Consider the following 131915-nt stretch of genomic DNA (forward strand, 5'->3'; position numbering starts at 1 on the left):
AGTATTTGGGGCAGCATTAGCTGGTCTCCAAGCTATGTGTCTGTGTCGGGGGTTATGCCTTTTAATTACTCACTTCTCTTACCCTGGCAAATCATAACAGGCACACTACTTTGACTGTATCCACTCTCACTCCGCTAAGAGGATTTTGAAACTGAGGCAGAACAATGTTCATAGGAAACCCTGGCATTTTATAACAAGAAAATATTTCCCCTGTTTAGAGACAAGCAGTGAAGTCTTGAAAATTGAGGCTTCTAATACAAAAACAGCCAAACAATCTTGAAAGAAATAGGGTTCTCTGGGAAGACTGTCTCTCTTTTAAAAACATCTGTCTTTGAAGTTCTGCAGGTTCCCTTTCTCCTTCCTTCCCTCTTACCAGGTCACTTCAGCTTTGACGTCTCTTCTCTAGCCCAGCTTTTTTGCCTTTCTATATACTTCCTGTCCGTTTCCTTCACTCCCACTTTTAAGGATGTGGTGTTCCAGCTGACTCTGATATATTCCAGACAACTTCATACTTATCTCTGGCATGCTGTAGTGCCTGATGCAGTCTGCTGTGTATGAAGCCTCAGAACACCCCAGTGAGAACAAGAATTGAGAATTGGAAGCGCCCACGACAAAGCAAAGAAGCAGCTGGAGCCAGCAATACATCTTTAAAGGTATGGCGATCTGAGGATCTGGAATGGGGAGAGTAGGCACAGTGTGGTGGAGAAAGGAGAGGTGTGAGAGGAATGGAGATAGTCAGCATGAAGGAAAAAGCCAGGAAATGGGCAGGAAAGTTCTCTGAAACCAGCCTAATTCCAACACTTATTAAAAGTTTGAATTCATGAAAAGCTTAGTGCTGCTTCTTATAAGAACTGGTACATTCTTACCTGCAGCCAATAGCATTTGAATTGAATTTATTTGAGTGGGGGTGACTTGCAAACACATAGAACCCAAAGCTTTGGTTTAAAACTCAGTTTTTAATAATCTCATGATTTTTTTTAGGCCTGACATGATTTCTGAATGCTTCAGGTTGGCAATACTATCACCTTGCTAGAAGCGTAAGTAGTTTTCTGCTCTTTTAGGACCTTACCCAGCTTACACTCTGGGTGTGAACTGCTGGTACGTATGGTACCGCAACTTGGAGCCAGCCTGAAGTCAAGTTGTGAAGTGTCTGCTGGGAGATTGCTTAGCACACACCAGCTGTAGCCTATCAGAGTGAAAGTGATGACTGTAACCCCCTCCCACACAGTCACTTCAGCCTTGCTCCACCTGCCATCCAGGCTCCTTCCTTTCTTCCCAAGTCCCCTCTCCCTATACTTCCTTTCCTTCCCTACCCTCCATACAACAAAACAAAGAACAACAACAAAAGAACATGACTTAACAATCCACCACACTGTTCATGCTGTTATATCTTTCTTCACACTTTATTTAACTTGTCTGCTTAGATCAGAAGCTTCTAGTGTGTGTGTGTGTGTGTGTGTGTGTGTCTAGAACAATGGGCTCCAACCTATGTGAGGCCTCTAGGTGCTACTGTAATACAAATATAATAGTGATCTCAGTTTGATCAGAAACAAACAGCACCCCATCTTGCTCTCATTGACTTCAAATGGAAGTAGACTGGGCCCTAACAATCATGCTAAACTCTGTGATGTTTTTGTGATAACAAGTGTCTGCTAAGGGTACTCCATTCACAAGTGATGAAGAAAGAAAGAAAAGGGTATGGAATTAATTCAGTGCATCACGTAGGCTGCTGCTGGTTTTGCTCCTTCAACTTTAGTTCATGAACTTCACAATGTCAAGTTCTTTTTAATCTTGGTTACTGAATATTTTTTTTGCATTCCCCTGGATTGTAAGAGGGCAAAGACCAAACCAATGACTTTTTATATTAAACCATTGGGATTCCCTTTTTTAATAAGTGTCTTTTTTTTGCGCACAACCAAACACACTCTTTTCCCATTATGGTGTATATAATTGATAAGTTTATTAATGAGAACTCTATTTATTTTTTCAATAGTTAGTTACCCATGAAGCTCATGGAACTTCAGTCACTTTTTTTATTCCTGACATTATATGTTTGTTCTGTGTAGTTTTTGCATTTTTAAAGGATGTCTGGTGTCTTATTTCATTGTAATCTGTAACCATTCAGCTCATGATTTACATTCACAAACAAAATCACCTTATGTTCATTTAGGGCCCAATGCTGCAAGTTGCCATGTTTCTTCTTTGCTCCGTTTGGAGGAGGAATTTGCTCCATCCACCTATGGAATGGGCATGAGAAATGGCTAATTACAGTGGATCCATAGAAGCCTAAGACCATCTCTGGTGAGATCATATGACTTAATACTAGTTCCTGGGCTAGCTGGTCCCCACTGGCATGGCTTCTGTACCAGCTCTGTTGCTGCAGCCTCACAAAGGAAACCAGCAGCTTCACAGCACTGAAGGTTTCAACGCAATACTTTAATACAGCTGCAGGATGAGCATCTACTTATTATTTACCTCTTCTCCAGATGCAGATCCCTGCACATGAAGTGGCAGCTGACTTTCATTCTGTGTGGGAATGGGAAAATTTGTGTATTCTCCCTCTCACACCTACCTCATTATTGGCACCATACAAACAACTCAATTCTCTTCTGGTGAAAGCATGATTCATTACTCACATTCTAGTGGAAGTGAAGCATTCCTGAACTGAGAAATCTTAGTGGGCAGCAGAGATCATGCAGTTTTGGCTCAGCTGAACTTTATCAACAAAACCAATCAGTACTAGAGATGGTTGTGGGGAAGAAGGCTTTTAATCACATTTTAGAAGCATAAATAAGTGTTGAACGTTTCCAAGAAACGGAAAGCAATGTTAATTGCTCAGGTGAATATAGCAGACTCTAGTAATCCATTTTGTGAATTTAAAAGTCATTTTAACTTGTTACACATTATACTCTTATGTTCACTTTCCTTTATGTGTTAAATCAAAAAGTCACATTCCCCATTACCTGGTAATTAATTCTTTCACTCTGCAAGGGAATACTTGTTAAATAACAGCTCAGATGGTCACATTTTTCAGGAATATGCATGTATTTTTCTTTTATGACCTGGCACACCCTTGGTATGATGTGTAGGCTGCAGTGATGGTAAAATAGTGCTTAACTTTGATTTCACACTGGTAAAAATTAGGAGTAACTCCACTGATGTCAGTGGCACACTGCTGGCATAAGTCAGAGCAGCATTAGGGCCTTCCAAAAACACTACAAAATTGTGGGTTTTTTTGTTTTGTTTTTTGTTTATTGCTGTCACACAACCCTTTTATAGCACCCCGGCTGGACACTCACTAGTAGGTTCTGGTTCACACTGGTGACTTAGTTCGATTTAAAGTCCCTTAATTTGAAGCAATTACTCCCGCGTTTACACTGGCACCACTGTTAATTCGAATTAAGGTGCCTGTAAAATCGAATGAATAAGACCACCTCTGCAAGTGGTGTAGCGCCTAATTCAAATTTGTTAATTCGAATTAGTGTCAGTGTGAACATAATGGAGCTTAATTCGAATTAATTGCCCTCCGGAATGTATCCCATTATGCACCACTTTCACCTCTCTGGCCAATCGCGCTGTGCTACTCTGTGGTCACAATAGCAGGTAAAGTCCCCTCCCCTCAAGCCCTGGGAAGATTTTAATTTCCATTTCCTGTGCTTGCTGCCATCATGGAGAGAGAACACAGGACAGCACAAATGATCCCGGAGAAAGCACATCTGGTGAGTTTTCTTTCTTCAGTTCCTGTCTGTGTGGGTTTGTGATGCCAGCCGATTACTCCCCACCCCACCCCATGGTCTGCATTAGCAGCAAACAGCAAACATTTCTTTTAAGTATTCTCAAGTAGGAAGCCTGCCAAACAATCTGTGGAGCCAATGGACGATCAATGTGCTAAAGGAGCACTCACAGAAGATAAGGACATTGATGAGAAGCTAAATGAATTTTTGCATCTGTCTTCACTGCAGAGGATGTGAGGGAGAGTCCCACATCTGAGTTAGTGACAAATCTGAGGAACTGTCCCAGATTGATGTGTCCATAGAGAAGGTTTTGGAACAAATTGATGAATTAAACAGTAATAAGTCACCAGGACCAGATGGTATTCATCCAAGAGTTCTGAAGGAACTTAGATATGAAATTGCAGAGATACTAACTGTGGTATGTGAACTATCACATGTATCAGATGACTGGTAGATAGCTAATGTGACACCAATTTTTAAAAAAGGCTCCAGAAGTGATCCTGGCAATTAGAGGCTAGTGAGCCTAACTTCAACCAATTTGCCTTGTATTGAAATTATAGTAAAGGACAAAATTATCAGACACATAGATGAACATGATGTGTTGGAAAGAGTCAACATAGCTTTTGTAAAGGGAAATCATGCCTCACACATCTATTAGAATTCTTTGAGGGAGTCACCCACCATGTGGACAAGCGTGATCCATTTGCTATAGTGTACTTGAAGTTTCAGAAAGCCTTTGATAAGGCTCTTAAGCAAAGAAAGAAGTCATGGGGTAAGAGGGAAGGTCATCTCACGGATAAGTATCTAGTTAAAAGGTAGGAAACAAAGGGTAGGAATAAATGGTCCATTTTCACAATGGAAATACTAGGGTCCTCCCAGGATCTGTATTGGGACCAGTGCTGTTCAACATAGTCAGAAGTGATCTGGAAAAAGGGTTAAACAGCAAGGTGGCAAAATTTGAAGATGATTCAAACCTACTCAAGATAGTTAAGTCCAAAACAGACTGCAAAGAGTTACAAAGGTATGTCAGAAAATTGGGTGACTGGACAATAAAATCGCAGATGAAATTAAATGTTGATAAATGCAAAGTAATGTTCATTGGAAAACATAATCACAACCACACATACAAAATGTTAGGGTCTAAATTAGCTGTTATCACTCAGGAGAGAGATTGTGGAGTCATTGTGGCTAGTTTTCTGAAAAGCTAACAGAACATTAGGAACCATTAGGAAAGGGATAGATAATAAGACAGAAAATATCATAATGCCACTATATAAATTCATGGTATGCCCACACCTTGAATACTGTGTGAGTTCTGTTCACTAAGTCTCAAAAAAAGGGACAGTAAAGGACAACAAAAATATTTATGCATGTGGAACAGCTTTTATATGAGGAGAGATTAAAAAGACGAGGACTGTTCAGCTAAGAAAAGATATAAGTGTGGGGGGGTATATGATAGAGGTCTATAAAAGTGTGAATGGTGTGGAGAAAGTGAATAAGGGAGTGTCATTTACTGTTTCACATAACATAACCAGGGGTCACCCAATGAAATTAATAGGCAGCAGGTTTAAAACAAACATAAGTAAGTACTTCTTCATACAACACACAGTCACCTGTGGACTTCGTTGCCACAGAATGTAGTGAAGGCCAAAAGAATAACTGAATTCAAAAAAGAATTAGATAAGTTCATGGAGGATAGGTCCATCAATGACTATTAGCCAAGATGGTCAGGGATGCAATCCCATGCTCTGTGTGTCCCTAATCCTCTGATTGCCAGAAGTTGGGACTTGGCAGTGTGGGATGGAACACTGGATAAATTGCTCCGTTCTGTTCACTCCCTCTGAAGCTTCTGGCACCAGCCACTGTCAGAACACAGGATATTGGGCTGGATCATTGATCTGAAGCAGTATGGCCATTCTTATGTGGGTGGACTGAGGGATAGAATATATGAGTGTCTCAAGGTCATTTAATCCAAACCTCTCAGGTATTGTTTGCTCTGTCTAATTTTTTTCTACTTAAATACATCATTGGACAATAATAAGTCTTCAAATGAATTCAAAAGCTGAACAAGAAACATTTTTGCGCAAACAAGTGATATTAAATGTACAGCTGCTAGGCCTAGTGTGCAAGCATTGATGAATTTTGTTCCTCAGAGAAAGAGAAATCCACATTTTTGTTGAAGAATTACTTCATAAAAGCACAGGTTTTGATCTTTCTGATGATTTGTTTTATTCAAATCAGCATATTAATTTATTTCCTAATATTGTGCAGCATGTTTTAGTCATTTGGGTACATGTGTCCTCATGTTTTAATGGAGAAAGAAATGCATTTAACACAAATGATACAGAGGTTTGGGTATATTTTAATAGAAACATTTCCAATATACATTCCTTTACAAATACATTAGCTATTCATTATGTTTTGCAAATGCAGAATTTGGGTGCACTATTTAGAAAATTGCAGACACCACTGTTTCCATTGTCAGCTGTTTACTTCATTATTTTGACCTATTGATTTTGGTTGAGTGCCTATGAATTCCACATGTGATTATACGGGAATTTTGCACTGACTGAGTACAGTATGTAATATTCTTACTGTCCTTAAGTTTCTGCTCCTTTCAATGAAGATGAGTCAAACAGAACCAGGTGGTAGGTTTCTCTCATTTCATCTCAGCATCTTTAAATATCAGAAGTGAATAGTTAATATATCTTTAGGATTCTCCATAGCCAACAATGCTGAAATTAAGCTAATTGATATAAGGGGGTTGGAGCACATATCTAGGTGGTTAATGAAGTCCATGTATAGTTGCACTGACACTGACTCTTAAATGTAGAAAAGGGCAAGCTAAGGTTTACACTGTTAGAACTCATCATGGTTTTAAGTCATTTGGCAGAAATTCTGGCTTGTCCCTCGTCTACATGCAGGAATTAGTTGTTGGCCACTGATAGATGCATTGGGGCTATTCCTGAGTATAGTTAAGACCTCTGTAGCAACTGTTTCCTTTGGACTTTGGTTTCTTTCACTAGTAAAAAAATCTTTTTCATAAACACTTGCAACATAAATGGAAGTTTTTCTGCCCCTTACTCTACCTCATCCTGCTGGAGTTTATTAACCATCTAGACATGTGTTCCAACTGCCTATGGAGATTCCTAAAGATATATCAACTACTCAGAAATCAGGGCACCCATAACCACCAGTCACTTTTGAAAATTTAAGTCACAGTGATTGTTCTATAGAAAATTCTAGACCTGCATTGGAATGGCGGGTATCTCTTTGGATTGGGATAAGTATTTATCTTTTGTACTAATGAGGTTTGTTCATTTTATTTTGCTTTGGCTTTTCAAAATGTTTTCCATGTTATAGATGAATCTCATCTGTCCAGGTTTTACATTCGTATAACTTCACTGTCTTCAACACATCCTAATTTACACCAGTGTAAATGAGAAACGAATCAGGCCCATCTGTGTGTGTGTGTGTTTGTGAACATGAGTTTGAAAGGGAATAAACATTTGAGGTTAATCTAAATAACTGATGAAATTTGCTGTTGCTTCTCCTAAATACAATGTAGGTGCATTTATCTGGATGTTATATATAATATAACTCTTAAAGCCACAAGTTCTAAATATGGCAAATGTGGAAACTTGGCTTATGTCTCTATTCCCTAAAAGTTTTTTTTTTTAATTTTGATTTTAGTATCCTTAAGTATCCATTGATTTTTCTAACCTAATTTCATTTCTGATGTATTTAAGATCAAGCCAGCTTTGCCATCCATCTACAAATCACTTTGACTTTACAAGCCAGCTCTGCTACATAGCTACAAATCACTTTGACTTTAGTCATGAAATTAGAGGCAGGTTTAATTTTTTGGAAAGTAAATGTAATTCTTAAATCACTTACCCTGGCTATCTTTTATAATTCAGCTTGTGATTCTGTTTGCTGCACTTCCTGGCTCATGGACTCCATCAAGGTAATCATACAACTTATTGTAGCTGACTCAAATCTTGGCAATCTGATCAATTGTGTTCAGATTTTTCCTTTCAGAAAAAAATGCCTTGATTTAAAAAATTCTAGAACACATGTTATAAGGATAAAAGAAACAATTGTTTTCTAGTGTGTGTAAGAAAGAACCAGGTTGTATATAGTATTATAAGAATAATATAGTGCCTTCCACCAAAATGTCTCAAAGCAATTTATCAACAGAAATAAATTTAGCTTCATCACAACTATGTGATATAGGCAAGTATGATTACTCCAGGTAATTTTCAGAAGCACATTATACAAGTGACTTAGGAATCTAAGTTCTATTGAAAGTCAGTGGGATTTAGGCTCCTATTTCACTTACGTGTTATTGAAAAAAGGACTTAAGTTCTTAAATCATTTGGGCATTCTAGAAAATGTTACTCAAATTGACTTGCCCAAGACTACTTAGGAAGTCTGTGGGAGAATTGTGAGATCGTCTATACCCAAGCTGTTTAACAAGATGACCAATGGGTCATTCCAGACCCTTATTAAAGTGGATTGTACATAGGACTCAATCCTACAGACAAGGATTATGTCTTCAGAAACTCAATGAAAGAAAAGAAAAAATGGATTATCTAATTTATTTTATCACTACTCTTATCAGAACTTTCTTTTTCACATGATGTGGGGTTTCCAGGGATTCATTCATAACCTTTGTGAGAAATTTATTTTTAACTGGCTTTGGTTCTGAATTTCTTCTGACAGATTCTAAAAATCATAAAAAAGCCCTCATAGTTGTTTTCATGAAGCTGTCCTGAAGCTTATGGGTCATATGAAGAAGGAAGTGGCTCCTTGGATCTTTCTGACATTGAAGTATTTGAAGAAGGAATCATCATTTTTTATCTTCAATAGACGCTGTCAATAGAAATTCATTGGAATCACTGTTTGGTGAAATTATCTGCCTGGAATCATTATATGATAAAATATAGTGGCATCTGTGAATTTCAGATTCTTCATTCACTCTTGGCTAACATTTAATGTTTGCATTAGCTTTAGGATTGCCCCAGATACTTTCCTTCTCAAAATCTTTTCATACTTTTATATTTTGTATTTGGACTATTCCCAAATTTATATCATTCAGGGCAATAGAGTGCCACGTTTTCAGAGATATTTAAGCTTATGGATTTCAATGTGAGTTTAGGCACTGAACCTGCTTAGGTGCTTTTGAAAATTCCACTAGGTGCCTAGCTGCATCAATGGGACCCTAAATAACTTTGAAAAGCTAGCCTAATATTCCAACCATCCAACAGACAGAAGTAAGGGAGGCAGAATCTCACCCTAGGATTGTTTGAGAATGTGCAGAAATATTAAAATACAATAGTTGACATCTTTTTATCTGCATTTTAATGGAAAAGAAGCATTTAAGTCAGGAATTTCTTGATTAGTCTGACACATTAAGGGTCAAAAAAGACATCTGTTGAAAAAACAAAAGTTTACTGAACAAACTGCAGAACCCCTGGAATACCTGTATACTAACGCCAGGCGTTATATAGTAACCTCTCAATGGGATGTAAATCAGCTTTGACAGAGCAACTTTTTCCTTCAGGCTGTTGTCCTTTCCCTATTTTTGTTGAGCCATCAAATATTCTCTTGCACCTGTTTCATGAGATTATTACAAAGCAGATAATTTTCTGCTTATGCATATATTTTAACTGTAGATTCTTTATCGATTGATCTAAAGACATCACCAGCAAATATTTACAGAGATGACTCAGTATTATTGTATATTTGACAGATTTCTTGTAATGTATCATTTATTGCGGAAGGAGAACTCATCTAATATGAGAAGAGAGCCGATGCATTTTAAAGTATGCATTGCTGCCAAAAACCTCATGCATATGGACTGACTCTATGTTTGACGGTGTGCAATGGGAATACCAGATGTCAACTAATCAATCTATACAGAAGTTTCAAAAACACAAATTTACAGATAAGAAGTTAGCCATTTTCTCCATGCCATGAATGCTGGAATGAAAATCGAGAACTATTGAGTGACTACATTTATGTGGGTGTTATTATATGTTAAGTTAAATGGGAAGAGATACTGTAGGTGAAGCAGTAACTCTTTTCTCTATGCCTGATGGGAGCAGCAAATCTCAGGGAATCTAAGTATGTTAAAAAATGCATCAAGTGCATGTTTTAAATGTTGTTATAAAGCATTACATACAAAAAGACAAAAATTATGTACAATAACTCAAGATTTACAAAGGGGAAATATTTAAATTTTAAGCAAACTACAGCAGTGCTACATAAATGTTTTTCCCTGGTCATTTGGATCTATATCAAAAAGGTTAAAGATTTTAAATATTTAGCAAGATGTACCTTTAACCTTAACTCCTCTTGGGAGGCAATCTAAAATCTGCCCAAATCATTAAATTAATCCTCAATGGCTTCTGTAATATCAAAGTTTTATTTCTTTAGTATGCAAATGATACTATTAATGTTTGAAAATATACAGCACAAAAAATCATCCACCTGTCTAATCAGGTTCTGGGCTGAAATCTTTAACATAGTTACTTTTATATTGCATGTGTATATAGTAAAATATAGAATTACAATTAGATTGCAAAGACAAGCTTTATTTGAAGGATAAAAAGATTAGTCTTTTCCCAGAAAGTGTATGTGCCCATATTGTGAACCGATAGTATAAGAAAAAAAAATATTACCATAAAAGTGTTTTTTTTTTGTATTAATTCACTAATTGTGAACCTCCACTTTTTCTGTAATTCCATTGGATCAGATAGTAAGAGGTGCCGAAAACTTGCATCTCTCACTGACACCAGTGCTTAGCATGTTAGGATTTGGCCTATTGTGTGTTATCAAAGAATGGTATTTAGCATAGTTAACCAGACTTCATCTCCAGCAAACCACCTGCTTCACTTTTCAATGCTAGCAGACTTGTGAGGAGTCCTGGAAGACTTTGCACTGGTCTATGCTGCAGTATTTCCGGGGAAATTAAAAAGTACCTCTAATTCCTTTTCCTGCAAGCAGTTATGAGGGTGCTTAACTGTGACTCAGTCAGACCATTCATGTTTATCAAGTAAAGTACAGCTATGAAATGTGTTTGCAGGATCAGGGTCTTAGTTTTGCATGGAGTGATTGCATGTTAATTTGTTGCCCATTTTTGATAATTCTCAACTGTGGATGCATGAACACTGCTGAGGGAGAAGTACGGGAGCTTATTGTTAACTGATCTTGTTTGACATCACTGTGTAAGTGGCTTTATGTGGTTCTTTTAATGCCTGTCACATCTTTGTCTTAGAAGCAGTCCCAAACACCCATCTCCCCCAGACTTTGGGACATTTTGGATCTGAATCCAAAGTGTAGGGGGAGACTGGGACTGGGAGCCAGGGAGGGAAACTGATGACTGATGGGGAGGAGATTGGGAGCCAGTAGATTGGGGGAAACTGAGATTGGTTGAGGAGCTTGGGAGGAGAGTGGGATTGGTGGGGAAGAGACTGGGACTGAAAACCAGTGGGAAGGAGATTAGGGGCAGGGAAGATTGAACTGATAAAGAGCCAGGATGTAGAGGACAACTAGCACTGACTGGGCAAAGACACTGGAACTGATCCAGTCCCTATTAAGGTCAATTTAAAATCTTCCAATTACTTTAATAAGCATTGTATTGGACCTTTAAATTTAGGGAAATTTGGGTTGGGAACAGAATCCGAAATCTCTTCTTTATATGACTGCACAGTTCTTTTTCTAGTTCATCTTTCCTTTAAACGTGCACTGCATTGATTATGACAAAAATATACCAGATCAACAACAAAAACAATTAAAAAATCCATCTTTCTGCAACAAATATTTGATATAGTTGATCATTGTTATATTTTACTGTGCACTATAACACATTTAACATCTAATACATTCTTAACAGTATTTCAAAAGCAGTTACCCAGTTACCCAATGTATGCTTATATTACTTCATTTTTGAAATGTGGTTAAAATCTTTGTTCCCGTCCTGGCACAAAGGGAATGGAAAGTCTCTTATGTCCCCAGCATAAGGGGTGAATTGAGGCTTGGGTGTAAAGGAGCAGAAAAGGAACATGGCTGGAAAGCGGTGCATTTTGGCAATCCCAAACTGACGTGCTGTCCCTTGGGGACCATAGCCAGCTGCTCAGGGCTCATGCAGATCAATCAGAAAGTGTGATTGGCTTACCCTTGCTCCCACGCTAAGCTTATTTCCTCACAGGAGAGAGTCTTAGCCAATAAGTCATTTGCACAATAAGAGTTTTAGAATGACTTATGAAGAGACACATTCACAGCTGCTTGGGAATGGTTTTAACTGTGTCTATCATATATAACCATATAAATTCTTTGAGAAACTCTTCACTTTCAAGGTCCTTCACAGCCCATTTCCATCTTACTTATCATCTCTTGTTCAGAATTGAAGGGTCAATCCTGCCTCCAATCAATCCATGATGCCAGTGTCCATTGTGCAGTTAAATTTTCAAACAAGCACCTTTATGCTTTCTCCCCTGCTGACCCTCATGCTTGGGAGGTACTTCCTGTAAACATCTGTAAAGCCACTTCCCTGTTCTTCAAATTCCTCCTTAAAACTAATCTCTGCTGTGACATCTACAAAAAACTTGACAATGGTTGGGTTGCTGGTGTGCGAGACCACAGCCTCTTCTGATCAATATAGTCTTCTTGTTCATTTTGTACACCCCCACTGGTTTGTCTACATCCATCTGCTGTCTCTTATCTTAAACTTACATTGCAAGCTTGGAGTAGAGATTGTCCTTTTATTATGTGCTTGCAGAATGCCTAATACTGTGGGGTCTTGGTCTAGGACTGGGGCTTTAAGGCTGTATGACAATACATATAATGTACTGTACTACAATTGGTGGAATGCCATCAACATTTGTGGCATAATTCCTTAAAACTTTTACAGTTGTTATGCAAGACAAATTCTGCCATCAGATGTTACACGCAGAATTGACTTCAGCGATGCATATCTGAAGGTGGAACCTGGCTCTGTTCTGGGTATGTCATGCATTCTCACACCTCTGGGAAATTATATATATATATATATATATATATATATATATATATCAGAGCTGAGAAACTGAAATAGGAACCAAGAAAGGGAGAAGATTACTGCTGGAAAGTAGGCTTTTCTTGTTAATGAAAATTATTGAAATTGCTTGACTGGTCTACTGAGGAATTACAAAGCACATATTCAGTCACTTTTTCTTTTTAAGACAGCTTGCCATTACTAATAGACACATCAATGAAAGTTACAGAAAAATTTCAACTGCTGTATTTATTGAATATTTTTTTATTACCTAATCTGGTCCATTGCAAAAAAAAAAAAAAAAAAAAAAAAAAAAATTAATGACTCTTTCCATGATTATGAAAGAAATTTAAAAATACAATATATATATGGCATGCTGGAGTACCATTGCCATGACATGTGTTAATAAACTAGTAATCTGAAAACTTTTTAATGTATTGAAAACAGGTAAAGAAAGTGTGATTTAGATTAGAGATTGGCCTAAAGCAAAACTTCATATGCAAACTTGGGTTCAGTTCTGAACTTTGCAGCTGGTCTGTCTCCAGTGGTCTGTCTCCAGTCTCTAGGGATCTGAGTTACTACTGTGAATTCTTTCCCAGGTGTCTTGCTGGTGTGTTTTGCCAATATGCTCTGGATCCAACTGATTGCTGTATTTGGGGTCAGGAAGGAATTTTCCCTGAGGTCAGACTGGCAGAGACCCTAATGTTTTTTTGTCTTCCTCTGCAGTATGGGGGTCCACTTTCTGGTTTGAACTAGAGTAAATGGTAACTCCTTTGTAACTTGAAGTCTTTAAATCATGATTTGAGGACTTCAGTAACTAAGCCAAAGGTTATGAATCTATTACAGGAGTGGGTGCTTGAGCTTCTGTGACCTATGATGTACAGGAGGTAAGATGAGATGATCATGCTGGTCCCTTCTGGCCCTAAACTCTGTGTTAGAACTATGCCCCCAACTTGGAGTGGAATGGGAGTATTTTGAAATCCAAGTGCATATGTTCTAGTTTGGGCCTACTCTAATGGAGATTAGGATACTATGTGTGTGTTTTTTGTTTTGTTTTTTTATACAGCATGGTTTTCTTTAAGCAGCATTTAACTACTCAATTGCCATTGTCAGGCCCCCTGGGTCCATGGGGTCATCACACTCCACATTGTAGACAGCAGAAACCCAACTAGGGCAAAGGCTTCCCACCACCTGTACTCTAACCTGGAGAGTCCCAAGGCTCCTATTTAAGCCAGAGTGTCACGACCTATAGGCCTCAAACCCAGGTGTACAGGATTCATAGGAGCAACCACACTTCAACCCTCCACTTGGCCGCCTGCTAACTATTGACCCAGGACCAAGCTCCATTTTGATGCACTTCCCCCGACATCTTATTGACGGTGTCCCAGAGTAACCAATTGGACCACTGGCCCTACTTAAGCCAGCAACAGGAACAGGAAGTTGTCTGTACAGGTGGGCTTTACCCTGCTATTGACTGCTGGTCTGGTGTTTATCTGTTCCTGCCTTCTGATCCTGATATCCTGTCTTGGCCTGACTTTTGATCCCTACCCTCTGGTTCTTCTCTGGATTCTGATCTAGTGTTCTAACCCAGCTTGATTCCTGGAAACTGGCTCCTGGCTATTGAAGCCTTGGGTTGTACCTGCTCCTAACCCCTCCGTCAGGCTGCTCACACTCTGGCCCTGACAACCAGTGAGCATGAGCATAACATTGTAGGGAAATTTTCTCAAATTATCAAACTACCAAATCAAGTCCCCGATGGCTTTGTTCAGTCTAAACTGGTCTCTGGCTACAGATGGCCCAGCAACTGTTAATTGTGAGTATTGCCAGTTCCCCTATGTACATGAACATCTCTGGCCTCTATCAACCCACCATTCCCCAAATGACCCCTTCCAGCTCTCCTTTCATCAACCAAGTTCCTCCTTGCTTCTATCATTACAGATCCTCTTTATGGATCTTCAAGTCATTTATCTCCCCACTAGTTTTCTCTCTCTGCTTTCTAGGTTTTCTGAGTTTTCTCTACCACCAGAGACCTTCTCTGCGTGCTCTCCTCTTGCAAGTCTCCTCTGCCTCGTCTCCTGGCAGGTCTTCTTTGACTGTATATTCCAATGCCTTGCATACTTCCTGTGCTGCTGCTTCAACCTTCTCCCCCGACCCCCCTTCCTCAAACTGCTTTTCTTCCTCCTCTTACTTTTTTCCCTTCTGCTTTACATGCTGGCCTCCAATCTGTATAAAGAAATAAGTGGTGAGTTTCTGGCCTGTCCCACAAGATCCTCTGAAATGGTGCTGGTGTGGTGTGGTAGCTGCTGATGCTTAGCATTTCTTAGCTGTATACAGAGGAGGGTATATCCCTTCAGCTTCCCTACCCATTTGCGTGGCACAGAGAGAGATCTCAGATGGGAATGGCTATTGCTATGTTCATCTGAATGGAATTATGAAAGGAAAAACCAGATACCAATGACTTACTCTAACTTATGGTTTTGAAATATTTAAAAAATAATTAAAGAAGTTATCCAGTAGCCATCCAGTAGCCATTCAACCTTTAGGGCTATAATCAGCAAAAATGTTGTGCAGACCTTCTGTACAAAGTAGCCAGTTAAAGAGGCTTATTCCCCTTTTTCAATGTTTTCAGTTGAAATATGGATGCCCTGTAGAATTTGTTTCTTTAGTTGGAAGATCCAGGAAAAAGTAATGTGGGTACCAATCTTTCAAAAAATGGAAAAAGCATGATTAAGCAATTAATATCCAAAACCTCTGATTTCTACCCACAATAAATCATGGAATGAGTATTAAGAGAAAAATCATTAAATAGCAAGTGGATGATAGGAGCAAGTGTCAATACTGTAACTAGTTGAGGTTTATAAAGAGTAGTTTATGTCAGAAAACTTGAGTGACAGATAAAAATATTTAATAAAATAAAGGGAATGCAGTAGGTTTTACTACATCATACTCTACAACTTTCAAGTCTCTACCTGAGTTATTTCTTAAACATCAGTTATGAATTAGATTTAATTGGCTGACATGAGATTTAGCTCAAGATTTAGCACAAAGAATCTACAATATAAACCTCTGCAGGGATTATTGCCTAAACTAGAAGGCTTTGTTATGAATTTACAGAGGCCAAGAGAAATGGGACAAAGGATCAGCTAGATCATAAGAAGAAGTGAGATAAAGGAATTGTCAGGAAGGCATTGAGATGCATAAGTTGCCTAGTACAGGTATAAAATGGAAGAGAATGAAGTAGCTGTTGAAATATTATTGTAGATGGTACATCTCAGGGCAGATAAGGAAGAGCAAAAACAAATGCCCTCCTGACAGTATCTTTAACCAACATGTAATTATGGATTTATCACAAGACTACTCACACAGAAAAAAAATTCAGTGGAGGAATATGGCATATTTAGCATGATTCTGTATATTGGCCCTAACTGCTAAGAAGCTGTGCTGTGAGGAAATTCAAGGTGAATCTTCCCACACAGTGAAAAACACATGTTGCTTTCTCTCCCATGGAGATTTTATATTTGTTCTTTTTTGCTTTCCTTATTCTAAAATAAAAGTCACTTAGATACTTTCAGGCTATTTTTTTCATGTCTATGGAAAATATTACACCACAATGTTTGTAGCCATATGTGCGTGGCATGCTCCTGATTGTCCTTTTGTGGTATTTGTTCCACTTATTCTTTCTCTGTTTTTTATTAATTTTTTATTTCCTCTGTTGAGTTCATGACACATAATAATAATCAAATTCTGGAACTTGATAAAAGAACAGTAATAAGAAATGTCCAGCCTACATAGCTACAAGTTTTCATTTCTTTCATAAGCATTATTAGGGAGATTTTCAAAGGCACAAATGACTGTTACATGCCTACTGAAATTAAACTGGAGTTAGACAACTAATTGCCATTTGTTTCTTTCGAAAGCTCCCCTGATGTAACATTTGATTGCATCCACTAGAGTTTCTTATTTTGACTGCAAATCCAGCTCTTCTTTTTGAGGGCCTGTTGTATTCCTGGTGTTCCACTGTCAGAGCTGTGGCCCAGTACCAGCAGAAAGTCCACCTGAAGTGGGAACATTGTGCTGCCCTGTCAGGGATCTTGGATCAAGCTTTGACAGTCTGGAAAGCGGGAGGAGTGGCTGAAGAAATGCAGGGATGTGGAAGTGTGTGATGCAGAGAAGATCCCAGAAAGATCCAACCAGAATTTATAGCTTCTCCTCACCTTGTCTAGTTCTGCCTAACCTCCATGGACAGCAAATCCCTCCCTACGTATGGCTGGCTCAGTTTCCCTAGCCACAATATATAATATAGCTATCAAATGAACACATATATTTTATTGACATATTTACCATTTTTAAGCAAGTTGGAAGCCTACCAGTGCCATCAATCATCATAATAAAATTAAAAGAATTGCAATTTGTATTTTTTATGTATACCAAATACTTCTATGTCTGTATTTTCAGAATTTTTTTTAAATGCACAAAAATGCTGGAATGATCCAGTCACAGTGCATTGTTTCTTTACCATTGATGGTGGTTCTCCTGTTTCAGCCTCTTGTTTTTGTTTCTTTTCATTCAGTTTATGTTTAGCGCTTTCCATATGTTCTACAATTGTCTGCCTTCTAATGTAATTTACAATACAGTACAGTATAGAACAGCGCATTACCCATCAATGTAAAATTTGTCCTTGCCAAACGCAGTGACATGGTCATTGGGGTGATTTTTAAAGTTTTCAGCATCTTTTCATAACTTTAACTATGTCTTCAAAACTCACATCTGGAAGCTGAAGTGAAATTTGAGATGCATTAAAACATGAACCCCTTTACTCCATTGAGTAGCCTCCATACTCTGGAAGCAGTTTACTGGAGTTTGTTTAGCGATATAAATTTAAAGCACATTCAAAAATCAACCACAAGAAGGGAAGGTTGCGCACATTGAATAAGTGACATCAGTAAAATTTAGTTAATACTTAATGTTATTTTTTTCACACAATGTAAAAACTAAAGATCCTCTGTAAAAAATGCAAATTCCGTATTTTTTCCATGGCAAACAGATTTCTAGGATCCCTGGTGATCTATGTGAGATGATTTGATGGTCAGCTCCGTATCTAGTGGACAGATGTTCCTATCACAAGAGCTATCATCACATTTGACACCCTTGTTGGCAGACAGGACATGGATTGAGTAGACCTTATTCAATCTTACTCTTACATCTTACTCTCCAGAACAACAGTGAGGTGCTCCCCCTAAAACAAAACTGAGGTACCTTGGCGGGTGTTTGCATAGTCACTGCCCCTGCTGAACTCTTCTGTGGTTTAAATGGAGGAATTCAGTTTTCAGGTCTGTCAAACCAGCACCATCGGTATTAAAGCCACAAGAAACAAAACATAATCCTTGGCTGAGTAGAATAAAAATTCTTGCTCTATTCTCACTACAGTATGACACGGTTCCTGACATATAATCCAGCTTAAAGTAATTGTTCAATGGGAAAAGATAGCACAAGGGAGTCTTGGGGCTGCTGTCACTAGAACAGATGAGAAGGGGAATTTCTATTAATTTCAATAGAGATAATGCACAGGCAGGGTATTCAGCTCCATTTTAAAGTTGAAAGTGGTAAATCTGTTTAAAAATATAATAGTTTTTATAAATTCCAACATGATTCCATATCTGAAAAGTAAACAGAAGGGAAAATGAAATGTTTTGAAAAGAATGCTGGCATCTGCCAAAGAAATAAGTGGAACTAACTTTTCTCTTCATATTAATGTCAGTTTTAATTTTCTTTATCTATGGAAGCACTTGAAGGACCACTCTCTCTAAAGAGAAACAAGACGGTAATGAAAAGGCTTGAATTAAGAAAACAACCTGATCTGATGAGGAGCATTTTAGCTATTATGGCAAGATATCTCCACAGGAAAGAACTCATTCATTAAAACACTGCCATTGCCAAGTGCACAGGACCCAAAAAGACACATCAACAGAGTTTCACGTGCACCCCTTGAATGTTTAAGTAATCATGCTTCCACCTTGTACATAACAATTTATCAGATGTATTATGGCCCAGATTTTAAAGATATTTAGGTGGAAAATTTCATTTCTGAAATGAGATTTAGGCTTCTAAATCAGCAATGCCTAAATATCTTCAACAATCTAGGCTATATATGCTTATATAGCAATACACTGTAAAATATCTTGTTATGTAGTATTGTTTATAGAGGATGTTCCTCTCTTACATTTATGAGCAACTACTCACAGAAATAGTCCCGCTGAAGCTGATGGGAGTAATGTTTGCACAATCTGGCCTATAATCTTATGCTTTTCATTCCTATTTGAGGAATGAAAAATAAAATACATCAAAGTAGCTCAAGGTCATGATTTTCTTTCTTCTATGGAGTACTGTAAATCTTAATAGTAACACCCGAACATCCGAAAGGCCTTTACACTTGATTCATTAAATCAAAGCAACCTCACAACATCTCTATTTGTACATAAATATGATCATTTTACAGATAGAGAAACAGAGGGGGAAATACCCAAATTTTAACCAAATTCTGGAGATCTTTAGTCTGTTTTCAATCTGAAATTTTAAGTTGGTGAAATAGAGTAAGTGTGAAATGTTGCTTAAACCTGTGTCTCCGTAGAGATGAACCTGCAAACTAAGCTCTCAGTTTTAATGCCCAAATACATTAAAAATATGTTTTTTTCTTGACACAGTAACCTGCATACAATAACTGCCTTTACAAGTATTACTGATTTAAACACTTACATGGGAGCACTTATTAACTATACCCTCCAATCATTCACTCTATTCTGAATATCTATTACTCTGGAGGGCCAATTGCAAAAGGTCTGAACTCAGTATTTATGCAGTCTCAATGCAGGCAAACTCCCACTGGCCTCGATGGGACATTTGCCTGAGCTATAACGAAGTAGCCCTTCAGAATCTGGAACCTAGTGGAAATACAAGATCTGAATTTAAAAAGAATTGCCCTCTATATATAGAAATATAGCATACAAGGGGCGAAGAAGAGAATTCACTGAATCCAAGGATTTAAATTATTAACTCCTGTCTGAATTTGTTATCCTCTACCTTCCCTCAAAACTTTTCACTTAAATATTTTGAAAGAAATTGCCCTAGTTTGTGCTGGTTTGGTGTCAGTCAGACTCCTAGTACACTTCCATCAAGGATGGAGGTCAATGACTTCCCTAAGCAAGCTCAATGGAATCCATTTACTTTTCTGAGTACTGTTCAATAGTTCCATGTACTATACAGCCATAGCCATGTACTATACAGCCACAGTGACTGACTTTGTGAGTGGTGGCCAATGCAAAAGCTCCGGGACAATGTTTCATGTCTGTGAGTCAGAATCAGACTCAGCAAACTTTCTTAATGCTAAATTTAGAAAGTCAGAACTATAACAGTCAGCTTATGTGGAGCTAGCATTTTGACTGCATAAAGACCTTAACTAAATGACCTGAAGATAGATTAAGTTATTGATAAACATTATTGAGCCATATGGTAATGCTTTCAGCTCTTCATGTAGTATTTCACTTTTCTTTGTTTTTATTTAAAAAATGGTACTGGGTATTTCATCCAAAGTAGGGCATTTGTGTTTAACCTGCAAATACAGGGATAGTCCACCCAACTCAAATGATCTTACATATATAGCAATTCATCATCATCATTATTATTATTATTTTCTTTGTATTACCTTAGCACATACAAGCCTTAGTCATGGCCTCAGTTGAACTTATGTAGATACTTTTTTCCTTTTAAGCATGAAAATATGATGTTAGAAACATTTTAGAATGGGCAAGTGGGCACAAAATCATGGAAGCCATATAAAAATGCATTTTGCAATATTGCCAATTCTCACAATTTCATTGTAACTCTAGTAATTTTGAGGTGTGTGGTTTTTTTCTACCTGTGTCATGAAAGCATGAAAGGCTGCAACTCATGAAAATTATCCCTTATTCAAAATGGTTAATGTCTGTCAATGGGGCTGAAGTCAGTAAGATGGCTATCATTTCCTTATAGGATATCTGTGTATGGAAGTTCATTGCCACCTCCTACTATTCTCAATGAGTTTCTAGCCCTGCTCACAGGCAAAATGGCTGCCACACTGGTTCAGATGTCTTAACAGGACAAAGGGACTGAGAGGAGCAGCAGACACTGTGAAGGATGAATGAGGAGCATGAGGGGGATAGGGGACTGGGGGAATTAGAGGCAGATTTAGGGGTTACAGGGTGGTGTGGGTACAGGAGGGAGGCTTAGGGGATGCAGAGAATAGTAATCAGGGTGGGAGATGGAGAGATTGGATGGAAGTCTCCAGGCTGGAAGTAGTGGTGGGGAAAGGCAGTCTCTTCTGAGTAGCCAGGGGAAGGCAGTGTTGCATTATTGCCAACTTATAAACTCATCATGAGTCATGGGATTTCGAAGTTTGCAGATGAAGCTATTGCAATGATGCGAGAAGCAGCTCCGATCCTGTGACTTTTCAGAGCTGGGGACATGGGTAGAATGTTGTAGAGGAGCCTTGGTGCTAAGGACACAGACCAGCCCTTCCAGTGAGCCCTTCTTTCAGATATGGCTCTGCAGTAGAGAGAGCATCCTGGGGCAGCAGAAGACAGGAGCTAGGGGAGTTGGGGAATTGTTGCTGCTGTGGCCTGGGTGGAGGAGTAGTCAGGGAAGGGTCTGCCCACCTGGATCCAGTGGTAGTATTGGGACCAAACTGCCTAGGAAGGTGGGATGTGGTGCTGTTGGAATCCAGGCAGAGGAGAAACCCTAGCACAGCAGGAGGCAGAGGAGTGGGGAAATGATGCTGCTGGGTCTCAGGCAGTGAAGTCCCAGAGCAACAGATGGCAGAGAAGTGTGGCTGCTGGGACAAGACAGTAATAGGAAATGGACAGCAGTTCTCTAACTTAAGGAAGAGGATAAGGTAAGTGGAGTCTCCATCTGAGCAGACAGGGAGAGGCATGCATTTAAGATTGATTTTTCAATCTGAAATTATCTCATGCTCGGGCAGAGGAATAGAGAAGAGTTACCAAGTCAATGGCAGACTAAAAACTATGATTTGATTTTTAAAACTCAAGCTGTTTTGGGCCAATATCATGATTTTTGATCTCTTGAGGCTGGCAATACTGATTTGTCACTGTGCATCCCCACTTCCCTGTTTTTCAGGTAGCACAGCTTCCACTCTGCCTCTAAGAAAGCTGCTCTTGTAAGTCTGCACATTCCCAGTTGAATCGTGCCTTTGGTGCAGAGTACTACAAATTGAGGCTGGATTGGCTGCTTTAATTTTGAATTGCCTAGATTTTTTGGCTTCTCAGGCTGCAACAACATTCACATTAGGCAGTATGACCCCACTACTATCAGTGGATCCAGGTGGACAGACCCTTGTGCTTGTATGGAGCCCATTGGCTTTGATGGGGCTCTTGGGAGAGCAAAGTGTACATCTAATTGCATGATAGGATCCAATTAATGTTTACCCCTCCCTTCAGTGCCCCAGCAACCGGTAACTGAGCAGGGGGAACTCCTTCTTTGGTTATCAGGGCCCATACGGCTCCAGCCTGCCTTCAAACTCAGGGAAGAAATAAACTGCTGTGAGGAGTCAGTTCAGCTGCTGATGGGATCAGAGGGCAGATTTTGTGAGTCAAAAACAGCTGCATGCACAGTCAGAACTCGGTGTGCAAAAATCAGTGACTGGCTAGAGATTGGCTGTAAGGTCAGCCCAAATGTACATCACTATAAATCACTGAATAGATGAATGGTACACAAAAGCTACTATGTATATTCTTCAAGCAAACAAATGTTACTTACACCAGTAACAAGAATGTATTGGTATATCCAGAGAAATTAGTATGAAATACTGTAGGATTCCATTTATTGGCCTGGACCAGTGAAGTCACTTTTTAAATATACATCACTCTGTTTCATCTTCCCCAGAGTATAATTCACAGTCTAGAAAAATATAATTTATCTCATTATTTTGTTTAAACATTGACACTTTACATTTCATCTCTAACAAATACATGTGACACCATCATAGCTGAAACATTAGTCTTTATTTCAATATTAACACGGCACTTCCACAGCCCTTCACTCTATATCTTGAGATAGCTGGTTTTATATATTATTCATATCAATCAATTGAACTCTTCTTTGAGCTCTAAGTCAAAAGCATGTACAGTCATTTTATCTCAAGGTTTCCTTACCACCATTTCCCCCACAATCTCCAACCAAAAAGTTACTTAGTGGATAGGTACCTCACAGTATAATTTATAAAAATATTCTTCACTATTGCCATATTCTGAATGTAAAAATCATAAAACCAATATTCTGAATATATATAAAAAAGATTTATCTCATCTAGTAGGTTCAGAATGACCTCTCTTAACATTGCATCATCCTTCATTACTCTCCATCACTGACTTTCTATCTAGATACTTTTATGGTCCTCATCACCCTAGTACCTGAAAACTTCTCAATCATTAATGGATTTTATGGAAATATTATCCCCAATTTAGAGGTGAGGAACTGAAGTAAGGGGAAGATTAAACCCAGCTTGCTCAAGGTCATACAGAAAGTCTGCCTGTGAGGCTAGAACTCAGTCCAATGCCCTTCTATTAGCTATCCTTTTCCCTATGGAGCTCTTGAAATATTCTTATATAGAACACAATAAATAATTTATTTAACATATTTCATTTTTCCTTCTCTAAATTTTACTGAATTTTCCAAAATTGTCACTGAATATTTTCTGAGTGATTCATGACAGATTATTTGTGAGCAATTTGTTGTGACTATTCAATATTCAGATTTAGAAACATGAGTATTAGACATGTAGGTCCTCTGGTATGATTCTGCTTTCTCTGAATGAGTGTAACTCTAAGAGCAGGCTTCTGGTGTGAATAATTCTGATTACAAACTATAAATTGAAATTCGGAAAATATTCTATAGGAAATACTGAAAATTGGCTGCTTTGGCAGTTAGTCCTGCCAATACTCATTTTCTAGAATAAACCGTGGAAAGTGGACACAATAGGGGATTGAAGACAGCCTATGTGTATTTGTTTAAAAGAATTCAGAGCAAAATACTTTGCTGGATTATACGGGTTTGACCAGCACAAAAAGTAGGGCACTCATCTGTAATGAGATCTACACACTCATACTGATCTTAGACAGGGGTAGGAGGAGAACCTCTCCTATTTACAAGCAAGCAGCTTGATTACACCCCCACACAACTGCCAGTCATGGAGACAGGCACTCACAGCTGCAACCAATAGAAGAAACAAGGCCTGCTATAAAGGAGCGAGTATAGGAAGAGAAAGGGAGATAAAAAGGCTTAGGACAGTAAAGGGGAGATAGCCCCTTTTCTGGAAGCTACCTAGTGCAGAGCTAAGAAACTGAAGCAGCCTGTAAGCCCTAAAATTAAAAGACTGCTAGGTTTAATTAGAGGTGAAGTTCTAGGTATTGACCTGATTGAAGACAAGCTAAGGAGGGTCAGCTAGGAGCAGCTGGGGCCCCTTGAAGGACCACACCAAGAGACCATGATAGTTTCCAAGTGAGCTTCAACCCTTGAGAGATTTGGCATGGGCTTCAGTAGGAAAAGAGGAAAAATTCAGGGGGAAGCTAGAGAATCTTCTTGGGGAGTAAGGGGAAAATGCCTATATTCACATCCAGTAATTAGTCTCTTTTGTTGTTTTTAATATTTCTCTTAATTAGTTGGGCTTTAAATGGTATAACTGGAATATATCATCTCATAGTGCACAGTAGGCAGCTGTAAAAATAGTGCTTTTCCCAAACTTACCAGTTTTCCTCATTTCATAAGCTATAAATAAAATAGAAGAGGGACATTAAGGTGAAACTAATTTTTCAATATGAATGGCTAAGTGAAATATGTTCCTTTGGAAAAAAACATCCATTAAAATGAATGACTATTGATCCTACATATTTCTGTTTTCAGACAAAGAGAATCCATGCAGTGACTAAGCAGCAGTTGGTCCTGGGCAGAGGTAAGCCACTCTTATAGTATGTTGGTGTGATTTGAAACCAATAAAATGATATAATCCAGACTGAAGGAACTGTAGGACAGTATCTCTGTGGAAGGGAAACTGAGTACAGAAGCTATGCTCCCACCTTCCAGAAAATATCTTCTGTTCAAGTCTCCTTCTGTACTGACAGTATTGAATGTTTCATTGAATATATTACTCATTGAGGGTGATTCCTCCAAATAATATAATGGATTAAAAAGATGAACCTGCAACACAAATCTGGAAGGTGATTTATTTATGCTAGAAGTCTAAATACTGAGATAGGTGAACATGTCTAGTAGTTTTTAATATAGCTATTGATAAAATAAGCATCACAGAATCTTGGTGAAGCAATGAAAATCAATGGGACATGGTAATACTGGGGTACAAAATATAGAGGAATAACAGAGTAGGTCATGCTGGTGGGGGAGTGGCACTATATGTGAAAGAAAGCATAGAGTCAAATATAGTAAATCTTAAATGAATCCAAACTGCACCAATTTCTATGGATAGAAATTCCAAGCTTGAATATAAGAATAAGACACTTACCAGGATGGTGATAGTGAGTGTGAAATGCTCTGAGAGATTAGAGAGGCTTTAAAAATAGAAAACTCAATAATGGAGGATTTCAGCTATTCCTATATTGACTGGATACATGTCACCTCAGGATAAGATGCACAGATAGTTTCTAGACACCATAAATGATTGCTTGTTGGAGCAGCTAATCCTGGAACTCACAGGGGTGAGGCAATTCTTGATTTACTCCTCAGTGTAGCATAGGACCTGGTCCAAGAGATGAATATAGCTGAACTGCTCAGGGATAGCAACCATAATATAATTAAATTGTAACATCTGCGTGTGAGAGGGAAATACCAAAGAAGCCCATCACAGTAGCCTTTGACTTAAGAAAGGGGAACACTACATAAACATTGAGGAAGCTAGTTAAATGGGAATTAAAAAGAAAACTCACAAGAGTGTAATGTCTACAAGTTGCATGGAAACTTCTTAAAAACACCATAATAGAGGCTCAAATTAAATGTATACACCCAAATTATAAAACATTGTAAGAAGACCAAAGAAGTGCCACCAGGGCTAAACAATGAAGTAAAAGAAGTGCAAAAAGGCATCCTTTCAAAATTGGAAGTTAAATCCTGCTGAAGAAACTAGAAAGGAGCATAAACTGTGCCAAGTCCAGTATAAAAGTGTAATTAGTCAGGCCAAAAAAGAATTTGAAAAGCAACTAGCAAAAGACTAACTTTTTGCTATTAATTTAAGTACATCAGAAGCAGGAAGCCTGCAAAACAATCAGTGGGGCCACTAGATGATTGAGGTTCTAAAGGAGCAGTCAAGGACAATAAGGCCATTGTAGAGAAGCTAAATGAAATCTTTGCATCGGTCTTCACTGCAGAGTATGTGAGGGAGATTCCTGTATCTAAGCCATTCTTAAATTGCAGAACTACTAAGTGTGGTATGTAACCTATCACTTAAATCCGCCTCATGCCCACCAACAAATCCCGGGCTGACTGTGGAGTTCTACCACGTGTTCTGGGATGTCCTCGGCCCGGACCTTGCCACCGTCTGGGCCAAGTCTGAGGACAGCGGAGGCTCCCCCTCTCGTGCAGGCAAGCCGAGCTCGCCCTGCTTCCCAAGAAGGGGGACCTCCGTGACCCCCGGAACTGGTGTCTCATCTCGCTCCTCTGCACGGACTATAAGATTGTGGCCAAGGCGTCTCGTTGAGGCTGGGGTCCATGCTGCAGGACGTGGTCCATCCCGACCAGACATACACTGTCCCGGGCCGCACCGTTTTCGACAATCTATATCTGGTCCGGGACCCCTGGAGCTTGGGTGTAGGGATGGTCTGTCGTTCGCTCTCCTGTCCCTGGACCAGGAGAAGGCATTCGACAGGATGGACTATGGGTATCTCCTGGGCACCCTGTGGGTGTTCGGCTTTGGGCCCCACTTTGTGGGTTTTCTCTGGGTGCTGTATGCCTCTGCGGAGTGCCTGGTCAAGCTCAACTGGACCCTGACCGAACCGGTCAGCTTCAGGCGTTGTGTGCATCAAGGCTGTCCGCTGTCGGGCCAGCTGTACGCCCTGGCCATTGAGCCCTTCCTCTGTCTCCTCCACCGGAGGTTGACGGGGTTGGTGCTCTGTGAGCCAGAGCTGAGGCTAGTTCTGTCAGCGTACACAGACGACGTGCTCCTCGCGGTCCAGGACCCGGGCGACCTGGTGTGGCTAGAGGCCTGCCCGGCCGTCTACTCGGCAGCCTCCTCCGCCCGGGTCAACTGGGCCAAGAGCTCTGGCCTGATGGTAGGGGCCGGGTGGCGGGCAAGCTCCCTCCTACCCATGCTTCAAGCCATCCAGTGGAGTGCGGGTCTGCTGCTCTATCTGAGCGTTTACCTTTCTGCCACCCATCCCTCCCCAGCAGAGAACTGGTAGGATTTGGAGGACAGGGTGTCTGGGTGGCTGCGGAGATGGACGGGACTGCTTCGGTGCCTCTCCCTTCGGGGGAAGGCACTGGTGCTGAACCAGCTGGTCCTGTCCATGCTCTGGCACCGAATCAACACGCGGGTCCCTACCCCGAGTTTCTTGGCCTACTTCCAGAAGCTCATTCTGGAGTTCTTTTGGCCAGGACTGCACTGGGTCTCTGCAGGGATCCTGAGTCTCCCCCTGGAGGGCAGGGCCTGTGCTGTATCCACAGCCAGGTCCACACCTTCCATCTCCAGGCCCTGCAGAAACTCCTTTATGGTGCAGGTAGTCCGGTGTGGAGCCACTTGGCGCATGCCTTCCTCCGAGGGCTCCGATACGACCGGCAGCTTTTTTATCTCCATCCGAGGGGTCTTCCGCGAGACCTCTACGAGCTGTCGGTCTTCTACCAGGACCTCCTCCAGACCTGGAGGCTGGTCTCGGCCTCCAGGCCCCCTTCGGTCCCTGAGGGGGTGGATCTCCTCGTGGAGCCCCTGCTACACAACCCCCAACTCGGTGTGCAGGTGGCAGAAGCCCCCTCGGTGCAACGGAGGCTGGTCCTGGCGGAGGTCACCAAGATCGGACATGTCCTGGACTACAACCGGGGGGACTGGGTGGACCCCCAGGTGCTGGCTCGGCGCATGGGCCTCTCCACCTTTCAAACCCCCAGCGTGTATTCCAGAAGGTGAAGGCGATCTTGCCCCCCACTGCTCAGGCTTCCCTCGAGCGGATCCTGCGAGAGGGTGCTCCTTGCCCCCCCCCCCTCAGTCCCAGCCCTCCAGCACTCTCCATTGGGCCCTAGCCCCACAAGTCCCCCCAGCTGTCCCCTCCCCATGCCCCGAGCTGGCTGCACGACCTGTGGCCGGTCCTCTTCCGAACCGCACCGAGGGCCCATCTTTACACGCTCGTGGTCCACACCCTTCACTTCCTCGCCCTCGTGTCCTGCCCTGACACAAAGTGGTGGGACCTGTGGCCACCTGTGGAGGCAGAGGACCCCCGGTGGGCCAGTATGTACTCCACACTGGGGACATCAGCTGGCGGCTCCTTCGTGGAGCCGTGAGCACGGGCGTGTATTTGACACAGTTCACCCATTGCCCCAACACTTGCCCCTATTGCGGCATGAGGGAGACCCTGGCGCACATTTACCTTGAATGCGCCAGGTTGCAGCCCCTGTTCTGGCTCCTCCAGAACCTCCTGCTAAGGTTCTGGCTGTACTTCTCCCCACACCTGTTCATTTATGCACACCCCATCCATGGCCCCACGAAGTCACGGGACCTCCTCGTCAACCTCCTCCTGGCCCTGGCCAAATTGGCTATCTACAAGACCAGGGAGAGGAGGTTGGCAGGGGGGTGCTCTGCGACTGTGGGGCCTACTTCTGTTCCCTTGTTCACTCACGTCTCCGGGCAGAGTTCTTCTGGGTGGTGTCTGCTGGCTCCCTCGATGCCTTTCGGGAGCGGTGGGAGCTGTCTGGGGCTCTTTGCTCGGTGTCCCCTTCTGGCTCCCTTTGTTTAAACCTGTGACCCTCACGTTCCTACCTGTTTTTTCATTAGTTGTCCCAAGCAATCAGTTGTGTGCCAGGCTCAGTGGCTCCTCTCCTTAGGCTGGATGTTTCTAGGTGCTCATTGCTAGAATCTGGTAATGAACAAAAAGGAATGGATCACTCGATGATTGCCTGTTCTGGTCATACCTTTTGAAGCAACTGGCATTGGCCACTGTTGGAAGACAGGACACTGAACTAGATGGACCATTGATCTGACCCAGTATGGCTGTTCTTATGTTCATACATCTGAATTTAAGAACATATGTTCTTAATACCATGTGGACATTATGGGACAAATTAACTTGTGTTGTAACTCAGTAAAAACAATTGAGTTACACTGGGGATGAATTTTCCCCAATATAGTTAAATTAGAAATCGAATAATTACATTTTTATATGTTTTAATACGTACCTTTTTTGTGTCATCTCCCGTAGAAGGCCTGGGGATATTTTTGAATACCGCAAAATCTCAGTAATGGTTTATTTCATCTCTCTCTTCCATTAAATGTTTTGCCACAGGTGAACTTTCATTTTCTTCCTTAGTATGTTGTGTGATCTGGCATTCTGACCTTCAGAGACCTCGGCATCTCACCAACATACATTAGGCCACAAGGGCACTTAATCATGTAAGCTACAAATTCAGTGTCACAATGGCAGATTTCTTTCCAAAGTGTGTTTTAATGATGAAAGGAATTGCTTTTTATAGTTTTATACCCTGCACATTCAGAGCAGTGAAAACTTACCTGTATGGGCTGTAATTATATAATTTTTTTTCTCTTGATTTGTGTATGCATTAGAGTCAGATTGGATTATAAGGCTTCTCTGATTTGGGTTTTTTGCACGTTATAAAAGGAGGAAGGTCAAATGTAGCCAATATAGTTTCCTTTGTGGAAAGAATGTATCACTATTTCTTCATTACTTAAGTAATCCTTTGAGATACTGGAATGTGGATGCAAATGAACGACACCAAAAATCTTTTAATCCTGACTCATAAATCCAGTGTTTAATAGCTCTTATCCACAGATTGGTGGTTTACAGTAAGTATCAAAATGTCCTGACTTGTATTTTGTGGTGTGGAATGGGGTCAGATGATAATGAAGATTAAAGCTTGCCTAAACGGTTTCCTTCCTTTCAGTAGTATTAATAATTCTTTTGAATGAAAACGATTGTGTCAAGAGGACAGGCAGATTATTGCATATTGATGTGTAATGGGATTTGGGAGAAGATGTGACAGTTACACTCGCAATTCCAGCTCTGTTAGTGAGGTGTTGGATGATATTTGACTGGAATAATTAAAGCTCATCACAGAGTGAACTATGAAATCCACTAGTTACAATAGAATGGTGAGGGGTCAGGTTCAGTTGTTGTTGGATGAGTTCTATGAAGAGGTATTGATCAAGACATAAAACAGAGATTCTGATATTTAGGAGCAGAACCTCAGCTGGTGTAAACTGTCACAGCGCCATTGATTTCAGTGGAGCTATACTTGAGGGCTCTCAGGGTTTACCTGTGCAGTGTAATCCCTTTAACTGTCACATACCATGGACAGCCTATTGCCTCAATGAAGTGTCTTTTCCAACTTTAGTCCCCAAGGACTTGCAAAGTGCTGAGCACCCTCGATGCCCATTGGCTTCAGTGGGAGATAGGAGCACTCTAAGGCTTGAGCCCCAGGTCAGGAAAGCGTTTAAGCACACACTTAAGTTCCATTCCCTTGTAGCTGAGCGTGTGCTTCAGTGCTTTCCTGGTTCGGAATGCTCTCCTTAATTGGAACCTAAGGGCCTGATCCACAGTCCTTTGTAGGTAATGGGAGTCCTTCCATTGGACTCTGGATTTGGGCCTAGAAGAAGAGGTCATGAAGAAGAAATACGTTTTCTGTAAGGACTTAAAATGACACACAACATTGTACTACATAATAATGAAAAGAGAATTTCACTACATTTCATCTTTATTTGATCTTCATCTCTTCTTCAATCTTTATTTCCCACCTTCTGTACTAAAAGACTTTAGTTTAGAATTTCCTACCTATTTAATGCCTGTTTAAGTACCATTTAATCATTTGTTCCTAGCCAAATGTGTTCCCGTTAGGCAGATTCTATTCCTATACTCTCCCCACTAAGCAGCAGACATTACACCATGCTATCATTAGGCTAAATAGATTTCCTGGGAGATGTCCCGATATATGATTGGATTGATGTGTTCCAATTAAGTGCCACATATTGTATTTTACTAATGGTACAGGAACAACCAGGTGTATCCTTTGACCAAAATACAGAATTTTTAAATAGAGTTCTCAGGAATTTGGGGGGGTCTACTGACACTGAGCTATAGGATAGTGTTAAATACGACTGACACATTTTTCAGTAATTTGATAGAGAACCTCTCATTTTTTCTCAATCTTATATCAAGGCAAATGTGATTCATGATTTCTGTACCTTCATCTGAGCCCACAGCAAAAGAAAATGGCACAGGCTGAGCATTTTTTTTACACTTGTGGTAATCTCACTGTGACAGATCAACTCTAATCTGCAATAATTCATGTCTTATATAAAGTTGAATTAATGTTAAGAGAATTATAAGACTAGGTGAACCTTCTCACTTTACAATAAGATGCAAAGCAGAAAGGCAGTTTCATACCTACAGCCAGGACAATTAATATACAAAAGCACAGTTCTTAGGCTAAAACCGAAGATCAGATGTTCTTGAATGATGGAGGAGATATTTATTTGGGAAAAAAATTGTTTTAAAAAAAAGTGCAGGAAAATAAAACCATTATATTCTTTTTTTACTCAAGAGCAGCGATTTACAATAATGAATAACTAAGGAAAGCATACAATGGACTCGGCCAGAGTTAAATTGTACAGACACATGTTTTGTTGGTTTTTTTTGTTTATAATTAACCAGACACATAAGAGAAGCCAGAAGAGTATAATGGAACTGCAAGTCATCTATAAAGGGAACCAAGAAACAATGGGCAGTGTCCATAACGTGTTGCCTGGCAAAGGGTCAGAGAAAAATTGAGGAGAGAAGATGCTCTTGAAATGCAAAGTTTTGTTTTTCACTGTGAGCACACAGATGCTACCTATCTATAAGCTTGGTCCTGACTTTGCCATTGACTTCAATGTTGCAGTTTTGGACACTAAAGCAGCTGTTGCAAAATTTAAGGCTAAATATATCATGCATATATTTTCTTTGATTTTTCTCTCTGCTTTTTTATATGATTATATATGAAATCTTGTTTTATTACAACCCACTTAATTTTTTACACTGCTTCAGTATTTCACACAGACCAGACGGGAGAGGAGAAACAACCTTTAGCCTCTAAGAAGTACTCATAATGGAAGTCAGTCTGGAGCCTAGCCTGCTCCAGACAAAGTCAAATTTACCCAATGAGTCCTGTGTTGATGGCTGACGTGGATATTCTGTATTCCAGCTGTCCTGACCATGCGAAGAGAACCATGAGCACTCCAGAGATTCACAAGCATATCTCTTCAGCCACAAAATTCAGCCTCAGATTAGAAATGAAACAGAATTTTTGCATAAATTAAATAGCAGAGTTCATCATATGATTGAATCTGTGATTAGCATGATCACACAGGGCCCAGTCTGAAAACCGTAGCCATGTGACTAGGCCCAATGACCAGCAGGGAGCCCGGGCTCTGATAAACATTCACTGGGCCAAATCCTAAAAATCTACATTCAGGTTTTACTCAGCCTTTGCTTGGTCAAAACTCCAAATGAAGACAATATGATTTTTTTGGCTGAATAAGGAGTTCAGGTTTTGGTTTGTTTTGTGTTGGAATTAGTTTACTAGCCATATTGAATATTTTTTCTTTTTTTTTCCCCCCCGTGCAGTTTAAATGTTTAATTGAAAGCTAGGAAACAAGTGAGTCTGTGCTAGTGTGTTTATTATGAAAATCCTTTCATTTCCAAAAAGAAATTATGGCAAAAGGCTATATATTAACCCTTTGTTCTCACTCATCCTGATCTCTAGCCTGAATGAACAGAAAACATCCGACTTAGAAAACCTCAGTTTCACCCTTGGGCACCTAAGCCAGTGCTACATTTTTTTTGTACCAATCATGATTAATAAATTCAAGAACATATCAATGAAAGTGATTGTATCCTTGACGTAAATGTAAAGGTTAATGCAGAAACAGCCATGTAACGCTTTTTAAGCTGCTCCTTGTCAAATCGCATTCTGCTAATGACTTTTCAACTACAAGTCAGGCCATTTAAATCCCAGATTCCTACTGCACTTATCCAGTACGAACGGGTAGCTAGATATAAATACTGATGTGGTGGTACTTGTAGACGTGAGGTGAAATAAATAAAAAGATTTTCTTTTCATTGGGAGGTGGAAAAAAGAATTTATAAATGACTATCAAAATAGTAACTTCTAATAAACTGAAGGGGGAAAAAGAAGGAATACTTTAATTTGTATAGGCCAGATATTATTCAGCTGTACAGATTAGTGTTTTGCAACGTTTTTAATAATGTATGTAGGGAGATTTCAAAAGTTGCTTGCCCTTTCTACCCCTTCCCCCACCCCGTCTTTCCCACAGCTCCTTTAAAGCCAGGTCAGATTTATAGTGGAGCACCTCACACTTTTTAGACTAATTCAAAATGGATTTTTTTAGTCCAAACACACCAACAAACCATATTTTTCAAATGTGTTAAAGACGGGAATAGAAAATTCCTGCTTTTTTTAAAACCATAAATTTTCCAGCCAGTCATGATGAAGAGCTTTTTAAGAAAAAAGAAAGTTTATGAGAAATTTCAGGATGTGCTTTATATGAAGCTGCTTTGGAAATCAAAGATCAAACCTTGTAATTTCATTTTAGACATATATCAGTGTCATTCTGTATTCCCCCCCCCCATATACACATCTAAAAGAATGATTACTCAAAAATACCTTCTGCTTGTTTAAAAAAAAAAATTGTTTTTGTTTCCCATTCAGGTTAAGGCTGCAGCTTAAATAGGTTTAAAGTTATTTCAGTACTTGATTGGAAAATACTAATTAACAGCTTCACAAGTAGCAAATGATTATCATTAATTCATTCAACAATTTCTGTATTAATGAGGCTATCATATGTATTTCCCACTTAACCCAGTCTCTAAGCACTGTAAAATGTTACTAAATCACATATTTAAAAAAAAATAGACTGTTAAAATGTTTCAAATCAGGCAAATTGTGAACAGTAAGATAGAATATTATAAAATGACCAGTGGTTAGAAAAAAACTTGAAAATAAAGTTATAAAGACATACTAAATTAAACCCTCAGGCTATGCACCTTATTTATACAACAAAGGACATCTACAGAATAAGCAACCAGTACAACAAACAAAGGTATGACTAATAGATAGGCATGAACTGCTTGTTTTGTATTCCTCTCACATCTCCCATTTCCCCAAAGCAGAGAAAATGAAAGAAACCCCGTTCCAACCTCTCTCAGCCATTCATCCTTCTTGGGTCTGGTACACAAAAGTTATGATTGTTTAATTTTAGCCTCAAGCAGCATAGGGTACAGAGCTATAGGGTGTTAAGTGGCCCCTCTAAACTAAATCACCTCTAAATCATCACTAAATCATGATTCATTTACTTCCTTTGTCTTTTCAGGAAAAGACAACAGGGAAGTTCTCCAGAGATAAGTCTCCCATTTGTAAAATGGTAACAATGTTTGAGGAAGATTTTCAAAGATATTAGGGGCCTTAAAAGTCAATACTCAACAGGGGTGTTGGTACAGCTCAATCAGTGTTCATGAAGTGCTTTGCTATCCTCAGGTGGAAGATGTTATAAAAGTGCAACATGTTATCACTACATTCCATGATTAAAAAACTCATTCATGTAGGCCTCCATAAACTCAGTATAGCTGAAGAGTCAGCAATCCTGTAAGTATAGTGTTCTAACTGTCTCTAAAATGCTTCAGTAGGTTTTTATAATGAATGTTGGGTCCGATCCTGTTGTCCTCGTTCACATACAATATTCACTGATTTTTGTGGGGATAGATGCATCCAAATCGTCTGTAGGATTAATTCTTTCACCAACATTATATTGAAGTCAATGGAAACTAGGCATTTACACTTCCTGTTCTAAAGGTACATTGTTGTATCCAATTAGATGTTGTTTTCTACATAGTTGTTTCACGATCTTAAAATGGATAATAAGCAAATCTTCAGGTGTGAAATTCATCCTTGGACGGAGAGCTAGTACAAGTCCTGTGTCCCACTGAAGTCCCTCTTATTTTGAGGGCTTGTGCTGGACTTCTGCACAGGGGAGAATTCATCCTATAGAATATACATATAAACCTAGGTCTTGACCTTGCAAACACTTATTTATGCATGTAATTTAACTTTACTTGTAAAAGTGTGAGTAGACCCATTGATTATTACATGGAGCCAAACACAGAAGTATCAGGTTTTGTATATGAAGCAAGGGTTGGCTAGAGCCAATATTTTGCTAATGATTTGACCTTTCTCTGTATTACTAAAGCACTGCAATTCGTTTTTCAGCTTTGATCATGGTTATTAGGTATGTTCAACAGGCTTGTGCATAATGTCTGTTACTCAGCTTCCTCATGTCAAGTTGTTTCTGTCCTGCTGCTGTAATTAATAGTAATGTGGTTTCATTGTGTTGCATATCCATAACATGGAAACGACAGAAACATATGCCATGTCTGATGAACCTGAAAGTGAGAGTAGGTAGGGACAAATTTGCTAAAAGGTTTATTCCAGTTGACAATCAGTCCCTTGTGACATTAATAATGTTTTAAGTATGTTGTTTATAAGCCAAGATATAGCCAGAAACTAGTCATAGACATCATGGGGAAACAGTAGAATCTGCTGTTTTAGTATCCCTGGAGCTGATGAAGCAACATGGCAGTTTTTAATGTAGAAGATAGCACCATCCCCTTTAGACAGGAAACTCCTAAAAGTAATCACATTCAAACCAAGAGTTTTCAGGACAAATCTGTGAACCTAACACAAAGCCTGATCCAAAATCTAAGGGTATCTGTTGGAGTCTTCTCATGGATTTCAGTGGGCTTTGGATTAGGCCCTTAGTGTGACTTACTTCATAGGGTATGGTTATGCTTTGGGGAGCACGAGTTACTGGGATTTGTATGGTCTTGATTCTGCAGTCCTGACTCAGACAAAACCCCTATTAAGATCCAGTGAACAGGTGTTTTAATGGGTAAGGATTTAAAGGATTTAAGTGGCTCATAGTTTATGCCGTGCAAGGATGAATTTCAGCCTCTTTGAGCACTGCGCAGCTTGTCTTGTCTAGCTGGTATGGAAGGGTGTAGGGCAATCCCATGATTGCAGAGCTTGAAATGGATGCTTAAACTAGCCCCAAAATGATTGTTTGCTTTACTTTTGCTGGAGTTTCTGCCTAAGAATGAAAGGACCTTAGCCAAAGAGTAAAATTTTCCCCACCCACAAAATGTTCTTTTCTGGAAATATGGTGATGGCTTGTATTCCTTTTAGATATGTGCCAATAGCTTGCCTGCTTTTCTTGTCTCTGACATATGGGGCTGTGAGCATGAGGATAATATTCTGAAAAGAGAAACTCTGTTCCTAGCCCCACAAGAAAAAATGTATCTCTGTGAAATACAATATATACAACAACAGATGAAAGAAAGGGGTCAAAAGACAAGACAGCTGTTACATTTTTCTAGCAGGAGACCAAATGCAACAGAAGTATTTAGCCAATCTATATTGTTTCATTTCTTTGCACAGATAAACATGTTGTTCAATAGAGTCTTACCATAAATCTTGAGAGTCCTAAGATCTGCTGAACTAAGGAAATTTGGGGCCAGAATATCAAGAAGGAAACTCCTGAAGCTGTTGTTTCTGGCAACATTCATAATTCCCTTCAGCTTTCCATTTTATGCCCATTTTGTTTTAACTCCTTTATCAGTTAACTGTCACAAATCTTTCAAGTTTCTGAATTAAATGACCTATTGCAGAACGTGTTGTACTGAACTCTTGAAAAAAATCTTGAAAAAGGCAACAAGTCTGGGTTTTCCAACATGGAGTGTATACTCATAGGCCATGTATAGCCTTTTAAAACAACTGCATCCAAAGCAATGAAACTTGCTACCTATTCTAAGATGGTTAATTTCCTTTCAGTGCAGTTCCCATTAAAGCAGATGTGAGTTATGCATGTGTACCAATGGAACATGAGACAACTAAATGTTAATAAGCAACATGTGTATTGGGGAGACAACATGATGAGAGAGAATGCCCACTCCAGAGTTTGAACGTCATAGAATCTTGTCATTTCCAGCAGGACATAATTTGCGGAAAGGAAGAGCCCTAACTAAGGCAGCTGAGAAACTATTTGTGCCATCTTTATTGAAAACTGTATTACAGTTCTTGAGCGTAACAGAGAGGATGGCTAATACAGCAGATATTGTAACAGGTTATAAGGACTAGTGAGACAAGAAATCATGAGTCTGACAATGTAACAGAGGTGGGGAAGAAGGACACCATGTAAAAATACAGAATGAGCCTTCAGGAGATGCAGACGATGCATTTTGCCATTTCTACTATCAAACAGCTAAGAATGAACTTCCAACTATCCTCCTCTAACTCCTTTGGTGAGACTTCCAACAACAAATTATGTGCCAGGAACCAACCCCTGCAGCAGAGTAGGGCAACTTAATGAGTGCAGCTGGCCTGCAGCAGGCTACCTGATTGCCTACAGCACCTGATTGGTGGGAAGAATCAGCTGACCTGCTCTTAAACTCAGCAACTGGAACTGATCAGTGGCTGTTCCAAGTATTTGTCTACAGTTGCATTAGCTCCTGAAGTTGCGTGTTCCAGCCCTGTTTTAAGGCAGTTCCCTAGCCTCACTCCACATAATGCAGCCCTTCTCCTCTGCTCTGACCCTCAGCTCTGGTAACTGAGCCTGGGCTCCTACTCCTGGCTATTGACTCCTGCCTTAACCACTACACCTGCCTGCCCATGTCCTGGTTGCTGGTGCCCTCTTTGCATGGAACATCGTTCCTCAGCCCATCTGCAAGTCCATTCTTTTCCCTATGTTTAAATCCTTCTTGAAGGTCCACCTCTAAAATGCTGCCTCTGGGGACATCTAGCTGACTTATAGTGACTGGTGTATTGCTAAATGTTATGTTCACTTAAACTTTGCCTCCTTCAACACTCTTTATTTCTATGTTGTACACATTCCCTTTAACTTTCGTTTGCCTGTATGTCTGTTCTTGGGCTCCTGGGGCAGGGATTGCCTCTACGTGTCTGTCTGGGAAGCACTCAGAACCCTGTAAACTGAAACAAGGTGTGCTGGCCCTTGAAGGGAAGGCTAAACGCTTGGCACAACTCTAACCCCAGTTCAGCACAGAATGAAGGGAATTTGGGGGCTTGGACTTCCTGGGGGGATGTTGTGAGTGACAGTCTCATACAGACATTACAATAAAAAACAAATACCAATAACAGAGACTAACAAGAATCACAATTTGGTGACTTTCAATCACTTAACAGCTTTTGTGAAAAAATCCTCATTTAAAAAAGATCTTTTAAACCATACCCTTTTGTGGTCCCTTAACATTTGCTTCTTTGCCATGCCCAGGAATAAGGGAATCTGGGCTTCTTGCTTGTATATTATTGTAGTTAGGTTCCTCTCTTCTATGCAAACTGTCCTCAGCTACATCTCTATCTAGGAGTGTTAAATACTTTGTTTCTTTACCTCTAATTGATCGCCATAACATTCTCAGAAGCTGGACTCTGCCTATATATTAGCTCCCCTTGTCTGGGAAGCTTGTCTTGCAAGGGGCTAGGAGGCCCAGAGGGGTCTCATTTGTCTTGTAATCTCCTTTTTATTACTAGATAAAGCTGCACACGTCAGGCACATTGGCATTTTGACCTGCTGGTCTTGTTCATGAAACAGAAAAACAAGACCCCTTGGGTAAAAAGATGGTGGTCCTGGTTCCCCCAGCTTTATGGCCACAAAATAAAACCCCATTTCTTTTCAAATGCTGTGGTGTTTTTTTTTTTCTGCATCTGCTCGCCCAATATCTTCTGAGCGTTACGTATTTTTTTCATACCTTGAGGATGGAACTAAGGTTCCAAGAAGCAATTTTTCTTCTCAAAAGAAATTATCTTGTTAATTTCAGGGGGACTTTTTTTTTTTTTTTTTAAATGCCAGCCTATATTTCTTCACTGACCCTCTCCCTCCTCCTGCCCCTTGCAATATTCAAATTATGAAGCATTCATTATTTCTGATACCTTAGGAATGACATTATTTTCTCTTACTTGACAAAGGGCCTTGTGTATTTTGTACTACAATGCATTCTTTTGGTTACAGACTGTGGAGTTTTTGATGTTCAATATTAGTGCTTAACTGCACAGCACACAGACCTAATAAATACTATATTAGTGTCCTCTTTTTTGCAAAGACAGCCAAAAGGTGCTATTTTTGTAGGAATGACATGATGAAAACTCTTGTAATTTACTTTTGGTACAATATCTCATTAAGAGAAATGGAAAGCTGATTTTACAGTCTGAAGAGGTATCTATATAATAAAAATAAGACATCTCATTGACAGAACACAATAAAATATATTTCATTGATACAACACCCCATATCATTTTTAGTAAGCAAGAGTGCATGGTATTATTCCAGACAATTCAGTCTGTGATCAAAGTATTGACAGACTTTTTTTAAAAACCATCTCTGTTGGAAATATTCTCCTCTGTTTCTCTGGAGCACATACAGGTGTCTAAAGGAGACAGCGGCGATTAGTCTTAAATGGTGTAACAGGGCAATCAGGTCCTTAAGAGCTTGTGGAGGTATAAGGGACAGAGAGCAGCCACCCCTGTGCCAGAGAGAAGCCTAGCAGACAGGTGCCCCCACACTCAGTTGGAAAATATAAAGGAGGACCCAGCTCCAGGCCACACTGGAACCAGGGGTTAAAATTGGCTCGTGATATATCTTGGTCCAGCCAACTGGAGGTGGAAAACACAGAGTAGAGGATACTCATGCAGTTATTTTGGCCTGGCACTTTCTGAGATATCAAGGATTATTGTGCATCCTGCCCAGAATGTTAATTTGTGGGCCCCAGCCCAGCCCACAGGGGCCTCTTAATTCTCTCCCACTAGTAGGCACCTCTTTTGAGGGGATCAGGATAGACTTTTTAGGACCCCTAGAACTGAGTTCACGTGGATGTTTATTCATTTTAGTAATTCTAGCTCATGCCACCCAGAGGCTGTGGCCTTGTACTCTGCAATGACATAGGCAATAGCAAGTGAATTTCTGAAAGTGATCTCCTAGGCAGGGAGCCTGAGAGTCATCCTGACAAATCAGGGCATGGCCTTTGTGTTGCAGCTAATGCAGGAAGTATGGACCCTTCTGAAGGTCCACTTGGCAAGAACCTCTGTCTACCATCTGCAAAGCGTTGGGTTGGTGGACTGGTTTAATTGTACGCTAAAAGGAATGTTACAAAAACTTGTGGCTGTTGAGTCCTGGAATGAGAATAAGATGTTACCCTACCTGCTGGTGAGCAGGGAAGTCATGCAGTTATCTATGGGCTTCTTGCCTTTTGCATTACTATATGGGAGGCAGCTGTGCGGTATATTACTCCTCCTGCAGGAGTTATGGCACAAATAAGGCACCACAAGCCCTAACATAATACAATATGTCCTTAAATTAAGGGCAAGCCTAGATCTGGTAGGAAACTTTGCCAAGGAGAACTTGCAGGCAGCACAGAGCTCGGAAGAACAACACTAAAATAGAAAGGCCTGCCTGCAGGTTTACCAGCTAGGGGACTGAATGCTTTTGCTGCTTCCCTCCTAGGGAAAGAAGCTGCTGGCAAAATAGTAGGGCCCTTTTGTGGTCCTGAGGTGCAGCGGAAGCTAGACTGTGAAATACGTTTGATGGAGAAGTGACAGGAATCCTAAATATATCATGTTAATGTGTTTAAAGCTGTGGAAAGCCCTAGAGGCTTATTTATCCACTCTCTAATGCATGAACTGGAGGTAGGGTCCCAGCTGGTGGTCCTACAGCCACACATTGAAAGGAAGATCTTTCTCTCACATAACAGGAGGAAACCAGTGAGCTAGTTAGGGACTTTGCTGATGTTTGTTCTGCCAGATCCAGGAGAACCTATTTGATCAAACACAGCATTCATCTTGAACCTGGGAACTTGGTCCAGAAGGGCTGCTGCTGGATTCTGGGGCAGTTAAGAGGCTCTGTAAAAAGGGAACTGCATTGTATGCTCCACCTGGGGGTAACTAAGGAATTTCATAGTGGATGGTGTAGTCCAGTCATGATGGTCCCAAAACTGCACCACAGTATTTGGTTTTGTATTGACTTCTGCAAATTAAATAGAGTATTTAAATTTGATGCATATCCCATGCGTCAGCTTGATGAGATTTTGGATGTACACTGGGGAAGCCCAATTTGTGACATTAGATCTTACTAAGAGATATTGGCAAATTCCCTTAACCACAGAATCCAGGAGGCTGACTGCATTTGCCACACTTTAGAGCCTCTGCCAGTTTCAAATCCTTCCATCCAGTCTCCATGGGGCCCCAATGCCATTTCAAAGGCCAATGAATAAAATACTCCCATACCACCTTATGATGGGGTTTACCTGGATGATGTGGTAGTTCATACAAATACCTGAATGGAACATCTCCAATGAGTGGAAGGATGCTCCACTCCCTCAGGCCAGTGGGCCTCACTGCCACCCCACTAAATGTCAAATTGGTTGTGCAGAAACAAAATACGTGGGATACACCCTGGGGAACAGGAGAATCCATTTGCCGATAGACAAGGTTAAAGACCATTGTAGAATCTCCCATCCCACCGCTTTGTGACAAATGATATCTTTTTTGGCTGGATACTATTGGTGGTTTATACCCCAGTTCTCAACAGGTGCAGTCCCTTTAATGGACCTTCTGCACAACAAAGCACCGGGTAAGGTACATTGAAATCCCTCATGTGCAAATGCATTTGGAGAAATAAAGTGAATCATTTGCAGCACACCGGTTTTACGTAGCCCACATTGTACTAGTGACTTCATCCTACTGACAGATGCCTCTGAACCAGAGATGGGAGCTGTCCTCTCTTAAGTGTTTGAAAACAGGGAGCACCCCAGATTATATTTGTGCAGAAAACTCCTGCCCTATGTACAAAACTATGCAGTGATTGAAAAGGAGTGCCTGGAAATAGAGTGGGCCATTTTGCTCAGAGCATCCTTCACCCTTATCGCCAACCATGCCTTGCTCCAATGACTGGCTGACATGATGGTACCTAGCCCTGCAGCCATGTGCATTACAGTTTGCCACCAGTCTGGAGCCACACATGAATTTTTCATGGGACAAGGGGGTTTGGTGGACAAAGTGTATTCCCGATGCCACTCTTGGGGGGGGGGGGGGCATGATGGAGAAGCATGTAACAAGGTGATCTGTCCCTTTAATAAATGGGGGTGGGGACAGGGAGCAGCTGATCCTGCCCCAGAGGGATGCCCAGCAGACAGGTGCTGGGAGTCAGCTGACTCAGTTGATCAATACTTCATATTGCCCCACGTTCCCAGCTGGACAATATAAAAGAGAAATCAGCCTCATGGGTGGGAACAGGGGAAGACCAGAAAAGAGGAACTCTCTGGTAACCAGAGCAGGAGGTGGCAGGCTGACCAGCCGATCAACCGTCTCACCCACTCTGTGGAGTCCCCTGTGGTCCGAAAGGGCCTTACCCAGTAGCTTTTGGAGGCGGAGGACGCAAGTCTGAACTTCTTAACCAGACTATTGTTTGTTACTTGTTGCACATTATTCTCTCTTTGTTTGTGAAGATAATAAACAGGCCTGAAGAAAGGGGTTGATTTAGTCGGGGTTGGTCCTGCTTTGAGCAGGGGGTTGGACTAGATGATCTCCTGAGGTCCCTTCCAACCCTAATCTTCTATGTTTCTGGGTGTGGCTGACTGTATCCCCAGCTGGTCAGTATGGTCACCTGTGTACAGAACCATTGCTTGAGAAACTGGAAAAACAACAATTCAAATTTCACTATAGCTACTATATGACAATGATTTCTCTAGAGCCAGCTGGCAGTGTATCTTCAGCAGTTCAGAATGGTTCCATGCCACCAAAGAGAATGACTCCAGCACAGCAAGACAGAAATCTCACTGAAGTGGTAGGAGTCAATGCACTAAAAAGGTGACTTAGCATTTCAAATCACTGTTCTGGTGAGATCTACTAGTTAGAAAAGGTTGTTTGCTTTACAAAGGGATGTATGTGCATACATATGTATGTATTTTTGACACATAAGTAGAATGAAGTCAGAGATTTTGCAAAACATGCAAACATTTTAAAAAAATTATTCAAGATTATTAGCTACATTTCTGTAACTGAAGCCTTTTTAAAGAAAACATTCTAACTAACATGGAATCTGTGCTCCAATCATTGTTCGAGCAGCCCACCATCAAAAAGAGAGGTGGACCAGGCCTCAATATGCAGACAGATGGAACAGAACTAAACACGTGAGGGCTGATTTTCAAAACACAAAATACACTTTTGTAGGTCTCAATCCTAAAAACTTTATACCTGTTCTTAACCTGTGCATGTAACTAGTCCCATTAAACTGAACAGCTGAGGAGCAGGCCAATGAATGTTAAATCATGTTCACTGTGGCAAGATATTGAACCTTACAAAGGCAGTTATGGTAAATAAAGTCCTTGGTGGGTCAACCTTAAATTTGTTAGTCTTTAAAGTGCCACAGAACTCTCGTTGTTCTTATGAATTCAGTTTTCCTTGTCCATATTTTTGCATTTCTGCAAACTGCATATGCTTACAGAGAGTGGGTAGTTAGGTATTTAAACAGAAATTTTATGTGTCCACTACTTCTGAAAATCAGGTCTTTAGCTGCTGAGGGGCTGATCCTGCAACATGAATAGTTCCAAATCAACAGTCCATCCTTATTCAGCAAAGCACTGAAGCACATGCTTCAATCTGCTTATGCATCGACTTCAATGGAATTTAAGCACATAAAATTACACATGTGCTTTACTAAAGCAGGATGGACTTGCTTAAAGGCTTTTAAGCAGGATACACATGCTTAAAGGCATTACTGAATTGGGGCCTTTGGGGGTCGATCCTGCACCACTGAAGTCAGTGGAAGCAATGCTTCGGGATCAGGCAGTGTGTGTTCTAAGCATAGAAAGACCTGATATGTATGTGCAAATCCAGTTTACATGCTCCAATCAACCTTTTGGATTACACCTTCCATTTTAGAGGCTATTTATGAAAATGTATCCTTTAGACAAATTTTACTGAAAAATCTGTATCAGAACAGACATTTTGCCACATGTTTCATAATCCAGGATATACATGTGCCCGAATTACAGTTATAATAATGCCTGTCCTTTTCACCTATATACCACCAAATATCTGAGGATCTCAAAGCACTTTCTAACAATTAATTAAACTGTATGACATCCCTAAGAGTAGGTAACTAATAGTATTAAAGATGGAAAAACTCCGTATGTTCCTCTGCTCTAGCTGATTTGTTCCCATTAAGATTACTTCCGCAGTAATATGTTCAGAAAAAAGATGTCTAGATAACCATTTAGACCATCGTGCGAAACAACTAATAAAATCCTGCTTGCTCGCACAAGATTCAAATCTCTATTGAAGACACGGTTAATTTTTAATGATTTGTCTCAAGAACTAGCTTAACTTTTTAAAACTAAAGGTGACATTAGCCCATGAACGAATGACATCAGTTGAAATGTACTTTTTTCTTCAAAGTGATTGATGTAATTTTCTATTAAAGTGACCTTTGCTAGAAATGTTTTGAGTGTAACGATTTCCTGTCCTTTTTGCTCAGCAGTCAGAACAGCAGAACTGGCATAAGCCTGTTTCAGCCACTTGATGTTAAAGCGTAAAGGGAAGTGAGCTATAAAGTATGTATGTCTGTATGATAATGGTGGCTGTGGTTACTGGGAAGTGGCAATGTTAGTCAGCTGTAGAAACTTAAAGCCTCATCCTCTGAGATGCTGAGTGCTCTTGACTACCATTTTAGTGACTGGGAATTGAGGAGGCTCAGGACTTTGGACTATTGGGAGCTCAGCTGGAAAATACAGTGAAGTTGCTATTTTAAACTGACACCATTGGATTTCTGAGCAGGAACTGTTGATCTTTGGTGGATTTTACTCTTAATATGAAAACAGAGTGACTTACACTAATATGTCCTGAATGATCTCAGTAACCAGGCTGTGCTGAGCATTTAGCTTGCAGCAAATTTTTAATTTTCCATTATAAAAATACATTTTTCTCTCCATGAAAACTACTGGTATTTCCTTACTTGCACAGTATCATACTGGGTTGTTATAAATACAAGAAATATCAAGGCCTGCAATAAGCTTCTGGTGTCTATATCAGAGAACATTGCATTATAATACATTTTCATCAAAATAAGAAGTACCAGTGAATTTCATTGAGAAGGAAAAGAATTCTTAAAAGGTAAGTCAAAACTTTGTTCTCTACAGAATGTTTACAGCACTTAGTATGTTAGATCCTCTAGCAAAACTTTTAACATCATTTTCGAGATGAAGTTCACCTTTTAAAATGAGAGATCATATTTAGTTTCGTCTGGTTTTTAGTAGGAGGTGGGGGTGGGGAAATGATCTCTGAGATATCTTTGGTTAATGAAGTGCATTGGTTATTATAAAAAGTCTGATTTTTCCCCAGCAAACATATCAGAAGTACAAAACAGAAGAGAAATAATAGGATCTGGTCAAAAATAAGGTTATAATTATAAACCATCCTACTACCAGGATTTATTCCGTATACCATATGGCTTATCTAATTAGGAAGAACACTTCTATTTTTCTATCTTTTAATCTCTTAAGCCGAATATAATACCTTAAGTTCTATTGCAAGTATTACCATACTTCCAAATTGAGTCTGATTTTGCAGAATCCTTCCTTTCTTCCTCAGTTTAAAAATGATAAAATGTCTGGCTTTTGAAGTTACAGCTGATCTTTCTTTTAAAATGCTTCCTTTACTCCAACACTTTTAACTGTATAACTTTGAGGTTAGTATTTCCATTTTTCAGAAACATCTCCTGGCTGTGGCCTTTGCCCCTAATTTACAGTTGTTGTCTCCAACTTCTTATGCCTGTGAGATGATGTGACTGTTGCCTAATTATTGTTGTCTCAGGTATCTTGAGCACAACTGGCATAGCATTAAGAATAGATACATTATTATGTGTAATATTATATGCAACTTATTTTTTCTTAATTCATTTTGCTACATTAGGAAGCACTCTTCAGTCCTTTAACTAAATGGTCTGTATTGCTGGCCAAATCCTGTTTGCTTTCCATAGGCTAATAATCATATTGATGTCAATAGGGCTATTTAGCATGAGGAAATTGTGCAGGATTTGCACACAATTTTTGTCCTTTTCTACTTCCCTAAATGTAATGCTAGTAGGCCCCAATGCTGCAAATGGTTAAACATGTGAAAGAATCCCATGGAAATCAATGGGAATATTTGATGGCTATAGGCTAGGGCTAAGTCCCTTCCCCCATCTATCTATCTACCAGCACACCAACTGCCCCCTCAATGCACATGCCCAGCTCTGCAGGCAAAGCCTGCTGTGATGGGCTCCTCAAGCCTCCTCCTAATGGAGAGAGTCAATGGGTCACTGTATGTAAAAGAGCAATATGATTCTCAGATCTCCAGTATGAAACTGGAGAAAAGCCTGTTGAAAGTCTCTGGGTTAAGTTTAGAGGTGAGAACAACAAGGGTGATGTCATGGCGGGCGTCTGTTATAGACCACCACACCAGGAGGATGAGATAAACGAAACTTTCTTCAGACAACTAGTGCAAGTTCCAGATCACAGGACCTGGTTCTCATGGGGAACTTCAATCACCCTGACATCTGCTGGAAGAACAATACAGCAGAGCACAGACAATCCAGGAAGTTTTTGGAGAGTGTTGCGGATGACTTCCTGGTGCAAGTGCTGGAGGAACCTACTAGGGACCATGCTACTCTTGACCTGATGCTCACAAACAAGGAAGAATTGGTAGGGGAACTAGAAGTGGGTGGTAACCTGGGCAGCAGTGACCATGAGATGGTCGAGTTCAGGATCCTGACAAAAGGAAGAAAGGAGAACAGCAGGATATGGACCGTGAACTTCAGAAAAGCAGACTTTGACTCCTTCAGGGAGCTGATGGGCAGGATCCCCTGGGAGGCTAATATGAGGGGGAAAGGAGTCCAATAGATCTGGTTGTATTTTAAAGAAACTTTATTGAGGGCCCAGGAGCAAACCATCCAGATGTGCAGAAAGAACAGCAACCTGAAGACGACCAGCTTGGCTTAACAAAGAAGTCTTCATTGAGCTTAAATACAAAAAGGAAGAATACAAGAAGTGGAATCTTGATCAGATGACTAGGGAGGACTATAAAATATTGCTCAAGCATGTAGGAGTGAAATCAGGAAGGCCAAATCACAGTTGGAGTTACAGCTAACAAGGGCTGTGAAGGGGAACAAGAGGGTTTCTACAGGTAAGTTAGTAACAAAGAAAAAGGTCAGGAAAAGTGTGGGCCCCTTACAGAATGGGGGAGACAACCGAGTGACAGATGATGTGGAAAAAGCTGAAGTACTCAATGGTTTTTTTTGCCTCCTTCTTCACCGACAAGGTCAGCTCCCAGAGTACTGCACTGGGCAGCACAGAATGGGAAAGAGGTGAGCAGCACTCAGTGCTGAAAGAACAGGTTCAGGACTATTTAGAAAGGCTGGACATGCACAAGTCCATGGGGCCGGATGTAGTGCATCTGAGGGGGTTGAGGGAGTTGGCTGATGTGATTTCAGAGCCATTGGCCATTATCTTAGAAAACTCGTGGTGATTGGGGGAGGTCCCAGATGATTGGAAAAAGGCAAATATAGTGCCCATTTTCAAAAAAGGGAAGGAGGAGGATCCAGGAAACTGCAGACTGGTCAGCCTCACCTCAGTCCCTGGAAAAATCATGGAGCAGGTCCTAAGGAATCCATTTTGAGGCATTTGGAAGAGAGGAAGATGATCAGGAACAGTCAGCTTGGATTCACCAAGGGCAAGTCATGTCTGATCAACCTGGTTGCCTTCTGTGATGAGATGACTGACTCTGTGGATGTGGGGAAAACGGTGGACGTGATGTACCTTGACTTGAGCAAAGCTTTTGATATGGTCTCCCACAATATTCTTATCAGCTAGTTAAAGAAGTATGGCTTGGATGAATGGACTATAAAGTGGATAGAAAGCTGGCTAGATCATGGGGCTCAAGAGGTAGTAATCAATGGCTCGATGCCTAGTTGGCAGCTGGTAACAAGCGGAGTGCCCCAGGGGTTGGTCCTGGGGCCAGTTGTGTTCAACATCTTCATTGATGATCTGGAGGATGGGGTGGATTGCACCCTCAGCAAGTTTGCAGATGATACTAAGCTGGGGGGAATGGTAGCTACCCTGGAGGGCAGGGATATGATACAGAGTGACCAAAACAAATTAGAGGATTGGGCCAAAAGAAATCTGATGAGGTTCAACAAGGACAAGTGCAGAGTACTGCACTTAGGATGGAAGAATCCCATGCACTGCTACAGACTGGGGACTGACTGGTTAGGCAGCAGTTCTGCAGAAAAGGACCTGGGGTTACAGTGGACAAGAAGTTGGATATGAGTCAACAGTGTGCCCTTATCGAAAGGCTAACGGCATATGGGGCTGCATTAATAGGAGCATTGCCAGCAGATCTAGGGAAGTGATTATTCCCCTCTATTCGGCACTGGTGAGGCCTCATTTGGAGTACTGTGTCCAATTTTGGGCCCCCCACTACAGAAGGATGTGGACAAATTGGAAAGAGTCAAGTGGAGGGCAACGAAAATGATTAGGAAGTTGGAGCACATGACTTATGAGGAGAGCTGAGGGAAATAGGTTTGTTTAGCCTGCTGAAGAGAAGAATGAGGGGGGTTTTGATAGCAGCCTTTAATTACCTGAAGGAGGGTTCCAGGGAGGATAGAGCTAGGCTGTTCTCAGGGTGGCAGATGACAGAAGAAGGAGGAATGATCTTAAGTTGCAGTGGTGGAGGTCTAGGTTGGATATTAGGAAAAACTTTTGCACTAGGAGGGTGGTGAAGCACTGGAATGGGTTACCTAGGCAGGTGGTGGAATCTCCATCCTTAGAGGTTTTTAAAGTGCAGCTTGACAAAGCCCTGGCAGGGATGATTTAGTTGGGGTTGGTCCTGCTTTGAGCAGGGGGTTGAACTAGATGACCTCCTGTGGTCCCGTCAAACCCTAATCTTCTAGGATTCTGTGAGAGCAGGAAGCCGGGCCCAGCCCAGCCCTGTGGGACAGAATGGAGCTGCTGCTGCTGCTTGGGCTAGCGCTCCAATTCCTGATTATCTACGATCTTCAGTAACTGAACATTTTCTCTATTATGAAAGTCACTGCCAGGCGAAGCAACCCCACCTATGCTACTTTTTTTTATTCATAACAGTGTCAGATACCTTTGGAATCAGCTTATTTTTGAATAACAAAAAGTCCAGCCTGTCCTCTTTGAACTACCTCTGTACAGTGACTTATCAATAAATCATTCAAATGATCTTAGTCATCTGCTGCAAGGCTGAGAAGCTACACTGTATCTTCACAGTTCTGTTTTTAAAGTTACTTATTCATGGTTATGTTAATATTTATAGTGATGACTTATTCAGAGTTCTTTGGTCCTAGCTCCTTAAAGTAGAATTCAATTTCAATTGTGGTATAATTGTTCTCTTATAGCTTACAGAATGATTTCTGTTTATAAACTGGTGCTTATCTAGAAAGCCAGAATCAAAGAATTATCACTGCATTTGTACACCTATTCATATTGTGGGTATCTGTGCATAAAAGCAAAAATTAAAAACAGACCTTACAAAAATGCTGGTCTATACTGATGGGGGGGAAAAAATCAGGCCAGCCCACTCCCCATCTTAATTCCGTTCACCATGAAGTAATCCATGCTTAATTCAAAGGCCTTATGGAGCAGACACATCTTGCTTCAGAATATTCTAGCTTTGGTGAAGTACAAGTGGGAACAAATTTGACAAGGTGCCCCCAGCTGCCAAACATTCTCTGGAGTTCAGTTTTGGAGACAGTGTTTCACCCAGTGTGAGTGATGGTCTTGGGGATAAAATAGCTAAATATTACTTTAGTGGGAGATAAATCAGATCTATCTATTATTAGACAATATCACTATGGAGAAGGTAGAAGAGGTATTGGACCAAATTCCCAGTTGTAAATTTACACCACTAGGGGTATGCTGACTTACACCAGCTGAAGATCTTTCCCACTGAAGTCTGGTAGTTAAAACAAGGGATGCTGGGGATGAGAATTTTGGGGTCCAAATCCTAGCTGTGCCTGTCTCTCTCTGTGGCTTTTCCAGCTCCCAATCAGGAAAAAATATCTTGTTACAACTATCTCACAGAGGGGTGTTGGGAGGCTTAATTGATTGAATGCTTGTAAAGCACATGGAGAGCCATAGATGAATGACACTAGGGAAGTGCAACACTCTATGAACATTTCAAAAGAAGTATTTAACAGGAGGTGTCCCCGAAGTGTAATTCATTGTCACCAGTCTCTTAAAACTCCATGCTCAGGGCTCTCTTCTAAAGTTGAATTTGTGAGTAAGCATAAAACCGATTTGCCATGCTGTTGTCTGCAAGGTACTTACCTCTGTGCCTGGTGAAAGAGGGAGGGAAAGAAAGGACGAGGTTCTGGTTTGAAAATGTATTAAACTTACAGCATCAATTTGTGTAAAAGGGGATTATGTTGTTTAAATAAGGTAACATGCTATTAGTATCAAACTCGGGAATCCTCTCATCATATAATTTTGAAATATGAGATATACTATTTTATTTATGTATTTCTGTTTCTCTCTATATATATTGCAGCAAAATACCTGCAAATAATGCAGTGGCTGAAATTGATGAGATTATCTGGCGTCACAGCCCCTGCTGTGTGAACTCCCTCAAAAGGAGCCTTTGTTTCCATAGGCAACAGAGCTGCTGTGGCACTATGGATCAAACGCATCCGGATTTACTTTCATGCCCCTGAGGTAAACAGTTGCCTGCTGCACTACATAAATACTGAAAGAAAAACTCTCTTGGTAAAAGACCTGACTAGCATGAACTGAGGGTAACTACAGGTTGCTCAGAAAAGCCTAACTCAAGCAGCTCAGTGATAAAGGTTCCCTAGGAGAGTACTACATTCACTGCCATTTTTACCGTTTCTGTCATTTAGAGCTGTAACTTTTTGTCTGGTATTCACAGCCTTTATATCAGTTTAGAGACATGATAGAAAATCATTAAAATGATCATATCCTCCCTCCCCCACCTCCAAAGGTGGCAAGCATCCTTTTCCAGAAAAATATTGCTTGTCTTGTTATATCAAGTTTTGATAAGAGATTGTAAAGTGTTTCAGCATCTATTTGATCATAGACATCTGGGTAAATGCTTTAGTTTGTTTTAATTGTAAGACAAGGTGGTGCCTTGTTAATAGAAATTGTTTGGGCATTATAATTAGCTGTTGCATTCATGTGGAGCCAGCTTTTCAAAATAATCAGTATGCACATGTGAGGCTGAAAGATCTCTGCACCTAAACCAGGGCCAGCTGGTCAAACTCTTTTGAAAACCTCACTACTTATTTCGATGCCTAAACCGGAACTGAGGTCTTCTGAAAATCTGGCCACAGTTGTGAATTCTGAGCCCTTCTATACCTTTCAGCCACTGCCTCAGTATTTGTGAATGGAATTTCTACCTGTAGAATTGATGATTGCAGAATTAGCTGTCAGCTCAAATTGCAATTACTCTGATTTGTGGCCACAACTGCAGATGCTAAGAGAGGGTGCGGTTTGTGCCCCCAAAAGAGAGAGGACCTGTTTTGACAACACTGAACTTTTAGGTTTAGTGGAAGTGCCCATACTTGCTGAATCATCTCTAAAATAAAATAAAGAACAGTATAAATGAATGCACATGATTGATCAACTTTAAAAATATATAGTTTACTTATGACTGTTGTACAAGAAACATGAACCCTGCAGATCACAGAGAAATGCTAGTTATTAGTAAGTTATATCTGAATTTGCTTATGTCATTCTGTGCAATCTATATTTATCATATTTTGCATTTTCTATTTATCTTGTTTATGGCTATATTCTCTCCCTCTTAAGTTTTCACAGGTGCAAGCCATAGAGGCGCCACATGCTTCAATGGCTCAATTGGAGCAAAACCTAATCCCAAGTTAAATACATAAAATTCTGCAGCTGTTGCTGTAAGAATCTTATTGATTAAGTTTTTTTTTTAAAGGTGCCCATTGCCATGAAATCTGGATACTTTACACCTACAAAAATAATCCAAAACTTCAGATAACATCTGGCACCTTAATATTAAAGAGACATTAATAAATATACAACCCATGGCTAAAAATGTTCCAGAGCTTATTTTAACACATGAAAGAAAAGTCAAAGCTTACTCTGTGCCTTGAAACTTGTGAAAGAGACTATCAGAGAGAACAGGTTCCAGAGGCATGGGCCTTCCACTGGTAAAGCTTCTATGCCTTCCTTAGGCAGTTCACCCTTAGGAACCAACAGCAAGGTGCCCCAGAAATCTGTCACAATCTTGACTAGGCATGGAGCAATCTCTCATATAACTGAGTCCCATACCTCATTGGTCCCAGACATGAAATTTTGGACACTTTCCCAGCACCATGAAAAGTGTCTCTGTCGAGACATTGGCCCATTGTAATCATTTTCATAGGCCTCCATTTTCTTCCTGTTTCTGCTAGATTAATTTTTCTCTTCAAAATAGGTGCTGGCAGGTGTTGTCTCTGCTTTTCTGAATCTGGAAGAGTAATGGAAGGTGGGGTGGATGATATCTTTGCGTCAATTATTCTGTACACAGGAGGGACCTCTGGAAGTCCCCATGTCTTGGAAATGTGGGATGAATAACTTGGCTAAATGGAAATCCCCCCCGGCCCCTCCCTGCTTTTCAAGGCAGAAAACCATGAATAATTATTGATGAATAGAATTCAGAGTAGCAATTTGTTGAGGTTTGTATCCTAGTTCTATTCTACTTCTTTCAGTTAATATTAAAGCTTTTGAAGGTCAGGAGTGACATACTGGTAATGATGAGCCCGAGGTAGGCTTATGTTAAACTTGTCCTCAGTGGTCAGGTTAATCTTTTCATTTGTGTTTTCCCTGTAAATAAAGACATTGCCTGTGCCACAGAATTAATCTTCCTATTTACCCCCTCCTCCATGGTCTGTTTTTCCTTAGTCTCACCCCTACTTTAAAAAATAGAAAATGTAACCGAGGTGCTGTAACAAGCTTACATCAAGTGCTCTATTTAGCAAAAGTCAAAGCTCTGGGTATACGGTGTTTTTGGGTAGCTGTGTTGGTCCCAGGATATTAGAAAGACAAGGTGGCTGAGGTAATATCTCTTATTGGCTCAACTTCTGTTAGTGAGAGAGACAGGATTTTGATCCTACAGAGAGCTCTTTTTCAGGTCTGGAAATACATCTCTTCCCCAGCCAAATGATCTGGGGGTGAAAAGGTTTTCTGTGAATGGGGGCGATCTCTTGGTTATTCTTTAATCTGCATCTTCAGAGAATATATCCTAGTTGGGACTAACATTCTCTGGAGAACACCTATATTTGTAGTGACAACCAAAGTCAGAAACCTTATTCTGAAAGGTTATTGCACAATGGAGTATCCTAAGCAGTGATTTCCAAAAATGCACAAAGTATTAGTTTCCAAAACAAGGCATAGGGACTGAAGATTATTAGGGCATCTTGCATGCATCTCAGTGAAGTGACAGTCATGTCACGCATCCGTTGTGCTATTTTACTGCCAGTTTGTAGCATGCCTAAGTGACACAGTGGCACTTCACTGACAAGCATGCCATATACCCTGCAGTACTGAAGCCTTCTCAGTTAATGGATGGACAATTTAACTTTGCTGTATTTTTGCACATGGGTTGTTAAACAGAGTCAAGAGAAAACTGTACTTAGAACAGACAAGAAGGGACTCCTACTTTTTACTTTCTCCTTCTAATTTCCTATATTCTAGCTCAGTAAATATGCAATTCACATATTTACAATATTCCACTCTTTCGTCTTTGAAAAGCAGTAGTGGAGGTACAGAATATCAGTTTACCACTAGCTGGAGTCTTTCGCATGTAACTTGGTCACCAAATATGAAGGCAGCTGTATTGAGGTAGCCTCATGCTTTCCAGTGTGCTTGTGGAGTTGCTTGCCTTGGTCCTATTGTCAAGAAAATAAAGCCATGCAAAGTATGCTGATGGGCAAATGTGTGCTAACATTTGTTATTCTGCATGGCTAATAAAAATATGGGTGAATAAAATAGTCTTTAGCACAGGCCACAAGCTGGGCGTGAAATTCTGCAAAAGTCAAACCAATTTGTTTGCTGGAAAGAAATTCCTTATAGCTATGCCCCTCACCCCCTCCTACAGTTCTTCCTTCAGGTTAAGTTTGCTTGCTATTTTATTTCATTGGATAGATACACAAGCTGCTTCCAACCCACCATAAGGAAAGTCCAGAGCTTCTCCAGGCCATTATAAACACTTTTTGAAATTGTTTGTTCCTTTTCTTTTTTTTTTTTTTTAAAAAGACTCCCTGCTCTCAGAAGTCCCCTGCCCTTCTCTTGTCCCCCCTGAGCTTACCTGTCTTTTCAGCAGCACAATGTAATTCAATATTCACTCTCATTTTTTCATTTTCTTCTGAAAACATTAATGTAGGTTTCTTATTTCATTTTTTTCAGTGGAAAGGGAGAGCTGGGAGTGGTTGTTGGGCCACAAACTGCAGCTGGAAGTGCAGCTGAACTTGGGAAGGGAGGGAGTGGGGACAGGTGAAAGGATAAATGCAGACATCTCCTTCCCTCTAGTCCTTTCTCTACTTCAGTTCCTGGATTTAGGGATAAAGGGCCAGTACACAGATAAACCGCAGGAGCTCAAAGAATGGAAATACAGAACTGCTAGAGAGGCAGGCAGAAGCTGGGCAGCTAGAAGGAGCAGAGAAGTAGCAGAGGCATAAACACATCAGAGCATTTGGGAAGTTGAAAGTCCCTCTCCCAGCCTGGACTGCAATCAGTCAGAGAATTCTTTGCTCTCTGCCCTATAGGAGGACTCTCCAGGTTCCCTTCAGTTCCTGTGACCCTCTCCCAGTTGAGGGCTGTACCTGCTGGGTACAGGTAGCCAGGGCAATACCCTTTGAACAGCAATAAACACCCTCTAAGTTACCAGATCTGTTTATGTGTCTGTTATATACACACACTGGGAAAGTGATAGATGGTTGAATTTTGCAGACCGCCCCAAGCCTATGATTTGCATATAAAATTAAATATTGTTTTAATTTAGCTTAGTTTGGCATTATCCTTTCATAATGAATTTCAACTTACCCTGTCTCGCTTGCTTTTGCTGTTCCTTATCTTTCTTTTTCTCTACCCCATCCTTCTCACACTTTCCCCCAACACTCAGTTCTCCATCATTCCTTTTTTCCAAGCTCTCCCTGGTCTCTCCTTCCTTCTTGACTTCCATCTCCCTTCAGCCACTCCTTCCTGTTCTTTCACCCTACCTGCCCGTCCCTGTTATAACTAAAACCTGCGTTCAGCTTGTTACTTAAACATGTGCCTAACTTGAAGCATGCCACAAATCCCATTGAAGTTAATGGCACTACTGATGTGCTTACGTACCTTGCTGAATCAGGGAACAAACACACTCTTAAGGCTCCAGCCATGTAAACAACTTCCAAACATTTACTCACATTCTATCGTCCAAGAATGTACCCACCACATACCTACTGTCCGTCCCTGCGCACACCTCACTATCTTTTCCTCAGCTGCATTAAATACACTATAGTGATTCTCCTTCTAAAATGCTGAGTACTTCACTTCCAGTGATGGTGTTGAACAGAGGGCTGTGTGTATGCTATACTAGCAGCTTTTGCAGTTCTGTAGTCCTAAACTACACATGTTGTATGCTATGTGCATGTGCATCAGAGTGACCCGCATTCACAAAGCAAAAATATTGTTTTGACATTTAGCATGAGGAATGGCTAAAAGGGGCTTCAACAAAAGAACCTATTTTACCATCTTCTCTGAGCATAATGTTGAAAGAATTCAGGACAGCAGTGCTTGGCTGCAACCCACCATGCTTGAGCACCACGGCAGGAGAGGAATCTCCTGTGCAGCAAAAAGCTTCAGGAAGAGGCATGAGTGATGCTAATGCTATTTCCGTGGCTGATGTAGAAGTGGATATTCTTCTGCAGTGGCTCTGCATTATCAGCTCCAGTGAGAATGCCTTACTTTCCATCACAGACATGATCAATATGTATTGTCCTCCCCAGCTTACCTTTTATTGTACATGCATTTTGTGCTATATCTCCAAAGTGTATGGGCATTTTGTGTTATCCTCTGTGCTGCCTTTTTGCAGGTTCTGAATGTGGCTAGGAGGGACTGAGAGTTTGCAAAGAGACATAGGAATGGGAGAGTTTGCAAAAGCCCTGCGTAAAATGGATTTTTGTACTAATCAATCCCTGCCATCACATTTCTATGCCACAGATAGTGAGGCTGTGATTTTTTTTTAAATCCCTTTAAAAAGCTATACTGAAATGTGATTAGGTATATCTAATCAGCTGAGTTCCAACAACACAAATTAGAATGTGTGAAGAAAAGAGAAGTTCTCACTCTCTCTCTGTTTCTATTCTTCCCTTTTCTCTTCTCTCTGCTTCATTTAATTGGCTTCCTCCAGAAATTTTCTGGATTTGAAGAAGACAGGAAGAGAGAGAGAGAAAACTATTTGGACTGTTTTACCAAAAAAAAAAAAAAAAAAAAAAAAAAAATCCAACTCATTTTTATGACTCATCCAATGCGGGTGCATTTGTTTTATCTGAAATGCAGGGCAGCATTAGCCTTGAGCATCTCCTCTCTAGGGAAGAAATGGAGAGAGATTATATTATAATGTGTGAGTCTGAGCAAATAAATTGAGATCATCCCTCGGAGGTGAGGGATGGGTAAATGTATATGCATAGCAAAGGATCAGGGGGGCTTCCCCCTTAACTAGCTGATGGATATTTAAACCTTAACTCATCTTAACAAAGAATTGTGTTGCTGAATTTCCTTTTATGAAACTAATTGCATATTGATCAGTGACACAACCCCTTGTGGACCTTGCAAGTTGTGCAAGGGTGAAAACCATTTCTCTTAAAACCATTGCCCCAGCTTCCTATGCCATTTTCTCCTTCTTGTTTCCATCCTCACATGGCTCTCTATTCTGCTCTCCACTATACATGCTGTGCCCGATATTTTCCCATTGTGGTCACCTGCATCAACGACTGAGACACTGCAAGCAGGGCCCCCACATGGGGGTGGGGGGGAGAAGGAAACGTGCACTTTACCGGGGCCCAGGCTGCAACCCCCCATTACCATGAGGAAAACATTTTTCATGGTCCATGAGATTGTATGTATGGGATGAGGGATTGTGGTATGTGTGTGGGAGGGGACCCGTGTTACAAGTTTGTACTAGGCCGGAAAAAATTATGGTTGGGCCCTAACTGCAAGTGAAAATGGAGGCCATGCAAATTTTGCAGAAGACTTAAGGCCCTATGGGAGGTGGGAAAGCAACGTATATTCATAAATAATTTTAATAATTAAACAACTCTCATCTTGTTCCACCAGTGTTAGCCAAAGGCAGCCATCCTTATCTACACCAATACATAGACTAACCCAATAATGTTAGGAAAATGTTCAGGAAGGGAGATTGCTGCATTTTTTTTTTGGAACTCACATCTCCTTCTTCCAACATCTCCAGATTCAACAATCATTTGTTTCCTTCTTTCACTCCCATTGCTGCACCTTTTCCCAATCCTGCCAGTTATGCCTGACATCTCCTCCCACTTCCAGTATGCCAGGTCCTCACTCCTTCATTCAGAAAGTAGCTAAAGACTCGCTTCTTCTGTGAGACTCAAACAGAACAAGGAATCTGTGCATCTTGCTTTACGTGTCTATGTTTTATCCCACAATTGGATCCACGCAGATGGTGCCCTTGTGGGACACCATTGTGTTCAGTAGGATTTGAAGCAGCCATAAGGGTACATCACATAGATCAGATAGCAGAACAGGGCCCATCCACTGGAAGCCCATTCAGGAAGGGACTGTCCAAATGCATATTGTACATACTGTTGATGCTTAATAAATGATCTCCAAAACATGTGCCAACTTCCCAGAAATCTAGCATTACTTATGATCCTGTCTGAGAAATTCAAAGTGGATTGGCTTATTTCTGGCAAAGTTAGGGATGGAGATCAAAATTGATCTTAAAATGGACTACTAGTTTCATCTTTAGCTATGGAGAGAATAGATTCTTTTCATAACAGAGGCACGTCAGTAAATTCGGATCATTCTGCTCCCTGTTGCATTCACGACTGATAGTGGGACGTAAACAAGTGCATTATAGGCAAGCAGTGCATTTATACAGATAGATGGATAGAATATCTATCAATCTATCGTTCTAAGAGTGTGTTCCATTGCTTGAGAGTGAATAATATTATTGCCTAATTTTCCCCCCTAACCTTATTATACTTCTCTTCCCTTTTCCCTGCATTTGATTCATTTTTATTTGACAGATATTCGCCCAATCCTGGGGGATTATGGTAGCCTAACTTGACTGTCTTTTCATTTCTTTTAATGTCAACACGTTTCATTTTTCTGTGAGGAGAAATAAAACACCTGAAGAGGTTGAGCTAGAATAGTGGCATTCTAAACACTGCAGTTTAACTCATTTGAAACAAGTCACAATGTTTTTTTTAATAAAAATATTTAACAGAATGAACACTTTTCTTTGTCTTATACCCCTATCACCCCAAAAATCCAGATCAAGAAATTAATCCTTCTTTTGGGTGTGGATGATCTTATTTCATAAATTGAATGTCATCGTTAACTTTTATTAAGGAAAATAAATTAAAAAATGGAGCATGCGGGCAATATGAGCATCCGTGCTGTGACAGAAATAATGCTAAGGTATAATGATAAATATATGAAACTGGTATTATTAGGTTGGAAAACAGTTCCGAGGTATGAGGAAAAATATTTATTCTACATGATGAATAATTCACAGGATAGGGTACATATTTCAACTCATTTATTTATTTATGTATTTAAAATTGTGCTTTTTTTTGCTGACCAGAAATTTTTATGCTAATGCAAGAAACAATACACATTTCTTAATTTGTTGTTGATGCTTTAAAAATATTGGTCTGTCAAATTCAAAATAAAAACTTTATAAGTGTTTTAAGTATATCTTATTTCTTTACAACTGCTGACTTATGGAGCTGTGCAAGCTACATATTACACATAGGGTTTTTATATTCATGTTATCTATATTACAACTGTCCAAAGTAATTACCCGTATCACGTTGTCAATAACATTCTGTTGCATTAAGTATAATACACTATATGATTTGGGGTGATATTGTCAGTCCCATTTATCTGCAATCCAACAGAACAACCTATTTCATGAAACACACACTATCATATTTGTCCTTTCACATAATAATAGTAATAAGAAGATACAAAAAAATACACAGTTCCTATAATTATAGGTCAATAGGGCAACACACTTTGAACCAGGAAACCAACAGGGGGAACTGAGGCAAAAACAAATGTAGAGCCTGGTCTGCAGAGTTGCTGAGCAGCTACAACTCCAGCTGAAGACAGTGGAAACTGTAGATGCTCATCACTTCTGAAAATAAAGGCATAAATGACTTGCCAAAGGGTATACATACATCTATAGCAGAGGTAGGAGCAGAGCTCAAATCTACCAAGGCCTAGTCCAGTATGTTAATCACAACCTCATCCTTTCTTTTTAGCCCAGTTCAGCCTCTGGGCAGAGATGCTGTTAGTAGCTTTTGTAGAGGGACTGCTCAGTGCAACAAAAATATGTCTTCTCATAGGACTGCAGGCTTGAAACTTGCTGCTGTATTTAACTGCATCACAACAGAATTCCCACTGACTAAAACAGGAAGTAAAGGAGGAGTGGAGCATGACTCCTTTCCATAATATTCTAGGTAACCCAATTAATGTTGTCATGATTACTTGACTAGGTGGTGCTCTGGGGAAGAAGTGTGAGAGGCTGTGGATCTTCGCCACTTAACCCATCTTTTTGTGGGCAAATTTCTTCAGTAACTATCTTCCAATTTCCATTGAGCCCCAGATGAAGCTTTGGTGAAGAAGGGTTCTCTCTGAAAACCCTTGTGAAATTCTGCAAAGGATTCTAAGAGATATCTGAGAAGGGCCAATTAAGAGTATATCTACAACTTCAGTATATAAACGGGCTTGGACATTGTGGTGATGGGAACAATGGAAATATCTGAGATTAACAGTAGCTGAATCAGGGCCACTGCATAAAGTATGTTGAAAACTCTTTGACACAGTAACATTTCACAGTGTTTCACAATAAAGATTGTCCAGTGATGTGAGATTATTCCTCAAAATACAGCCCACTGGGCTGATTTATTGGAATGCTCAAATATTAGGGATTGGCAAAGTGGTTTGAATAAAAGAAGAACTACCCAGAACCTTTGCCCAAAACTCAAAATGAACAAATTTCTTTTTAAAGTTAAAATTTGCTTTCTGATGGTAGAATGAAATTTCCTGGAGAAACCACCTATCATCCCCATCCCACAGCAGAGAATTCATAGGGAAATTTGTACATTTAAACTCAGTCTACTGTGGTTTATCCTCACCAGAGGAGAGGGATGGAAACCTAAGTTCCAACTGCAACCTTTTTATCATGATGTGTAGAGGTGTGGTACCTTATCCATGCCTATAAACACACACTCACACACACACACTCTCTCTCTCTCTCTCTTCTTTTGAGTCAGTTTACTGGTGGTGATGATAGGGGAACTGGAAAGAACGAGCCTTGACTTTCAGATGCCAGGTTGAGTTTTCATGTCTGGAAAAGGACCAGATTCTGCCCTTGGTTACTTTTCTGAAATCTCATGGAAATCAGTTGGTTGTATGGATGTAAATAAAGGTAAATAATGGCCCAAACTGAACATATTTGATATGAAAATCACTGAATGACAATGATGTGCACCTTCATGGTACTATTTTTACAGTCCTTTTCAGAGTAGGGTCGTTCTTTGATGCTGTTAAAACTGCTACAATTCAAAATTCCTACAAAACAATTGAAAACTTCTGGAACCACTCAGTCATTTAATTTTGAGATGATATTTTAGTTCTAGTCTTCTCTCCTCTCCCTTCCACAGCCCTTTGTTTCAGTTAGGAATTCTGGCCAGGTGATATTTGTGGTTACCTATTATGTACGTTAGAGGAAACAAGAAATGTACGTAATAAGAGACATGATCTTCTTTCATTCTGTACATGGAATAAGAAAAGAATAGAACTAATTGATGGTAATCAGATTTTAAAAACTTCCATCTTATAGCATAATAAAAATAATATTATTATTAGGGAACAGATCTGACAGAATTTATCAGACAAAGTTCTTTTTGAAATTATGTTTGGGAGGTCACTGGGATTTTTGTCATGAGTAAAGACTATAGGATCAAGCCCTAACCCTGTAGGAGAACTGTATATATGGAGCCACTCATGTGTCAAGCTAGTCATGTGCATAAGGACTAGGGCCATAGCCTCTTAAAAGAAATTTAGAGCCTTTCTTGTGATTTATTCCTTAAATTTCAACAGTGAGAACCTGATCCTAAAATGAAGAAATATGGCAGGAAATATTTTCCCTCTATTAACTTCTGTTTTTCTTGGTAAAACATTGTTATTTGTAGTGTTTATATAATTATATTCCAGTGTAACTCAAGTATGTAATGACATTTCTCCAATGAAAGCATTTAAATAACTCAGGAAATTGCTTTACTGTTCTGTTTCCTGACTTAAAACCCATTTTGTCATGTTCATTTTATTGTTCAATCCATTTGAACTCATCTAGACATATTCCACACTATATAAAGCAAAATAAAATATTTACCAGATCACTTTATGTGTGTAGATGTACGTGTGTACATGGTATACCATGGGGAACCTTATATATATATAGAAAACATTTGTGTGTGCATGCACACACACGTCTATTCTTCTCAACTTTTAAGTTTTTAGTTAGTATTAAAAGCAGTAACTCACATAGTGAGATAAAACCACCATGTGATTAGAACAAGAAATAGAGGAATCTAATTACCTAAAAAAGGGTTATAGAATAATAATTAAAAACACACAAAAATGGAAACATTCATTTTTGTTTATAAAACCAGTGAAGCAAAATAAATTTAGTGTCTCTGCCCTTCCACCTGACTCTGGATTTGAGTTTGTTTTTTTTCTTGTATAAAACAAAAGAGGTATTTTGTTTTGTCATATGAAATAAAATGATCTGATATAGGAGCAAATATTCCAAAAACGAAAGGGACAATTTACCAGACCTGCCGTAAAACGGTTGCTTTCTCTTCTTTTACCATAATGATGTAGCTTTTGACAAGTTATTCTGTCTCATTTTGATACAAACATTTTCTAATTTAGTGGATAAAATTAAAAAACAAGTGCCAACTGACCGTCACAGGTGTAATTCAGGTTTTTAATCTGATTCTGGATTCACTCTAGTCAGTGAATGGGGCTACTAATAATGTATGTCTAAAAATAACCTTTGCTCTCGGAATACTTTTAATTTTGCTTCAGATAAGTCAGTGGAAAATACAGTAAACTGAGAACAATTAAGTTTGAGTTGCACAGATATTGCAAGAATTAGAGTTTAAGAAACTTCAGGAGAAATTGCAGGAGGCAGACTGAATAGGGAGGTCAAACAAAGACAAATTATTGTGCTATTGAACTGTCATATGCATTGAAATTGATTGGAAGCACCTGTGCAGATCCGAAGGCAGAATTGGGTCATAAGTAAATATTTTAGCAAGTAGAGGATTCCATCCATCTGATGCTTCACAGGTTGCATGATGAAATACAGACCTGTTTGGTTGTGATCCTTATCTAGAGCTGGGTGAAATTTTTTGGACAAAACTCATTTTTCACTGAAAATTGCGGATTTGGGTTTACTGAAACATCTCATGAATACATGTCAAATTTGCCAAATCTTTTAATAGAAAAAACTCTGAAACACTGGGAGTGTGTCCATTTTCATGTTTTTTTAAAAGAAACTTTTAGATTTTTTTAAATTGGAAACAACTTTTTGTTTCATATTTTACTTCACTTTTATTTTAAAAGGTCAAATTTGAAATAATGTTTTATTTTGGGTCAAACAAAAAAAAAGTTCAACCCAAATCATATTTGTTCATCAACATTTTTTAATTTGCCTCAGTTCTATATGAAATGATTTTATTTTTATTTTTCATTTCAGCTAGACAACCAAAAAATCAGTTATTTACAAGCTCTACTTATATCTGTATATAACTTCTACAAAAAATAAATAAAGAAAAGGGGCATGTGGGCATGGGTGTGTGTGTGTGAGTGAAATTAATCCTCAGATATAGCAGAATTGTCCAGCTTGGCCTGATAGCTTATAATTGTAAAAGGCTTTACTTCATAAAGTACTTAAAGTACTATGTATTCAAAGCCACATTCTTCAACCCTTAACTGAACAAAACTCCTGTTGTGCTCAGTGGGAGTTCTGCTCAATTAAGGGCTTCACAAGTTTTGTCCTCAGTGATACTGATGGTTTTGAGGTGAATATTTTGCTACTTTTAAGGTGTTGTAAAAATGAAGGGCCGTACACTTCCCTAAGTCTTCATGAGGATCTCCAGTTGACATAATTTGTAACCAACGTACAAGAGGGGCCAAAAAGCCAAAATTTATTCTGAGGCCCCGCCTGGTTAAATGTTTAATTCTCCACAGATGTTTAAATTCATCAAGAGAAGTCTAATTTGATCTTCAGCCTTTCCTTTGATTCCTAAAAGATCCATTCTGGTAGTTGTGCTACAGTTTCCATCTCTGTGAATTTGTCCAAATAAAACCAATGGATCTGGTTCTGCTCTTACTCTGGTTTTACACCAGTTTAAATTCTTTTGCTTCAATGGAATTAATCTGGTAAGAGCAGAAACGTGTCTATGATGTTAATTTTACTTTTGCCCTTATTGTGTATAGAATATATACTTCTAGGACAATATAACTCATGCTATTTTTTAAATACAGAAGGACCAGCCTAGTATTTATTTACCTGTAATAATTATAGACCATCATAATAACTGTAAATTGCATCTGATTAATAATGTTTTGCTGAAACCCCACAATCCCAGTAATGAATCTTAAAGACTATTACACAACTGAGAATCCTAGAAAATATTTAGCATAGAAATACATGCTTGGATATAGAGCAACTATCAAATAAACGTTGGTCAAAACTCTCTTGACACTCATGGAGTTTCATTGAGAATTGATTACTTGATAGATAATGCTGATTATTTGTTGTTAATGAATAGGCAGTGTTGTTGAAGGTAAATATGTGCCCCATCAAATAACGTACATGAGTTTTGTTTTATAGTGTCATATATTTCATCATTAGTTAAATAAACAAAAAAAGTACATTGAAAAAAATGTCATTTTCCTTAACATTTTGAGAAAAGCAAGATATGGAATAGGTTCTAATTCTCCACATCCCAATACTAACTGTTTTGAGTGAAAAACGAACAAAACCTTACCCATATGATATACCTGGCATATATTTATTACAACAATCTTGGGAAGCAATTTCCATTTAGATGTGTTCTCTCACAGACTGTATTATTAAAAAAGTTAAGGTGAAGAGAGGATCAAGATTGGATCTTTCAAAGATGAAACTGGAAAAAAAAAATTAATGGAGCAGTGTAATCTACTCAGAGCTGTCAGAAAATAGCCCGCAACATTTATAGCTAGTATACAGAAAGCTGCCAATGGGCATTGATGGTTTCTATGGTCTCGATTTCTACGAGTTTTGCATGCTTAAGGGCTGTGTAGGATACAACAAAGCACATAAGCAAACAACACTTTTCAGGTGTAAGGGTGGAGAGGCTTTAAAAGGACACATAACTACACAGTCACAGACAGGATCTAGGTAGGCTGAGAAGTGAATACAAATCTTCAAAGTTCTCATAGTTTGTATATGTGAAATTGAGTCTATATTGATTCAAGAAAGAAGGCTGCTTAGAAAGAACTATTACATTTTCCTATTACTACCCATTTTGAGTCAAAATGCCTGTTGTTGAAGATCTGACTGCTGTTAGTGTTTGTTGTAGCATATGTGTAGTTCCATATAAATTTGCCAGAGACTCATATGTTACAGTTCACTCTGGACAGTGCGTCTTCCCTTAACAATTAGCATTTCCTAACAGAAATGGCACAGAACTCATTTTGTTTTCAGATATCAATCATGTTTTCTAAGTGTACATGCAAGATCTCTGAACAATCAATGTCAGTTACATTCCAGGAGTTCAAAGTCTCTCATTGGCTTCAGAAGGCTTCAGATCAAGTCCTTATATGGTGGCTTATTTTTGACAGGGCACCTTTAAGCCCAATAAGGAAACCATGAGTCTTTGCATCCAGGAAGTAGCAGAAGTGATTCATAAATGCCACACAAGTCCTTTTGCTCTGGGCAGGTCGGTTCTGGAGACCTGAGTATGATAAAATGATCCAGTTGTGGTTAGTTGCTGTTGGGAAGAGCCAACCTGTTGGTTATAAGGAAACAGCATAAGAACAGTGTCTCAGTGTGTCCCTGTTGACTGTAGCCCATTCTCGGCAAAAGCTCTCCTGCTATTCCTCTCCCTTCCACTGAACTACAAAACCTGCACACGCTCAACAGTGGATCTCTATGAGAAGCTGGGAGGACTTAAAGAGGCAGTCACAGGACACTGGTCAGTTAGAAAGTAGTGCTTGGAATCTGCATAGCTATAACAGAGGGGAAACAGGCTCAACTGGGGTAATGTCAGAGCTGACACAGATTGGAACAAGTGGAAGGATGCTGGTTTAGAGCCTCCTTTGTGTAAATTGCTACAAAAATGGGAGATAGGTGGTTCGAGGGTAGAATTTAGCCCTTGGCAAAGGAAATCTCCAGGGACAAAGATGTGATGGCAGGTAGAAAAGAAGGGGAAAAAAAATCAAGACAAACACAGGGTTCCTGGCAGTTGTTCAGTCATCCACTTTGAGAGTATTCTTATGAGAATTGCTTATAATTGTAACCCATATTTCATCTACAGAAAGCACTGAGCATTTGAGATATGATGAAGCTGCTGAGGCATGTAGTTGTCAGTAGATTGTGGTAACGTTGCTCCAATTATGGCAAGTCCCACCTGACTGCCATTGCTCAGCTACTTTGAAAGATTTATGTTGATTTCTCCAACCTACCTGTCAACTTACCCAGCTGTGCAGGAATTATAATTACATATCTGTAAGCTTCTTCTCCAAAGCTTATCAATATTTTTAGAGGAACATCCCATTCGAGATAATTATTATCCTCATTCTCCAGAACATGTGTCTTCTTTCATGGAAACGGAGGACTGGAAGGGACATCCAGGGTCATCCTGTTCAATCCCCTGCTACTGCAGGCAGTCCCTTTGTAGACCATCTTTCCTCCCTTTTCCATACATGCACCAAACAGAGAATGTGTATGCTGCTAGACTCTGGATAGAGACTTTGGGGTGGAGAAAGGAAGAGCCTGCAAGGAGGAAGGAAGTGTTTCTCCTATGTGGAAAGTGCTTCATTGTGCAAAGCATGATTACACTCCACTTGAGGGACAGCAAGTTTAAGAATAGCACATCCATTGAGAAATGCAAAGGGTAACCAGCATGCAATTACGCAACATTGAAATTAGGTGGAACATGCACATAAACGTTACATTGTTTGAATTTTACTGCTTGCGGTGCGAGAGTTTCTGCTGAACTGTAATCAGAGTAGGAATGAGGCAGGGCTAAGTTCCAGGCATAAATTAGACAAGATGCTCTACTCTATGCTGTTTTACAATAGAACCCGGGGGCCACTTCAGATAGCCAAGGGGGGCCACTTCAGATAGCCAAGGATCAGCCGGATGCAGAGACATCCGAGGCCTGCCCCTGTAGCTGGGGTGGGGTGTTATAGGAATCACAACAGCAGCTCTGTCTTGCCCAGGTGTTCCCCCCGCAACAGAGAAATCCTCCACCAGTTTGATCTGCCATGTATAAACCTATGTTATATTGGCCCAGGAGATTTAAACTAAAAACACCCATATGTTGAAGGTGTATAAGTTTAAAAATATTTGAAATGCAGTAAACTCCCAAAATATTCACTTTGGAGTTGAGAGCAGTTGTATGCCAAATTTCAGTTCTGAATTAATCTCAACAGCTAAATTGTGACTTCTCCAAATGGTGTCAAAGTGCATTAAGTGGTTATATTCACCCTCTTTTATAAATTAAAGATACCAGCTGCAGACACTGAAATCAGATTCTGGACTTTGAATTTACTTTGTTTTATTAAATAAAAAGATGTCTAAGGTTCCATCACATGGAGATACAGACTACCATTTAAAATGAGTGATTAATAAAAGCTTTACATAAATCCATAAAGGGAAATTGGAGTCAAATCCAAACACAAGCCCTGTTTGCAAATTAGAACCCAAATCCTAATCCTTCTGAGATTTGCCCATCTCTGTTTGAAACTACATTGTTGTTATTTTCCAAACAGATTCTTTATGAGGGTTTTGAAGGTGTTTAGAATTGATTTGTCTCTCAGTTGGACTAATTTTTAATACAGTTCTTCTCCCCCCCCACCTACAAAAAACAAACCGTTAAAGTCAGCACCAATGTTAATGCTATTTTTACCTGTCCGTAGTTAAATTCAAATCTGCACGTGATATATATTCTTACCGTGACTGAACTGAAAATTGTTTATTCACTAGAAAATATGCTTCTGTCCATACTATATTGCAGAGCTTATGCTTATATAATAATGCACAATGAAAAATGTTTATGCTTCTAACTTTAGACTAGTTATCCCTCTTTAGAATTTAACAATGCTCTATACTGCTTATATCCTGCATGAATTCACTACATATTATAATTGATACAATATATGTTGTATGTGATGATATTAGCTGTGCTAGCATGGATCTTCTCTATACGCTGTATGTAGTAGCCATGGCCACCCTCCCCCAGCCCTCCATGTAGGATTCTGTAAGGGGAAGCTTGCTCATAGTTCTGTCTAGAGCCTTCCTGGCAGAGGCTGCCCAGGAGATATGGTGAATCTGTGTGGTGGGAAGCTGAGCTGGCTCAGGTTATATAGAGCTCTTCCTGTTGCTACCACCTCTGAAGCCAAGAGCAGATATCTCAGAGCAGTGATTGAGGAATGAAGAATCCACCAGTGCCTGCCTCTTTTGGTAAATTGTATGGGGGAAACAAAAACATGATGAAAGAAGGATGCTGAGTTTGGAGCTGTTGCTGTCCATAGTTGATGGTATATCACTGCCAAAGCATAGCTGGGGAGAGTGTCTGGAGGAAGGCAGAGTAGGTGGTAGGCACAGTCCAGACAAAAATGGGGGCCAAAAGTGGCTTTCTGCCACCTTTGTGCCCTGTAGATTCTGGGCTGTTACAGAAGCTAAAGTAGTTCCCAGCAGCAGATAGAGAAGTCAGCAGCTGTTCAGAATTATGTCAGTCTATCTCAGGTCCTCTATGGGCTACGATACAGGACAGATACTCCATAGTGCCATGTGTTACAGATCCTTGCACTACTCCACCTTTCTCCTGGGCTTGCAGTTGAGGCCTCACAGGATCACTAATGTCAGCCAGACAACATGCTGTGCCAAGAAATTCTCTCCCATCCCCAAATGGCTTGTTAACAGCCCCTTTATGCAACTGGAGTGTTGTACAGTGGCTGAAACAGGCCCTTTAAAATTACAGTTTGGGGCCTCTAACAATCATTGTTTCCTTTAAAAGACCACTGGAACACAATGGAGCATTGTGATTTTCTCAATTGCAGCAAGTATTTTCCCAAGGATGGCGGTCCCAGTCTCAAAACTGGTTCTGTACACTAAATCTCACCAATATCTCTTAAATAAACCTCATCTGAAATTTCTAGGACAAGTTACTTTGAGATAAGATAGGGCAAAACATGTCTGAAGAATTTTCAAAATTAGACCTATTGATTAGACCTTCTGAGTCGCATATCTCCAAAGTGGACCATTCATTCGAGTCACTTCACAATAAGGTAAGATTGCTGTCTACACAACAGAAAGGACCTTTTTAGAGGATGTTGGGGTGGAGAACTAGGCGCAAATATGTTGATAATGGAAAGAAAATCTCTCCCTTAACTGAGTAGAGCATACTGCTTCTCCATGTTTCAATACACTTAGGCTTGGCATAATTTTTTGTTTATTTTTGTATAATTTCAATGGATAATATGTTTGTTTGCTTGTTTGTTTTTAAGCATTTTTTATTTTTATCAACTTAAGTGTTTATAGTTGTACAAAATTATGGATTTTCTATCAATTTAAATTTAAATTTTCACAGTTGTAGAAAATGATGGGAGGGTCAGGCAATGGGAGGGGGGGAGTGTCAGACGGTTATTTAATGGTAGATGTTGAGATTCAAGAAGTTAAAGCTTTATATCTGTTAAAATGCAAATTGTCAACATTACATGTCAAAATATACAAAGTAAATATCAGACTCTAATAAGTTCTCAAGTAGCATTTGGCAGACTTGCCTATCTGTAAATTTTCATTATCATCAGTTGAAGTAGTTTTTCATCAGCTTGTGTGTGTACAGTGAAAAATTGTTACTGACATTTACCAATAAAAATCAAATCCTTCCAAGCATATATAGACACACTGTATTTAATGCTTTAAGATGTAGATGTCAAAACTCTTTACAAAAGAAGGTAATTATTATTATCCCAATTCAAATGGGGAGACTGAGGCAGAGAGTGAGCTGAAGAGCCTTACCAACTCACATAGTAGGTTAGCAAAAGAGACAGAAATAGAGCTTCGGTTTCCTAACTGCCAGTGTAGTGTCCTACCAACTAAAGAACATTCTCTTTACAGGTAAGTGCATTGTATTAATGTAGACAGACCTCAAATTCAGTTCGCTGTTTCAAACATAGCCCATCTGTCCACCACATATAAATGATGCCAGCTTTCAGATTTGCTTATTCTGTCAGACTTTCAATCCCTGGTGAAAAGCATAGTTATAATGCTATGATGTCACCAAGACACAAGGGTATATGTTTTCAATGAAGAAACTGTTTGAAGATATAACCAAAATATTTAATAGTGTGGGCATAACTTTTAAATCATGACTTGGAAGAACTCCTTAAATAACTTTAGTAAAATTGCCAAAGCAGCCTGAATGACTTGATTTGCCAGTGGCACATACAGTATGTAATTTAGGATAGGCTAATTTAAACAGAGCATTTTTCAGCTGTGTTTGTTTTTAATTTGTGAGAGAATGTAGTGCTTATCAAAGCGAGGGACTAATAGCACTGGCTTGAACCAAGCTTAAGGTGAGTAGGCACTTTGCAATCATCTCCATATAGCTCTGCAAATGAATGACAACCCTAATTCCCACTACCACTGCAGTAACTCCCGAATGTCTCTTGTGTAGATGTTGCAAATTGTGGCAAACTATGTGATGGTTTTTTGTTGTGGTTTTACTTTATTTAGTTCAAAGGAAAAAAGGAACAAAGAAGAGACTGTTTTGTGATTGCCACTGAATATAGAATATAGATTATTCTAGTCTATATAATTTTATGTCATCTTTAATAGAATGACCATTTACTCAACTGTAGACTTTGAGTGCCTGATCATTATGTCCACGGCATTCCTACAAAGTAGCCTGCGGTATGACATCTCTAATCAAAACAGTGTTAGATTCTGTTTTGCGCACTAAGCAGAGGATATGAGGTTAAAAAAAGCCCTAGCCTCCACATTTGTGCCTGCAATTTTTTTATTTTTTTGCAGATGGCACTTGTGCACATGTATTAGGTAGTTAGATGGCTAAGTATCCCATATGTACATATGCTTACAATGTGAATTAAGGACTTAACATGAATAAATTGTTGCAGGTGCAAATTTAGAGGCTGTTTTTGAAAATGTAGCTCATAGTATTAATCTTCATTCCTTGTGATATGTATAAATAAGGACAAGGATGAGACAATTATCTTCATTCTCAGTCTTGGTCTACCTTAGGTAGAACTTTAATCCACTTCTCCAGCGATAGCAGACTAGTTCACTGACCCACTAAACTACCTAATCCCATTTCACTTACATTGTAAAATTCTGAGTAAACAAGAACTAATTCCCTTAATGCTGCTTTTTCCTATTGGTTTTTCATGTTACTCACATTCAGCCGTTTACAAATAGAAATTTACTAGATAAGTGAGTTAGAGAATGTTTGTGTTAACATAATTTTTAATGCAGATGTCCCAAATGATTTTGCTACTTACACTGTGCGTATAAAGCAGGAAAACTCCATTTCTATAGAAAATGTATTATTGGATGCATATTCTGACTTTTAAGATGCTCTGCACACTATTTCTTTGAATTAAAGACTAAGCAAAAAAACCTGAGTGTTTACTCAAGAATGTTTTAAATTGAAAAATGATACTAATTATATATATAGATAACAACAATGTATCAAGGAAAGGGATAATTTTTGCTTGAATCTCGTTTTTCAAGAATGTTTCTAAAGCCATTCTGTTGACTTTAATGATTGTTAAATATTTAGAATTTTAATGTAGGAGACCAAATAGAATAATGCATGAATGCAATAAATAAATAAACAGACAAATAGAAATGCTAGACAGATAGATAGTGGAGCTTTTACTTAAAGATCGACCGATTGGCTTTGAAAAAACATTTTAGTTCCTTTGAAAGTAAAGATATGAGAGTGCATTTGCTTGGCTTGCATTATATAGCCATCAATGATGGCTCAAACACCGACTGTTTTCTGAACCTAAAAATATCTATGTTTTATGTAGTGCTTTTTATCCATAGATCTCAATGCGCTATACAAAGGAGTTAGTTAACTTTATCTGCCCCTTCATAGATCATTCAACCAAGGCAAAGAATGGTGAAATGGCTTGCCCAGAGTCACCCAGTAGGGGCATGTCTACTCTGCAAAAAAAAAAACCCAAAAAAGATGCAGCAGCGAGTCTCGGAGCCTCAGTCTATAGACTCAGGCCTGTGGGGCTCACACTATGGTGCTAAAAATTGCAATGTAGATGTTCCTGCTCGGGCTGGAGCTAAGTCTTTGAAAGCTGGCGAGGGATGGGTCTTAGAGCCCAAGCTCCAGCCTGAGTGGAAATGTCTTCACTAGTATATTAGCACTGTAGAGCGAGCCCAAGTCTGGACACTCAGACTCTAAGACTCGCTTCTGTGTGGTTATTTTGCTGTGTAGATGTATCCTGGGAGACCCAGAAATGCAACCTAGGTTTCAGAGGGGTAGCCATGTTAGTCTGTATACAGCAAAAACAACGAGAGTCCTGTAGCACTTTAAAGACTAACAAATTTAATTTCTGCAGGCATAAGCTTTCGTGGGCTGTAACCCACTTCGTCAGTGTAACCACCTAGGTTTCCTACATCCAATACCCCATTCACTGGGACACACTGCAACACATAGATTAAGGCTAGAAGGGAACATTATGGTAATTTGGTCTGAGCTTCTGCATTATGTAGCCTATAGGTATAGGTATTTGCTAGGTAACTCATAAATAAGTTAAGGTAGCAATGCAATGAACCCACAGGCCTCAAGGCCTGTAAAAAAATAGGTTAGCTAAACTAAAAAGCCATAGTATAAGTAGTTAAACAGGAGCAACCCTAGATCATAAGATACCACAAGATAGAATGCTCTAATGACTAAATTGCTGACAGATAACCACAAGATGCTAGTTTATACCAGCTTGGGATATTTTAAAGTCAGGAACATCAGCATATGTCTGACCACGAGAATGTCATGGACTAATGCTTATGGACTTATATGCTAATGAACTTGAGGTGAATAGACTAATAACCTATAGGAGAAGGCACCCCACTATTAGTAGAGTGAGAAAATACAAATAAGGAAAAGGGGATGAAACTCCTACTGAATATGCATTAGTAATGGTGGCATCTGTGTAACACATAAAAGTCACATCCCGCTTTGTGTCCGTTGGGGGAGCTCTTGGGAGATGCCAGGATGATGACCACTAGTGGTGATGACAAGGAAGATAAGGAAGATTATAACTAACCCTTCAGGTTGTTTTGCAAGGGATGGTGTGAGTATATGGATGCTTAGATGCACATTCCGTATTATCCCTATCTACCCTGCTGGGTTGGAGTGTTTGTAACTTTGCTAGCTGTATTAATAAAACTACTGCAAATTCAAAAGGCTTTTCGTAAGTGTGACTGTTCCAACCATGCATGTTGGAGTTCCCAACTGAATAATAATTCTAATAATACTGTGCCTGATCTTGTGACTAGAACCTACCAAACCTCAGGGTGTTGATGGGGAATTCTTAAGTAACCATTATAATTAATATACAATCAATGGATCAGGCAACAATTACACAGGCCACAGAATTTTACCAAATGGTTCCTGTATCAATCCCACTTCGGTTGAGCTAGAGCTATATTTTAGAAAGACATCCAGTCTTGATTTAGAGACTTAAGTGATAGTGACACTGCCTGGCAAATTCTTCCAGCGGTTAATTATAACTGAAGGGAAGGGCCTAACTGTAGAAACACATTTTTGAAAAGTTTAGCCATAATGTGTATAAAATGGTACATATTTTGGTTATATCCTTCGGTCCAACCCATCATATGATGCTTGTCGTCTTAGATTATACATTTCTGGAAGCAGGGACTCTGTCTTTCTATATGTTTGACCAATCCCTAAGGCAATGGGCCCTTATCCTGATATGGGTCTATAGTGCTACTGCAAATAATAAAAAATAGTGTAGATACTGGTTAACCCTTGACCCTGAATGTTCCTGACACTACAGGCAAGCCGGGAGTGATGAAAACAAGCATTAGTGGATGAAAATCACTGTGAAGGTTATGGTGATATAATTTTAACTTGCAATAATCAGTTACATATTTATTAGCTTTTTTTATAATTGTAGTTTAAATTGCAATTTAGAGAGTTATCAACAGGTGAGCACCATTGCTCCTTTAACTTTTGTCCTATATGCCCTGTTGAGATTTGACCACCACTTGCCATATGCTGAAGTTTTGGAAGCATTGGGATTGGTATTAAACACAGACTGGTAATTAAATACTCATCTTCTGCTTGCTCATGATTGTGTCTTAGTTCACCTATGGGAGTGCCAGACTTCTGGAGGAAACTGTGTTTCTTTCATTACTCTAGGAGTTGTTGCCTGCGTGTTGTTTTGGACATACTCATCTGAAAAATTATGCTTTCTAGTGAAGGTGATGATGATATGCAGTATCTCTAAACCATGCATTTGTGTTGGAAATAGGTGAGAAAGTCAATATACCCAGCCTACTCAGAGACTGCTCAGTTCCTTTGGGTTTAGTGGGAGGAGCTATTTAGATTTTGTATAGTTAACATTTAATTTATCAGAACTGTCATAATTTAAAAACTTAATTTTTCTTCCCTTTCGATTTACTCGCTCTCATTTTGGAGATACTGTCATATTCTGACAAGCAGATGATCTTCATTGTTCTAAGTATTGATTTGCCTAAAAGAAAAAGTACTATAGGGGAATAATATTGACTTGACAGAAAGATGGATTTGGATGGTATAATAAGTCCTTTTCTTCTCTAACATGTATGACTCTATGAAACCATGGCTTAGGGATAGCAACCCTGCTACCTCTTCCTTTTCTTAGTTAACCTCTATCAATTTTTAATATAGATTCTCATGTTTGTCATATGAATTAGTAATTAATATTATCCTATTTCTCATGTTAATATGTTCATTGAAATGACATAGAAGGAAGGGCATTTAAATCTACAGAGAATTAATTAGCATGTAATTTTCAGTATATCATCTAGTGTTAATTAGCAGTTAAACCATCTTCTTGTGCATGACCTGATGATTTAAACACAGTGTTCTGTTACAGCAACCCTGGGGAAAGTAACTTGAAAGGGTATTTTCTTCTTGAAAATGGAACTTTGTGCATCAGCTCACTTACTGCTGCACAGTGTTGAAGTATCAGATCTTTTTCTCAGCCTTCCAAAAATATGAAATTCTACATATCAAACCATGACAGACAATCAGTAATGGTGGCACTAATCAGATGAAAAGAATGTTATATGTTTCTCTGGAATTTACATTCATATGTAGGAACTGGATGGCACCATTAAATTGTCATAAAAACATGAGGGGTCAGATCATCAGCTGGCATAAATCAATGTTTCTGCAGTGATTTGATTGAAGGTTTGCCAATTTATACCAAATTAGGATCTGGCTCAAGGATTTCTAGAAATACTAGAAGACAAAGTAGCTCAGTATGTCTGCTCTTTTTTAGATATCATTTCCTTCTCAGGTTGTCCAGTGAGCACATCTAGACTTTTTTTTTTTTCCTGCTCCAGTTGCCTTGCGTGGCACCTTATTACTTACTTTTTATTACCTAAGTTTATAAAATGATTCTGCCCAAGTTTTCTAGTTACACCTACTTTCCTCATTTGTAGGTTACATCCCCCAAATTTTGGTATCTTTATCAGTATAAAAATATGTAATGCTCTATTAACTTTATTGAGCACTTGCATCGTTTTGAATATATTGGCTAGATTTCTTTGAAGTCTTATTTTCTAGCAAGTCCAACTCCCTTGACCTCTACTCATAAGATTATTCAGAGCAGGTATCCCTTTTGTTGTCTTATGTTGAGTACAGTCTTACACGAATCTTAGGGACATTTTTTACTGCAGTTAAGTGATGATTTAATACTATAGAATCAAGTTGTTTTGTATACGATGAGACTGGGAGACAAAACCAAGTAAGGAGTAAGTTTCTGTGGTGTTGCCTTGAATTCTTTGGAATGAGAGAATGTAATGTCAAAGATGAGTTACTAAAAAGGAAATACAATACAGTGTACAAAAGTGGTGGATTTTTTTCTAGAAGGTTTATAAACTGGTGGATGCCCACTCATTTCTGAGGCTGGTGAATGGAAAACCTTTTTTAATAACCATGACCACATGGCTTCTTAGATAATCTGGATAGTTCTGGTGAAGAAGGTATTTGAATAATAGTCCTGGACTTAGTTTGTTAGATTCACAAATGGACTTCCTACTTACAACACAGTAAGTGTGGACAGTTTTGGATTTGAAGGACTACACAGTACATTAGACCTTTGAGGGAAAAAGGATGTGATGAGATCAATTAAAACTAGGAGGATTTGTTGAGTCAAATAGCCTTTTTTTGTTCCTAAAATTCCTGTGTCTTAATTTGATCTGACCAAATAATTTGCAGGAATAATTTGCTGAAAGAATTTAGCCTTTTCCCCGTTTGTTACTTCTGTAATGTCTATTAGCAGATTGTAAGTTCTCGCAATTTAATAATTATTCAAATTGAATAATTTTAAAAAAAACTATGGATTGATTTTCAACAGTTTACTATGTGTATGCAGTATCTGATATTCGGTTAGTTGTTAGACTGCTTTCAGTGGAAAGCAATTAAGAAGTCTCTGTTTAGACTTGGTTTCAGATTTAGGTGAAGTTTTGGATTTTGAGTTTTGAAGATGAAGCAGGATTTATTTCAAATGTGCCAGAGTTCTGTAAGTTGTTTACATGAACTTTTAGTTCATGCTATCAACAGTGAGACTAGATTTGGAAAACAGGTCCTTTCTAGCTTTAAATCTAATTTAGAACCAAAAGTGTAGGGAAGATTCACATTTCGGGGTTTAAATTCAATGTATGGAATTCAGGGTGGTTTGGATTTGAAATTCAAGTTAACAGACCACATCTCCTAGAAATCAACATTTTAAATGAAAAATATCATTTTAAATACAATGCACTGGAACAGTTTACTAAGTGAATGTTCTAAGTGCAGCCTCCTTTGAAGCACGAAGAGCTAACAAAGTGTGCTTGTTGTCTAAAGCTCACCTTAGTATTGTGTCACAGACAAAGCTGTAGAGAAATGACCATCTAAGATGGGGTTTAGGAGACAAAGTCTTCTCTGGAGGGACTTCATGCTATCATAAAACGTTTTTTAAACATGAAAAATGGACTGAATAGCTTTATTTTTTATTTGTAGTTTTAGAATTTTAATGTGAATAAGCTTCCAGAACATTTCTGAGATTGGAGCCTGCATTCTAAATCCTCTCAGATGACTTGAAAAGTAGGCCTCAGTTGTACCCGCATTAGATATTTAAATTTAAACTTCTGCAAGATAAAGGAAATAAAATAAAATGTAAGACTGATGTGAAAATAGACAATGTTTGAAATACCAATCACATCCGCTCCCATGGCTTTTTTAAAAGTCAGAGTCACATTAGTTTTAAATTGTATTTTGTATGTCTGAATCTCTCCTGTAATGGGTGAAGAGACATAAGGAGGTTCAGTCAGGCTAAACATTGTGGAACCTGGTGTGCTCATTTACAGCCATTCATTAGCATGTAAGGTGATACTAGCCCAGGTAAATTATTGTTCATGATACATTTCATAGTAAAACCATTTAAAATATGTTCACATACCTCATTCTTTTTGTTTTGTTCCTACTCCAGCTTGAAAATGGTTTACTGGCAAGGTTTCAATTATCTCAGTCTTAGGTTTACTGAGATGGTCCTTCTATTGTCCTTTTGATACTCCTTCCCCTTGAAGAAACCAGTGTAAAAATGCTTTGCAATTACTTCCATCCCCCAAGACCCTAGTCACCCTTTGTCTGGTGCTTAGAGACCGTATTATGGAATGTGTGATTGCAGAATCTTGACTCAGTCACTGGCAGTGGGAATTAAGCTCACAGTTTCTAGGTCAAGTCATACAATAATGTGTAAAGATGCAGTGGTAGCAGCTTTTATTCATCTCTGGTTTCCCAACTGTTTATCTTTTTCATGACTTCTTTCTTACTTCCATAGGCATCCTGGCACTTGTGCTTTCAGTAAAACCTATTATGGCTTGTGTGAGTAAGTAGCGTAAATATGGGGCTTCTTGAGGAGCGTGGAGGCTTATAAATCATTATCCAGGGAGAACAGAGTAAGGGTTGGTCCGATATTCTTTATTCATCATTATGGAATGGAATGTGGAGGGAAGAAAGGAGAATGCTGCAAAGAAAACCCTCCTTTGATATGTGTTTAATGATCAAAATGTACTGCTCCCTAAAGTTGAAGTCATCGCTTTATATCCCTTTGGTGTTCAGTGTGACAACAGGGGGCATGATGAATTCTTTTAGTCTAAATGGGAATGTCTTATATTATCTGATCAGAACTCAATTGCAATCTGGCAGTCATTAAAGTCTACATATTGTAAAGTGTTTCTGGTTACATTTTTAACTTGATTCCTGGAGTTGGAATCAAACCACAGTCTTCTAAAGTGGCAGTTTGTACATCACATACAGACTTCTCAAAGGGTCAGTGAATTATAGCAATTTATGTATGACTGCAATTTATGACTGAGGTACATCTGCAAAATGAGATGATGCAATGGGGAGAATTTGGACCCAAGAAACATGTACTTTTCTTCTAGCCTTTCAGTGTTCTGCACATATAATTAGTACTTATGTGTGCAAGTGAGTGTGAGTGGGACTTTGGGAATGAGGTGGGTAGGACTCAGTGGAAATGTATTTTATTCTTATTATTTGTATAGAGCTGCAGGGTGGTCATAAAGGCAAAGAATTGTGGAGAAGCTTGCATGTGTCTTTGTTACATGTGAGCTGTGGATAAACAGAGGGGTGTTTTGTCTCCTGGGCTTCAGCACCCTTCACCAGCCCTATACTCATTTAAAACATTATTTTTGACAGAAGAAAAAAAAAGACAACATAAACACTTCATAGAATAAAAAACCCAGCAGTTGAGGAAGTTTTTTTTTTAAAAACCTTTGAAAAGTTAGAAGCTGAAATTTAGGGATAGCCTTGGAACCCCGAACAAGACTAGATTATAAAATACAATGTGTTCCACCTGGTGGATCAATGCAGAGATGAGAATTTTTACAGAAGTTCCACTAACAAATAAAGTTTTAGGACGTCACATCATAGAAAAGATGCTGACAGGATAACCTCTCCATGAAAAAAGCAAGAGTTACTTTTATATAGTGCATATCACATGCAGAGTTTTAAACCAAAGCACTTTAGAAAGGCATTGACTAGATCCAATGGAATGCATTGGTCGTGGCGTTCTGCACTTAGAAATATCTCTCACACAGTCTTCAAGATTACAGGTTTTCTTGGAAATGAAGGTCAGGATTCACATTAAGGTTAAGCCTTAGGCTTTTACGAAAGAGTAATGGTATCTCTAATGTCCATGTGAACAGCCACTAGAGGCAGGCAGAGGAGATCTCAGTGTAATGTCTCCACTGAAAGTCAGAGTGCCATTAAAAATAATGTACAATCTGAGAACCCTGCCTCCCTGTGGTGAAAAATGTAGCAACATAGGCAGTGCCACTTGACAGTGGTGATGGTTTGAAATGTATAGGCACACAAGTGAATAGAGAAATTATTGTATCAGGTAAATGAGCCCAAAGCATGCCAGCAGTTGTCAATGTACCTTACTGCTTTGATACCCCATGTGTTCTTCTAAGGCCAGCCTTTCCAGTGTGACTGGCAAGGCACATTGGAAAAAGGATTTGCAAGACACATGGGATCAAACTCTGCCCATTGCTTCACCTGTGCAACCCTTATATAGTCAATGGACCTAATTCTTATTTGCACTATGGCCCCTTTACACCATTGTGGCAGTTGCCTTAAAGTGGGTGTACCTAATTTATACCCATTTTAAGGGCCCTTATCACTACTAAAGCAGTATAAAGCAACCTTAGTGTAAATGAGAAACAGCTCCAATATACAGACCTTCAGGGCTTGACTGTGTCTGTAAGACTGGTCTTGCTAGGTGTGGTGTAGAGCCATCTTACCTTAATGGAAGCTCTGAAAGGCATTGTGAGGTGCAAACTCTCTAGATGCAGAAGGTGGAGGGCAGCTGCTACTACCACCTTTAAGGGGCTGCATCATGTACACTCAACCGCTGGCTGGTGTAGAGGTGGCAGGACAATAGCCCCCCTTGCTGCCCATCACCTTTGGGATCCATATAGTTTCTAGAAACACTACCCAGGAACAGTGTTTATAATAAAGGTAGTGGATTGCGGCCAGCACCTGCTTGGGGCACTCTGAAGGGGTTTACAGACTATACACTAAACAAGAGCCAGGCATGCAGCAGTACTGGGCCAGGAATGCCTTGCCCCTGAGCAGCTGCAGGGTATGCTCAAGGTGAAGGGACAGTTTAAAAGGGCATGGGTAGGCCACAGGCAAAGGAATGATAGGCTGTACCAGGAAGTGAGGCTGATGCCTAGAGCTGTAGGAAGAGTGACTAGGCCATTCTGGAAGCAGGGCACCATATCCCTGGTTTCCCCCGCCTCCTCCTTTTGAGTTGGGAACTCACGAGAGGCCCCAAAGGAGGGGATGATGTCCCCCTGGCAGACTGTGCTAATACTGCTAAGATTGTGACCATGGATGGTCCTTAAATGGAGATTCTGCAGCCTGGCAGGAAACACCCCACTGGGGAGTGTAACTTTGGGGGGAAACAATGAGCGATCCAGACACTGCAACATCTCTTTAAGGCCCTGGGTCAGGGTCTGGTTGAGTGGGAGGCCCCAGGTCCCCTTCCCTACCCCCACTCCGTTTGTGAGAGAACGCCCAAATAGGGAGGAAGGGACATACAGGAGGGACTGATGCCGGCTAGGCCAGCTGGACATCAGACTGACCCACTACAGGCACACGAGTGGCGGATGGTGTGTGGCACCCTACTTCTGCCTTGTGCACTCATGCAGGGCCTGCTACAGTCAGGTCCATTCGAACTTGCCTCCAAATATGGGTAAGTTACTACCGTTTTGGAGTATGTTTTTGAACTATCTACCTTCTTCCCAAAAATGCCCACAAAGGTGTCCTTCCATCTGACAGAGAATGCTACATATATCAATCTGATGCAGAGTTAAACCCCACAGTACTGACTTGCAGTCTGCATGTTTTGATTGTTTTTAAAGTGACACCTATTTTTGAATTAGGACCAGAGTGAAAAGATTTATACGTGGCTGCTAACATTTAAATATATTGTGGTTGAATTTAGTTAAAAAGGGACAAAAGCTCACTCTTTTTCAGTAAGTCCTATGTCTCCTAGGAGACTGGTGTCATTTAGATAGTATTCCATGAATGTCTAGAATGTGATGGTTTTCCAGCTGCATTCTGTGGATCACTGCTAGTCCATGGTGGTCCATCTGTTATAATAGTGATTAGAGAAGCATGCATTAATCCTCAGGCAATTACATTTTGCTAATTGTATTCCAGGGACTTTTTAAAGGCAGCACTTTTTCTTTTCCCAATTAAATTCAAAATATCAAGCCCATGGTTGCACCTACCATTATATCTTTCGCTGTTGGGTGCTTTTTTTGATGGAACTTCAGCCTTCATCAAACTTATCCAAAATGGAGGAGGTAGCAAACACACAGGAAGACAGAATCAAGCTGCAAAATGACTTGGGAAGATTAAAGTAGGGATTCATAAATGAAAAATGTTATACTCAGGGAGAGGAAATAAACAGCACAGATACACGGACATAACCAAGCACAGGAACATTAATTACATCTTGTCTCCTTAACTATCCTACTTTTTTACATAACAAAGCAGTATGGTTACCTCTGGGAAGGTGGCAAGCTGTGACTGAGGGTTCAGAAGAGAAGGTAGTCATAAGAAGATGTATACTTTAAGAAGTGACCCATGATATGAAAAAGTCCTGAGAACACTTACCTTCTTGATTCAGGGATCATGTCTCTTATGCTTGAACTGCAAAGAAGACACTCATCATCATCATTTGTGTTAAGAGTCTGACTTGAGTGGAGAAAAGCAAGAATGAGTAATGAAACTTAACATTGAAATTCAAGTCTGAAATTTTGTCCTTAACTCAGTTTATTGGGTCTTAGAGATTTCTCTGGTGGCTTTAGTTCAGCTTTCTGCCAGCTTGTAGAGTTTTAAATAAAAGAATAGAGAACTGCAGGCAGATACTTTTCTATGCTCTCACAATTCTAATAAAATGTATTGGTAAAATCTGCATAAAAATGAAAGGGGAAAGAAAGGAAATGGAACTGATAGAGGAAAAAGAAATGAGGCAGTTAGAGAAGAATGCAAGCCCTTTGGAACAGAGACTGTCTCTTGCTGTGTATTTATACAAAGCCCTAGCCCATAAGGCCCATGATCTCTGCTGTGGCCTCGAGGTGCCACTTTAATAAAAATAATTAAATCAAAAGTGTAATGAGGACAAATAAGAAAATGAATGAGGAAAAGAGGTAAGGAAGAGGTGAAAGAGTACTAGGAAATATGAAGTAGATAGCATTAGAGAGAGCTTATGACCTTAATCAGAACTTCTTGAAATTTCACAGAACCAGATTCCCAAAACCTGAGCTGTGCTTGGAATAGTTCAGGTTGCATTTATTGGAGGTGCAAAAGTGGCTGAAAGCTACCTTTACATATCCTGTCCTAGTGCCAATCTCCCCTCTGGATTTGTACGCTATTTTGATTTGTGACAGCTGATCGTCTGAAGGGGCCATTCTAACACCTGGAGTTCATTGGATCATAAAGGAGCCAGGTAAGATGTCCCTTTCCCCGACTTAACCTTCTGTGCTGGGGGTCAGGTGGTGATTCCCCTAGTTTGGGAGAATTTTCCTTTGGCCATCTAAGCTGACTTTAATGCAAAGCTGGGGTCAGCATCTTTTAGGGATCTCTCAACCACAGTGCATTGTAAGAATATGGATTGCGGTTAAGATCTAAGTAATAATCTGACCACAATTAAACCCAGAATTTTTATACACTGGTTACACTTCAAACTTAAAGCACCCGGAGTATTTCCCAGTAATGTGATTTCAAAGAATATCCTCTGAACTTATGGTTTATGTCTTAAGAGTACACTATACCTTGTTTAAATTTAATAGAGGCTCATCTGACATATTAGATGATATATGCACACTCTTTAAACCCATTAGGGCAGGATGACAAATTTTAGAAAAAGTGGCTGCCCTATAATTTTAATTAGTCTTCTGGCAGCAAAAGCTTGTTTCATGAGCTAAATTGTTTGAGAATACTAGCTTCATAACAGTGGCAGCCCCCTTTGATAATGTTTGGGTAAGACATGACTGCATTAAATAAGTACAATGTTTGTGTTCAATAAAGTAAGATGCATGCTCTATGTAACAGATAATGTTCTGACATCTTCAAAATGTAAACTTAAAGACTGACCTACAATCATCTGGAGTAACTCACTTCATTGAAGTAAATGGATATAAAACAAGCTTAAGTGGAAACAGAGCCAGGCTCATGGTTCTTTGATCATGTATTTCAGAGGATGCATTAGCTAATGGTAGAGTAGGTGAACATTATACACGATGTAAATATAATAGATGAACTCATTGCCCAGCTTCTGCCAGTGGAATCCATAGAATCATAGAATCATAGAATCATAGAGTTGGAAGGGACCTCAGGAGGTCATCTAGTCCAACCCCCTGCTCAAAGCAGGACTAACCTCTGCTATATCATCCCAACCAGGGCTTTGTCAAGCCGCAGCTTAAAAACCTCTAAAGATGGAGATTCCACCACCTCCCTAGGTAACCCATTCCAGTGCTTCACCACCCTCCTAGTAAAAAACTTTTTCCTAATGTCCAACCTAGACCTCCCTCCCTGCAACTTGAGACCGTTGCTCCTTGTTCTGTCATCTGCCACCACCGAGAACAGCCTAGCCCCATCCTCCCTAGAACCCCCTTTCAGGTAGTTAAAGGCCGCTATCAAATCCCCCTCATTCTTCTCTTTTGCAGACTAAACAAGCCCAGTTCCCTCAGCCTCTCCTCATAAGTCCTGTGCTCCAGCCCCCTAATCATTTTTGTTGCCCTCCGCTGGACCCTCTCCAACTTGTCCACATCCTTTTTGTATTGGGGGGCCCAAAACTGGACACAATATTCTAAATGCGGCCTCACCAATGCCGAATAGAGGGGAATAATCACTTCCCGTGACCTGCTGGCAATGCTTTATGTTTATGTTTTGGGTTCTTATTTGCCTTCTGGGTTTTGAGCCTTTAGGGTGCACTTGGGTCACATATTCCAGCTTTTCCTTGCAACCATAAGGGCTAAAAAGACTTATTTAAATTAAAATTGAGAATCTCATAAAATAACATGATTCCATGAGCTGGAACTTAAAAAAACACAACAAAAAACCCCCACCAAATAGTGCAAAACTCATTATAAAATCGTGAGCTTTGGCAGCACTGGAACAGCCACTTCTTGGACCCAGCTTTCAGAAATAAGCTACTTGCCACTTCCCCTTCACCTCTACCATTTTGACTTCAGTCTCTCTCTAGTGTCTTCTGCACTGATGGGTTTCTTTCTTTCCCCAGTGTGATAGTCTCAGACAGAGCTCCATATGCAACAGGCATTAGTAGGGGAGTGAGACTGGGCAGGCAGGGGAAACTCACTGCTTTTTCCTTGATCACATCAACATTTGCATCTCCCAGCATGATGTCCATGTAGGCGTCATGCATTGCTGCTTGAATTTTTGTTGTATAGGGGCACCAGAACTCTGTTTTCTTCTGGTGTAACAATATGCTCTAGGCATTTGTGAATCTTTGTTTCCTTGCTTGAGTGTCATGTAGCAGCTGGCATGTTCAGTCTTGAGGTAACTTCCCCAGTATTGTAAATTATATTTTAGTATGTTCTAGCCCCAGTTTGTTTCACTCATTCAGTAAATTCTGGCTTCGTTCTGAAACATTCCTCCTTGGCATCAGCCTCACTAAGGAAAGAAATGAGGCCCTAAACTCATTCTGAAGAAATTCACTATAGCAGATGAAATGAACTGGAGGTAATAGCCCAAGTGTGCACTAAGGGTTAAATCCTCCCCTTTGGGCCCAGCTTAATAGTGAGCTTGGTGCCGGGGTTCTGTGGGAACTTGAGATGCAATCCTCTCTCTGCAGGCCACATTTGTCCAAAGGTTGCACTAAACTCCACTACTCCTTTGTTCTTATACCATGTGGGTAAGTAGTGGCAACTGCACTTGCACTGTTCCCATTTCTCTGAGCCCTGCCCTGCCAAACCTATCTTGCACAATACTGCACAGGGTGTCCCTAAGTTTTCATGGTAAACAGGGTCAAACCACTTTCATAGGCTCCACAAATCGAGGTTCGAGATTGGTCCCTAAGGCAATATTTTTAATCTGAATGCATATACTAGTTGTTTGGATGCTATTAAGAAATATATCCAGTGCATGTTCATGCTTGATTACCACACACAACTGTTCCCAAATTAGGACGTTTTAATTCACTCCTTGTAGGTTGTTAGGCAGGAGAATGCAATGTGTTTTACTGCAAAAACTTTACTTTTAAAACTATTGAAATTGATTAAGTGATGGGATAATGTAAATTATGCAATGAATTATACTTTATTACAGTCACTCATCAGGATTCTCAGTAGCCAGTCAAATCACTTGATTTCCAAAACCCGCTTTCTACATTTTAAAAAGACAACATCACTGTGTCATTCCATGACGTACAGATATTTTTAAGAGCTGAGCACTCCGAAAACAGTTTTGGTTCCTCCCTCTACTTTCATAAGCAGACAAACACGAATGGACTTGACTGAGTCATGCAGCCCAACGGAGTGTGGAGTGGGAGCTGGAGGGCCATTTAACTGACCCTGAGATGCCCTCTAGCAAGTGCATATACTTCCCAACCTCAAACGGTGTTAGGACCCAACTAAAAACAAACCAACCTTGAGCTGGTTGGAATATTTATTGAAAGTAAGAGGAATAGCCTTTAGCTGTGAGGGAACAAACCCAGTCAGACTCTGTGTAGTATCAGAAATACCTTCTGTATCTCTGATGAACCAATAATTGCCATGCTGAGCTACCGTATTTGTAATACTGCCTTCTTGCTCTATCCACTTCTGTCCTATTCAAATGACAACTTATCCAAAATCATGCAGCTTATTTGATCTTTAGTTGAACATGCTTCTCTAATGCAGCTCTTAAGACCTTTCAGTAGTTCCTGATTCAATCTTGACACATTCACCCTGGCTTGTAAGGCCTTTCATGACAGAATGCCTTTTTTACCTGCATACTATGGCTTCTGTTTATACATCTACTCAGACTTTGTGCTCAGTTTCTGGTTTATTTTTAGAACTTATATTTTTACCATTTGCCAGCTCTAAAAATCAGTCCTGGGCCCAGGTTATTCTCTTGTAGTGCAATTGTCTACCTTGCAAAGATCAAACAGGGGTCCTACTGCACTGCACTGCAGTGGCACAGAGACTCTTCTTTCCCTTGGTAGATGCACCTTTGTGCTCTGAATTCTAAGCTAAAAAAAAAAAGTCAGGTCCCTAATGTGCAGCAGAATGGAACCAGAAATAAAGCCCTGGATTGCTAGGCTTCTGCTCTGTAACCACTAGATAACTCTCTCCCTCATTTGAGTTAAGCTGTTAAACATACAACTTTTTGAACACGAATCCCCGAGTTTTGCTCCTCAGAGTGAAGAAATTAAGGGACAGTTCTAGTAAATCATGTGAAGTCAGCTAATTGCTGGACATTTTATCTCCAGAAGTTCTCTTATACTCAGCAACAATAAAACACTTTAAATTCCTCAGTCCCTTCTGTTATCCACATGCTCAGGTCTTGGTCATATAAAACAACAAGTAATATCCTACCTCCACGAGAACATGATGTGTTGACCTCATTGTTACTTTATGGCTTCCGCAGCCTGTTCTCCTTGGGACCACTTTCAAAATTTCAGTCAACTTAACATTTGTTTGATACACTCTTTATTATGAACCTAATAGGGAAGGACCTGGAGGACGTTCAAATCGATCCAAGTGTGAGCCAGAACTGCTAAAGCCATAAGGTAATATACATAGAGGATGCTGCTATACTATACTGTTAGGTAGAGTGAACTCACAAAAACTCAAAATTGGCCTTAACTTGAGTTTGCATCTGTGGACCAGCAGAGATGAAATATTTTGAATTTCTGGGATGGAAATTCTGTTTTTTGACCAGCTTTGCATAACAAACAACAACAACAAAAAACAAAGAGGTGGTGAGCTGACAAGAATTTATAGACAATCCTAAATGTTCTATATTAACTGGCAATGAACAACTCCTCACTGTGATCCTGAGAGCTTGTGCTTGAGCAAACAAAGGAATTTTTTCATTCATGTAAATGAAAACCATTCTGAATTTACTCCTTGTGATTTTCTATATGAACTGGAGAGTTAATGAACTGGTGTGGGACCTGGGACTGGGAGGTTACTTCAGCATGATCTCCACATGCAAAAGATTTTAGTTGTGTGTTTGTGTATAACCATGGCTAGTTGCTCATATTTCCCTGAAAGTTAGTCTCTTTAAAGTGCCTTTTAGGCTCTTTAAAGTGTCTTTTCCCTTTAAGCAACAGACAGAGAATAGGGAGGAGTGCTGCAGGGAGACCCAAACAGCATGTAAGTGATTCTTCCCCCCCCCCCCTTGAACATCAGGGAGACTGAGTAATAGTGAGAGGATAAGTCTGTAATGACTTTAATCAACGTCTCCACAAGATGGCAAGCTTTTTTGGCGTTTAATTTTTTTAAGCAAGACAAAAAAACAAGCTTGTTTCTGTACCTTGTGGGATTTCTGAAATTTGTGTAGCTCTAACTTGAGTGTCTGTAAAAGAAAGCAGAAGCCTAAGAAAATTACTTGTTCTTGTATCTCCTTAGGCATGGTTGAACTGATTCAGAAAAACAAGGAATCCCCCTGAACCACATCCTGTTTCTAGAGTCAAATATGAAACAATACTAGTTAAAAGTCTTGAAATGCTCAGAAAGTATCTTTTATTCCACTTTCCAGAAGTGATCAATTCTGAAGGGCTAAAATATTAAGGTAAACTGTTAAAACTGCGTATTTTGAGCTAGAACAATGAAGTTGAGATTAGAAACTTCATATGGAAATCTGTTCCTGTCTGAGAGATTCTGGGAGGACAGGGTAATTTCAAGAAACATCCAGAATTTGAGAGGCTTATCCAAACTGAATGTGAACTCTGAACCTTTAGAGATTCACCAATCACTAGTTCCTTTAATGGGAACAATTTCTGAGGCAAAAAAAGAGTTGGCCATTGGAGGCTTTTGCTAGTACTAGAATGTTCAGTGATGCCCTAGGTTTGCTGAATCCAGGCTTGCATTCAGCAGCAGTGAAACAAACCAAGGCAAGGTGTTTTGCTAAACAGTTTCCCAGTGACAATGGACATAGCAGCAACTACAAAGCCCTTTCAGCCTTGTGGCAATATGCAGAGCCTTTGGGAGGACAAAGACGCTGTATTGCAAACGATATTATTGTGATGATCTCTACAGTTCACTTGAATTTATTAGTCTGTGGAGTCTATGGACCACATTCAGTGTTGATATAATTTGATGCCACTTCTTTGAAGTCAGTGGAGTTGTACCCGCTTATGCCAATGGCAGTATTGCCAAGCCTAAAAATTCAGAAATCATGAGTCATCCCACAAAAAAAATCATGATTTAAAAAAAAAAATTAAATTTGAGCTGTCTGATTTTTGAACTTTTCGTTCCCAGTCTGTGTGACAATTAGTGCTGACAATTTATAGTGAAATATGATTTTTGCTACCACACCACTATCAGTTAACTTTCTGCCCCAGCCCCCACATCAGCTATGTCTCTCCAGTCCCAACTCAGTTAATTATGTGCTCCAAGGCACTCACATCTGTTCCAGTCCCCATCCCCATATCAATAACCAGTAAGTCTGCTGCTTCCTTGACCCTCAGACCAATATCTGTGGCTTGTTCATCAGTGCCCTCTGCTCCTCTTGGAGATATGGTTCTCCACCCTTCAGAGGACTGGGTGAAGAGCATCTCAAGGGGTTCTTCACATCCTCCCTTTCCAGCTCTGCTATTACAGCATTAGAGAGGAGGAGCGGCACGGGTGATGAATAGGCATTGGCCTATTTTTCACAAGATTGGAGTGCAGAAGAGGGAGCAGAGGCACTTGGGGCTGTTGGACTCTTTCTGCTACCCCTCGCCTCTTGTGAAAATAGTAATTGGCTGCTCCCTCTTCCGCCTCCCATGCAGCCTTAATTCAGCCCCATTGGGTATATGGTTAGGACTGGCAGAATTCAGAGGGTTGATTTATTTCTTTGTCTTTTTGGTTTTTTTTTATAGTTTTGATGGATAACACTGATGTTTATTTTTAAGCATTTTTTATTTTTATCAAAATAAATGTTTACAGTTAGTGAAGCTATGGGCGGTTGAGACAATAATGACAAACGTTGAGATTCAAAGAGTTAAAACCTTATAATACAAAACTTTGCATGTCAAAATACATAAAGTAAATATCATTAAATCAAACCCCAGTAAGTTCTCAAGCAGCATTTTCTTACTTTGCCTATCTGTAAATTTCAGTTATTTTTGATGGAAATATTTTGTTGGTTCCTGTGTGTATGGTGAAATTGACATTTACCAATGTTTATCAACAAAACTGGAATCCTTCCAAGCCTTACCATATAGAATTTAATTACATGATCCCATACTATTCCTCCCCTCCCCCCGTCCCCAGGATTCCAGCCTCATTCAGTGCACAGGATAGATGGTGCTCTCTGAATATGCAACTACTGAATATTTTGTTTTATCCTCATTGTTCACTGCCTGGCCTCCCCATGCCTAATTTATTTCCCTCATGGACTTTCCTAGGATATTCATCACTATAGTATCTGAGTACTTACAACATTAATTAACCTTCACAATACTCCTGTGAAGTGAGAGGATAGTATTCCCATTTTACAGATGGGGAGCTGAGGCAACATGATGGGATGTTCTTCACACTGGTGAACTAGGGGTTAAAGGACATCTCTGGGCTGAAGGAGAATGTGGGCAGTGACTAAGTCCTGGTAAAGGGACAGGCATGTAATGGTTAACCTGACCCAAAGGAAGCCATGGATACAGAAAAGTTACTGAAATGGATGGTGAAGAGCCAGCAACAGCAGGCAACCTAGCAACAGCAATGTCAACTACTACAACAATTGCAGTCCAGCGGGAACAAGTGGCCCAGCAGCAGCAACAGCTACTCTGGGAACTGGCAACGCAGCACCAGGTGCAACAAGAATGCCTTATTCAGCAGGTGGTAGCACTCGTGTAGCCCCAGGAGGCATCTAATTCCATGGTGCCTGGACACTTGGGATGATCCTTCCCACCAGGTTGCCCAACTGGGTCATGGAAATGGGCCCCGGAGATGACTCAGATGCCTTTCTGGTCACTTTTGAACAGGTGGCCACCATGGCACGTTGGTCACAGGAGCACTGAGTCACCATGATAGCCCCATATTTGATGGAACCAGCACCTGATGCATATTGGTGCTTGGGCCCCTAGAGGTGCCTGACTACAGCAAGATGAAGGCAGCCATCCTTCAGTACCTGGACATCAACCCCAAGATGTTCTGCCAGTTGTTCAGAAAGAAGAGATACCCACCAGGAACCCAACCCCAGGTGGTGACCCAATGCCTAAAGGAACTGTGTTGGTGCTGGTTGGATCCCGAGATGCAGACTGGAGTACAGGTGCCAGAGGCTATCATGTTGGAGCAGTTCATCCAGCTTCTTCTGGCTGGTGGGAAGGAGTGGGTGAAATGCCATTGACCATCAGCCCTGGCCGAGGCTGTGATCTATGTGGCAGCTGATAATCCAGCCTTGAAGACACCGAATACAGGGCCTCCAGAACCAGGATACCGACCCCTAGCAAGAGCCATGCTAGGAGGGGCAGCTGAACTGGCTTTCCCCCTTTAGGTTGCCCCCACCCCTAAGGTGGGACCCAGGTAGTGAGGCAGAATGGAGAGGGGACAGGGGTCCCAAGGAGGGAGGTACATCCCACCAGGAGGTCTCATGGCTCTGGGGGGTGAGCCAACCAACCATGACCCCAAAGGGGAACTCTTTTGAGTGTGGACAGGAAGGGCATTTTAGGCAGGAGTGCACCTTAATTGACTGTAGCTATGGATAGCAAGCACCAGAGCTCATAGGTGGGGCCAGGCAAGATGCTGCTGGTATGGGTCAATGGAGCTGAAGTGATGTGCTTGGTAGACTCCAGGTGTAGCCAAACCATTGCATGGGCGAGCTTGGTAGAGTCCCCCAACACATCGGGTGCTCCTCCAGTGCATCCATGGGGACATGTGACCCTATCCTGAAAAAAAGTGCAACTAAGTGTAGGAAGCTACACTGAGACTTTCTGGCTGTCCCTCTCCCTACTGAGCCTCTGAGCCTCCCCTCCCTCTCCTATCCTTCTGTCTCCCTTCCCATTTGCACAGAGCTTCCACATGGTGGGCTTCTGGTTTCCTGGATCCTCTGTAGCCCACTAGCGGGCTGACATGGAACTGGGGCTCCCATGGCTTCTGGACTCACCAGCAACATTCTCACAGGAATTTTTTTAAAATTATTTCTGAAACAATATTGTTGACGTCCTGTTCCACAAGAAGTTTCAAGTTTTTGGAAAATACAGAAGTTAGAAATTTTTTCATACTATTGGAAATTTGTTTCAGCCAACATTTTCCATAATGCATATGCACAAGGTGGAATGAAATAATGTTGCACTAGTGCATTTACTCATTTTGCTATCCATCTTGCACTAGTATCTTCTGGAGAGTTGTGCATCCCTAGGGTGAGGTTTTCAAACACTTCCAAGAGGGCTTGAAAGTATAGTTATTGGATTTCTATAGTAGACTTGCATAGTGTGCAATACGCATTTTTACCATTTAAATTCATAATTCTATTTCAAAGACATAAATGAGAAAAATTATAGCCTGTATTTACCTCCTTTCTATGTATAAATAAAAATTGTTTTATTCCCTATCTTGGTTCTACAGTAGAAGTTGCCAACAAGTCCCCATGTTCTTAGATCAGTGCTGACAAACTTAGAACCTTGTTTACAAATAAGGAAGCAAAAAAGGGAATATTGATTTCCAGTTCTACTGGAAAGTGGATAATACAATCAATTTTTGTCAGTTTGGCTCTAGATTCAGTTTTGCTTTTGTTTGATTGATAGTCAGTCCTAATGCTTGTTATTTTGACTATCAGGCATCAGATAATTTCTCTTGAGATAGTCAAGATCTTTTAACGGGAAGCCTAAGTGAGGAAATAGTCTATAATGGTTCTTAAGGAGACAGGGGTTATTATTTTTACTTCTATAATGGCTGATTTAAGTCACAATGATGGCCAGCAGCCAGGGAAGCAACACATTCTACTGGAAACATGCATTTTCTTAAAAAGGCAAATCACTGAAAGGAAAAATATCCAGTGGGCAATTGAGACTAGACTGTACGAGACAATTGCTGCCTTGAATACAAAGCTTCTCCTACCCACATGGTGCATAGATGGGATGTACCGGCTGCATCAGCCTACAAGACGATACAACCTGCTCCTTCTATTGTGGTATAGGCAGGGTGACATTCTCTTCTCCTCTTCAACTCTGATGTATACCCACGAGGCACATGAAGGAAGCAATCCCTATGCTCCACTAACTGTAGAGACTGTGGCTGTGACTGGCCCTTGTGTGGGGCTTGAATGAAGGATGACTATTTGTGTCCATCCTCCTATGCACCCACACAAAAGCCAGCCGTAGTCTGGCCCTAGATGTTGCATGGAAGTTTTGTAGCATCATCACTAATGTTGATCAGCTCAAAATCAAGATGGCATTCTGTGTTTGATGGAGGTTTAGTGCAATTTGAGTTGTATCAATATCCAGTATCAACAGTATAGTTGATACTGTAGGGCTAGTTCACAAATATAATACTTTCAGTGAAAAGTTTTGAAAGGAATGAAGGAAGTTCATTTGGATTCAACGAATTCCACGGAAGTTTCAAACAAATCGAACTGAACATTTTTGTTTAGTTTCATAGAAAAAGTGTCTCATTTTGGTGGCTTTCCCTCTTTCTCTCCCTTTTATTTCCATTGGAAAATGGGATGGTTGCTGGGGAAAGGAAGGAGGAGAAAAAACCTGAAAACCAAAATAAAGTGAAATTTTTTTCAGTTCAATCAAGAAATATTACAAAAATTTTCCATTAACTTTGAAAGGCTTTTAATTGAAAAATGAATTTTTTTTTGCTAGATCTTGACAGAGGCTAAATGACAGACAAGGGAAAATGTTCATTCCTCACTGCCCATATTTAATTATGGAAAACTTGGAACTGAAGTTGTTGACCTATTCAGAATAGAGGTGGAGGGCTTGATCCTCCAGTATATTACACCGATTTTATATACATTTTACACTGGTAACTGCTTTGCAGTTAATTGAGTTCCACTGATGTAAAACTTAAGGTAACATAGTGGAGAAGCAGGCCCTCTGTGCCTAGTTATTGTGAAGAAAACATTAAGTGATTAATTTAAATACGAATGAATAAAAGTCGGGTCAGACTTAAGGGCAGGCAGCCCAGGCTTGAGGGATGCCAGTCTCAGGGGGCTGTTTTTATTGTTAGTGACAAAAGGGAAAAACATTTAAAATATTCTCATTTTGTAGTCCGTATATGGATTCATTTTTCATTAATCTCCTAGATTTTTCTGGATCTTTGTAGAATCTTGTGGCACCTTCCAGACTTTGAGAACTACATTTTCCTTGAATCTCCTAGAATATAAGGGGCAGGGCGTCATTAGTCAGTCAGTGAGATATAAGATTGAAGTGAAGTGAAAGCCCAGTTGCAATATTGTGAACCTTGTTTGTTTTATTGTGTAATTGTGAAAATATATGCTTGGAGTGGCACCAAAGCCGCTCCTGGCCTGGGCTGCCATTTTGTCTAGGGTGAGCTCTGAGTAAAAGCAATTATTGTAAATATGTAGAAATGGGGAAAACCGCTAAAAAGATAAACTTTCCACTCGAATCATCTAAAATATTAGTATACTATAATTCTGTTCTTTGGTGACTATGTGATAGTTCCATAATATTGAAACCTACAGTAATAGTTATATGTTCAGCCCATGGAGATTCCAATCCAGGACTGAATATAAAAGTACTCAAAATTTGGGGGGCATTCAGATCTGATTAGGCCCATTTAGGAGCTGCAGTGTAGAACTCTGAGTAAAAACATCACTACAGTTTGAAGTTGTGGGGTTTGGATTTGCTATTCAAATTCAGCCCCACGTCTAATGACCAACAACAGTTCAAGACATTTCCTCAATTTTTCCACATAGGATAGCAGACTTGAAATTACAGATGAGCTGGAACCACTTTTGGAAAGTTTGCATCTGAACTTTGTAGCTACAATTTAAACACATTTTATATCACCTCAACATAACCAATGCCCAATGGTTTTTTTTTGGCCTACTCTGCTTTTCTGTTAGGTATCCTGAATTGTTAATATTTCCTTCTTGTCCTTTGCTGTGGGAGGAATATTAAAGTAGTTCTCCCTCCAGTGGTCTGTTGCTTCTACTACGTTGACTGATAATTGAATAATTGAATACATACTTGGCTCCTCAAGATATCGCCTCACTCCACAATCCTGTTTGTGTTTCAGTGCCTGAGCTCAGGCAACAGCCTCTTTAATTGGCTTTGATTTATTGCTCAGAGGTAAATGCAGCTTCTTTGCTCTAAATGATGGTTTTGAATACGGTTATGAGAAAAGTATGAAACCCCCCCCCAACCTTTTCTAAGTTTGAGCTACTTCTGTTAACATTCAGAGCCCAGTCAGAAATTATTTGCATACACACAACTTTTGCCAGAGTTGGACACACAGCTTTGCACTATCTGGAAGTCAAAGATTTAGAGACAATGTTTTTCACTTAGCAGTTTAAGGTTCAGGCTAGAGGTAATGACCTCGGGTAAGTCATGGGGTTGAAGTCTCAGGTTATTTTTCCTGGTTCCTCAGATCAAATAGAGTCAGGAGTGTCAGAGAAGCAATTTTGATTTGATCTCAGGTTACATTTAATAAGCTCGATACCTTTGTCGGCCATTATAAAATTAAAAACTTCTACTATCTCAAAATTATCACTCTAGTAGACTTTGGTCTACTAGATGATGTTGCTTAGTACATTTTGACCCAAATTTTCTTGCAAAGCCATACAATACCCCGATGTGTTATATACATGTTTGTTTCATGCCATTCACACCTATATGTACATGTGCAGTCCTGACTTGAAGGTATGGGTCAAGGGAACTGCACACCTAGGTCAGGCCCAGCAAAAGACCATGTATATTTTTTCCACTCATCCCTTTGAAAGGCCACGGCTTTCTGAACTTATCTGAATTACTTGAAACTACTTTATTATCTGCTATTTCTCTTCATATTATGTGTGGCTAGTTTTAAATGGGAGATCTGTTTTCTTAGGAGAGAAATCTCCCCAGCTTGTAGTCTTACCTTCTGCAATTCTTGGAGTTGTTGCTGCTAGGTATGGATTCAGTTGTTACAAATTGAGCTTTTCAAGTCTCATATGAGCAGATTTTTAGTTTTACAAGAGAATATCCTCCCATTCCCACCTCTGGGAATGAGCGGAGTTCTGCTCTGCTCGCATCACACAGAGGTGTAGTGTCTGCGGCATGTACACCTTTGGTTGGCAAAAGGAGGCATGTGTTACTACTTAGTGATTCTATACTAGGAATACTACCATCTGGAATTTTCTGAACTGTTCTTCTTCGGAGTTACTTTAATTTTATGTTCTTCATATTTGAGCCTCATTATTACTTAATTTTAGTAGCAGGACCCCCAAGAGAACAAAAGAAAGATTCTCTAAAGAATTGCCTATAGTTTAGAGAGCTAGCCTAACCATTTACCTGGTACTGCTATTTCTCATAATTAGAAGAATATTAGTTAGAGTGTTTTGCTTGATACCCTACACCTGTGCTTTTTTGTATTAGACAGCCGTACCACTGATCAGTCATGAGTCTAGCAGATCCTTCATAAAGTTTTCTTTATCATTTGGTCTCCTCATATCCTTAAGGTTAAAGCTTTACTTTCCAAATAATCAGTCTGGTCATGGTAAGCACCAATCAGCAGAAAGCACTGATGAACAACCCAGAACACTGTACAATTGTTTGATCAATACAACTATGCAAAGCAATGCTAACTTTAACTTGGTGAGTATTTTTTGTGTGAAACACTGAGCTTTTCATCAGAATTTGCCTGATTCTTATGCAGAATGAAATTTTAGTACTTATCTGTTATGTCAGATGTGACATTTTGCCTAGGGTAAAAAAAAATCAGCAAATGTCCTATTTTCACAAAGAATTTTACCATTTTTGGTGTGAATCTTTTTTTTTTTCTTTTAAAAAACAGTGAACAGGCAGTTTTCCATCTTTTCAAACTGCCCTTTGTTTTCTATGCAGATCCGTGAAAATTCAAGGAAAAACTGTAATATGTCTTACTTCTTGTAAAAGTGGCAGAAATATTTTAATTTTCCCAGCAGTTATATTCTCCCTACCTTCCCGCCCACCAGCTCTATACTTTCGCTTATTGAAGATTGTGAGATTTTCCTCATATGCCCAGTTCCATCACACATTTATTTTCCCCTAATATGTGGATCAGATATACTAAATGGGGGAAAAACCTGAGTTAATGTTCAAAGCAGGAGAGGTCCTAGTTCAGGGCCAGATCTACAGCTGGTATAAATCAGAATAGCTCTATTGACATCAGTGGTAAAATGATTTTTGCCAACTGAGGATTTGTTCCTGTCAGTTTGTGTGGGGAAAAGTATTCGATTTAGCTTAAAAAGGGCCTGAAGCAGTGTAGTACAATGTTCTTATCTCCCCCTGAAGTCAGTGGGTATTTGGAGTACACAGGAGCTTGCAGTATCAGGCCCAATGTATAAGGATTGGCAGAACTTGCACCCGGGGCAGCAGACCCACCAGGTAATGGACACCGTCACACAGTCACTCAGTGGCAGCTCTAACCCAGTTGCTCCCAGCAAATCAGCAGATGTTCAGAAGTTCTGCCTGAGAAACCTGATTGGCAGCTGTCTTGGAGGCTCCCAATTGACCCCTTGTCCACATATAAGTCCATGGGGCATACCAAGAAGTGTCCAAGCAACAATCACTGACTCTGCTTCTTTGCTCCTGGCATCAACTTCAGAGATCTGCTGGCATCAACTTTGGCTCTGACTCTCACTCTGGACCTGGAATCCTGACAAGTTCTGACCTTGGCCTGGAAATCTGACCTAGAGCCCCACCCCAGGACTGTTATAGAAAGGGAAGAAAGTTTTCCCAAATCAGTTTGGCCTGAGCCTTGATAATGGCTTGATAATAACATGCTAATCATTTTAAAGCTCCCCATTAAAGATGAATAACTCTTGTTTTGGAAACACAAGTCATAACCATATAACTCTATGTGGAAGTGCTAACTCACAGCTGGTATCCATGTGTGAATGTTTTCTCATCACAATTAATATATAGTTTCATATAAACATATGTTTCTTCCTTTATAGATGCCAGAATAAAATAATGCAGGCTGTCCAAAAAAAAAACAAAAACCAAAAACCCCAAACACCCCCCCCCCTCCAAAACCCCCAAACCCAACCAAAAGCTTAGCCCCAAATCTTTTTCATAGCTGACTTGTATCTAGTCCCTGCTTCCAGGTAATAAGAAACCACAAATACAATCTTTATGCCCAACTTTTCCTAGCTTCTGATAATAAAATTCTTGAGGTTCCTAGTTTCTTTTCAATACATGCTTGAGCTTCCTGTAACCTTTGTTCATTCTGGTATTCTTTGCAGGGTACTCATATCTCCTTGAACTTCAATTTAGCTAAACTTTTATCTTAATTTCCAGTCCCCTTGCTTTTAAACACCTTTTCAAATCTTCTCATGGCATTGGTAATCTGAAATTGCTAATTTATGGGGTCTCAAAAGTGCCTGGTAGAGAACAAATAAAGAGTCATCATGAAAACCTGTAAATGATCCTACCTCACATTTTGTACCCGATCGTATGTGGAACCACTGTGGACTTCTGGAAGCAAGGATTGGGACCAGCATTAACACCACAGTGTTCTGTCATACCTGGGAGAAACATGTAGGGCTCAGAGTTTCCAGGAAGGCTTAAAATAAATGGTTGAAATCTACTGTAGAACCAAAAGAACTTGATCTCAGTTAGTCCAGTGTAAACTCAGAGTAACTGTGTAAATCAGTAGTGTTACTCTGGATGTATTTTGGCCATAACTAATTTGATTTGTGCTAGCTAACTAATCTGGCCCATCACCTCTACTCAGCCATTAATTCAGTTAAATCCAATGGGTTAAATCCTAAAATGCTTACCTGAAAGCAAATGGTGATTTCCTGAGTGAGCACCCAGTAAATCTACACATTTCTGAGAGGTGACCCTCAAAAGGTTTTTATAGGTACTGATTCAATCTGGATTAGCATAAAAAGTGTAATCTTCTTACCTGAGCCTTTTCTGAACTATCCAGCTCCCTTTAATCTGAAAAAATTGGGCACATAGAACAGAGTTTAAGGCCAGAAGGGACCACCAAATGATCTAGCCTGATCTTTTATATACCCCAGGCCACAAAAATCATCCAACACCCACATACTAAACCTCAAAACTGAAATTAGACCTAACTATTACAGCCCTCAGAAGTGTAAACTATTGTGTGCCACAGGCGGAGACGGGGAGGGGGGGGGGGGGACGGACGGGGGACGGAAGACTCAGCACATCTGCTCTAGTCCTGGCAAAAACTGGGAATACCAGTGGCAGAAGGAAAAAAAAATAGATAAATGGGGGAAAAATAACCTTATTATTGCAAATCTTTAAAGGGTTCCATTTCAATTTGGAATGAAGATGTTGAAGACGGAGGGTGAAGGGGTTTGTGACTGGAATGAATGAGTCAGTTTAAGTATTCCTATTTAAACATTTTCAGTGTTACTTTCAGTGGCAAATTGTGCTCCCTCCATGTCAGTGGAAAGCTCTGAACACAGAGGGAATCGGTTCCATTCTGTTGCACAGGATAGGGATAGGACAGGCCTGGGGAGCCTGGGCAGAGGGTCTGTAAATCTTATGGAGCTATGCACTGTGGGCCTCCCCAATACAAGGCTGGGGTTGGAGGAATCCCCTGCAGAGGTGGTGAGTTCAGCAGTTGTAGGAGACAGTTGTGACTGAACTTGAAAGGACTTGAATTTGAAGGGAGGAGTCCTTCCCTTGAGGATCCGTATGAACTTGTTGGTGCACAGTTCCATTGCTGAGTGCTAAGGGGGTGATTTTGCTTTTGGGAACTAGTGTTTAAATCATGCTTCAATTATTTTTAACCAGATTTACATAATAAAGTAATTGCAAAGAATACATGACTGCTTCCAGGAGAGACATTTTTGAGATGACTTAATATATTATTTCATTCTCTCCTCTTCCCCTTCTTCCTCTGCCCCAGAGTATCCCTATTCTTTTGTGGGGTTTCTGCTTCATGGTCATAAACATTTGCTACTTACATACTGTGCTATCATTATAGTATATAACCTCCTGGACGGTACTTATATGATGCCCAATACCATAGTACTGGAGGACTTGCACTCTATATTGTAGTTATCCTCACACTCCTGTGAGGAAAGGAAGTGCTATTATCCCCATTTTACAGATAAGGAATTGGACCAGAGAGAAATTAAATGACTTATCCAGCATCATATGGGAAGTCCACAGTGAATCCAGGTCCCAGACCAGCACGCTAACCACTGTACCATCCTTCTCCCACACAGAGAACTTAATTACAAGCTGGGATCAATTTCGATTATGGGTTTAGACAGCTGCTAAGAACAGATGATCACTATATTTTGGGCTTGTCTCTTATTAGCTTGGATCACAAACCAACAGACCAATCCTTTTCAACACAATGAGCCTCCCAGAGAAAAGCGAAGTTGAGAGACATATAATAGGAAACAATTTTGTGCACCATTCTGCTGCTGAAGGATATACTTTCCATTGGTGAGTGGCATTTAAATCCGATATCTTACCATCCTGAGTCTTCCCTTCTCCCAGGAGAGTTCTGGCCCCCAGCTATTTACCTAGCTGGGGCAGTGTCTCACCACACCCAGCACTTTTTGGGCCACAGAACCTCTTAGCGGGGCTGCAGACATACTCAGCACTGACTCAGTTTCCCAGGCGAGGGTTTACCTCATTCAACCACTGAGCCTGGTTATGGTAGGCTGTACATGACCCTTTGTATTCAACCCTGTTACAACATTACAGAAAGCAACAAGAGAAAACTTTCCACAATCAGAATCTCAGAACATCCTTTAGGGTCCATAATGACTCAGGCTTCAGGCAGAACAATGGGATTCATCACACCCACATCTGTTCACATGCTAGCTCCTGATCAGGCACCCCCTTATGTCCTTTGTCACGGTGTGCATCACTCACTGCCCGGCTGGCGGTCTTGGGGATTAGCTCGAGGCTGGCAGTGCCATCCACAGCTTGCACGCCATCACTGTATTTGGCCTGCAGCCCATCTCACAGCCTCAGGAATCAGAGCATCCTCTTTGTGGCTCGGCCCTCTGATCATGTCACTGTCTGTGTTTTCCTCCCGTTGGGGTGACGGGTTAGCTCCTAGTCCAGCCACTTCCCCAGTGGCAAGTGGGAGGGAGGAGGGATCCAGGCCCACCCACTACTCCCAGCCCAGACCAAGGCCCCTGTAGCTAACAGCTTTCTACTGCACCTCCAATGCCTTTCACAGGTGCTGTGTCTCCCTAGGCCACATCCCCATGGCCCCAGCACCCTCTTTGACTTTCCTCAGGGCCTGCATCTACCAGGTCTCTGCAGCCAGCCACGCGCAACTCGCACTCCCCTGCTGTCTGCTAGCAGTTGTTCTGTCCAAGGTGCTGCAGGTCTCTCAGCCTGCTACAGCCACAGTTTTTCTTCCTTGAACTCCAGGCAGTGTCTGACTGGGCTCTGCCCAGTGCCCTGCTGTTCTTTTTATATGGGCCTGGTGGGCCACGATTGGCTGCTCCTCACAGCCCCTCGCCTATTGGCTGCTTTCTCCACAGCCTCCCCAGGGCTCTATTAACTTTTTCTCTGTTAGTGTGAGACAGATGCCCCATCACATCCTTTCTGCTGGATCCCAGGGTATGAATTGACCCTCTTCTCCAGTTTGAGGTGCCTGCATTTGTTCTGGTCAGCTAGCTTCTGTTACTCCAGCTCTGCCTCCTCACTCTGACACCTGGCTTTCAGCTCCATACATCTCTCCTCCCAGAAGCCTTTTCTACCCCAGCATCCACAGCTCTGAACCTCTCACCATTGCTGGTGTCTCTGCTGCATTGTCTGGGGAACTATCTACCTGGTGTCCTGCATAGTCTGCAGGAGGAAAAGGAGATCCCTTCTGGCCCCCATTCTGCTTGATGGCATAAGAGTGCAGAATGGCCGCTAGCTCCGATTTCTCCTGATCAGCTGCTGATAGATCTCACTATGCACACAGCTCTCCTAACCGCTTCTTGGCGAGCATATGTTTCTTTGCTCATCCTGCCTTTTCTCTACTTACTCACCTTTATACTTGCCTTTGTTCTATTTCCTTTACCCGGCATAAAAACACAGAAAATAACAAAATTGGAACCTTTTTGACTGTTTCCAGACTTCTCAGGCTGTGAATCACTTAAAAATCTAGTTTACTAGTTCTTGAAGTGTGAATCCCAGCTAACCAGCAAACTGTGTGTAAATCCTGCCCCATCTATGCCCCTGCAATGCTTTCTCAGGGCATCCATAACTGTAAGTCACCTTATTACCCTTCTGCCTCAATGTGAGAGAGATTTGTTGGTCCTATACTGTGCAACAGATGCCTGCTATCCCAGTCTGTAAGTCATCCGAACAAATTCCTCGGGACTATGCCAGTCCAACCTTTAACCTTGGTATACTTGGAGTTCCCAAGCACCCTGAAAAAATGTTTCTCTGCAGCACCCTATCCCGGACAGTGGATGCCCACAGAATTACCAAGTCCACTGCTCTACAGAGACAAAGTACACACCAGCCTGTTTGCTCAACTGAAGATGCTCACCTCACTATAGAATAATAGCACTGAGATGAATTTACAATAAAACAAGAATACATTTATTAATAAAGAACAGAGATTTAAGTGATATGAAGCAGAGATAATAGAAACAGAAAATGTTAAGAATAAAACAAAAGACTGAAGTGCTTCTGAGAGTCCACATATAACCTTAGCAAGCTGCAAGCTTTATCTAAAGCTATTTTCTCACCTACAGTTACTTTTCAACATAACCAACCCACATAGCTGGGGATCCACTGTTCATAGATGCAAAGAGTGCTGACCTCTTTGTTCCCTTAGTGATGGATAACAAAATGCCTTTTTGCTTCTCCTGATACTACCCAAAGTTCATTGTTTTTGCTCCAGAGTCAAGATGATCCCCTTGGGTTCAGACTGTGGTATGTCTTCTGGTTTGCTGACACCAGGCTATTTCCTCAGACTCCTGACAACTGGTGTTTACCTCAGATGCAAATGAACCACCCTTTGTCTCTGGCATCATCTCGCTCAATTTACATTGGAGACATATGTAAGCAGGAGAATGGGCCCGCTATTGTGGGGAACTTTCCTTGCTTGTACACTACCCTGGTAGAGTTGGCTAGCAAAAGGATCTGAGTCCTTTCTCCCACTCTCTTTACCCAGAGGCCCACCTGACCTCGAGGACTCCCCTCCCATTCTCCTGTGTAGTGGGGTGCCTGTAACCCCGACAAGGCTGGGCCCAGGATTCCTGGGGCTCAACCCCCAATCTTGCCGTGGTCCCTTAGGGCAGGTGCTAGGGTGTCCCCACTCCGGGGTACTAACTCTGCACTGGGCGCTTCCCTGACCCGCTGATCACTGCATACAATGCAAAGCAATACAATTTATTACACAAACAGCAATCAAATCAAATAAAAAAATAAGAAAAGAGGAGAAAGGTTAAAGGAAAATACCCAGCACTGCCCCGGGCACGGGGCACCACAAACAGTGTCTCTGGGGTTCACAGTCTGTCACACGTTGCAGGCCCACTGTCCAGGCCCTGACTACGCTGCAGGGATGCAGAGTCAGACCCCTGCTCTGCCATTAGCCACACACTCCCAGAGTCCCCTTTGTTCTCCGCAGCTGCTCACCTCACACCCAGCTCCAGACGGCTCCTGCCCCAGCTCGCTCTGCTCAGTGCAGCTGCGCTTGGCTCTCTGGGATGCCCCTCTGGCTCTGCTGCTATGGGTCAGGTCAGCTCGGCTCCATTCAGCTTTCTGTGCTCCTCTTCCAGCGGCAGGCTCCTTTGTCCTTAGCTCTGGTCAGCTCTGCCCAGGCATGGCCAGGCAGGCAGCTCCAGCTCATAGGGAGGGCTGGGCTCCCTCCACCCTCCTGGCTCCTCATTGGCCTGCCTGCCCTATCAATCAGGCTGACCTGAGTTGGCCTCTCTCCACTGGCCCTGGGGGCTGTCCATCCAGGGTCCTGCTTCCTCCAGAGATGGCCAACCAAAAAGACCCACTAAGTTTCAGTAAGGGGCTAATAGACCCCTTAAACATAGGCAAAACCGTGTTTCTTTGTCTAGGACAAACTCGTTTATCAACTCTGCCTCCAAAACATATTTTAGGTACATGTTTCCAGCATACAGCCATAACTCTTTTCATACCATCCAGCCATCACACAATACTATTAATGACCTGCGTGTCATCAGCTTACATGTGATACGTCACACAATAACCTTTATAGATAAATATTATGACAGCAATATTTTGAGTCCAGTGAGTGTGTCAGGCCTGATATAAGGTACAGTACAGTGGGCCCTCCACCAGCTGTCACTGATGGATTCTTAGGGTCATAGGGTTATAATCCCATGCTTGGTGTGCTAGACCACACAATCTCTATCGAAGGATGCTACTGACAGACAAGTGCCAAAATGCAGAGCATAATTGAAGCCTGCATGTGATTTGTTACTTTAAAGAGTGACTTCCCTGCTCTGTGTTTGCATGCACAGATCTGTCTATCTGCTTACAAAATGTGAATTTCTTAGGCATAAATCTTTAGAATTATTTGTATAGTCCTTTATCAAAATGTATGCATGGCAGTTTTGCTTTATTTTTTTTCTCTAGTAGATTGGCTGTCTTTTTTTTTTTTTTTTTTTAAATAAACCGGAATACTTCCCCTAAGGAGTTAACTAATATCTCTCTGAAACATTCTGAGGGCAAAATTGAAAAGTCCTCAATATATGTCCCTGATTTTCTGACTTTATTGCTTATTTGTTTAGTCTGATGGGAATACGTTTTTTCTATTGTGGTTGAAGAAGAAAAGAAGATTTTGCGCTCCCATGGGGAAAAAGCTGTTTTCATTGGCATTTTAGTGAAATATTAAAGGTAAAGTAGCTTTGGAGGGACATACTGTAAAGGCTGTCTTAGTGATCAGAGAAGCGCTGGAGTGAGGAAAGGGACAGCTAAGTGTGTAGGTGGAGAGATGGCCTATTTGTGCAAAGGTATGCATAACCAAAGTTATGAATTGGTTGCAGATGGAAGTTGGCAAGCAAGAAAAGTGGAACAGAATTATATTGACATCCCTGTGTTGTCTAAAGACCACTACAAGACCATTAGTATTGTTGCATAGCCAGCAGGGAGGTGCTGTCAGGGTGAGATTTTACTTAGGCAACTGGTATTGATTTTGGGTCTGCAGCCAGGATGTAGGAAGGAAAAGATTCTTTTTGCCATGTCCATATTCATGGGCTACAAAGTGCTGTATCTGAAGCAGAAATGCAGATCGAGAGTGGTTTGTTTTACTTCAATATTATTTTAGATGCAAAATAATTCCTCTGAATTATCCTTTATACTTCCTGTCTTTTGTTAGCTTCTCTTTCACCACCTCCCTTTTCAATTCTCCTGTCAGGCCATTCTGAAATGTGTAGTTAAAGGATCCAAAACATTTGGGGATAGATGTCAATATCACTCTGAGCAGTTTTCTTTTTTCGTATCTAAGAATTCTGACTGACTCGTCAGTGCTCCAGATTGATAACCCTAAAGACTGATTGTTCTTTGTTTATCCACACTAGATACAATATGGACTGCAAGTTTCTCCAGGTTGCTCTGCCGATGATCTGGGAACCAACAGTAGGGGCTTGTTCCAAAGCTCACTGCCGTCCAAAGGAAAGACCCTAGATGATTCAGGGCACTCACTCCTGAAACTGACATTGCCAATAAGATTGCCAAACTGTGGTTCAGTGATGTGGAAATTTGTCTATTGGATTACGCTACAATCTTATTTCAAATAGACCATGAAATAGCCATCAGATGGGTAGCATGCTCTATGCTCTATGTCCCATTATCAATCCTCCCTCTACAGTGTATATTCAAGGTTGTTTCAATGTAATTATTACTACCTATTTTAAGGGGTTTATAAGATGTTAAAAAAACCTGGCAAAGTGAAGTTTCAGACTAAGAGAAAAATGTTGTTTGAAAAAAGTGAATATTTAGCTTATTATACTATCGCTTTGCTAGAGGAAAAATAAATCTGAAGTAAAAATATTTTTTTTTCACTCTTCAACAATATATATTATATAATATGTTGTGTACATTTGATAATAAATATGTATAATATAGTAAAAAACAAACCTGGCTAATGGGACTTTTCCATAAAAACAACCAAAAACAACAGCAGTGACAATTATTAAAGCCTTAGAAATGTGTATAATAAATAAAACAATAATAATTACCTATAAGAGATTAATGAGATATCTCATGCTATTCCTTCCCTGTTCTTCTATGCATTTATTTTCTTCCTTGCTGCTTAAATGTCACTTGCTATTAATTCAATCAGAGATTATTATTATGGAGGTTAGCTCTGAAAAGTTTTCTGCTTCCAGGGGATAAAATGAAAATATTCCTTGGGGAATTTTGCCCTTTAATTATAGATAATTTTATTACAAATTGGTTTTGATCATTGAGGCACCGGATTAAACCACAGCTTTTACTGTGGTCAGTTTTATTAACACTGCAGATTCTGTGTGGTTCACAGTGCAGTGGCTTTCTTTGTATCTTGAGTGTTTGTCTGCTGCTTCATTATTTATCCATTCCCTTAGTTTTAGCCAAGTATCTGATTAGAAGTGATGTGAAGCAACTATTGTGTATGGAGAAAAATCTGACACAAGTTAACAGTGATCTATTTGTGAAATTCTTATTTTTTATTATGTATTGTTGCTATGTATGTAGCATCTGTGAATGGGGTGAATCCCTCACTGCTTTCAAATCTACACGCATAGTTAGTGGGTTAGGCCCAGATCCACAAAGGTATTAGATATCTAACTCCCATTGAAACCAAATTAGACACCTAAATGCCCTTGAGGATCTGGGCCTTCATGTTCTAAGTAGTTGGAACATTTTTGTTGAAATGAAATTGACAAAAAATAGTAACTTCTGTGAAATTTTTCATAATTTAAAGAAATGTTTTCTAACCCACTCTAATTCTTAACTGAAGGACAGGAACAGTTGAGCCTCTGTTTAAACCTTCTCCTGTGTTCTTCTGACAGAACACCTCTCTATGTACTCTAGTCCAGTGTTTCTCAACCTTTTAAGAAGCAAGTACTCACTAACTTCTGAAAATTTTAATAAGTACCCCAACACTCAATTTTCCATGGGATTTTATATTTATAGACTAATGTGAGCCATATGTTGGAAGAAGGGCTGAGTATATAAATCCGTGATATGACAGATGTCAGATCTAGTGTGGGTTGGGCTACCACCTTTACACCAGAGGTGCACAACTCAAGTATATACCTGGGCTAGCGGTGATGTTGGCCAAAGCTAGGAGGCTTTGAGCAGCATGCCAATGCTGGGGAATATAAAGTGCCGTGCCAAATTTTTGCCATAGATTTGAGAGGAGGAAGGGGTGAGAGAGAGACAGGGAAGGTGTGTGAGAGAGAGAGAGAGAGAGAGAGAGAGAGAGAGAGGGTAACTGGTAAAATCTGGGGCTGTCATAGAGCCGTGAAATTGACAAGTTTTCTGGGCACTGGGCTTTGAGCCAGGGAGGGGGACTGCCACCTGAGCAAGTTGCAGGCGGCTGCCACCTGGCTGCCAGCCCAGGAGATGGGTGACTGACACCCAGTGCAAGCTGGGACAGAGGAGGTTTCCATGCCGGCTGGGACCCAGGGATGTGGGCAGGCGGCTGCTGACCATCTTCAAGCTGGGGCGCTGGAGGCTGTCCCTTGGCTCAAAGGTGGGGCGCAGGTGGCTGCCACCCAGCTGCGAGCTCAGCTCACCTGGGAGCCGGGACCGGGTGGGAAGCGGGCTGCTGCTGCCTGGCTTCCCCAGCTCACCTCCCCTTCACTCTGTTTTTCCCTGGGTACTCCCTGCCTGTGTCTTGCATACCCACAGGTTGAGAAACTATGCTCTAGTTGGCTCTGCCTTACAGAGTCACATGCCAAGCCTTTTTATACTACCATTTTGGTGTTAAAAAGACTCATCTGATCTTACTGCAGGGTGAGTTTGCAGAAATAATAATCTTGCCTGTCTGTGGAGCACATCAGGGTGAGAAGAAATTTGCATCTTCAGATAAGCTATTTGTTACAGATTGTTCACTCAGGTTTAATGTATAATCAGACATGAAATTTAAAGGATGGTGCTAAATTTAACCATAACTTTGCGTTTCTGCATAACAACCCATCCTTTATCTGAATTCTATTTATCTAGACTGAAAACCATTCAGGGGTGGGACCTTCTTTTCTTAGTCTCTGTAAAGCACCCGACATTTTTGGCACTATATAAATAATAGATTTGCAATGCTGTAAGTGCAACATGGCTTCATAAAACCTAAGTATGAGGTTAGCTTTTAAAGAAACTGGAACACTTTTTAAATGGTTTTGAAAAAAGTAAGTTTTGACTTTCCACTAATGCAATTTTGTGAAGTTTTCATCAGTACAAATGTAAAATTTTGCAAAAGAACAGAAGAGAAGGAATTTTGAGTTTTTTGTTTTAATTGGATGCTACTTACCTTGTAAGCTTGTTGGGACAAGGACTCTCTTAAAGTGCCTGGCATAATGGGGCCCCGATCTCAGTTTGCCTCTAGATTGTACCTTAATATAGAGAAATAATTTGCATTGCACATTTTTTGCAAAAATATTGAACTTTCAAGGCAGTTTTAAGTTTTACTGGGAGCATTTGGCAAAGCCAGAAGCTTTCTTCAATTCAACTGGCCCTCACTTACAAACAAATACCGAGGTAAATTGTCATCATAATGCCTTGCATACAGGTTTGAAGCTGAAGATCTTGAATTTCTCAACCTGGATTTCCCTAGAAACAGGAGTACAATATCTTACCATTATTCAGATCCTGCTTCTAATTTTAGAAATATGTGCGGTATTCCCAGTAATTTCTGTGCAGAATCCCAGCTCTAAAACAGCTGACAAGCAGCTGTTCATAGTTCAGTACAATGTGTACTGTTTTCCCCTGTACTGGTTGATAGTTAATGGTTAAATATAACCTGCAGGATATCCATTTATTCACAAGGACTTTTGTCTTGGAACTGAAGGAAATGTTAACAATGCAAGACGATCAATTTAATTCTTCCACTCCAGTGACAATGGAAATTTCTGTCTAACTCACGGTCTGTCAGATGGAAGCTTCCCGTTCTATGATTTCTGAGCTTAACACTTAGTCATATAGGTACTTTATAATAATAGGTGATACTTTTAGACATGCAAATAAAAAAGGAGTAAACATTGTTTAGAGAGAGCTCTGCAGAAATTTCTAGATAGTTTTCAGGCTCAGTTGTAACTTCATGTATATTCGTTCATACTAGTGTGTATATAACATTTTGGAAAACTCCACTAACAAACATATATGTGCCAGTACAATAATAGATTTGTCAAGGGTATGTTTTAAGGTGTGACATTGTATGTGAGATTGGGCTCAAACTCTTGTGCTTTATTTTTTTGAGTAATTTTCTATATACTCAGCTTTGGACCTTCTGTGTGTGTACAGATAGACACCATAGCCATCAACTCAACCATGTGGGTAGTTGCATGGAAAATAGAAATCAGAACCTTCATTTCCAAAATCACAGGCCTCTGCCACAAGAGATAAAGGAAACTCTATTAGGGTTTAGTATGCCAGCTAATGCAGGGCGATATACGTGCAAGCTGGTGCATCCACTAGAGGGTATTGACACACAATACATGGTAGCACATTATATGTGATATATAATAAGCCTTATGAGACCTTTAAAAGAACACTTTCTCTTATAGAACCCATATTCTGGAGCACTTCTTCCATTTTTCTGTAGTAACTATTTTCCTAATACCATCTCACTTGCCATTAAGAGAACAAATGAGCGTCTCTGAGCTACTCACCACTAAATTATCAAATGGATCGTGCCAGAAGGTGACTGAAATACTGATTCACTCAGTACAATCTCAGAGAAACTGTATACGTCAGTCATGTAATGAGAATACTAGAATTTAGGATATATTGGTGGCAATGGGTGGAAACGATAACGTCATCAGACTACATATGACATTGTTCATAGCACACTGAGGGGAAAAAAGCAAAACAAAAATACAAAAATATTTTAAATAAAGTTTTGTTAGCCCATTGTTAGAAAGACTGTTTTAACAAATCAATTATTATAAACTTTTAACTTATGATACACTATTATAAACAATATTTTAGGATAAATTTGAACTGCTTTTCTAGCTCACGTTGGAATTAGAAATATTTATTCATTTCAATCATAAAATAAGAAGAGAAGCAGCAGTAACATTCCTAATTCGATCCAGAAGTCAATATTAAAAGGAAGACTTTTCCCTCCAATAAATGTAAAAAAATTAGAAGAATAGCAAAAGTACATTCTGGGCCTGATCCAAAACCCACTGAAGTCAATGGAAAAACTCCCATTGACTTCACTAGGCTTTGGATCAGGACCTACAGTAGGAATCTTCTACTCTTATGGAAAAATTGATAAATTACTGCATGGTCTAATCTTACAGTTGGACTCATGGTGCCATAAAAAGCAGATATTGACTCTTTTGAGGTGAACATGAAGACATATTGACTCAAGAAGGGTGTTACATCTTGACTGAAATATGAAGTCAGTATATGGATTGTTACATACATTCTGAATGTGTTCATCTAAACTATGTGAATGACAGCCAGAAGTGAAACAGTTTTTAAAAGAAGCCCTAAAACATTTAAACTTCTAAGTTAATACCTGCTCTGTATCATCCACTATGTCTTTTCTTAGCTGTTGTGGCCCTCCAAACATTTGGGGCAAAGGTGGTCTTTATCTGTGAATTGCAGAGTAAACATCGTATTGTCAGTGTTTAACAAGTCATACAGAATAATTACATTATAAAAAATGTATTGTGGTAATAATCCTCTAGATGCCATCTGAGATTCAGGCCTCATTCTGTTTGGCACTATACAAACAAATAGAGACAGTCCTTGCCCCAAAGACCCTGCAATTTAAAGAGATAAGACAGACAAAGGGAGGGGAAACAAAGGCACAGACAAAAAGTGAACTGTCTTGCCCAAGGTCACACGGCAGAACTAGAACTAGAATTGAGGCGTCCTGATTCCCAGACATATTGCCTCTCATGGCTATGGATTTTAAAAAGGGCGACTGTTTGAAACTAATATTCTAAAGTATTGTAGTTGCTCTATTCCCATAGTGCCAGAAACTTTTTGGACGGTTTCAGTTCATGCTGTTAAATATTAAAAGTCTTACAGAAAGAACAGATTTTGTCTAGCTCTCTTTAGGCATCCATAGAAAGTACTTAGCCAATCATATTAGACATCCTTATCCATGGATCCATATTAGGGTCTGAAGATTTTCCTATACTCAGTTCCACAGTTTATGATTTACTTATCTATAGATACTAAGAAGAATTAGATAGCATTATGGATTTCTAATGAGTTAGTAAGCATTTAATCTCTAAATTAATGGACTGAACATGGACCAGGTTAGTAGAGAGTAGTCACCAAACAGCATTATCTGGCAGTTGTAATGTGGAATGGGTGAAATGAGTTTGTAGCTTGGTGAAATTAGTTCATAATGGGAAGGAGTCCAAGTCATAAGAACCAACAACAAAACAGCAGCATTGGCTATGGCACATATGAAAGCCAATGTCCTTCATGCCCATGACCTACTATAAGATAACTGATTGATGCACAAACTTAATGATATTGCATATGAGTTTGCTGATATAAATATTTTATGCTGCAGAGAGAAAACCCATTGTGTAATATCTATTTTAATCTAAATTAGGCTCTGAGGGATCACATAACAGGATAAAATGTTTAAGGATTGATTTATAGGAAGATGTGATATTATTTTGTAGTTGGCGTCTTTAATGAAAATGTAGCCCCTACATATTCAAATATCTGTTATACCAGACTGAGCAATGTTACGAATGAATCTGTGTACCATATACCAGCCCTTGCTAAGTTTTTTAAAGGTAAACTCAAACTTGATTACTTTATAAAGAATTCATTACTCATTCATGAGTAAGATTTTTCCACGTGGTATTAAAAGTTATATGCAGTTTGAATAATGTCTCTATTATTATAATACATTGTAGAGATGAAAAAAGATTTATTAGGTTATCTGGACCATCTCCGACCAAACCAGGATTTTTCTGTACATTATGCATTCCAGGGCTTTGCCTAATCTCGTTTAAAGTGCTGCAAATGATGGAGCTTCTACCAATTCTCTTGGGAGATTATTCACCAGTCTAATTCCCAACATTTCCCTGTCCTATTATTCCTAGTATTATTGGTACTCCCCCTTAAGTATGTTAAATATTTCCTCTCCTTTGTTAGAGAGCACATCCTTCTAATATTTGTAGACCATTATTGTATGCCATGTAGTCACGTCACTTAAGTGACTTAAGCGAGTACCAGACCTAACCCCAGTCCATTCAATACCCCACTTGACATTTCCTTCCTTCCTTCCTTTGCTCATACACATTGTTTTTGGGTTTTTTTGGTCATTATTCTTTGTTTATGATCCCTCAACTATGTATGAACAAATCCAGTAAAGGACTTTGTATAAATAATTAACAATAAGCAGCCCATCAATAATATCTCTCAGTATTGACCTTAGTAAAATGGATGAGAGAACCACAAAGAGAAGCTGGCAAGTCCTCTCATCCATTTTGCTCAGGAGAGATTCTGATTCTTAGCAAAATAAGAAAGCTTTAGAATTTTAGGAATTCCTGTTGCTGAATGACTGGTGAAGACAAGTTAATTAGTTTGTTACCAGACCACCTTCTACTATGTTCCTATTAGATTTTCCATGCAGTCTTCATTAAACAACTTTAATTTTAATAAAAACAACGAGAGTCCTTTAGCACTTTAAAGTCTAACAAATTTAATTTCTGCAGGCATAAGCTTTCGTGGGCTGTAACCTACTTCGTCAGATGTAAAGAATAGAAATCAGAGAGGAGGTGTATATATATACATCTAAGGGTAAGTAACAACAATGGGGAAGTTAGATATAAGCAAAGTCCATTCAGTTAGAGTAGTTGAGGCCTATTCACAACCATTGATTAGGAGGTGAGAATGTGTGAACAGTGACAATTACTTCTTGTAATGAGATAACCATTCCAAGTCCCTATTTAGACCCAGTTTAATTGTGTCAAGTTTGCATATGAGTTCCAGTTCTGAAGTTTCTCTTTGAAGTTTTTTTGTAGAAGTATAGCAACTTTCAAGTCAGCCACAGTGTCCTGGGAGATTGAAGTGCTCTCCGACTGGTTTATGGATGTTACCATCTTTTATGTCTGATTTGTGTCCATTTATTCTTTTGCGTAGTGACAGTCCAGTTTGGCCACTGTACATGGCAGTGGGGCATTGCTGGCACATGATGGCATATATCACATTAGTGGATGTGCAGGTGAATGAGCTCCTGATGGTGTGGCTGATGTGGTTAGGGCCTGTGATGGTGTCACTAGAGTAGATGTGTGGGCAGAGCTGGCAACGGGGTTTGTTGCAGGAGTATGTTCCCGGGTTAGTGTTCATGTTGTATGGTGTACGGTTGCTGGTGAATATTTGCTTCAGGTTCGGGGGCTATCTGTAAGCAAGGATAGGTCTGCCTCCCACAGCTTGAGCGAGTGAGGGATCATTTGCTAGGATAGGTTGTAGATCCTTAATGATGTGTTGGAGAGATTTTAGTGGGGGCTGTAGATGATGGCCAGTGGTGTTCTGTTATTTTCTTTGTTGGGTCTGTCCTGTAGTAGGTGACTTCTGGGTACCCGTCTGGCTCTGTCAATTTGGGTGTTGTAGTTTTAAGAATATTTTATGGAGATCCTGTAGGTATTTGTCTCTGTCTGAGGGATCGGAGCAAATCCGGTTGTATCTTAAGGCTTGGCTGTAGACAATGGATCATGTAATGTGTCCAGGGTGGATGCTGGAAGCATGAAGATATGTATTGTGGTCAGTTGGTTTTTGGTATACGGTGGTATTAATGTGACCATCCTTTATTTGTATTGTAGTGTCCGGGAAGTGGATTTCTTGTGTGGACTGGATGTATGGTACTTAAGTAAATTCCCCCTTCAGTTTCAAATGGATGTGGTATTCTTTTCTTCTTGTCCTAAACTGTTGTGTAATGTAAGGTACACTGTTAAACAGATGTTTTATTTCACCTTATAGATTACTGAAGTGATTCCTATATGTAATTTAAAAGCATTTTGGGGTGGAAGGTTCCATATAAATGCGATGCAAATGTATGTTGTTACAATGATTTATAACTGTGTTCTAATGGCACCTTTATGTGAAACATGGCATATACTATGATATTAAGTTATACAATAACTAAAAGACTTTAAGAGTTTTCAGTTTTATCAGCGGAGGAAGAAGCTATCAGTGTTATTGAATCAACAAAAAATGTAAACTTTATTCAAATCTGTGAAACTGAGAAACTAATCAACTATAAAATCAACTTATCTACAGTTTTCCATTAAAAAAAAAAAACTTATAAAACTTTATATATCTGGAGTCAGTTGAAAAATTTGGTTTCATTCACTTTACATTTTGAAAGACATGTACACCTTTTTCAATTGAAAAATTCCTAGGAGACAAAAGTATTATATTTCTGTGTTTAATATACTAGTGAAGTTTGCTTCTCTGTAAAGTGTTTTGTCAGCATAAGGCCTTATATAATTCCTTCTAAAGGTCAAAGCAAGGGGAAAAATCTCTGCCCATGTGTAAAGAGGGTACTCAAGTATGCAGTTAAGTCAAACGTAGACAGATGTTGGTGAATGCATATTTTAGATGTTCTTTTCTAGGATATTGTGCTGCCAATGCACCTGTCCTGCCAGATAAAGACATTGCATAGAAAGGAAGTTGCACTTGCATAAGTTGAAGCATTTATGAAAAGAGACCTAAGTATCGTTGAACAAAGCAATTCATGTAGCATATGGGAAGTCTGACTTCATCTACAGAGTAGTGGGCTTTCGTGCCCACACTCATATCAGTCAATTCAAGCTCATATCCTTTGCTGCTGCTGCTGCAACCATATGACAGGACATCCAGCTGGGTTCATGGCTTCAAAATGTGTAGTGCATTTTCTCTATGTGAACCCTACCCCTGGTGAGTGTAAGTTGCAGACCTCTAACATAACTCTTGTTAGGATATGGGGTGTGGAAAAGGCAGCAGCAGATGATGTTCTGTGTTTTATTTACACAGGCTGTTAAAGACTCAGATCCCTCTCTCTCAGATGTGGGGTTGGGTTTACTGGAGTAATTCATAGGGCTCAGCCCTGTCCCAGTGGGAAGGGAAGATAGACATTTCCAGAGTAGAGAATAGTACTATGCTGGAACTGGAAAGTTCATTTAATTCAGTATGTTATCGTCTTTCTGTTTTTAAGGGAATCTTGAACAGCAAATCAACCTGCTTCTTATTAAGGGAGCTTGTTGTGCAGTCAGCACCTTTACCACTGTAGGACACTAATGTCTTCTCCTGGATGGGGCCCATACTGTATACAAAATGAATAAACCAAGGAGGTTGTCCTGAATTCCAATATCTGTTCTGTTACATGCCGTGTGGCTGGAGCATGTCACTTCCCTTCTTTCTGTGTCTCAATTTCACCATCTGTAAAATGGGGATAATAATACTTACCTGCATTATTAATGTGTGTACAGTGCTTTGAATGTATAGGGCTAATTTTAAAAAAATGGCCTCCATTTGTGTTTGATACAAAGCAAGCATACTTTAAAACACAAATATTTCGTAGCAGATTACCGATACTGTAATCTGGAGAACAATTGATGGCTAAATATGGCTAAAATGGTATTCATTAGCATAATAAATTCCTCATTTTCTGTTCCTCCATTTTTCATTCCTTTTAGTTATTATTTGCTTGCTGTAAGTGGCATAAACTGTTCATTGCAAGAAGGAAATATGTTTTTAACTGTCATGATTAATTTGTCAATCTAACCCCTACCTTCATTAAAGAAGCAACTAGTGGACCACCACAATTATATGTGGCGTCAAAGTGGCTTGCATTTAAACTAAAACAATATTATGGTGTTAACTATATTTTACCACTAAAAGTAAGTATGAAAAGAAACTATTTTAATATTGGTAAAATATCAGTAGAATCCCTGTTTGCCATTTAAAATTCATTTTTGTTTTCAGTTTATAAAAATGCTTTTATCCAGACTTCCAGGCACTTAGAACAGTAATGAGATGCAATTTTATGACCAACTAAATAAACAGGTACATGTACAATAAATGCCTACAAAGTCACATACAAGTTTCATTTCAGTTTGGTAAACTCTAGTCTTCCCCCAAAGTTGTTCAGGTCTTCATAAGTCCAAATTTAACACAATATGAAACAGGTTTCGCTCTTCAAGCAAATTTACCCTTTTAAAACTTATATATGCTTGTGTCAGAAACATACTGGTAAAAGTCTTCAAAAGCAAATAAAGATCATGTCTTGAAGATTTCCCTCATTTTTGTGATGTCACATTAAATTTGAGAATATCACAAAGGACATTACTGTTGCACAGGGGCAGCATTACTTCACCACCTTCCACTGTGTTAGTGCTATCTCAGTGTATTACAGTGACACCCAACAAATACAATACACTTCAAGATTACCCAACAGTGTCAATCTAATAACAGTCCATCAAGCTGGTGATATAAGCCCATGCCTTGTTGAACAATTTGGATACAAAAAACTTTGATTTAACATTGGATGAAAATATTTTGTAGGAAAAATAATATATTTTGACTGAAATATTGAGATCCTCTGCAAGCATGAGTTAGTGAGAAACCTGCTCTGTTTCCTAAGCAAGCAACACCCAAGTCACCATCATCAAGCTCCAATGAGTCCTTGTACCTGGATATGCCCTCTTCTTTTTCTGATGAAGTCTATCTGTTGCAGCGTTCCTAATGTCTTAAATCCACTTCCACCTCCAACATCTTCCAAACAAAATTGGAGGTGACAGGCAAAGAAGATTAATTTATCAAAAAGTATCCCCCAAATACTCTACTAGCAATACATCATTAAAGAAATCCCTCCTACCAAGAAAATAAATAAAAAATGGAGAGACAATTAGTCCAGTACTAGTCAATATTTGAATTAAAGACTTGGATAATGTAGTGAAGAACATGCTTATAAAATTTGTGCATGACACCAAACTGGGAAGGATTTTGAGCACTTTGGAGTACAGGATTAGAATTCAAAATGACCTTGATAAATTGGATAATTACTTTGAAATCAACAGGATGAAAGTACTACACTTGGGAAGGAAAATTAAATGCTCAAATACAAAATGGGGATTAATTGACTAGTCAATAGTATTGCAAAAAGGATATGGAGGTTATAGTGGATCACAAATTGAATATGAGCCAACAATGTGATGCAGTTGCAAAAATAAAATGGGGTGTATTACGTGCCGGGGTGTATTAATAGGAGTGTTGTATGTAAGACATGGGAGATAATTGTTCCACCCTATTTGGCACTGGTGAGGCCTCAGCTGGAGTACTGTGTCCAGTTTTATGCTCCACACTTTAAGAAAGACAAACTGGAGAAAATCCAGAGGAAAGCAACAAAAATGATAAAAAGTTTAGAACAAAACTAGACATGTTTAGTCTTGAGAAAAGAAGACTGGGGGGATGGGACCTGATAAGTCTTCAAATATATTAAGAGCTGGTATAAAGAGGATGGTGATCAGTTGTTCTCCCTGTATACCAAGGCAGGACAAGAAATATTAGGAAAATCTCTCTAACCTCTCTTACCAAAGGAGATTGTGGAATCCTCCTCATTGCAGGTTTTTAAGAACAGGTTTGACAGACAAATGTCAGGGATAGTATATGTATATGTGGTCCTGTATCAGTGCAGTGGGAAAGATTAGATGATCTCTCAAGGTCCCATACAGCCCTACATTTCTGTGATTCTATGGCTGACCTGTGAGAGAAAGAAGAGGAGAGAAAAAAAGGAAAAACGTTCATCTGGAGACAGAAAAATTTCCCTACCATGAGAAAACTCATAGGCCTACCACCATGCAAAGGGGAGAAGGGACAGACAAGAGAAAAAAGAACCTGGTAATGCAAGAATCTTGCCCATACCTTTCGCCTACTCAGTGCAAAGTAGAACTCCGATGCACACACTGATGGGAGATTCAGTGACCTTTAAACAAGTCACAAAAGAAATCCTTTGACCCAGTGCACTAACTCAGATTTAATGTCCCTGTGAACTCCTGCCAACCTTCTACCCTGAGCTTATGAGCAGGATGGAATGTTGGGTCCTATGACATTCTCTTCTCCTCATCACAAGTATTGTATATTCTCATAATGGAAGTTCATGTAAGTGGAGATTATGATATTGTTAACTATGTTTTGTTTTCCCAGTATATTTATTTGGCAGATAAATTTCTTATTGGATTTTACCTTTTGATGGACTATACAGTTTTTCTTTCAGTAGGTTTATTCACATAATAAATGCTGTATTTGTCTTAATGGTCTATATCATGTAGTTTTCCATTAATCATTGTAATGGAGGGATACAGCAATAAAGTATGGCACCTAAAAGAAAAGTAGGAGAGAGTTATAATGCCCAAAGCATTTTTGCACTCAACCAAATATTTACTGTTGTAGTAAATATTTGGTTGAATGCAAACACCTTACTTTACCTACACAGATGACATATAGATCTTGCAGAGCTCAAGTGAACAAAATGTATCCAGCTTTGTCATCAGTGAGACCTCCATAAGGCCAGAGACATCCCCAACATTGTTTTTTGTGTCTTATTTGGAATTGTGAACAATGAAACAGCATACTTTTTACTGAACTGTTTCTTCCATAACTAATAATGACATCTGTTTCAGTTGCTTTTGTCAGACAATGAATTGCTGCTATCCAGCTGATATCTAAACCATCTTGTCTTCCTGGAGTCTGTGTGAGTAAGTATAGATGCTGTAGAATTAAGTTAGAATCTAAACTTGGGGAAGGTTGAAATCTGAACAAAGGGAGGAATTTTCAAATGAATTTAAGTGACTTAGGCTATGTTTACACTAGCGGCGGCAAAATCGGCGCCGCCAGATCGATCTTTCATGATCGATTGAGCGGTCAGTGAGACCCGCTCAATCGATGAGGGAGTCGACTTAATAAGTCCACCTCCTCAACTAGCGTAGCGCTGAGCTGACGGGAACACTTTTCCCATCGGCTCAGCGCAATGTGAACAGCGCGCAGAAGCAGTTGATGGGAATTACGCAAACTACTCAAATACAATTGAAGGACAATGGGACATATGCTCCTAAATCATTTCTGTTCTTTTGAAATGGGCACTGAAGGATCTTAATCTGAATTTCAAAGTCAGCTACATCCCAGTGATGGGTCAAACTCAAACTCTGGATCCAGACACATTCAAGCTTTGAGGTGTTTGTAATCAGGATCTGAAGTCTGTGACTCAGCCCCATTTCTAGTATTATAAATACATCACTTATTGTGAGCTTAGTAAGACCTTGAAGTAGAGCTGGTCAGAAATTTTTCATTCTGAAGAGTTTTCCATTGGAAAATGCTGATTTGATGGAATCAAAATGTTTTGTGAGAAACGTCTATTACATCTCAACTTTCAGTGAAACCAGGGAAGCAGGCTCCTTTCAGGCTCATTGGCTCCTGTAGCCGGGAGGGGTGGTCCCCCTCTGAGGAGGACCCAGAGAGGGAGCCAGAGCCACCCTGGCTGACAGAGCCCTCCTGCAGGGGAAGCCCTGACTGAAAGCAGGTGGGCGGGTCTAGGCCTTTAAAGGCCCCAGAGACCCCACCTGACCGGAAGCAGGGGGCGGAGCTAGGCCTTTAAAGGCCCCAGGGACCCCACCTGACCGGAAGCAGGGGGGCGGAGCTAGGCCTTTAAGAGCCAGGCCGGTGAGCTCAGTTAGAGGGAGATGGCCGAAGGGGAAGGACGCGTCTCCTCCCGAGCTCCTACCTAAGGCCAGGCCGGGGAGCCGCACTGAAAGGGAGCGGCAGGCCTTAACCCCAGCCTGGGGATCCCCGGAGGCCTCCCCCCAGTATCCCATGGCCTGGGAGTTGGAGGAGGGCCCACCAGAGGACCCCACGGCTTGGGAGCCGGAAGAAGGCCCATCGGGGCCCCCCGCCGACTACGAGCCTGAGGAGAACCCCCCTGAGACATCCGGGGCCTGGGAGCTGGAAGCGGACCCGAGCAGTACCGAGCCTGGGACCCCGAGAACTTACCGGTCCTGCCCGAGGCCTGGGGGCCAAAGGACTTGGAAGAGCTGCCCTCCGAGGATGAGCCCATGGAGTTCCCCAAGCTGCCGCCCGTGGACGAGGAGGGCCTAGCAGGCCTACCATGTCCCAGCGACCCAGAAGAGGCAGGTACCGGGGGTTTCGGGGAGGAAGAAGCCCAGGGATAGCCGCAAGTTAGTGGCTGAGTCAGGGGCAACACGGGCGGCGTGTTGCGGCCGGAGCCCCGCCGATCCCGTGGCAAACGCCATTGCCACTGCCAGGGCCCTGGGCTGGGACGCAGTGGAGACGGGCGGGCCTGCGTCCCCCTCCCCTCTTCCCTACCCACCTTGAGGAAGCCTTCCCCGCCATACCGCTCTAGAGAGCGGCCTGCTTGCTTTGCCAGCCCTGCCTGAGGGCCTGGCGACTTAGACTGCTTGCTTGACCAGTCCTGCCTGAGGGCCTGGCGACTTAGACTGCTTGCTTGGCCAGCCCTGCCTGAGGGCCTGGTGATAAACTACTTACCTGGCCAGCCCTGCCTGAGGGCCTGGTGACTTAGACTGCTTGCCCTGAGAAGGGCACCAGACTGTTCCCGGTGAGAGGTAGCTGGGAGGGGTGGTCCCCCTCTGAGGAGGACCCAGAGAGTGGAAAACTCGGACGCTGCTCCCCGGTTCCAGGGGCACGTCCACAGCTCCCCAGAAATTTCACTAGAAATTTCACTTTTCTGACTTTCATATGACTAACACGTCATAAATACATTTAAGAGCAAGAATGCCAACTCTCATAATTTTATTACAAATCTTATGATATTTGGTGTTTTTCTTAAAACTCGGTGCCTGGATTCCTGTGAATACATAAGAATCTCAGCTTTTGTTTTTAAATAAAGAGTAAGTTCCTAACTCTCACAGTTATGGAGAAAAGCTTAAAAATGTGAATCCTAAAGGCTCAAAAGACAGAAGGCAAATAAAAAGAACCCAACATTGATTATTTTAATAAATTTCATGATTTTTAAGCAAATCTCAAGAACTCTTGAAGTTGGCAACACAGTAAAAGACTTATTGGATTTATCTACAGGGACATCATGCATTTTGCAGATGGTCTTCATTCCTCTGCTCTATCATTATCATGCTATTGATAAGAGGATAGGTGTGAAGCAAATCCTTAGATTCCAGCACTTCCAGGTGCCTCTATATTCTGGCTAGTAAAATCCTGGGTGTCACGATTGCCTTCCTGTAGCCAGTTTGACTCATTTCTAGTCATGTTGATGTGGACCTTTAAATATGCCTGCATTTGGCTTGTCTTCCTTCCTCTTGGCTTTTTGAGCAGTAGGATATACCAATGCTGCTGGTACTACTTTGGGCATATATCTTGTAGACACTATCCCCTGATAAGGCAGTAAGGAATAGCTGCCTACATTATCCCAGAATGCACTGATACAATCAGCACTAGGAAACATGATATATGTTGGGAGCCGGCAGGCTTCAGCCATGATTATGGAAGCAGAAAGGCTGTGTCACCGGACTGGCCCTTTAAGGGGTGTCAGATACCCAGCCTACTTGTGACAGGCTCCACTGGAGGGAACAAGCCAACCGAGGTCCATCTGGACATAGTTAATTCCTAAGTAGCTAGAAGAGAGAGACTTTTGTTGGGCCGACTTCTATTGGCGAAAGAGACAAGCTTTCGAGCTTACACAGAGCCAACAAAGAAGTCTTTGTAAGCTCAAAAGCATATCTCTTTCACCATCTCTTTCACCAATAGAAATTGGCCCAATAAAAGATATTACCTCACCTGCTTTGTCTCTCTAATATTAGGGGACCAACATGGCTACAGCCACACTGCAAAAAACAATGAATGAATAGCTGGAAGGCAGTTAAGTAAGGAACACCTGGGCTAAATAAAAGGCTTAGGAGAGCTCAGCTAGGAGGGTCCTGAGGAGAAGGGAAGCTCCTCGGAGAGCCTGAATTCGGCAGCAGTGGTACTCCAAAGGCAGAGACAAAAGAGATTACAGAGCCTTCTAGGCAGAGAGGCCTGCATGAGACCTTGAACAAGTTGGGGGAAGACTGCAGAGCTTTCCTGGCAGTGGAGAAGTTGAGGCCTTATAGAAGAACCTAGAAACTGCTGCTGGAACCTAGAGACTTTTGTTTTGAGACTTAAATTTATTCTTGGTTCTGAGATAAGAGATTTTAAACTATTGTACAAATTCCCCTTTCAGAAGGCTTGATTAAAGGGAGATATACTACTGTAAAATAAATTGTTTGTTTGTCTGTTTGGCTTCTGCTTGGCTGGGCTGTTTGTGACCTCATGGGTGTGAGTGTGGGGAAATTGAGGCAGATCCACACTCAGCAACAGAGCAATGCTTGGGAGGTGATGGTATCCCTTACAAAGGTTGCAAGGTGGACACATATTAGCCCATGTTTGAAACAGAGTCAGAGGAAAACATCAAGAACTGGTGACAAAAACGTGGTGGGTATCTGTAGTGTACCTTTTAGCATATGGCTAAAATGGCTTATGACGTTGTAGAAACTACATCAAAAGTGTTTATCCAATTAATGGGACTATTCAGTGGTTCATACATTCTTCAGAGATCTTCAGAATATAAAACACTTAGGGTGGGTGAGCTTCCCAGGACACTACCCCAAGATTGGCCTTTAATTTAATTTAAACAAGTTTATTTTTTCCCCACAAAAAATTAATTCCAATAGTTCCCATATTTTTTTTAAATTCCCATGTGAAACAGTTGTCTCTCTCTATATAATTACCCCTTATCAGCAGTAAGACAAATACTGAGAATCTGTATATTAGGCAACAGTGAAACTGATTTCTCTGTTTAGCCCAAGAATATATAGAAATAAATAAGATGAGCAGAAAAAATTGTTTTCTTTCATTTTAATTTTTAGAAATAACTAGGACAGGTAATACATTAGAGGACAAGGGTTTTCATAATAAATACAAGGATTACACTGCAAGAAAAGCAATTTCCCAGTTTAATCCTGCTAATGGACTAAACTTTCACTGAAATTAATTTGTCAATCACAATCAAAATGCATGAACTATACACAAATAGCTCAATCAAAATAGACATTAATATTTGTAAGCGTAATGATCTATTCATAGTACAAACACTGCCAAGAAATATAAGTTCTCAATAAACAGCTACTGTCTTACATTCATAAGGGAAAAGATCTACACAATGAGATTTCTTGTATTTGTTATCACCTTTACGCCCCCTCTTTTTCCCCTCCCCCCAATCTGGAGGTTAAATGGATAGATTAAATTCATGTGAAACATTACCAGGTAGGGCCAAGTGTATCTGATTAGCTTTGTGTCTCAGAAATAATGCTAATAAGAGTACAAAATTGATTATTTTGATACTTTATTCACCACTTTCACATTTAATAATTCTAGAAGTTGTGAGGAAGTAACGCTGGTCAGTGCATTTATTTGCAAACAATATCATTTTTAAGACAATAGTGCACCTATAAGCTATTTCATTCTGAACACCTAATGAGTAAATCTACTTTAAGCATTTTTCCACATCATGCAACTTGTATTACAAAACATTCAACCCTATGTAATGTGGTGAATCCTTGATTATAGCAAATATTTAGTTTGGTGGCTGATCTTAATATATATGTTTACTGACTTTTATTCAAAATACTTTTCCTAAATACCTTGGAGTTTAAATGTATTAAAGGGTATAGTAGCCTTTTATTTGTCTTATTACCAGGGCTTTTAGAAAAAGAATAAAGACTCATCTATATATTCTGTATCAATTAGTCTGAGGAATAATTTGACCATAACACCTACTGGGGATCACATATTACTAAGTATACAATAAGAAAAATGATCATATCTGAAAACAAGTGTATCCACTTGAACTATAAGGCAAATATTTAATATGTATGTTGTGTAATGGATGTCCTTGAATGAAAAGAATACTCCATTCAAATCAAGTTTAATATCAATAAGCTGTACTTAAAGATTACGTCTGTGCCTGTAAATGGATTTTCAGAGTTCACATTTTGTTTGTGTGTTTTTATAGTGATCAATAAAGAAGCCCTTCCACAGCATTTAGGTGCTCCCATGCTGATTGCTGTGACAGCAACTGTATCACTGCTAAGAGATGCAATTTGTTAACAGGTTATTTTTGCTTGCTAAACTCACTGACTGGAGAGAACAGAAAATAGCTGCTGAGGGATAACATGAAGTAAAAGTATAAGATACTTGTTCAAGAGAAAATATCTGCTAAAAGCAGGAATTTTTCATTTTCTCAGTTGTTAGGTATGAACTCCACAGTTTAAATAAAATAAAACAAAAAGTAAAAAGTCTACGGGAAGCCAGCTGAAGCAGTGGCAGCAGCACAATGGGATTTGCATGAGCAGAGTGTGTTTGAAGCACTCCAGGATTGAAAGTTATTTACAAACAGAATCGGGAACCAGAACTGCTGAATTATCCTCCTGCTTTCCTTAGCTGAGGTTCAAACTTTGGAAAAATGTCACCCTCTGTCCTGTCCATGTGTACCACTGCCAAGGGCTTTAATAGGAGCAGAGGGCAAATGTGGCTGAAAGTAAAAACGTTTTTCAGTTATAAGCATTAAACTAGCCACAATCTGCATACACACAACTGTCAAAGAAGAAGGAAGCCTGAATGGAGGGCAGTCTTATACAAAGCTGATAATGAATGATACTCTTTAGCCTCAGACCAAACTTATATCAGAGTCCATATTTAAATATAGAAGAGAGAACTGTTCCTGAGTTACAGACTTCAGAAAAAGCAGGAAGGAACAAGCATGTGTTCTCTTCTCTCTCACAGTCACATTCCCTTCAGCCTCTTTCTTTTCGCTGGTTTATATTCCGTATTAGAGGAGGCGAAGGGGTGGATCCGCATAGATGCTTCTAGTTCATTAACCCTTGTCAGTAGTCTACATGCAGCCAAGTTGTCAGTTGCAATTCTAGCAGCTTTGGCCAGGGATCTCTGGTTGTTTTGAATCAAGGTTTTAAAGGCTCTTCTTGCCTGGTTATGTATGAGAGCTATTCCTACTATTCATATTCAGTTCAATCTTTTTCTGTGCTTCAAGAAAGGCATACATGATAACTAATGTCTAAATCCGAGGTGTGAACCATTTCAGCCTGAGAGCTGAAGGTTCTCTTTCCAAAGGGCCAACGGGCCACAATCACAATCTGTGTCACTGCAGAAACCTCCTACAGTTTCCCTATTAGGGCGACTCCCCAGTGGTGTACTGTTGGAGAAATCACTTCCTATGCTTCTCTTTCCACGTTTCCTGGCACAGACGGCATGTTGGCATTGGAAGGGGGAGTGGCTGGAATACACTGTGCTATAACTCTCCCCACCTGGTATATGGCCTCTGTAACCTGAACTAGGGCATAGAAGCACAGAGCTATACATGGTTGTTGGTTCTCAGCTTCTCCTGGGCTGTTTTGAGTGGCTGTATAAAGGAAGGTGGCTATCCTTTCCTATGAATAGGCCAGGTTCAGACAAAGCCACTTGAGCTTCTACCCTGCTCTCCATGGGATTCCACAGCCTGGAAGGGAAGTATGCAATAGGGCACCAAGAGTGACTTTCCTTCCTCCGAGGGGAACTGCTGAGTACTGCAGCAGGATAGGGACAGTAGAGTACTCAGTCACTTTTGGCTCGCACTAGAGCTGCTTCTGGAGCTGCAGGGGAGGCAGTGACCCTTACCGCCTCCCCATAGCAACAACACTGATTCAAACTTCCGTTTAAAAATCGGAGGGCACAGCCCAAGGAGCACATTTTCATTTAATCAAAAACATATTTCTTCTTAACACACTTACCCAAGGGCTCCAACGTAGAGCTGTAGGGGCCCCCGGTTGGACATCCTGGACTAAATTAATGTGTGGCAAATATCTGTTGTTACAGAATACTGTAAATAAACATTTCTGATAATAAATATGCCCCTATACAAGTTAAGCTGTTTCAAGTCTAAAATACCTGGCTCTGAACTTCATTCACCCCTGGGATATGTCAGCAGGCACAGGGCCCCCAGTTGCAGAAAGTCCACTGTGCAAGGGAAAAAGATGTTGTAGCAAAAGATGCACACAACCTTCAGTCCACCAGAAATCACCAGAAGAGTTGGAGCTGGTTAGTACACTCCTCAAATTGAGTGGCACTGGCCGGGGAGGGCATATAGACAGGGCATTGAGGAGATGAGCTAAGGAGCTATGGTTGTTGGTTTGTCTTAACTGCAGAGTTGACTTGAGTGTTGCACCTAATTCAAGACCCATCTCCCTTCCTCCACACACACCAACAACCCTTCACTTGAGCATAGTAGGGCTTTTAACTCAAGTTGTCTGGTAGGTCAGAGGATGTTATGTAGCTATAGCAGGAGGTGCCGCTCAAGTGTTATTTCACAATGTAGCCTCTCTCACTCAAGCTAAGGTAACTCAAGAGGTGTTAATTCTGTAGTGAAGACATAGCCTCAAAGCTTATTCCTGCACAGAAACTCCAGAGAGGGGTGGCAGTAGAAGCGTAATCTACCATCCCTAGGGACCTTTGGGCACAGTAGCCTGCATCTGACTCTGACCTTGTGTATGTTGTGTGGAATGATTTAACATTGTTTGCTGCATATGTAAGCAACTGTTTGCCAAAGAAGCACAGTACATTTTAACAGCAATCATAATTTTAATGAATTTATTTTTTCTCCCTTTTGAATGAAAATTTTGGGGCTTCAGATGATCCATTCACTTATTTGGATGTGTTGCTTATTTCTGACATGAACTTGTTTTCTGTGGAGAAAAATAAGGCTGTTGTATGTAATTATAATTGTTAAAGGCTTACCCCAGGCAGGTAGACAACTTTAATTGGTATATTTATTCAATACACTGAGGTTCGTATGAGACAGATAATGCATATGATTAAATTATCAGCAAACCACAGAGCACTAAAAGGGATCCTGACAAACATATTTTCCATCTCTTTTATAACAAGTGTTATGAAAATTATCATTTAAATCTTCTCTTAAAATTCATTTTTGTGTGGAGGGAGTAGAAAATAGGCTGGGGGAGGGGAGGAAGCCCATCATTTTCATTCAAATTTTTGCATTGTTTGATTTAAGATTCACTACTTCAGTATTCCATTCTGAAATTGATCAAAGAAGAAATCTGCAGATTTTATCTAAGCAACGGAGGAAAAAATATATTTGAAGCTTTCAGGTAGTTGTGGCAAATATTTACTCGTGTATTTTTATTTGGAGTATCTACACTTAAATTTCATCCATGACTCATCTCCATCAAGTATGTGATGTTGTTTAATTATTAAGAAACCTTACAATGTGACATGTTTAATAATAATATTAATTCTTTTGGACTATTACTACTAGTATCCATGGCTATATTATTTGGACTGAACTAGAGCTTTGTCAAATGTTTGTATCAAAGCCAGAAACCAACTCAGCTGGTTTGGGTTTTCACTAAAAACTCAAGACATGTTCTTTGACAGAGCCATGAAAGTTCATGAACCATCTGAGCAAATGTAGGCAGATTTATTGAAATTCCTTTAGATCTGATTGCCTCATCTGGGTTTGAAAATCTGAGGAAACCTGGAGCTTTAAACTAAATTTCACATTGTGATACATTATTTGTTTTAAACCATGAACTCAAATCAAAATCAAAACTTGATATATGAGAATCCAACCAACTAGCACTAAAAGATTTTTACATGAACCCCCATGTGAAGAACTTCTTGCCTGACTATTAGATCATGTGGACGTTATTGCAGCATATACTACTTTTCCCGAGCTTTATCGTAAAGTAATAGTAATGCCCGCAGAAATTTGTTCATCTTTAAGGTGCTACAGGACTCTCGTTGTTTTTGTAAAGTAATAGCTTATTTATGATGATGTGCCTCAATACAAGTTCATACTGGGCTCAATCCTGCACCACTGAAGTGAATGAGAGTTTTGCTATAGAATTGTATAGATCAGTAGAATCAGACCCATTCTCAATTGTTTAACTTTTAGAGTTTATTTCTGACACATTTCTGCTAGGGAATCAAAGACCAATATGGATGCACAGTATCCTGTACTACTTTAAAGAAGCCAAGATTTTTTATTGTCTTCTGCAATGGTGATACACCTCAAAACAAACCCTATTTATTCTTCAACTTTATTTGTATGTGTTCTGCAATAAATGACAGGTGAAAAGTAGTAATCCCTCTCCACTCCCAAAAAAGAAAAATAATTGTATTAATGGTATTCAGTAAAAATAACTTCATTTGATACAAATAGACAAAAGTACAAGGCCTGTAAATAAACTGAACCCGTTAAATGAAACAAAGTGTTTTAAATTCTCTTATGATGTTTGGAATCTTCAGGAGATGTTTCTGGATCAGGGCTTTCCAGTCATGATCTGCAGTGAAAGATCCTTTTCTGTTGTTTCCATATGTTGTGAATTGTTGCAGTTAAAAGGAGATATTTGCATCTTTCAGTAGAACTAGATACATCAGATAATCTCTCATTTTCCTAGGGCATTCATTTTGATGATCTGGCCACCTCTCAGCATCCATTTTTTTTTGCCACTGGACCTTGCAACTAGAAAAGCTGCCAGTTGAAACACTTCCCGGTGAATTTTTCATATTGTGGGGAAACCTGAAGTGCAGTATTATCATTATGGCCATTATGTGTGTAATACAGGCAGCCCTGGATTGACATTACATAGACTGGCAGTAAATCATTGGCTGATAATAACACTTTAAGTAATATCTTTCACAATAATAGGTGGCAGAATCAAACCCTGAAAAAAAGTTTGTTTTTTCCAATGCCAAACTGCACATCATTCAGAGTAAGGGGTCCTAGAGAGTCACACTATTCCAACAGGAGCACTGGGAGACGGTCCACAGAATGCCTTCCCAGAATGTATGCCTTTTCCTTGGGACATAATGTGTCCCTAATAATAACAGTGAGAAAGAAGTCCCTGCACTCAAATGAGTGAAAGGACTTAGAATTCTGCCCAGCCATTACATGTGTCACACAAGGGAGGACAATTCTTACTCCTGCCTCTTCCACTCAATATCTGGGTAGAATCCAGATTAAATAATTTAACCCCTTTTCGGGTTAGACAATCAGTCATGATTTGAATTTGACCACTGTGTTCATTATTTAGAAGGATTTATTCACAGATAGGACTAATCAGAAGTACTACACATCTTGAGTAAAGGACAGCAGAATCTGGCCTTTAATGAGTTCCATCAGATGCGTGTCATTATTACCAGACATTACAAGTTTTGCAGAACATGACTGACTTAGAGGACATGAAAGTATGGTATAGTATGTGTTTAGGTTACAAAATAAATAGGGTAGTTGTTTTTATGCACTTTCCTATTGTTATACCACTTTATTCTAAAAAGAGACGTTCAAATAGAGGATAATTTAGAATGATTATGTAGATGTAAAGTAAATGTTTGCATAAAGTGCATGATGGAATGCATCATTCATTTCTTTCAGGTGGGTAAATATGCTTTCAAAATAAAGCTTTTTCCCCATCTTCATGCAGAAATTCCTGTAAATGAACAAAAAGCTTCTAAAAGGGAAAAACTGGTACTTGCTGAAGTAAGCCCTAGCCAGTTAGCAAAGAAAAAACCAAACGATGTTTTTTTAAGCATATAAAAATGAAGTAGGCAGATTTTTAAAGGTGTTCAGTCCTCAGCAACACTTCTTGTTCTTAAGGAGGGTGTGGGGTAAAAATCTGGCTGCTCCATTTTGGTACTTAAAGGGGAGAGGAGTGACTTTTTAAATCTGGTCCTCAATGCACACAATTCTGAATGTAATTATTAATGAAATATATATCTTGCATATATATATATATATTGTAGCAACTGAGCAATTATGTATCCCATAACTACTGCTTCATCTTTTTTTGGGGGATTAAATTTAACTAGTCTGTGGCATATCTGTTTACCATTTGTAGTGCTGTGTGTTTATCACAAACATTTATGTCACCATCCCCTTTTATCTCTAATTCTTCCTATGTCCATTTTACATCTAATGTTAAAAAAAAGCAGATTTTATTTCCCCACATAACAGAGAACTGCAAAGTGCTGTTTCAGATAGAAATATAAACAGCTGTTCACCAGACAGGAGCACTGAACTTGCACTTGCACTGAACTCAGACTGCCTATTTTGGAGGCAAAGCTGGATGGGAATATTTTGATGAAACGTTTCTTCTCCAGAAAATGCTGATCCGTTGAAACTGATCACTGGAAAAGGTGAGTGTCAAATTTCCCAGCCTGAAAAACATAAGTTAAGAAATTGCCAGTGTCCTATTTTGACATATTCTAAATTGGTTTGGTTTTTTGGTTCAAAATTTAATTTATAGTAGAAAAAGGTCAAAATCAAATGCTTCAAAATTATGAAAGTGAAATGTTTATATTGACCCTTGCTGAATTTTTGTTTCGGTTTGTCTGAATTTTTTTTCTATAGGAAAATTTTTCAAATCTCAAAAATTTTCATGGGATGGGAAATTATTTTCCCTTAATTGGAAATACCTGAGAATTTATTTATAAAAAAAGATATAATGGAACAGCAATCTTTAGTCCAAATATGTAATCTCACAACTTTTATTGAAACTAATTGCTAAAATATGCACCAAATAACTCTCTCTCTTCAGTTACATTCTGATGGTGGCTCATTATTTAAGAAAAACAGCACACTGAGGTGAATAAAGTCATGTGACTTATGAAGACTTCTGAAACTCATAATGCACTTAAAACTATTGTCTCTTGAGAATAACACTGTGAGGTGTACACAGAAGTGAACATCATGCATGCTTGAATGGGTTTAAGAAGGCATGTAAAGAATGCTGAGCACTGAGATATATTTGCAACTGCGGATTACTCTTTTTCTGCAACATTTAACCTCTTGTGAATATTGAATCATTTACAGCCTAATTCTGTGTTAATGAGCATAGACTGGCTTACTAATGCTACATTGCAGTTTTGTCCTCAAAGTCAATACAAGGAAAAGAGCTAGAGATTGTCAATTAATGTAATGATATTTTATAAATTGATTATTGATTAAGATGACATGATAGGATGCTAGTTATGACCTTGTGATAAATGTCTACAATTACTGGTGCCTTTGTTGAAGCCATTATCTGAAATTTAATGGCAGAGTTCTAGTAGTTTTACATAAACTTGCCACTTGATTTAAATTATCAGGCTGATCACAAACAGGTCCATAACACATCAGTTCCTAGACTAATGAACCATATATCCTTGTCGACTTTAGTAATGTTTTGACAGTTTTTGCCTCAGTGCCTTTGAATTACAAGTGTGTAGAGATGTATTGCTTACTGCTACAATAGGTCTTTCCCTAAGGATATGGTAGGTCACGTTTACTGAATCTGAATTGGTTAACTAACAGTGACAACAGACTAATGTTATAAAAGAAGGACACAATCAATTTTAATAGTTTTAATTAAAATTTTTCATAATTACTAGGAGATTATATAGCAATACCAGAAATTATGTTAAGCTGTATTTCCTTAAAAAATTTACAATGTAGAGGACTCAAAAAAAAAAAAAAAAAAAAAAAAAGCGGTGAGTTTAGTATTAAAGTCACAGAAAACTTTGTTTAATGTTAAGCTATTGATCTAGACCCACAAAATGAGTGGAAACGCATAGGTTTAGCTGAAGACATGGCATAAAGCTGCATACCATGAAAGCAAGAAAATTCAGACTTCTAGTTTAAAAATCAAAGCTAATTTTTCACCTTTAAACTATTATTGTTTGTGTGATATAAGGGGATATAAAATCTATCTTTAAAAAAAAAACCTAGCACAACCCTTTACTATGAAATCCTGCTCTCTACTAACCTTCTTTAGTACACGAGTTGTCCTTTTATACGATTATTTCTCCTCTGCCCCCACATGCCTTTCTGGGGCTCTTTATATTTGGAAGAGTCAAATACCTGCAGCCCTGAAGGGGGCACTTTGTAATTAGCTTGTTTCACCTCCTTCTCTTCTAGCAGCAGATTAATTTTCCTTAACTCCTGTTATATTCCCCTGCTCCAGTTTCCCCTTTTCTTATTCCTGAGGAAATAACTCTCACAGTGTTTGATTTCTTTTTTTTTTGGGGGGGGGTGATGCAAGTAAAGGACCGATTCCTGTTAATCAGCATAGAAGGAAAACTCCCTTTGAAGTCTCGCACACACATACATTGCCAGGTTTTTAGTCTTCACAATTAATTTCCTTTTGTTTTCTTGACTTTAAGGGAGTTTTGTTTCTGTGAGGGACCTTTTTTTGCCACATTCAGCAAACATTACAGATTGAAGTAAAGCAAAAAAATTGAAACAAATGACAGGTGGCATTAATGTAAAATATCTAGGTTTGCTTAGACTGAAGACTAAATTTCCTTTTTGGGGCAAAGGGTTAAGTCAATTTGAAAGTTACTTCTGCATTTAAAAAGAAAGAT

The 131915-nt window shown here is 40.0% G+C and overlaps 1 long non-coding RNA gene across 2 annotated transcripts; it reads left to right on the forward strand.

Moving 5' to 3' along the window:
- The first annotated feature begins 24108 nt into the window (after nt 1-24108).
- LOC137146822 (uncharacterized) lies at nt 24109-105533 on the forward strand. Of its 2 annotated transcripts, none has more exons than XR_010918059.1 (3): nt 24109-24318; nt 24721-24769; nt 104855-105533. It is a non-coding gene; the product is annotated as an uncharacterized lncRNA (long non-coding RNA). The 2 variants fall into 2 exon arrangements; XR_010918058.1 differs by lacking the exon at nt 104855-105533 and adding an exon at nt 36526-36677.
- Nucleotides 105534-131915: the final 26382 nt, after the last annotated feature.

Source organism: Emydura macquarii, unplaced genomic scaffold, assembly GCF_026122565.2.
Source record: "Emydura macquarii macquarii isolate MOO-44397 ecotype Brisbane River unplaced genomic scaffold, CSIRO-AGI_Emac_v2 contig_480, whole genome shotgun sequence".
In the NCBI taxonomy this organism is placed as follows: Eukaryota; Metazoa; Chordata; order Testudines; family Chelidae; genus Emydura; species Emydura macquarii.